At 36.8% G+C, this 139,114-nt stretch overlaps 7 protein-coding genes, 1 non-coding gene and 7 pseudogenes across 11 annotated transcripts; 6 read left to right on the plus strand and 9 right to left on the minus strand.

The window, feature by feature from the left end:
* Nucleotides 1–11,768: 11,768 nt before the first annotated feature.
* LOC143529941 (uncharacterized) lies at nt 11,769–12,499 on the plus strand. The gene is made up of 2 exons (XM_077025616.1): nt 11,769–12,136; nt 12,199–12,499. Exons 1-2 carry the CDS (start codon nt 11,769–11,771, stop codon nt 12,497–12,499), a joined length of 669 nt encoding a protein of 222 aa, XP_076881731.1.
* Nucleotides 12,500–14,834: 2,335 nt separating this feature from the next.
* Nucleotides 14,835–25,499, minus strand: LOC143529943 (putative serine/threonine-protein kinase PBL21). Its single transcript, XM_077025617.1, has 6 exons — nt 25,415–25,499; nt 25,159–25,191; nt 24,926–25,077; nt 24,654–24,843; nt 23,999–24,390; nt 14,835–15,116 (listed from the first exon to the last, which is right to left on the minus strand). The coding sequence occupies exons 1-6, from the start codon at nt 25,497–25,499 to the stop codon at nt 14,835–14,837; spliced, it is 1,134 nt and encodes a 377-aa protein (XP_076881732.1).
* Nucleotides 25,500–30,308: 4,809 nt separating this feature from the next.
* LOC143529944 (zinc finger BED domain-containing protein RICESLEEPER 2-like) lies at nt 30,309–32,739 on the minus strand (annotated as a pseudogene). The gene is made up of 4 exons (XR_013134758.1): nt 32,683–32,739; nt 30,930–32,583; nt 30,534–30,843; nt 30,309–30,445 (listed from the first exon to the last, which is right to left on the minus strand). The product of XR_013134758.1 is annotated as a zinc finger BED domain-containing protein RICESLEEPER 2-like (transcript).
* Nucleotides 32,740–38,024: 5,285 nt separating this feature from the next.
* On the plus strand, nt 38,025–39,520 carry LOC143529945 (HMG1/2-like protein; the record flags this gene model as incomplete). The annotated part of the gene is made up of 6 exons (XM_077025618.1): nt 38,025–38,119; nt 38,209–38,266; nt 38,346–38,390; nt 39,071–39,151; nt 39,237–39,338; nt 39,503–39,520. Coding segments are annotated over 6 exons (399 nt in total), but the record flags the coding sequence as incomplete, so codon positions are not given.
* A 922-nt stretch (nt 39,521–40,442) lies between these two features.
* On the minus strand, nt 40,443–47,495 carry LOC143529946 (putative disease resistance protein At1g50180; annotated as a pseudogene).
* Nucleotides 47,496–50,848: 3,353 nt separating this feature from the next.
* On the plus strand, nt 50,849–54,783 carry LOC143530003 (U-box domain-containing protein 44-like). The gene is made up of 3 exons (XM_077025654.1): nt 50,849–51,457; nt 51,533–51,842; nt 53,165–54,783. Exons 1-3 carry the CDS (start codon nt 50,903–50,905, stop codon nt 54,730–54,732), a joined length of 2,433 nt encoding a protein of 810 aa, XP_076881769.1. The 5' UTR covers nt 50,849–50,902; the 3' UTR covers nt 54,733–54,783.
* Nucleotides 54,784–56,023: 1,240 nt separating this feature from the next.
* LOC143530004 (putative protein phosphatase 2C 27) lies at nt 56,024–58,158 on the minus strand. Of its 2 annotated transcripts, none has more exons than XM_077025656.1 (4): nt 57,925–58,158; nt 57,469–57,660; nt 57,199–57,404; nt 56,024–56,692 (listed from the first exon to the last, which is right to left on the minus strand). In XM_077025656.1, exons 1-4 carry the CDS (start codon nt 58,135–58,137, stop codon nt 56,131–56,133), a joined length of 1,173 nt encoding a protein of 390 aa, XP_076881771.1. In that variant the 5' UTR covers nt 58,138–58,158; the 3' UTR covers nt 56,024–56,130. The 2 variants fall into 2 exon arrangements, with proteins under 2 accessions (XP_076881771.1, XP_076881770.1); XM_077025655.1 differs by having other exon boundaries at nt 57,469–57,663.
* Nucleotides 58,159–64,174: 6,016 nt separating this feature from the next.
* LOC143529978 (alkane hydroxylase MAH1-like) lies at nt 64,175–67,838 on the minus strand (annotated as a pseudogene).
* An 8,932-nt stretch (nt 67,839–76,770) lies between these two features.
* Nucleotides 76,771–76,836, plus strand: LOC143530006 (small nucleolar RNA snoR101). Its single transcript, XR_013134774.1, has one exon. It is a non-coding gene; the product is annotated as a small nucleolar RNA snoR101 (small nucleolar RNA).
* Nucleotides 76,837–77,075: 239 nt separating this feature from the next.
* LOC143529979 (alkane hydroxylase MAH1 pseudogene) lies at nt 77,076–78,708 on the minus strand (annotated as a pseudogene).
* A 2,628-nt stretch (nt 78,709–81,336) lies between these two features.
* LOC143529947 (putative pentatricopeptide repeat-containing protein At3g11460, mitochondrial pseudogene) lies at nt 81,337–84,418 on the minus strand (annotated as a pseudogene). Its single transcript, XR_013134759.1, has 2 exons — nt 82,293–84,418; nt 81,337–81,927 (listed from the first exon to the last, which is right to left on the minus strand). The product of XR_013134759.1 is annotated as a putative pentatricopeptide repeat-containing protein At3g11460, mitochondrial pseudogene (transcript).
* A 2,630-nt stretch (nt 84,419–87,048) lies between these two features.
* On the minus strand, nt 87,049–89,719 carry LOC143529980 (AT-hook motif nuclear-localized protein 10-like). The gene is made up of 5 exons (XM_077025641.1): nt 89,275–89,719; nt 88,527–88,576; nt 88,309–88,440; nt 88,036–88,197; nt 87,049–87,324 (listed from the first exon to the last, which is right to left on the minus strand). Exons 1-5 carry the CDS (start codon nt 89,717–89,719, stop codon nt 87,097–87,099), a joined length of 1,017 nt encoding a protein of 338 aa, XP_076881756.1. The 3' UTR covers nt 87,049–87,096.
* A 3,531-nt stretch (nt 89,720–93,250) lies between these two features.
* On the plus strand, nt 93,251–95,173 carry LOC143529982 (alkane hydroxylase MAH1 pseudogene; annotated as a pseudogene).
* Nucleotides 95,174–116,960: 21,787 nt separating this feature from the next.
* On the plus strand, nt 116,961–121,881 carry LOC143529983 (uncharacterized). The gene is made up of 2 exons (XM_077025642.1): nt 116,961–117,293; nt 121,266–121,881. The coding sequence occupies exons 1-2, from the start codon at nt 116,961–116,963 to the stop codon at nt 121,737–121,739; spliced, it is 807 nt and encodes a 268-aa protein (XP_076881757.1). The 3' UTR covers nt 121,740–121,881.
* Nucleotides 121,882–125,824: 3,943 nt separating this feature from the next.
* LOC143529984 (alkane hydroxylase MAH1-like) lies at nt 125,825–128,302 on the minus strand (annotated as a pseudogene).
* Between the last annotated feature and the right edge of the window lie 10,812 nt (nt 128,303–139,114).

A 139,114-nucleotide genomic window follows, 5' to 3' on the forward strand; every position in this document is an offset into this window, starting at 1 on the left:
TTTTTTATTTTTATTTTTAAATTTTAATATAATTAACTTTTTTTTTATTTTTAAAATTTAACTACATATATTGCAAATTACGATCTCCACATCTTATCCTTCATGCTTGCTTGACGCACAAAAAAATCAGTGAGACTTGATTTGACGATTTATTAACCTGATTTGAAGAAAAATTGTACGAGTGACCTAATTGAAACTCTTTTAAAACTTAGTTACTATTATATGATATATTAAAATAATAATAATAAAAAGTTGATAAAATGAAGGGGAAAAAAATAAAAACGAGAAATCTCGCTTTAGAGAATGTTAGCGCATCTTCCGTAGGTAAATACGTTTTAGTTAAAATTCACCTATATCAAATTAGTGTATTTACACCTCATTGGTATTGATATTGTTTATTATTTTGTTAGAATATAGGCGGTGTAACATACGGATGGTTAAAAATTACAATAAAAAGGCTAAATTAAATAATATACGTAATAACATACCTTATGGATTGATTCATAACATATAAATAATGATAAATAAAATATTATAATTATAATATATAATATATATAAACGAAACCCCTAAAATTCCACGTGTCGCGATGTGGTCGCTCCCCCTTTTATGGAAACCACCAGATTGCTTAATTTTTAAATGAAGGCCTCTCATTGATTTAACCCAAATTCACGGGTATGGGTCTTACCAAAACCAGATAGCTATAAACGGGTTATAACATCTCATTAAATTAAAAATTAATCTTACCAATTATTTGATATGAAAATCCGATAAAATAGTGATATACTAAAATTTAATATTCAATTTAAAAAGAAAAAGATATTATTTATAATTAATAAATAATTTTATAGTAAAAAAACATGAGCGGGTCATGATTCACCAAATCCAGATAGCTTTTAAATGGGTTATAGCATATCATTTATTTACGAAACCCTTTCATCATCAACCTTAAGTATATTACTAACTTTCTTACAATAAAAAAATTAAAATTCAAAAAATAAATATTAAAAAACGAAAAATGTAAAACAACCATTCTCTCAAGCCATCAGATTGCTTTATTTGTAAATGAAGGTTTGTCACGCATTTGACCCGAATTCACGGGTAAAGGTCTCATCAAACCCCAATAGCTCTTAAACAGGTTATAACATCTCATTATATTAAAAATTAATCTCATAAAATATTTGATATGAAAATCCTATAAAATAAGGATATACTAAAAATTAATATCCTATTTTATTTACAACAATATTATTTATAATTAAGAAACAATTTTATAAAAAAGAAAATAAACAGGTAACAGGTATCACCAAACCCAGATAACTTTTAAACCGGATTATAACATATCATTTATTTGTGAAACCATTTTATCATCAAACCTCAAGTATATTAATTATTAACTTTCTTACAATATATAAAATTAAAATCCAAATATACATATATAAATATTAAAAACGAATAATGTAAAACAACCCCCGTAATACGGGGGATAAAATCTAGTTCATAAATATTTAAAAACCCCATTTAATATAACATTAAAAGTTACATTTGTAAATTTGTTAGTAATTTTATAAATGGTAATAGTATTAGTTGGTATTATAGTTGACTACTCTAATTGATGGCATGCGAAAAAATGATTTTGCTTTAATAATATATAGGGGTGACAATCTTGACCTAAACCATTTTAAATGGATTAATTTGAGTTGCTTTAAAAATTAAATGGGTTGGTTTAGGTCAGAGATTTTAACTAAATGGGTAAAAATGAGTCATTTGAAATTTCATCTTGTTATTTTTGGGTCAAAATGGGTCGACAAATTTAAAGAAATGGGTCAATATGGGCTAGTGTCATAAGGAAATATGGCAGGTTTCGGATCAAAACGGGTTTATGCATGAGACGGGTTTCGACACAAAACGGGTTTCAAATTGCAACTGGTTCGGTTCGGGTTTCAAGCCAACACGAGTTTTCACATGGGCCGGGTTGGGTTTTGGTTTCTTTTTGGTCAATTCTGGACTCGTTTTTGGTTTTTTGTTCCGTTTATGTCATTTTTTCTTTGGTTTCAAATTTTTTAGTTTCATTTTGATCAATTTTTTTTTGATTTTGATTAATTTGGTTCGGTTTTAGCTTTTTATTTCATTTCGTTGATTTTTTCGGTTTCGGTTCGATTTCTCGGTGAGTTTTTTTTCTAAAAACGAGTAGAACAAATGAAACGTTTTAGTTTTTTTTACTTTTTTGTTTTCATTTACATTTTGAGTTACGATTTTTTTTATTTTTTTAAATATTTTTTGAGAGTTTTTTTATCTTAATAGAAAACCTTTGAGGAGAAATCAAAAATAAAAATAATCATAACTTAAAATATAAATACAAAAAAAATCTAAAATAATTAAAATGATTACACCGTTATCCTTGTTCAAATTCAAAAAAAAAAAAATAATAATAATAAAAAAAGGTCTAACCCTAATCTGTTCTTACCCAAACAAAAAAAACATTTTTTTAATTGACCCGTTCTAACCCTAACCCATTTTGACCCAAACTCATTTCGACCCATGACCTGTTCGACCCGACCCAACCCATTTGCCACCCAGTATAGGTCGATCCCCCCCCCCCAATTGTGGGCTTTTATTTTCTTTTTCCTCTTCCTCTTCTTCTTGTTTTTTTTTGAACGGCGACTTTCTTGTGTTTTGACTATCACACTTCTCAAATTGAAGAGCCCAATTATCCCACTCTGCCCAGATTATGTTGTCTTAACTAGACTCACACTGGCTTCAGAGTTTGGATTCAGCATTTCCCAGGAAACTATGCTGTCGGGTGCTACTTAAAAGTTGTGCCGCCAAAAGAGCATAACTCTCTTCCGTAACACATAGTGGGATGAAAACCCGAGTTGGCTCGGGATTTAAACTGACAATCTTTACACGACTTAACTGGAAATCAAGCTCAGGTTTTCAAAAAAAATAATAATAAAAATAAAATAGAAAAAAATACGAAGCATTTCTATCACCAAGCCACAAATGAGGATTATTGTGGGCTTTTCTGGTGGACCTCATTAGGCCTGAAATTGCTTTTATAACACTTCGGAGTTCGGAGTCACAAAATTATAAATGCTACTTTATTTTTTTTATCCACAACATAGAATCTCGACTCTACATCCATTCTTCTTCTAAATTCATCACACTTCAAGATATGATTTTAACCCTCAACCATTTGAATTAAATAGAAAAAATTAATTATAAATTCAAGATATTTCAGACTATTTTGGATGTTTTTAGATACTTTGTATAATTTTGAATAATTTTTGGATATTTCAAATATCGAATATATTTTTTTTTCAAAGTCTTAAATATTTTTTGGTTATTCGAATTTCGGTTTTTCAAACTTTCGGATATTGAAATTCACTAATGGAAAATTTTGGATATTCGAAACTCCTGATCTCCGAATTTGAACACCCCTAGGTTTTGTTGTGTGGCTTAGGGCGTTCATGGTGGAGCATTGGATGGCTCAAATACATCACTTTTCTCCCTTTCTACTCGCAAGCAACTCAGATTGAAAACGACTCGTTTACTTCATTTGTTTATGAAGCAATTTCAAAATACATTTGACCTCAAAAGTCAAGAAACATTTTACTAGAAAACTCAAACGAGGATATACAACGCTTTTCAAAAAGCCCTTTTGTAACAAAAAAATAAAACTTCTGAGTAGGACTTGATAAATCACCTTGTTCATCATTCATTGCATTTTTTTTGTATTTAGTAGTTGGTGTACCTGTACTAACTCGGTCCTTCCAGTTTGTAAATATTATTATATCGTCAACATAATGCCCCGGGGAAGTTGTTTTCTTTGAGAATTTGTGTGCTTTTTTGTTTACGTGTTGTGTGATACAAATTACGTGTTCTTTGTTATAAGAAAGTGCACTTTTTTTATAATGTTTTCATGACCACTGTTGATTTTATAGAGAAATGAGAACCATATTAGTATCTCTGATTTTTATAGGACAAATTAAAGACAGGAATCATCACTATTCGTTCACTAAAACAATGGATATCAAAAGGCAACTGTCCAGAGTAGAGCTACTTATTTGTTGGCCACCATATAAGTAGCAATTAACATTCACAACCCTATTTGTTCATTTAGTAATTTCGTTACAAATAATTTAAGCAATATCATACATAGCTAGAAATAATGTCATATGCTATATATGTTGGTGCAGGGTGACTTTGTCGCAGACATAAATCACTAGTTGCGAATTGAATCATTGATCAGAGTTCAATTATGCTACAATACCACTGAGTACGTCGCAATCCTGTCAAGAAGGTGAATATCAGTCACCTCAGACAACGCTTTACAGTTTAGTTGGTAGCCCAACCGCGCAGGCAATGCGACGGGTGAGCCAACTAGTTACTTGTAGTTGTTATACATCAACGTTCACTTTAATCTTAATACTATTCCTACTTATGGTTTATTGCTTTATTGTCAATTATTGTGCTTCTTCATTGGTACCAATTACCATCCGAAAACGTTTGAGAAAAATATCCAAGCTAGTATACAGAATCTACAAACCCCATTATATAATTCAAATTATTGTATTTGTTATAGAGAGAATTTGTTGTTATAGTTTTTATGCTATTTTGTTGTATCCAGTTCCTAGTCTTTAGAATCCATTTGTATTTATATCTCTTAATTTCAAGTTTAATGAGAAATTAATTCCGGTTGAATACTCTTTTATATGCAACCTTAGACCATGCATAGTCAAAACTTTTTGTAACATTTCGGGTTTTTATCATATTCGTTTGTTTTCATTTTGTCATTGTACGAACATCTTTCGGATCCTAACCTTTAATAAAATTTTGCAATTATAAGTTATCAAGTTTTCTTATGTTCACTTTCAGCCCTCCATGATTTATTTAATGTTTATTCTTTATTTATACTACAAAAGTGCATGTATAACCTAGTAAAATTCATATATTTTTAAAAGCTAACAAAATTAAATCATATTTGTATGACATAATTATAGATATATTAAAACACAATACACATGCTTCCTTTTTCCTTAATCTGTCGAGATATGCACACACATATAAGTCATATATTTTTTTTACAAAAAGATTTAAAATTCAATTCTTGAGATAACTTCCAACTCTCCTAAAAATATAACCCCTTGGATTCTCTACTAAATAACATATACAATTCCAAGTATCTAGTCATAACATTTTAAAGTTACAAAACTATTTCTTTCCTACATTTCTTTTTCTTTATCTATTTACCTTCTACATGATAGTTGACTTAGCAAAGATATCCAGGAGTCAACTTCTTGGACTCTTCAATATCTTGAACAACCTTCTACGCTGGAGGAAGCCATAACCCTCGCTGCTTCCTTGATTGATGATCACGTTCGAGATGGTACGCTGTCCCGAAAGGACTCCAAGCCTGCTGCTGAAAAGAGTAAAACCGAATCCTCTACTGATGCTAAAGCCAACCCTAAGCCTGTCCATAACAACAACTCTAACCGTTACCACAAGAACAACAACAATGGCCAAAAACACAAGACTCATCACCAAAACTATGCCGTAACCAACCCAACAACCAAGCCCCAAACCAAAATGCACCCAACAAGAAGCCGTATAATGGACCGCACCCTCTGTGCTCAATCTATAACCGTCATCATCCCGCATCTAGGGGTGCAAACGAGCCGAGCCGAGCCCGAGCTCGACTAGGCTCGAGCTCGGCTCGTTTAACTTACACAGAGCTCGAGCTCGAGCTCGGCTCGTTTCGAGCTCTATTCTCAAGCTCGAGCTCGGCTCGTTTATTATTTATCAATTATTTTTTATACAATTTTATAATTATTTTTATATATTTTTTCTATTATAATTTTATGTATAAAAATATATATATTATTTAGTTATTTTTATTTATTTTTTATAACATTATATATATTAATTAATTATTATTGAATATATTTTTTTAAAAATTATATAAATGACAGGCTCGTTTAGGCTCGCGAGCCGGCTCGAGCTCGATAAGTGAAGCTCGGGCTCGGGCTCGATTATTAAACGAGCTTACTTTTAGGCTCGAGCTTGGGCTCAGGCTCGATTAAGCTCGGCTCGATCGAGCTTTTTAACGAGCCGATCTCGAGTAGCTCGCGAGCAGCTCAGCTCGTTTGCACCCCTACCCGCATCCACCACTTTCCGTCTTTGCACCACGTGCAACCGTTATGGGTATCTTGCCAATACTTTCCATGCACCTCCAAATGCACGAGCCGATCCACAACAACCCACACCGTCTTCTCCTCGAGCTACTAATAACCCCCAAGCTCAAGCCGGTGTTCCAAATACCCGTGCTTGCTATCATTGTGGAGATCCTAGTCATCTCCGCAATATGTGCCCTTTGCTAGCCCGTGCCAATCAAGCCCATGTGATGCCTCCTCCATATTATGTTCACCAAGCCCAAGATGTTCCCGCACCATACTACACTAGCCAAGCCTACCAAGTCCAAACTTACCAACCCCCGATCCCTCAAAGCTTTGCACCTCACACCTATGCTCCTCAAGTTCCGCAACTGATGGCTCCGCCGACTGCTACTGCTCAAGTCCCCGCTATCCAAGCCCCTCTGACCAATCAAGCTGCATCAACTCCTTAAGGTTCGAATGGTCGTGCCTTCATGATGAACGTGAATCAAGCCCAAAGCTCAAGTGATGTGGTGAATGGTGCGTTCTCTATTAATAACCATTCTGCTTCCGTATTATTCGTTACTGGTGCCGATAAGAGCTTTATTTCGTTAGACTTTGCATACATTATTGATAAGCCTTGGGATAGGTTGTCTAAGCCTTTTACCGTAGAAGTAGCTAATGGGAATTCGATTACTATCGATTCGGTTATTCGGGATTGTGTCATGATTCTTAATAAGATCAAGTTCTGTATAGATCTTATTCCGATGCAAATGGGTAGTTTTGATGTCATAGTTGGGATGGGTTGGTTAACCTTGAATCACGTTGTGGTCGTTTGTTTTGATAAGTTCCTTCGTATACCCCTTCAAGATAGTCGCATTCTTAAAGTTTTCGGTAGTACGTCTGCTTCTAAGCTTAATCCATGTCGTGTTTTCAAGCTCAACGTTATTTGCATAAGAAGTACGTTGCCTTTTTGGCGCTTGTGGTGGAGAAAGATAAGGAGAAGAAGAAAATTCAAGATATTCCTATTGTTCGCGATTTTCCCGACGTCTTTCCTGATGATGTTGTTGGACTTCCTCCTATTCGTCAAGTTGAGTTTCGTATTGATCTCGTACCTGGAGATAATCTCGATGCTAAAGCACCTTATCGTCTTGCACCGTCTGAAATGCAAGAGCTTTCGAGCCAACTACAAGAACTCTCCAAGAAGGGCTTCATTCGTCCGAGTTCTTCTCCTTGGGGCGCACCCGTTTTGTTTGTAAAGAAGAAGGATGGATCATTTCACATGTGCATCGACTATCGTGAACTCAACAAGCTTATCGTCAAGAACCGTTACCCTCTCCCTCGTATCGATGATCTTTTCGATCAACTTCAAGGAGCCGCTTGCTTCTCGAAGATCGATCTCCATTTGGGTTATCATCAACTTCGCGTTAATGAAGATGACATACCCAAGACTGCTTTCCGTACTCGGTATGGGCATTATGAATTTTGTGTTATGCCTTTTGGGCTAACCAACGCACCCGCGGTTTTCATGGACCTCATGAACCGTGTGTGTAAACCATACTTGGACAAATTCATAATTGTTTTCATCGATGACATTTTGATCTACTCGAAATCCGAAAACGATTACAAAGAGCATTTACATGCTATCCTTGACCTCCTACGGAAGGAACAATTGTATGCCAAGTTTTCGAAGTGTGAGTTTTGGCTTAAGGAAGTTCAATTTTTGGGTCATATTGTTAACGACAAGGGTATTCAAGTCGATCCCGCAAAGATTGAAGCCGTCAAGAATTGGAAGACACCGACGTCTCCCACCGAAGTTCAGTCTTTTCTTAGTTTGGCGGGATATTACCGTCGTTTCATTCATAACTTCTCGAAGATTGCATTGCCCCTCACCGCTCTTACACACAAGGGTAAACCTTACGAGTGGGGGTCAAAGCAAGAGGAAGCGTTTCAAACTCTTAAGGACATATTTTGCAATGCTCCTATTATTTCCCTTCCCGAAGGTACTGAAGATTTCATCGTATTCTGTGATGCTTCTAACCAAGGCCTAGGTTATGTTCTTATGCAACGAGACAAGGTTATCGCGTATGCTTCGAGACAACTCAAGGTTCACGAAAAGAATTATACGACGCATGATCTCGAGCTTGGTGCCGTCGTATTCGCCTTGAAGATTTGGAGACATTATCTCTATGGTAGCAAATGCGTAGTATTTACCGATCATAGGAGTCTCCAACACATTTTCGATCAAAAGGAACTCAACATGAGACAACGTCGTTGGGCCGAGTTGCTTAGCAACTATGATTGCGAGATTCGCTACCATCCCGGTAAAGTGAATGTCGTGGCCGACGCTCTTAGCCGTAAGAAACAATTCAAATCCGTGTTGCTTACTTGTGTTCTCATTCAAAATGATCTCGAAGAGCGTGTTCTTAACGCGCAACACGAATCCGTCACCGAGGGCAATATGTATGACGAGATATCATGTGGTGCGGAATCTCAATTGGAAACCAAATCCAATGGTTTGCTTTATTTCCTTAATCGCTTATGGATTCCCGATCGTGATGACCTTCGCACATTCATAATGGACAAGGCTCATAAGTCACGATATTCTGTACATCCCGGGTGCTGATAAAATGTACGCTGATTTTCGTTCCATCTTTTGGTGGCCCAGAATGAAGAAAGACATTACTCTCTATGTTGCAAAATGTCTCACTTGTTCTAAAGTCAAAGCCGAGCATCATCGACCTTATGGTTTTCTCGAGCAACCTCCCGTTCCATAATGGAAATGGGAAAATATTGCTATGGACTTCATTACTAAGCTTCCTTCTGCCTGAAAGCAACATGATAGTATTTAGGTAATCATCGATCGTTTGACGAAGTCTGCTCATTTCATTCCCATCAAGGAAATTTATTCGGTTGATCGTTTGGCGCATATTTACGTTGAAAGGATTGTTTGTCATCATGGAACTCCATTAACCATTATCTCCGATAGAGATGGTCTTTTCACTTCTCGTTTTTGGAAGTCTTGTAACATCCCGAAATTTCAAAGGTAATATTAATTATATTACTTATTAATAGATGGGAAGTTTACTCGGGTTATCAGGAAATAAATAAAAGAATAGGAGTTGGTATGGGTCGGGCTAGTGTCGGGTAATGGAAGTGGGTTATGGACTTGGGTTAATTGAGATAGGTTAAATGAGAATGGGATTTCAGGGATATAAATACCCCCAAAATCCCAAAATATCTCATTTCTCACCAAACTCCCTAACACACACTCCTTACACCCTCAAAACACACACATTCTAACCGATCTAGATTCGAATCCGAGACCCGAGATTTGTTGATAGATCTGAGTTGGTAAGGTAAGAACTAATCTAACAAAGCTATTATTACTGAAAATGGTTAGGATTGGATGGGTTAACCGGACCCGAAACCCAACTGCCCAAATCGGACCCCTAAAACGTCGATTTTAGGCCGATTTGATGGTTGGGGTTTGTAGGCGCCGATCATACGGTTCCGTGGGTACCAAAATCGAGTTATTTGGCTAAGAAACGAAGGAGTTATGGGCAAACAGATCTGCAGCGCGACAACTTCGCCTGCAAGATTAAGTTCGCCTGATGAACTTCGCCTTCAAGCGTAACTTCGCCTTCAAGCGTAACTTCGCCTAAGGATAACTTCGCCTACGGCCAAGTTCACCTAAGGATAACTTCGCCTGAAGCCAAGTTCGCCTAAGGATAACTTCGCCTGAAGCCAAGTTCGCCTAAGGTTTAACTTCGCCTGAAGCCAAGTTCGCCTAAGGTTTAACTTCGCCTGAAGCCAAGTTCGCCTAAGGTTTAACTTCGCCTGAAGCCAAGTTCGCCCGAGGTTTAACTTCGCCTGAAGTGAGGTTCGTTTAGAAAATAAATTAAAAACCTAATGGAAAATGTGTTAAGGCAGTTATCGAAAATAAAATTTTTCCAAGCTGACCCCAGCCAGGGGCTCTGCCCCTTGGACCCCGCTAGGGGCTGCCGCCCCTAGAACCCCGCTACCAGGGGCGCTGCCCCCGGACCCCCGTTCGTTGTGGGTCATATAAAGATAGAAACGCAACATAAGTAGTAGTAGCTAATTGATACGTGTAAATATTATACAGTTAGCCGTGCACAGCTCAAGAGGGGAATAACTATTAACGGAGAGCGTAACAGTATTCAGGTGAGTTTCTAGCCCCATTCCTTGTTATGTTTTCGGGGCTGTGTGCATACTCGATGTGTTGTTAATACATTTATCCTAAGTGATAAGTGTATGCCATATGTGATATATGTGATGGATATGAATGATTGCTTGTCGATACGCGAACGATCTTCGGATATTGCGCGTACTGTCAGGTTAAAAATAAAGGTACGAATATTATATATCGAAGATGTATGAATATTACAAATGAATACTTGTCGGGGCGTGAACGATCTTCGGATATTGCACGTAACGACAAGGGGTATGGTTGTTAAATGAAGGATGTAAAGAACGCCTAGAGTGTTCTTATGCTATAATGTAATTATTGTATATGTGAAGTATGTGTATACAGGTACACGAATGGTATGTGAGTTCTACGTTCGACATAGTAAGTTAGGATGGCAAATCCCTCTAACTTCTGTTGGACATAGACTTGGCAGGTGATGGCGTAGTTAAGGACTGCGAGCCTTATACGTGATGTAGATGATAGATGTAAACGTAGATAGGGACGGTGGGCCTTATACGTGTTATAGGAGATAGACGCCAACGTAGATAAGGACGGCGGACCTTATACGTAACGTAGATAAGGACTGCGGACCTTATACGTAATATAGATAGGCGTCAGCACAGGAAAGGGCTGTGGACCTTACACGTGCTTTAGCATGGGGGAGGACTGCGGACCTCGTACGTGCTATGAATTAGGTTGCAACATAGGAAAGGATCGTGGACCTTGTACGTGTTGTGGATGTATGATGGTATAGGGAAGGATCGCGGACCTTGTACGTACCATGAATGGTGAACATAGGTAAGGACTGCGGACCTTTTACGTGTTCACGATCGTGAGTACAGGTATAGACGGCGGACTATGAACGTACTCTCGGTAGACTGAGGTTAGTGATTGTAGATATGTATGTATGAATGGTAGCAAGTATGTAAGTAGAACAGAAGGGTAACTAGTGAAGTATGGATATGTATCTACGGATATGTATGTATGTGTATGTATTGTATGGCGTTCGATTAACTAGAACTCACTCAGCGTAGCTGACTTTTAGTATGCACGCAGGTGAGCTGATTACAGAGTTAGCATGAGGATGACACACGGCATGGATTGAACGGCTGGCATCTGAAGAAAGAAGTAAAGATGTTTTAAATATAAAGTTTTGTGTTATGGTATCAAAGAAAAGGTTTAACGTTTTGTAACAAATGATTGATGTTTTATATTCCGCGAAAAGTTTTAATAAACTCTGATTTGAAGAACTGTGTTTATGAGTAAATCCGACGCTAAAGTAGGGCTACCGGGTTCGGGGCCTTACAAGTCTCTCCAATCCGCTTTGGGAACTCGTTTGGATCTTAGTACTGCTTACCATCCGCAATCTGATGGTCAATCCGAACGTACAATCAACTCTATAAGACATGCTTCGCTCGTGTGTCCTCGATTTTGGGGGCAATTGGGATACTCATCTACCGCTCGTTGAGTTTTCGTATACCAATAGCTTTCACTCTAGCATTGGTATGGCACCTTTCGAAGCTCTTTATGGCCGCAAATGTCATTCTCTTATTTGTTGGAATGAAGTTGGTGAATCTCAAGTTACTGGTCCGGAGTTAGTTCAAGAAACAATTGATCGTATTGCTCAAATCCGCCAAAATCTACTCGCTGCTCGTAGTCGACAAAAGAGTTATGCGGATAAGCGTAGAAAGCCTCTCGAGTCTACTGTTGGTGATCGTGTTCTACTCAAAGTATCTCCATGGAAAAGTGTTGTGAGATTTGGAAAGAAAGGGAAGTTATCTCCTCGTTTCGTTGGTCCTTTTGAAATCATTGAGCGTATTAACCTGTTGCATATAGACTTGATCTTCCATCTGAACTCTCAAATATTCATCCGGTATTTCATGTTTCGAATTTGAAAAAGCGTCTTGCCGAGGGTAATTTCCAAATACCTCTTGATGAAGTTCGTATTGAGGAAACCATGCATTTTGTTGAAAGACCCGTTGAGATCATAGATCATAAAGATAAAGTTACTAAGCGTAGTCGTATACTGTTAGTCAAGGTGCGTTGGGAATCGAAGCAAGGAGCTGAGTTTACTTGGGAACGTGAAGATCAAATGAAGGAGAAGTATCCTCATCTGTTCGCTACTTCTATTCTCTAATTTCGGGACGAAATTCCTAAAAGTAAAGGATACTGTAACATTTCGGGTTTTTACCATATTCGTTTGTTTTCATTTTGTCATTGTACGAACATCTTTCGGATCCTAACCTTTAATAAAATTTTGCAATTATAAGTTATCAAGTTTCCTTATGTTCACTTTCAGCCCTCCATGATTTATTTAATGTTTATTCTTTATTTATACTACAAAAGTGCATGTATAACCTAGTAAAATTCATATATTTTTAAAAGCTAACAAAATTAAATCATATTTGTGTGACATGATTATAGATTTATTAAAACACAATACACATGCTTCCTTTTTCCTTAATCTGTCGAGATATGCACACACATATAAGTCGTACAATTTTTTTTACAAAAAGATTTAAAATTCAATTCTTGAGATGACTTCCAACTCTCCTAAAAATATAACCCTTTGGATTCTCAACTAAATAACATATGCAATTCCAAGTATCTAGTCATAACATTTTAAACTTACAAAACCATTTCCTTCCTACATTTCTTTTTCTTTATCTATTTACCTTCTAAATGATAGTTGACTTAGCAAAGATATTTCAAATCTTGCAAAGATATACAGGAGTCAACTTCTTGGACTCTTCAACATCTTGAACAACGTTACACTCCACTCCAAGACCTACATAATCTACCAAATCTTTCACTATCTCTCTCCTAGATTCTGCCAGCAGCTGAAGTCAACTTTGAAGACCCATATCTCACTCCAAATTCAACTAAATGACTCCATTCTTCTTCTATATTAACCTTCAATCTCCTCCTGAAAGATTAACATCGGCCTCACTTCATTTTATCAAGTTTTCGACCTTCAAATCCACTTAACGTCAATACTGCGCAAGAACCGATACTGCAGTGATACTTTTACTTTGTCATCCTGTTTAAGGTACCAAACGAACCCTGATTTCGTTGATTTATTTTCCCACTTCCAAGGATTTCATTAATGTTTAGTTTGGTTGAATTTCCAGGTGCATTTGATGCCCAGAAACGACCTGACATTCGCCCAAAAGATTCACGAGTTCTAGAGGCATCATATGTAAGTTTGTCATTCCCCCATTTTCACACATTTTCAAACGTTTTGGGGGCATATACGTACTTATAGTATTTGATATTATACATATCTTAATCATTAGCAAACGTTATATTGTGTGTGAATCGCTAGATATAAATGCTATTTGATTACTTGTTTAATTTGCGCATTCGGAGAGGTCCACCATATTCTCATTACAGTATGATCATACGACCGTCTAGTTTTAACCGGCGCCCGATTCGCTTGGCAGCGGTTCGCTTGACACTTTATTTGCTCATTGGTTTGGTTTATTTACCACTTTATTTACGTTTTGCTACTTTTCATATATTTACATATCATTGAAAAACCAATGACTTGCTCACTCAACATATTTGTTGACAAACCTATTGTATTTTCTACGTATATGTAGGTTATCGTTTAAACTGAAGACTTGGAGTATTGGATTGCTAGATTGAGACCTTAGGAATATTTATCAAGAACAATTACATTAAGTTATTTGGATTTTTATTTTTATTGTTATGGATTTGGTTGCTATATTTGAATTGCTTTGCTATTTATGGATATTATGTTTTTAAATGAAATAAAATTTATTATTAAGTATTTTCATATTATTGCATGATAGTTACCTCGAGCTATGAGCAATCATGCTCACGCCCCGCATTTCTGCCTTAGGTTGGGGTGTGACATTTTTCACACAATGCGTTATGCGATACGTGACGTCCTAGTCAGCAATAGAGAGTTTTGCAAAAAGCGTAGTGGTAAAAGGCCTCAAACTCTTCTGCAATCATTACATTTTTCCCCTTTTCTCTCACAAAAGAGCGTTGTACAAAACTATCCAACCGAAAACTTGGTCCAAAACTCCGCCGGGGGGGGAGTGTATGGGGAGTTTTGGAGCCCAAAACGCTCCACTACGGATGGTCTAAGAGGGGTGTTTGATATAGCGTTTTAAAACTGATTTGTGTGGGTAAAAGAAAAGATAGCGTTTTAATGTGTTTATGTTGCAGAAAGACTCATAAATAATCAAATAACCTGAACCAGTTTTCAATCTAAATCTTAATTTGAATTCAAAATTGGACAGAGTTATGCAAATGATATCATTGTGTGCATCCAAGAGTAATATTTCTTGATATTTCTTTTTTTTTTCCCAGATATGCAAGTGAATAGAGCATCACTTTTTTTTTAGATATCCAAGAGTAATATTACTTTAAGTTTGTAGCAAATCTTTTTGGCAAAATTAATTTATGTATGGTAATACAAGCTCATTAGCAACAAAAAAAAGTCATGTAGACAGGTCACGAGCACGGTATTCATCTTGACTTGAGGGTGATGGTTGCGAGCCAACAGTCAAACTTCTATGGTTTTCAAAAGTTTCTGCTTTAGAAGCTAACAACTCGAATGCAACAACGATATCACTAATCAAGGGGCGGAATTTTGCTTCATCTTGAAGACACATTGCAGTTATTGAGACCACAAGGTGCACTGAACGTGCTGAGATTTGACCATGCAGTAGCGGGTCCACCAATTTACCAAACTTCTTACGGTCTCTCAAAAAGGGACGAGACTGCATAAATTCAAAACTTCAAGGGATGAGACTACATAAATTCAAAACTTCAATGAAACGAACAACTTTGGCCCATTTACTTTTGAGTGGGTCAAACGTCACCAAAAGTCTAAGTTTAGTTATCAATAATTAATAATAAGTGTGTATTGGTCGATTAGGGTTGAGTTTGTGCTAAATACGGACCAAAAACTGTATTTTCGGTTTTCTTAAGATTTTGAAAATTATACGGCTTATGTTTTTTGGGTTTTGCCATTTGAATTTTAAAAAAATGGGTAAAAAAATTGGCCCAAAATAATGAATTTGGGCCTAAATCTTTTCATTAATTCATAGCCAATTGATTATTATACGTTATGGCTAAAATAATTAGGTTTTGTTTTTTCCTTGTAAAGAGACCAAAAAAACTCAAACCGGATTTATCGATTTTCATTTTTATTTTTAAGTTATAAGTAAATCATATCTTTTGATTTTGTTTTAGGTTCAGTTCAGTTTTGGTTTTGCTATTTGAGCTTGAAACTTCCTGGACGAAAAACGACCCAAAATAGTGAAGTTGGACATAAATTTTTTTGTTAATGAATAATCAACTAATATTACACATTTGGGCTAAAAAAAATTGTCACACTGTTTATTGAGGTCTTATAAGTTATTTACAATAAAAAAATGTATAACTTTGATTTACATGCAAAACCAAACCAAATTCGAACTGAAAAAATTGGTTTTTACAAACACATAAACTAAACCGTATTTCATTTCGATTTTGTTTTTTAAGTTCGGATCAGTTTATTCGGTTTTGCCATTTAAACTTGAATACATTAGCAAAAAAATGGTCTAAAATAATGAATTTGAACCTAAATCTTTTAGTTAATAATAACCGAAGAAACACAAGTTCAACTCTTGGTCTAATCGCTTATCCCCAAGGTTGATGCCTAGTCTTTCCCACGATGGGTTATACGTAATCTGACTAATTTGAGTGTGAGCACTTGCAAAACAGGACACCATTCGTTACGAGAAGGGAAGAGGGGTGTCTTCTCATAACCACCCTCCAGCGTGAGAATCAGTATTGATGGGTGATAAATTATAATCGCGACGCACTAGTGAGTGTTCTCGCTCTAAGATTTCCCCATCTATTTACCGTTGAGGTGTGAGTGCTATTTATAGCCGGATAGGAGGAGAGAAGGGACGGGTCACCTGCGGTGTTAGGAATTCCATCAATCGCGGAACACCCATGTGCGCTTGGCAGGCTGGTGGGTAAAACAGTTGACTGATTGTGACATTTGTACTATGTTGTACTATTATCCATGTGTTGTCATTCCCTTATTGGCTAGGCGTCCTTTTCATTAAAATACTTCATTTTTGTACCATGCATGTGAAGATCTTTGGCGATACATTTCCCGAGGTGTCATGGAATGTTTGGCGCTTGATCGGTTTCACTTTGGCACATGTGGTAGTGCTTTAGCGCTTGGGTGGGTTTAGTACCCTACCTCTTTAGTACCCTTCCTTTGACAGGGACAAGCTTGACGGAAGGTTATGGAGAACCTTCCTTTGGCGGGACCATCCTGGCGGGAGTTTATGGGAAACTTTCCATTGGCGGGACCCATCTTGATGGGAGGTTATGAGAAATATTCCTTTGGCGGGACCCATCCTGGCGGGAGGCTATGGAGAACCTTCCTTTGGGAGGGGCCATCATGGCGGGAGGTTATGGAGAACCTTCCTTTAGCGGGGGCCATCATAGCGGGAGGTTATGGAAAACTTCCTTTGGCGGGTTACAGTTGTGTTTGTGCATAAATCTTTTACTTGCTTGGATGTATCACCACGTGGATTTTGGCGGGAAGATTCAAAATTATTGGTGGAAGTGATAAGGGCGAGTGGATGATGGGACATGTGACGACAGTTACGTTCTACAGGCAACTTTTCGCCTGTGTCAGGTGCGTGGGCGAGAATCCCGGTGGCACGCCCAGCTATAACACATTTGTTAATGTGTCCCCTATAAGTGGCGTCTTCTGATTGGACCACCAGTCTGCCACTTCTCGAAATCGCTTCCACCCTATTAATTGCGAGTGTATATAAAGATGAGCCCTCTCCATTTTTTCTTCACACTTTCCTTCTTCCCTAAGATTTCCGGCAAATATTCATCTTCTCCGGCGAATGTTTTCCAGAAATCTTCTTCACCCTACATTTGATGGCTGGTCCTTCTTAATCAGAGAAGGAGAAGTGGCAGCGTAAGCCTCTTACGATTGATATCGTTGGATGTCGGATGTCACGTGCCGAATTCAACGGGGTTGTCACCTATTATATTTGAGTCGGAGCTGCCAGCTCCTAGCAGGACTGCGAGGAATCCTCCGGCTGGCAATATTGCCATGTACAAGGAGTTTTTCTCGATTGGAAACCTTCGGGTTGCCAATCACTAGCTTTCTGCTGGAGTTTTTGGATGTGTTTGGGTTGCATCTAACCCAAGTTCATCCACTCGGGATGGTGCACCTCCGCATTTCAAGTTCACTTGTCACTGTCTAGGGATAACCCCTACAGCTGACAAGTTGGTAGCTTTCTACCAATGGAGGAACTCCAAGGGTTGGTACAATTTGTACACCCGGTCTGGAGCCGAGGCGATTGCTGGGGACGCGCCAAAGAGTCTCCACGAGTGGAAGAGTATCTTCCTCTACATATCTGAGCGTGTGATTCCCCATGCAATGTAGTTTGTAAAAGGGAAGGAGTTGCCGGAGCCCAAACTAGTTCGTATTCCAGCGCGGACTAGTTTAACACTTTGAAGGGCAACCTTTCCCCACTCCATATGTATCCTGAGCGAGCGCTGGTGCTCTTTGGGATGAGTCGCATATGGGAGGATGCGATGCAGGTTCCGATCATCAAGAATGGCGGGCAGGGTAATCTATTACCCCTTCCCAATGTTTACGTTATTTTTACCTCACTTCGACATGCTAACATATTTGCTTTGTAGAGATGGAGGACAAACTGTTCTTGCTGCAGCCGGCGCCTGATGGTGTGAAGACGTTGTATCGCCGAGCATTGGGTTCGCGAGAGGAGCCGATCCTTACCAGGACGGCAAAGAATTTTGTGTTTCCTGCTCCCGCGGGGCGAGGCACTACCTCCGCTGTCGCGACCTATGAGTTTTCCCGACCCACGAGGGGGGTTTAATATTCTTCCCTTTTCTTTTTTTTTAGTTCCTGCAATGGTATATTAATGATTGTCCGTTCTACAGGTAAACGGTCTCATGTCATCCGCCTTAGCTCTCGCGGGGCTAAGGAGCTAGGGGTGACCATAAACCGGATACGCCCCGCAAAACCTGAACCGATCAGACCTAGTTATATTACAATAGGGTCGGTTACCGGGTCCTGAGCATAAACCGGGTAACACCCGTGAGTCCCGGTTATTTACAAAGGGTCAGTTCCCGGGTCTTGAGAATGCCATTAATCGGGTTCGGGTCGGGTATTGGGGGTAAGACCGTTTACTCACCCCTATAAGGAGCCCCAAGGCAGCGACGTAAAGATGGATGTATCCTCGAAGGGTGCCAAGGTCGGTCCCTTCAAAGACAATGATGATGACGAAGTCGTCATCTCTGACGTCCCCTTTTATTTCTCGTGTGCGTCCTCCACCACTATGTCCAGTGTCACCGGGACAACACCAGGTCACTCCCAAAAGCCAGCGACGACCTTGCCACTATTGTCGTTTTACTCCCAACCGCCAGCACAGGTACTGTTGGATACCGCCTTCAGTCTTTCAGCCTGGAACTGTTGGGGTTACCACGGTGTCTTTGGCTTTGTCAGGCGGATCTGCCGTGGGCGCCAAGGCGCTCACTTTTCCACACAATATGGCGCCCACGCCAGGTGATACTGAAGAAGAAGAGGATCCCTTGTTTAAGAAACCTCGACTTGTCAGGTTCGTCAAGTTTCCTAGCCCCTTTACTTCGCCAAGTATGATATTTTTGTTTCTTTCCTTTATCTCTTTTTGCCTCTAATGCTTTTTTCCTAGCCACTTTTTTTCTTTCACAGAAGCTAGTGGAAGAGGAGGTGTAGAAAAACACTGAGACATCTACTGATGCATTGTTCTCTTCGCCAATGCCGATGAAGGCAAGTGTAGGCAAATCATCTAAGGGCCAGCCTAGGGTGGATCCATTTAGTTCGTCTGTGACGACAGAAGTGGTGCATCCTTCTGAGGCCAAGACCATGGCGGCTACGCAGCGCATGATGACAGGAGTGGTTAATCCGCCTGAGGTCGAAACCACGGCGGCAACAACACAACCTTTGACGACGACTCTGGCTAAGTCATCTGAGGTTCAAGTAGAACAACCGACTGAGGGGGTGAGGGGTCAAACTTCTCTTTCTCACTGTTTGTTTGATACGTCGGGTAAAGCTAAGGCCCTCGTCCTTGACGGGGACGAAATTGTCTAGATGCCCTTTATTGATATTGGGACAGTTGTGACCGGTAGGTTTTTGAGAACCTTGGTGGTGAAGTGGCGCAGATGGCGGAGGGAGTGGGTCAAAAGTTATGAGCCCAGGTGATTCCATCGAGGCTAACCAGCTGTATTCGCCCCGATGAAATATGTAACACCATGAAAATACCCCATCTAAGTTTGGGCTAAAAACGTCTATTCTGAAAGTTAAAGGGCCAAAAATGAAAATTTTGATTTTTAAGTTATTCGCGCTACGCGAAGCAGAAAGTTAATCTATTTCGCGCTACATGAAATGGCGGAAGTTGCGGAACAGAAACCGAGATGATGATGTTTCACGTGACGCGAAGCAGCCCTTCGCGCTACGCGAAACCACGTTAAGTAATCTGATACACATCTCCAACCACGTGCCAACATGTGGCAAGATTGTACAGGCCACGTGTCATGATATTGCTTCACGCGATGTGAACGGCGGAGAATCTTGTCCTTTGCGCGGCGTGAAGGAAGTTAAAATCGACTATAAATAGGGCAGCTACGGGTTGAGCTCAAATCATCCCAAAACACTTTCCATTACACATACTTAACCTAGAATTCCATGCCCTAAGCTTCCCGGCTTTCCGACTGCTTGTTTTCTCGAAGTTTGCGCAAGAAACGAAGTTCCGAAGCTCTGCTAACGTCTAACGGCCTTATTTAGCAAAGTTTTACCGACGAGTTGCTGATCTTTTCTTGTTCTCATTCTCGAGTGATCGTTTAAGGTAGGGATTATGCTTAAGTTACTTCATTATATAGTTATTTAAGACCTAATCAAGAGTATAGTCGTTAACTTTAAATGATTTCTAAATAATTTTTTTGCAAAGTAAATGGCATTAGTTTTATATGAAGTAATGTTATCAAAACTATATGTATTGACGGGCATGTAGGAATTGTAAGGGGGATATAATTAGTAGTAAGTTTCTTGTCTAAGGAAAAGCAATTCGTACAAATCACAATCAACCGCGGGACCCGTTTACTTACCTGGAGAAACTTACCAACGTGATAGAACCTATTAAGCCAAAGCATGTTATTCCAAATGTCATGTGTAAATACAACTATATTTTCATAAAACGACTATAACTCTACCAAGGTTAAATCAGACCTAAGGTCTGCAGATTAATCAAGAAACACAGTCACGGTATTTATGCAAACTTATTTCAAATATAGGTTAACAACATACAGATAGAAAAGGTTTCCAAACGATACCGAACTGACAATCATAGATGAATACGTTAAACCTTTTACAGGCAGTACAGTTTTTACTCTTGTAGTAAACAGGTTGTTTATTGCAAAGAGTCCGATAAATTTTTGCACGAGATTACATATCTCTAAAATCGTTACAATATAAAATAGAAAATAAAAAGCAACTCAAACCGGTTACACATGTGTCTGGATCCATACATAACGGACCAATTGGCATGCAAAACCAAGTTAGTCATAACCGGTTCTCCAATTAGGGTCACATTGTTCGGGGAATGCTGTCTCCAAACAGGGGCTATGTAACTCGGGGAACTCTTGAATTGTGTGTGTAGGACAGTGGTACAAATCCCGAGAATGACAAGCATTCTTGCTGAGATTTGTGAAACGGAAACTATATTTGTATTTAGCGACTGTTATAAATTATTTTAGAGTCAATCAACGTTTCACCAATTCATCGCTGACATATTTTTCCCAACCGTTGCAGGTAATTAAGTGCAGGTAGCAATTAGACAAGGATTAGAGTTATGGAGATATATGGTCGCATTACAAGATGGCCCAATTTTGAATATTAATATAAAACAATATTTTGTATCCAATACTCGGGTATTTAATTCCCGAGTAAGTTTTCAATGTAAATTAATATTTTATAAAGTCTTCCGCTAAAATAAACCCGCAACTCTGATATATTTACAAAATAAGTACCAATTGATAGTCACGCTCCTAGGCCCTGAGTCGGGGTGTGACAAAATATCCCTCGCGGCGCTGAGTTTAAAGACCCGGTCATCTGCACCAATTTTTTGGAGCATTGATTCCCTCCCGGAGAACACATAGCTCGTTTGTTCCAACCCCGTGATGACCTATCCACTGACGTCACATCCAATGTCGTCCGGGAGCTCTTTGGTTTGGCCGAGCTTATTCGTGAGAACCGCACTCTTCACGCTGAGCGTATGGATTATGATGCCGCTAGAAGAGATTTGGAACTTCAGTTGAAGAAATTTGAGGGTACCGCCTGGAAGGCTGGTTGAGAGGCAGCAGATTACCGCCATGCTCTTGCTGCTGCTAAGGAGTTGCAGAAGAAAATAGAGACAGATTTTGGCGGAATCTGTCCATGAGCGCGTTGAGCGCTATAAATATTTTTAGGCCACGTGCAAGAAGTCAAATGAGGATCTTGCTGAGGCACGCGGTCGCGCTCAGGTTACGTAAGAGGCCGCCACCAAGCATGAGCAGGAGAACACCGATCTGCGTAAGCGGGTTGAGGAATTGGAGACCGAGGCGGCGGCCCGGAAGTCGGATGCAGGCAAGCTCACTAACGCCTTGGCGACTCATGAGCAAACCATTGAGAACTTGACGGTTCAGAGCTCCGGGCTTGCCAACGATCCTGACAGGCTATTGAAGCATTCCATTCGCAAGGTCAGTTAATATTTTGCGTTTTAACCCGTGCCTTGTATTTCTTCCTTATGCTGACCTTTTATTTTAACTTGTCTAGGTTGCCCAACGTATCATAGTCGACGAGGCCATAACGAAGAGCGTTGGGCGCCTTGTGACGACAGCGTAGCAAGTGGGGCATAAGGCGGGGTTCCAAGAGGAACTTAAGTATGTGCAAGATCAGATTCTTCTAGACCTCTATACACTTCGTGATGTTGACGTCAAAGCAGAGTACTGGGCTGCGTAGGAGGAATATGATGCCTTGTCATTCCCCATTTTATCGACCATCACTCAGCATGCCAAGGAAGAAGATGGTGTGCAGAAGCTAAGGAAATTACTAGAGCCATCTCAAGCAAGCATTTCCTCTAGGGTTGGAGATGATATTGCTCTAAGGCAATCACCGGGTGCCGGAAGCGCGGCGCCGTCGCGGGGCAGATTCATTTTCTTCTTCTTCGTGCTCGTCCTCGTTGTTACTGCTTGATGCTCTCACGAACAGAGTTCTCGGTTGGACTCCTGACGAGAATCTCTGTTGCGTCTTTGCCATCAACTTTTCCTGCTCAGGTTCCCAACATTCAATCATGTTTGGTGGTAGTGAGCTTTGTGGTTGATTTCTGGGACGGAACCTGGTGCTAGCCATTACGGTGAAGTTTGGTGGCTGGTTCGTCGTGTTAACAATGTCATCCTGGTTCGTCATAATGGTGTCTAGAGCTGTGTTTCCCCTTTGTTGGACGGTCGACGCTTGGCTAGCCGCCGGGGTGGATGCTTTCCCACTCATCTTAATTGCGAAGCATAGAGAGTTTAGATGAAGCTAGTTCTAGCAAAAGCACGGATGACGCCAATGAAGAAACACTAGTTCAACCCTCGGTCTAATCTCTTGTCCCCAAGGTTGATGTCTAGTCTTTCCCACGATGGGTTATATGTAATCCGGTTAATCTGCGTATGAGCACCTGCAAAACAAAATATCGTGAGCTCGTTACGAGAAGGGAAGAGGGGGGGTCTTCTCGTAACCACCATCTGGCATGATAATCAGTATTGATGGGTGATAAATTATAATCGCGAAGCACTAGTGAGTTTTCGCGCTCTAAGATTTCCCCCTCTACTTACCGTTGAGGTGCGAGTTCTATTTATAGCCGGATATGAGGAGAGAAGGTATGGGCCGCCTGCGGTGTTAGGAATTCCATCAATCGCGGAACACCCACGTGCGCTTGGCAGGCTGGTGGGTAAAGCAGTTGACTGATGGTGACATTTGTACTATGTTGTACTATTATCCATGTGTTGTCATTCCCTTATTAGCTAGGCGTCCTTTTCATTTAGATACTTCATTTTTGTACCATGCATGTGAAGATCTTTGGCGCTACATTTCCCGAGGTGTCAGGGAATGTTTGGCGCTTGACTGGTTTCACCTTGGCGCCTGTGATAGCGCTTTGACGCTTGGGTGGATTTAGTACCCTACCTCTTCAATAACCCATTGATTATCATTATACATTTGAGCTAAAAATTTTGGTTATGCTATTTATTAATTTTTTACAATTTACTTAAATGTAAAAATAAAAAAAATGTAAATCTACAAATTATGTTCGGTTTTTTACTACATGCAAAACCAAAATCGAGTTGAAAGTTTCGGTTTTTACAAAAACATAAACCAAACTGTAGGTTTAGTTTTCATTCTGTTTTTTTTCGATTTCGAATCGTTTCTTTCTATGCCCACTCCTAGTTATTAACTTATTATTACAATAATGCAGTTTCTACTTGAGCCGTGAGAAAAATGGTATGTTTTAAGCTGAAGTTTGACCAGACCCGCGATAAGAAAGAAAGGGCAACTCACCCAAGAAACTAAATCTTGCTCTTCAGGCTTCTTAGTCAAATCTATAGCCCTACGACCAGTAACCAACTCCAACAAAATGACACCAAAACTATATATATCAGACTTTGTAGTTAACTTTCCACTCAATGCATACTCCGGAGCACAATAACCATATGTACCTATAACACGTGTTGACACATGAGTGTTATCGCCAACCGGGCCTAGTTTAGCAATTCCAAAATCTGAAAGCTTTGGATTGAAGTCATTGTCCAATAATATGTTTGAAGACTTTAAATCGCGATGAATTACAGGTGGATTTGCCTTGCAATGGAGGTACTCGAGGCCACGAGCTGCACCAACAACAATTTTTAGTCTCGTGTGCCAATCGATTGGCTCTTGATCAGGCTCAAGATCTGGAAATTAAACATATTATGTTAATATAAGGAAAAAAATGTGAATTTAGGGACATAGGATTTACTGGATGTGACAAATACATCAAAGTGTTAACAAATTAATACCCAAAATCACCTAAAAATCACAACTAGACCCAATGCATGGATTGATATAATGCAAAAGTTCTATGCTAACTGACTAGATCCAAATGTGATTAGTTCGTATAACAATCATATTTAGCAATTAGCACTTAAAAGAAAACAATTATATCAATAAAACTTACCAAAAAGATGATTTTCTAGACTACCAAGGGGCATGTACTCATATACCAACAGTCTTTGATCTCCATGTGCACAATAACCTGCCAAAGTAACAAGGTTTGAATGGCGCAACAAACTCAACATAAAGACCTCCACAACAAACTCCTGGTTCCCTTGAAAACCGTTGAGGTTAAGCTTCTTTACGGCAACCGTCTGTTCATAATATTCAACAATTAATCCCATGTCATATAAACAAAATGCTTATAATCATCTTAAGAATAAGTATATAACTTACTTCCCCTGATTCTAATTGGCCTTTATAAACCCTTCCAAATCCACCAACTCCAATCATATTATGATCCTTGAAACTGTCTGTAGCGATAATGAGCTCGTTAAGCGTAAAACAATGTGCTTCATTAGCCCTCTGACTACTGAACCCTTTCTTATCTATACAACAACACAACATGAAATCACTTCAAAGATTTCAATAATATTAATAATAATCTGAAGGCTGAATTGTGTGCTTACCTGCAATATCCTTACTTATACTTCCCCTTTCATCTGTAAGTACCAAAACCCATGAAGAAATCAAATTAAACTGCAAACTATAACGCATCAAATGTAATGTATTATGTATGATTTACAATTGGTTCATGTTATAACTACACCACGCCCATCTGATTTCACCGGTGGCAGTGGTCAATTGGTGGTGTGACATTAGATATCAGACGGTGTGTGTATATACGATTGACCCCTTCACAGTTTCAATTGTCAAATTTCAAACCTGCAACTTCAATGGATGTCATATCATCATCATCGTAGTTTTTGACATCTTTGGAGCAAAGTTTTATGCAAGAAAAGCAACGCATCTTTAATAACGGATTGCTAAAAACCGACATAATTTATATGAATCGGATGAGGATTTCGTCTAAGAATCAAAAAGTCTTTATGCAATATCCAGCTAGCAAATCAACGCGACATTGCCAAAAATTTCTACACCGTCAAGAAAAAAACAAGATTACAGAGTTTGTGGGGTGAAGCAGTTGCAATCATTGCTTGGAATTTAGCAATCAAATATAAAATGAATGTTTGAATTGATGCCAGCACGAATATCCATGATGTACTTAACGTGGAAAAGAAGTTAGAATTAATATTAATATCACACAATAAAAAAATTATATCTAATTCATAAATAGGTTAGCCAAGCATATGTCCCTAAATAATTAATACTAGGTTAGAGCTCGTTTTCTATACTGGTGAAAAATATAATAAAAATAAAAATTATTAGATGTAATACGAAAATTCAATTGTTTCATATAATAATTATTATTTATGACTTTTTTTAATTAAGTTTTTGATATATTATGCACTATAATTTTAAGTTAAAAACCAAATCATATTTATACCAAAATGTTGTCATATATTTAAAAACTAAATTTACAAATACTAAGGTTTTGTTGTAAAATAAAATAGATAAAAATATATTATATTTTAAAATAAAAAGATAGACGATGAACAATCTTAAATGGTTGGGTTAAAGAGATATGAGAAAACGATGTCATATTGTGAATTATGAAAATGTTAACAATTAAAAATAATTTTGGTTTTGTACTTGAAGAGAAATCACATTTATATATGTTAAGTCAAGAAATCAAACACAATTACCGTTTTAGTGGAATTGGTAAGCACATTTGGTCTGAAACATTGAAACATGAGGTCTTGGGTTCGAAACCCGTATCACACAACAATATATTTTTTCAAAATTTTACAAAGCCTTACGGGTCATGGGTTATAATAGGAAAACGAGTCACGGGTCATAATATAATAGGAAATAGTGACATGACATCTACTTGACATCCTATGTGGGGTGCCTAGTTAAATATCATGTGGACAACTTGTGTTGCTTTAATAGTATAGTTAGATTAGATTGATTATTAAATTATTGTGTGGGTGTATGTAGATAATTTTAAAGCCTGTTAGAATTTTAACCCCACATTGCATTTAACGCCCTTTAACCCATGAGGGAAGTGGTATGTCACTCGTTAACCCTTCTCAACTCAGCTTTAACACCATGAGCGTTAGAGCATACCCTTAGGCTTAGAGCAACCCGTATTCCTATGATGATTGACATTCATGTTTAGATCTGTCAATTTGAAACTTGACTATTTTAAATTATTGTTTCCTGGTTAAAATTGAATTGTTTGAATGTGTTCATTGCTACAATATTAATATACTAGAATAGAGCCCGTGTGATACACGGGTTGTTAAAAAGTAAAATGAAAAGGTTAAATTTAATAATATACATATTAACATATCTTATGGATTCATAAGATATAAATAATTTACTAAAATACATAGATTAGTAAAAATAATTTGTATTTGCATTTTAAAAATAATAAAATGAAAGATTGTGAATTTATACCAATTAAAAAAAAGAGAAGACTAACGTCAATTAATCCTAGTTGAGTTGGTAAGCCATAAACATTTTAAAAGTAAGGTATTGAGTTCAATTTCCACCAACAACATATTTTTCATTTTATCATTCATGAAGGAAAAATTATAAACATGGAAACTTGTACACTTGAAGCCTATGTGGAAGGTCTAATTGAATGACAAGTGAAAAAATTGTGTTGCTTTAATATATAGGTAGATTTTGAGTGTCTAAGAGCACCACACACTCGAAAATTTCTTCTTGCTGTTCCTATATATGAGTTAAGCCAACATATGTCCCATGTGAAGTATCGTACTGTCACACCCGGCCATAGGGGCCTAAACGTATGACCAATAGCTGGTATCGGCTTTGAAAATATATCAGAGTTTATTTTGTTGCGGCAGAAATATCTTTTGATAAAATATTTCTTTATATAAACAGGGAATTAAATACCCTTGATAATATAAAATACTTGTTTTTACATAATCATGTTTTACAAGGAGGTTAACAAAATGAGCCCACAGATCCTTCTATATCTCTAATGAGCTGCCTCCATGCTACTCTACTATCCTTATCATTTACTACTAATTACCTGAAATGTTTAAAATAATACGTTAGCTAAAAGCTGGTGAATAACATTAACAGACACAAAGTATTTTATGTTGGTAAGAATTTAAAACACGTTCAATCGTAATTTGTCTTAGTATATCTACATACTCAGCGAGACTGTTTCACCCAAGTGGACAACCACGGAGCACACTAGTCTTCTTACTCAGATTGATCGTAGTTTTATGTATACCTACAACGGTGTCTCATTACTAGCCATGTTACGGCCTTTCACCCGTAACACGTGTATAAACTTGGATGCAACTATACGTGCACTTATGGCCTGAGTAGATTACATTTACGCATCCAATGTTTTGAAAACCATTCAAGCCATGTGTTTGGTTAGTAAATTGTCACACCCCAACCTAAGGCGGAAATGTCGGGGCGTGATCCGATTGCTTACAACTCGAAGATACTATCATAAATATAAATGACAATATCTAATTAATTATTTACAAATATTACACACAATATCCAAATATACAAAACAATTCAAATACACAATATATGAGTTCATATAACGATTATCTTGATTATATCCTAAGGTCTTGTCTACGTTTCCAACTTCAATCTTCAGGCAACCTGCATATGCGTAGAAAATGGAGTTTTTTTGTCAACAAATATGTTGAGTGAGATGATCACCAATTTGACACAACCTTAAATAATAGCATATATATATATATATAGTTGATAAATGATAAATGCGCAAACCAACCATGTGATAATAATCAATCAAATCATAACAATCATGCATATAACCAAATTGTGTGTGCCAATGAAATTGTTGCCAAGCGAATTGGGCATTGATTACAATGACTAAGGTTGTCGTTTTACCTTTGCCAAGCGAATCAGGCTCCGGTTACTAAGACGAGTGTATGATCATACTAATGATAACCCTTTACAAGGGGATATGTTGGACCTCTCCGAACGATAACAAGTAAACAATTAAACATGTAGCAAATAGCAAATAGCATTCAACTGATATTCACACAATGATTATATTGGCGATTTTGTGTATATATATAGATAGAAAATATGAATAAGTACACATATGTCCCCAAAACATTTGAAAACAGTAGATAAAAAGGGGAATGATCAAACTCACCTTAGATGGAAGGCAAGTGAATATAATTAAGAATAAACGAGTAAACAGATAAGCAAGTCGTTCAATACGCGTCAAACGAGCTAACTAATCAGAACCTGAAACTTTGTGATATGAAACTATAAATAAAAACAAACTTAATGCCGCTGGAATCAATCCAAACGGATGAGTAGAACTCTAGTTATGTTGAATTAAACGTTTAAGCGAGGTGGTACTGACCAGAATCCGAACAGCGATTCGGAAGTCGGGTTTCGGTCAGTAGCCTTAAAATCAAGTTACGAGAAAAAAAGTCTTCTGGACCGAACGTTGAATCCAACCAGAAGTATGAGAAAACGGATAGTCAAACTTGTTGACTATTTTGCCCTTTAACGAGTTTTAAACGAATTGACCAGTCAATACCCTTCAACCACCAAAATTGATTGAAGGTTATTGACTAGGGAATATATATGAATGTTTCCTATGTTTACAACTTACCTGGAAAGTGAAAGGATCGATGAGAAACGGAAGTCAAAGGTCAATGCATAAGCAAAGTCAACCGTTTATTAGTGTATCTTCAACAATAATGCAAAAACCGAAGAAGATGATGAAGGTTGGAGGTAGGTGACGGCTAGGAATTGTGAATTAGGGTTTAGGGATGATTTGTGGTAGAGAAATAATGATATGTTTATATAGGATACATTAAATCGAACTAAATATGGTAACTTACTCGTTTTAGAACTAGATGGGCCTTTAATGATCAAATCAACATTATAACCAGTAAATTTCGTTCTTGATCAAGGGTTAATGAGTATGGACATGTATCTAAGATATATTAGTCTTCTTGGGTCTTAAAACACTCGATTATGTCCTAAAATAAGCGATCTCGGGCCAAAAACGAACTAGGAAACAATAATAAACGAAATGAGCTGTACAGGTAGCCCATAGGCCACCCCACCACGTGGCGTTCCGGCCAAAAGGAGGAAAATATCATCATTTGTCAACTTTTAGGGCTGGCATATCGTGTATACCCGTACATGATAAGACACGAACACGAAATGGGTATACCTGTACACAACACGAAAACTTTTCGTGTACCTGTATCCTAAACACGAACACGAACCTGTTAATACCTGTAATACACGATAAGAGCTGTTTAGTAACATATATTTGACAACTTGTTTAGGGAAATAAAAGTCGTCAAAAGTTCATAAAAGTCTTAAAATAAAACATAAATCCATGATCCTTAACAATTTTAAGACAAAAAACCATAGAAGCAAACAATAAAAGCCAAACAAAAGTCGTTGAAAGTTCATAAAATTCTTAAAATAAAGCATCCAAATTCTAATCAAACAACATCAAGTTCCAAACTTCCAAGATCCAATTGGTCTTTCTTCTTAAATCTTCAATTCCAAACAAGCAAACAATCAAACCTACACACAAAATAAGTATAGTCAATTAGTCATATTAATCATATGGACAATTGGGCATATTCATATAGTTTTATCAAGGAACATTACTAGAAAGTTTTTGAGTGGGGTACCTTAGGATTGTTCATTCTTTTTAATGGGCAACACTACTTGAAGCATTTGGAGTTGGTACCTTAGGATTGTTCACCGAGTTTGAAGCATTTGATTCACAACTAATGTCAAGCGCCATTATATCTTCAGTGAGCTCTTCTACACTAACTTTGTTAGAACCTACAAAGTACAAACAAACACATACATTATAAAATCAATATAATACCATGTATAAAACTTACAAAAATCAAGCAAAGATGGACATTACAAAAATCTCCATGTAACCAATCTTTTGTGCATACTAGAGCCTCAACAGTAGCTTTATTAAGTGAACTTCGATGTTCGGTAATCACTCTTCCACTTGCACTAAATGTCGACTCCGATGCCACAGTAGATACCGGAATAGTCAAAAAGTCTCTTGCCATCCTCGCTAGTATGGGATATCTTAACTCATTGGGTTTCCAAAAAGCCAACACATCAAGTTCTGAGTTCCTATCAACTCTTGACTCTTTTAAGTACAATTGCAGTTCTGACTTTTGGTTAGTTGTAAAATCTTTACTTTGAAATTTATCAAAATCCTAAAACATATTAATAAAAAATTAGTTAGTTAATAAACAAAAGACAATATACATAAAACAAATAAATGAACAAACAAAAAAACTGCCTTAAGTCTTGCACTCACTCCATATGTTGAAACACCACTTGTGTCCTTAGCACCTTGGCTAGCATCTGAAGCAGGTGTTGACTCATCCCTTGTATTCTCACCCACATTGGCAATGGCATATTCATGAAAAGTAGAATGCAATAACTGATCAACATGCGTATATTCACTACTTTGATCTCCATAAACTTTTGAATAACTCCAATCAATAAAATGCAACTTGTATCTAGGATCCAAAACCACAGCTATGGCTAATGTAAGACTAAAATCAGACCAATATTTCTGAAACTTCCCCATCATCAAGTTTGCCATATTTTTTATATACCCATCTTCTGAATTCATCCCATCATACAGAGTCAAATAAGCCAAAAAACATGTGGATAGTACAAGTTTAGAGTAGGATATTTGGTACCCGAAAAAACATTTGTCACCTCATAAAATACTTCAAGAAAAGAACATATGTTTTCAATCCTATCCCAACTCTAATGCAACTGGACATTCCTTATAATTAGAATCACTCAATTCTAAATGGCTAAATGCACGTCGATAATAAAGGGCACCATCAAGCATTAAAAATGTGGAATTCCACCTAGTAACAACATCTTGCCTTAACCCCTTTTGTTTTTTAATTGAACACAACTCAACACATTCCAAAAACTTTTCCCACCTTTGTTGTGAACCTTTCACATACTTGATACTCTCTCTTACTTTGTAAACACAATCATCAATTCCCTTTAGCCCATCTTGCACAATCAAGTTCAAAATATCAACATCTCAAGTGAAAAAAAGCACCCTTATAAACAAGTGGTGATTTTGTATTCAACTGTTCTCTTAGAAGCCTAATGAAAGCATCATTAGAAGATGCATTATCCAATGTCACACTAAATATTTTTTTTTCTATACCCCACTCTCCTAGAATAGAAAACACCTTTTCACATAAGGCAACACCAGTATGAGGTGGTGGCATGAAAGAAAATGATAAAACTCTCTTTTGCAAAACCCAATGTTTATCAATATAATGAACTGTAATTGCTAAATACCCATCAGTAGTAATAGAAGTCCATAAATCTCCAGTTAAGCATAACCTCCCAGGTGATTCCATAAGAATGGCTTTCATCTTTTCCTTTTCTCTCTTAAACTTTTGCACTAAATCAGATTTTACGGTATTTCTAGAGGGAATATTCACATCGGGCTGCAAGTACTTAAACAAATCTTTAAAGGCCTTATACTCAACAAATGACAAAGGTAATTCATGCATCACAATAGCATCTATAAGCTTCTCACGAAACGTCTTGTTAGAAAAAGAAGACGACTTTAACTTCATGTCACTATTTAAAAGCATTTGACCAATATCTTTATAAGCAGCACCATAGCAGCTTCTTAAGTGTTTCGTATGATTACCCGTACCTTGCCCACTATGATATATCATAACATGATGGCATTTCTTGCACTCGGTTGGAACCTTTTTTCCTACGTTTTTCTTTGTATGCTTGATGAAGTAATTCCACACAGGAGATCTCTCTTTTCTGTCATGTTGTTTTCTCTTTGACCCTGATTTAGTATCGTCTATATCTTCTTCCTCCACCAAGTGAACCTCATCATCCACATCCATATCCATTGAGGATTCATCTTCTAAATCAATTTTTATACAATCACTCTCCATCTAGAATCAATAAAGAAAAAAAATACATAAAGTTACACAAAAAAAAAAAGCAAACTTAAACCAAAATAAGTATAGTTGAATAAACAAACATACCGTTGTTTTGGCTTTCTTATCCTTCGTCTTCTCCGCCTTCTTTTGTGGGTCACTCATAATTACCTAAATAGTAAAAACCAAAAATGTGAGCAATCAAAAGTTCAAAACCAAATAACCAATTGAAACAACCCTATAATTCACATCAATACTTAATAGTTAGAAAGTTAGATTAGATTATGTGTATCATGAAAACTAATCTCATTCCTAAATTGCAACAAAATAATAATATGAATCCTAATATGAATCTAAAAACTAGATGAATAATAGGTAGGTAAAGATTAATAACTTACCAAGTAAGAGGAAGCACCGGCGTGACAGCGGAGAAGAGAAAGTCCGGTGAGGAAGTGGTGGTAGCGGAGGAATCACCAGCGGGCAGAGAGGGGAGGCGGCGGCGAGGGAATCACCGGAGAGGGGCGGCGGCGGCGAGGGAATCACCGGAGAGGTTTGTTCGTGAATCTGAATGTGGTGGCGGCAACGGAATGTGGAAAATTGGCAACGTGAGTTGTTACTTGTTAGGGTTTGGCCGTTTGGGGATAAGAAATTAAGAATAGTTTATAATTATAATATTATATATATATATTTAATTATAAAAATTTAACCAGGTACTTACAGGTAAACAGGTATTTTACCTGTTTAGACACGAAAATTAACAGGTAAATTCGTGTCTACCTGTTTAGTACACGAAACCTGTTAAGGCCTTACTGTTACCTGTTAAGGACGTGCAAGTACGTGTCGTGTATTCGTGTCTCGTGTATAAATTGCCAGCCCTATCAACTTTAGTCCCTATAGTTTGGATTTAGGTCATTTAACGAACTTTTTATGCATTGTTTAAGATTTGAACAACATATAAAGTATAATGGGCCTAAAGTGAACATTATAAACTTAATTATTTATAAACACTTGATTTTCAATAATAATAAAGGTCTAAAAATGTTTCGTTCGTAAACGAATACGGGTTTGGAAAATCCGAAATGTTACATAAATCATATGTAAAATTGTAGCATTCATTACTTTTCAAACTCGAAAGTCCGACCCATTTTGAATTTTAGGTTTTGTATATATATATATATTAAAATGTTCTCAAGCTTCGTTTCACGTGGCATTCATTATTGTTTATTTGAACTTGCATTTGTTAAAACGAATCGTTTTAACATTTCAATATATTTATTATTCATTGTAAATCGTGAAACATGGAGAGCTAGAGTGTAAATTAACACAATTTCAAGACTTATAACTTACATTTCTATATTAACACAATTTCAAAGTTGAGGACTGATTTGTAACTAAACTTTTATTCCTATCTTAAAACATCTGAAACATGGAGAGTTAGAGTTTAAATTAATTTAAAATAATAATAGTATAACAAACCTTCCCAGCCCCCCACCTTCCTCACGTATTTTCGGCAGGTACTCCGGTAGCCGGAAACCTCCAATACACCTGTTAATCTCGTATAATAACCAATTTTAATACTCATATTGATCTTAGACCGTAACCACATAAGTTATTCATCAATAATTTGTAAAGCCCCCTACCCGGGTGCCCTACTTTCTTGCTGGTTGGATTTACTCATTCACATAATTCATAAATAAGAGTTAATTAAAACTTTTCGCGGAATTAAAAGTCATTCATTCATAACATAACCATCTTGTCTTAAACATCATAACATAAATCCATAAAACATAAAACATTAAATGACACGGTGTCTTCTTCATAGCGATGCCAGTCTTCCTTTTATTGCCACGTGTCCTCATCAAGCAACTTGTCTCATTCTACTTGCCTGCGTGCATACTAAAAGTCAGCTACGCTGAGTGAGTTCTAGTTAATTAACGTACATTACATTTACTTACTTACCAATACCGTCCGAAAATACGTATTGATACTTACTCATTCGTCTATCATTCAATCATACATACGTACATACATACATTCATACTTTCATACTAGCAACATACCTCGGATACTATAAAGATCCGGTCCTCACTTACCTTGGATATTATAAGGGTCCAGTGCCCTACATACCTTGGAATTATAAGGATCCGGTGTCCTTCATACCTTGGATCTCCTTAGAGTCCAGTCCCTACTTACCTTGGATATTATAAGGGTCCAGTGCCCTACATACCTCGGTTATTATTAGGGCCCGGTGCCCTCTAACATACCATACCATTCTAACTTCATTTCATTTCCTTCTAATTCCTTCAATCATAACTAATATAGCATTACGTGCATACTAATTAATCAATCCATAACGTTCACATTCATACACAAACATGTATCTAATATACACTAACCATTTAAGTTAAGTGTATAAATCTAAACACCTCGTAGTATGCACACAACCCCGAAAACATAACACATAAAAGGGGCTAGAACTCACCTGGATCCTGTTACGTTCACCGTTTATAGTAATGCCCTTCCTGAGTTGTGCGCAGCTAACTGTTTAACACATATATTCATTAATTAACCACGTACTAACATAATTAATTAGATTCGTATTTATTAGTCTAGCGTACTTGATAGGCTAGGCTCGTTTGTTTGGGCTAACAAATCTAGCGAAATAACTTTATTTAACGACGGTCTTTATTTTGCGTTCATATCCTCCCATTATTATATATATATATACATACATACATATATATATATATATATATATATATATATATATATATATATATATATATATATATTTCTCTTCTCCATTAATACATGTTCCTTTCCTTTAATATATTATTGTGTATGTGTGTGTATATATATATATGTACCTTTCTTTTAATTATATATAAATATACAAATATATTCCTTTTCTTTAATTGATTATTTATCTTAAAATATATCGGGTTATACGGAGATAACGAAGTTGGTTGGTTTGGTTTATTTTGTTGGATTATCTTGGATTAACTAGGAATGGCCCAGTTCACATCGCATGAACCCCTCAGTTCGCTTCGCTTGGACTCAGTTCGCTTCGCTTGGATTCAGTTCGCTTCGCTTGGACTTGCTTCGCTTGGATTCAGTTCGCTTCGCTTGGACTTGGTCTGTTTCGCATAGCCTTCTTCGCGCGAAAGCTAGGATTCGATCCCGTGACCTCCGGTTCCCATGCTCGTGTCTTATCCACCCAGCCAACATGTGTGTGTGTTTAATGTTTACCTTCCCAACCTTTTATACACACACTGGCTGCTCATTATGAGCTTATTTTCCTTTTCTTTTCCCTTTTTCTTTTCTTTCTCTTTTCCTTTCTTTTTCCTTCTACTTTCTTCTTTCTTCTTTGTTTACGAGAATTATTATTATTATTATATTTTTATTATATTATTATTAGTATTATTATTAATACTTTAATTAATTTATTTCTATTAATATTAACAACTAAAATATAAACTTGGTTAGATTCAAGCTTCAAATATTATATTCTAGGCTTGCAAAGAGCCAAACTCGCGTTAGATCTACAAGTCATGAACGAGCCAAACTTAACTAACAAGTTAAACGAATCCGACCCTCAAAGTTCACATTTTTACGTCAAGTTTATATTTTTACTAACCTTTAGGCCCCGATCTATTGTTCTACCAATTTTCATGGAGAACCGACACAAATGAACCACCTTTACACTACAAACGTACCTCTAGCGAAATTCGTTTTAGAGCTTAATCTTGACACGAGCTAGATCTTGATTCTTCTTGTTGTTTGGATGCGAAAATCACTAAAACGACTTGGATCTCGTTCTCGGGTTTCAAAGTATGGAGAGTGTGTGTTGGTAAAAATGGAAATGTAGGGAATTATTAGATCTAGGGTTTTAGGGAAGGTTTAAGGGGTACTTATACCCTTATCTCATGGACCTTAGGCCCATTAATTCACTAAGTCCATATCCATTTAAGCCTACCATCTCTCATTTTAATTTATGACTTATTATTATACGACGATTAAAAAACAAACTTTATTTAAATATTACTTTATTTATTATTTCTAAAAGTCGGACGTTACATAATTTCATTGTTTAACGGCCTAATTCTATGTGATTATAACCGTGAAACCCGCCGGATAAATTGTAAAACGTAATAACAAGATTTAAATGAATAACTTTTAAATTGTTAGTATAAATGGGTCTTTAACCTCAATATAAACTCATCCATAACTTTTCTTTCATCTAAAATACCCTCTGTAGTCTACAATTGATCTTCAAGGTTCGTTTTCCAGCGACCATGGTTCACTGTCAATCCGTAACATTAACAAGTAATTTACACATGGTTTTTAATAGTTTCTAGCCGACAAACAAAACCCTAACTTAGATTTATCAAACATGGAACCATTTGAAGGAATTAGAATGCTAGGGTTTTACCAAAGAAGATGAACTTGAGGTTAAAGACCCATTTATACTATCAACTGAAACATTATTCGTTTAAATACTGTTATCACGTTTTAGAATTTTTCCAGCGGGTTTCGCGGTTATAATCACATAGAATTAGGCCGTTAAACAACGAGATTATTGGTTTATTCGAGAATATCACACCATTTCTTGCCCTCTAAAAGTGCGGTGGTGTGGTCTCGTATATAATGCACAACTCATTCTCCACCCCAGTTGATCAGCCTAAGCAACCTAATCCTCCACTCACACCATATCGGGTGAAGCGGCTTCGCCAACCCCCCTTCCAACATCTTCACTCTCTACCTCATCCTCCCTGCCCCTTTCCCTAATCCACACCTTCCATCCTAGACACTAACATGCCGTGATAATGATCTCTTACATGCAAGGACTTTTCTTCCCTATCATTACCAACATAAGTAAAACTATTAAAATATGAATTTAAATTTTAACAAACAATTGAAATATACATTTACATTTACTAAAGGGCTTGTATTGTTGAGATTGGAGTCTAAGTCAAATATTTGTAATATACATTTGGCCATGAAAGTCAAAGTATATTTGACCCGGAAAGTCAAAGAACATTTGACCAAAATAGTCAAAACGAAAATATGCATCCAACAAAATGGGCCCAAGTTGATGAACCATATATTCATTCAAAAAGCCCTTTTGTAATGTAAACTTTCCCGCCCAAATCCTTTAACCCTGAATATAAATCGATTAACTCTCATCCGCTCCGTCATAATCGAATCAAACCTAAACCCTAACCCTAACTCTCTCGCGTAAGCTTCACATCCAATTCCGTCATATTCAACCAATTTCCTCCCTAATTTTAACCTAATCCATTGTATTCCATTCGATTTGCAGGTTCTTGCCATGAAAGGAGGCAAATCAACCGCCGCTCCGAAGATATCGAACGCTAAGTACGTTTTTATAATCCAATTGTTACGGTTTCATGTTGATTTTGGTACTTGCTTGTAATCGGATGATGTGATTTAGGTTGGCGGTGAAGAAGGCTGCACCGAAGGCGAAAGCCGCTAAGGATCCGAACAAGCCGAAGAGGCCTGCTAGTGCATTCTTCGTGTTTATGTAATTAATTGTTGTTTTGGATCTCCGTTTAGGTTTTTTTTATTCATTTATTGTTGTTTGTGATTTGTGGTTGTTGTTAATTGAATTAGGGAGGAGTTTAGGAAGCAGTATAAAGCGGAGCATCCTGAAAACAAATCGGTTGCTGCTGTGAGTGGTTTTTGGTAATTAAGTTATTGTTTTGGGGATTTAGGTTAAGATATTGAGTTTGTAAATGATTGGTTTACAGGTTGGTAAAGCAGGTGGGGCAAAATGGAAAGCTATGTCTGCTTCTGTAAGTATGATTTTATCAAATTATTTCATAATCAGTAGGGTTGTGCGAATTGCGGTTTGGTTAATCGGTTGTTTTGGTTTTGAGATTTTTTTTAGTTATAGTTTTTATTGAACTTTTGTTATGGTTAATTGGTTATGAAGCTTGGTTATTGTTTGCTTTTTGGTTAATTTCAGTTAATTAACCAACCAAAGTTTGAACTTAATGAACATGGGACATCAATTGGAAATTGAAGCTATTTGATCCAAATTTGTTCTGAATTCTTAATGTTTTTTTGTTACAACATTAACACATACACCTAATTCGCATATTGGCATATATATATATATTCATCTCAACATAAGCGTGTTTTAGTTTTTTTTGGTTTGGTTCGGTTAACGATCGGTTTGAGGACCCCTTAACCTCAGATTACTATCGATTCAATTCGGTGGCGGTTTGGTTATTGGCTGAGGTTTGCTCACCCCTAGTAACAGTATGTTTTACTTAAGTGTTTGGATTTGATATTGCAGAAGAACATATATTATACTTATGTGCTTATTAAATTAAAGTTTTTTACTTAAAAATTTAAACTGATATTGCAACTTTTAGAGATTATGTTGTATGTGTGCTTGTTTGTTGATCAACATTGCAATTTTGAAAAGCTAAGTTATATGTTATTGGTATTTTGGATTATGTGATTGCAGGACAAGGCACCTTATGTAGCCAAAGCTGACAAAAAGAAGAAAGAGTATGAGAAGACCTTGGCAGCCTACAACAAAAAACTGGTAAACTTGGTTAATTATAGTGCTTTATATAAATGTATATTAAGATTTTTTTTCACTGATTTTGAGTTTGTTTCAATGGAAATAGGCATCAGGTGGTGATGACGCAGATGATGCAGATGAAGATTCTGACAAATCTAAGTCTGAGGTTAATAATGAAGAGGAGGAAGAAGACAGCGGTGATGATGAAGTACGTTGTTAATACTTCAATTTTTTATTTGTTTCTTTAAACTATATTTATAATAACTATCAAATTAATTGTGATAAGGAAAACATCACGTGATTTGATACACCATTGATGCTGTACATGATTTTATGATTCTTTTGTTTAATGGTTTTTGTGGTGTTTTGTAGGAGGAAGATGATGACTAAATAGCAGCTTATAAAAGAGGGTTAGCTTGTTGATGGTTGAACTGTTGCTATGCTCTGTAGTTTTTCTTTATATTATCGCTAGCCTGAATTTTAGTTCTTTTGAGTAATGGTTATGTTTGCAATCGTATTCTGGTAACAAATTTTTATGATAATAGTCGAAAGAGGTGTGCTAGCTTTTGCATCTTTTAAAGCTTGCCTGTTTGGGTCGTTTCTATTTGTAATATTCTTTGTTTGGTGATGTTTCTTTCTGTTGTTTTGTTGACTTGTATATTGTTGGTTATGAATGACTATACATGCTGGTGGCTTTCAAGTGGTAATGCTAGTACAACAAAAGTTGGCATAGCTTTGTAGATGTACATAAAAGCCAAACTAAAAAACTTTTTTTTCCTGAAATGGTGAGTTTTACTTTTGACATTTGATGATGGTGAGATTACGGTATAAATACATACTAATTGACGTACTAAACACACTATAAACTAATTATATAAACGAGTATATGGACTTATATGGATTAACCAAATTAGAGGTTCAAGAAATTATTCTCTGGGAAAGATTGACAATCTACACAAAGTACAAACGCAACACTTATTTTCTTATGAACTGAAGAACATAGAATACTTGAAATTGCATGTGATAGAAATCATATCATACATTGTTAATACAATTCAAACATTTGTGAACTAATACCTTGGTTAAGAAGGGTTTATTTGCCCTTAATGTTTGTTTTTTTGGTTTCAATTGTATGACAGCTTCTGTTTCAATTATTTTACGGTCTCTAGCTCGTAGCTTGTTCACAGTGTTTGTCAATGAAGCTCATTCTGCTGTATTGAACAAGATATATGACTACTAGATTGTAGGATCTTTATTAACACGGGTCAGGGGAGAAAGTGCTTGGGATAATGACAGGCTCTGTTCAGCAGTCCTATTCATTTTCCACAATCTTAGTGTGCTTCTTCTTTTTCCTTCTAATAGCAGAAACAAATGACTTGGGCATGTTTGTCAAGACCAAGTTATCAAAACTTTGTATCCGTAGTAAGGATAAAGGAAACTCCTTTAGCTTTCTACAGCTTCTGATTTCCATGGTATGAAGTTTCTGCATTGTTCCTTCATGCACGGTCAATATTTGAAGCTCTTCTAGTTTCCATAGTTTAAGAACTCGAAGGGCAGGGAACCCGTTTTTAGGACAATGCATTTCTTGCCCCACATAAGAAGCAGCTAGAAGCCTGAGGACCATCAAGTTCGGCAGCTGAGATAGTGTTGGCATGGGATCTTCACCTAACTTTGAGACTGATAAAGTTAGTACTTTGAGTCCAGGTGGGATCTGATACCAAGAAACAGACTCACGCAAATGTCCTAGTAAGTACAGTTGAGAAAGATTCCCGAGACGTGACAAAGGTTTAATAATGAGCTCTGAAGGCCGACCCATTTTGTCCTTGGACCTTAATCTTAAAGATTGAAGGCTAGAGTAACGATATCCATGACCCGATTTCTTCGTATGAGGTTGAACGGCTTGTTGTCGTGGTGGTGCTAGTTGTTGCTGTTGTGGTGGTCATGGTTGTTATTGTGGAGGATGACTGTCTTGTTATGTCAAGTTTCCTAAGGTTAGTCATTCTGCTCAAAGTCGAACCAATTTTTCTTGCAATCTTCTCATCTACAAACAAACCCCATAGTGTTTGGAGTTGGCTTGGACCTCTATGTTTGGTTGATTGCGCAGATATGCCTAGACGAGCTCCGTTCAAACAAAGATGATGGAGATGCTTCATGTCCCATATTGAACTTGGGAGAGTGGTGATATGTGTGTGCTTGATATTTAGTGTTTCAAGGTAAAGCAGGCCACCTAGTGAAGAGGGAAGAGTATCCAAGAAAGTCCATCTCAAACCAAAATACCTCAAGTGAAATAGGTTCCCTAGATTCTCCGGTAGCCTTGGTCGATAAACATCCTCCAAATCGAGCACCTTGAGCAATCCAAAACCCCTAACTCCAATGATCTTTTTAAAAATCTTCCCACTTCTTCTGCAGGCATATCTTTCTTTCGGCCATTGAAGGATATGTAGGACTGAATATTCGGGTTGAAAGCTTTTGAAGTAGAATAGTCCTTGATATTGGTGTACTCAACCACCCGACGAACTCCAAATCTATGTTCTGCTAAAGCGTTTGAATGTTCATCCGACTTTTGGTGGAGGTGGAAGAGGCCTATCTTTAAGGCCCTCGGCAAGAAGATGTCATGCGGGGCCCCAATCATCCGGCATTTTTTGGGACTCTCATCAGATCTCCTCTTTGTGATTTCCACCATGTTTCTCTTCACAAGTTCTTCCATATATCCCTCAACTACGTCTTCCGGAACAATCCCTCTCGACGGCTTCACAAAGCCCTCAGCGAGCCACAGCCGAAACAACCTTCTAACAGGTATTTCAAATCCTTTTCTAAATAGTGCCAAATAAAGAAGGCAGGGCTTCAAGTGCATAGGAACATCATTGTAACAGAATACCAAAATATCAAATGATGGGAATTTGGTAGCAAAATCACGTTGCTCAAAAATCCTCGACCATTCTTCATAACGCTCCTCCTTTGTTGATAGCAAACCAGCAAGCAATGCAATCCTCAGGAGCGTTCCTTGGCAGCTTTCTGCTATTTTGTTCTTCAAATCCTCCATGTAATTATGTGGTGAGAATGGGCTTCCATTTTTTCCCCATTTCTTACTAATGAAAAACTTGAGGCCGTCCTCTATGCCTATAGGCTTGAAGTGATAACGGCTTGATGCGTCTGCAAATGAAGCAGCTTCATCATTAGAGGTAGTGATCACCACCCTACTCCCATTGTATGCATCTGGTAAGGCGCCTCTTAGGTCTTCCAAGAGTTCCCGACTTTTAATATCGATGATGACTATCAGATACTTTTGAGCCTTCAAGAACCCATGAAGCCTCCCCCGCAGTACCTCATCTTTGAGCTTCTCCTTAACTTTCAAGCCGGTTACCTGCTGTAGTATGGCCATCATAAGATGTCTTACCGACCACTTTGTGTTCATGACTACAAGAGCACGACACGGGAACTTCTTATTCACCTCTAATTTTTTGTAGATTGTCTTGACATGACCTGCTTTCCCAATGCCAACTTCTCCAAAGACGGAGATGATATGAAGTAGTTTGCTACTGCTGGTCAACTGCTTCAGCAACTTCTCCACATCTTTCTTAAAGATGGTTTTTTCTTTACTTGGTGCATAATAAGCATCACTATATTGAAATGGCTGTTCGTGTCGACGCAATGGCTGAGAACCCTGGTCTTGCGCCAGCGCCAACGACGGGATTCCATCTTCATGTTCTGGAACTTGTTTGCTGATTCTTTTCATTTCCGATTTGAGCCTGGATATGTTATCAGTATAGTCCATATCATCTGGAACTTCCCTGCAAAGCTTGAATTCATTTGCAATGACTAAACTATACTTCTTGACAAAACCCTTCCTTTTCAAATATGTTTCTGCGAGTGCGAAAGATTCTATTGCGTCCGCTACAAGGTAGATTTTTTCTAGAAACTGCAGTTCCTTGTTACTTTGCTCTTTGTGTTCTGCATATTTAAATTGCTTTGCATCTTGCTAAGCTCAGCCAAAACCTTTTGTACTTCATCTCTAACCTTATCAAAAGTTTTTGATTCCTCTGTTAGTAGGCTAGTGAGTTTGTGTATCACCACAGATACAACTTATGCAACAACTATCTCTATTTCTTTTTCCAAAAGAAATTAAAGAAGTTAGATGAATGAAGATGGGAAAACAAATCTTTGTCAATAACGGTCAATGTATGTTCAGGAACCAGAGAGTGAATAACTCGCAGATCATGCCAACCAGGACAAGATTTACGCGCTAAGATCAATTTAGACGATAAAAAGACGAAACATTCAAGATTAGAAGGTTAGGAGAATAAAGAAAATCAGCATATAGTTACCAGAACCTTGCCGACTATAGATACAAATCAGAATCTGTTGTCATTGACTTGGTTTTAATTAATTATCAATGCCCCTTCAGAGCTCAGATGGACTATCATCTACACATGGATAGCAGATCCTTTTGATTATTTATTTGGATATAGATTGTAGTTACCGTGTTTAATGGTAATGAATGCATTCACTTATAGTATTATAATAGAAATAGAAATTGAGAGAATATAGAGTTTATGTTTGTGTCATTGCTATACATTAGCTAGACGAAGATTTTATGTAATTTGGTTTACTTTGTATTTATCATCATTGTACTTGTATAAATAGCTGATATTCTTATTGTATATGGTATAAGAGCATCTTAGGGTTCTTGCCTTATTCTTCCTCTCTCTCTCTTATCCCTTTTCGCGCCACAAAATTTTGGTTGGTTGTTAGCTTTGTCCACCAACGTTTCCGTTATGCGACGATATTCTTTCTCTTCTTCTCCCTCTCGTCCTGCTCTAGACCTATAAGTTATATATAAAAAAAACATATATAAGATATGAACACCTTGACAAGATATTTATCTTGTGAAATTTAAAATATATAAACTACTTTTAAGAGTGTTTACTTGCAAATCACAAGCTGACTTTCACCAAATACAGAATCATTATGTAGAGTTTCAAAATATTGCAATTAAATGTAGTGAAATACAGTGGCGGATCTAGAACAAAAACTCAGGGGTATCCTAAAATTTTTTTTGGACCTAGGGACTTTGACAAAGCCAAAACATTTTAATTAGAGTGTTCGAGTTAACTTTTGTTGTATTGATGATATGACATTGACGCCTACTATCTTTTAATAATCAATGTAATCTTTTTAAACAACAATAATTAGTGCATGAGTAACACCAAAAAGTCACTTTTTTTAGCATTACCTCATCAAATTGATATTTAAATGACTCAAATAAAAAACTCTTTTAAAAAGAATAAATTTAGACTCCGAACAATAATAAAATTTTATTCAAATAATTCAACATTACTTAAGACTACAAACAATTAAAAAACTATTATTCAAATATTAATGTCAAGTTGAATAAAAAAACTATTATTCAAATATTAATACCAAGTTGAATAAAATGGTTCACGACTTCACGTTCATTGTCCAAAAAGGCTTGTTCATTTTCTAAAGATTTCCTTTTTTTTATGGATCATTATTTTATAGTAACGTGGGTTTAGACTTGGTGTTTATGAAGGCCCAATTCTTTTCTAGGTCTTCTTCATCCTCACATTACTTACACTGTTCCAGACTTCCAGTTGCAAGTGCAGCACTGCAATTAGAATAATTTTCTCTTAGGGGTATTCTAATATTTGCTCAGGGGTATCCTAATACATAAAACGAAAAAAATGGAAAAAATTTGCCATAAATTTGCACTTAGTCGTGAAAGTTGAGGGATAACCCGAGCAACCCCTGGATACACTATAGATCCACCCCTGGTGAAATGCATGTGAACTGGCTCATTTATTAACTATTAAATTCCTCACCAAATACAGAATCATTATGTAGAGTTTGTTGTGGATATCTCTTCAGCGGCAAATCGAGCTCCACACCTGAGCTCGATTTTTCGCTGAAGAGATGAGGTGGCTGGCGGTGCCGGCGGCGAACACCGCCCCAGCCATATTGGTGCCACCCAGCGGTGAGTTTGTTGTGGATATTTCACCGCTAATAACACCGCTGAATGCTTTAAAGCCTTGTTTTTTTTTTCTTTTTCTTTTAACAAAATTGATTAAATAGAGAAGATTGAGGGTGTTTGGTTTGGTGAGTTGCAGAGAGAAAAGGGGATGAGAAGGATGGTGTTTGGTGAAGTGGTAAGTGGCTAATGCTTATATTAATTTTTAATTGTAGTTTTATTTATTTTTTAGTTATAGTTATATTAAATTAAACGAAGGTAATATTATTTTTGTTTAATTTAAATTTTACTTATATTAATTTAAATTGTATAATTTTATTTTTTACTTATTTTCTAATTTTTGTTACATTAAATTAAATGAATGTAATCCAATTTATCTTTAATTCTTAATTTTAATTATATTAAATTAATTTTTGTTATATAAATATTATTATTTTATTTGAAAAGTGAAAAAAGTGGTAAATTGGTGACCATTTCCATGATATTGTGAAAGATAATGGAGTGGAGTATGGTATTATATGACGCTGACGTGACAGTGTAAGGTGAGAAGCAAAATAGCATCCACACCTTATAGACTTAAAATGATAATCACATGGACCAAATATACAAGTCTAAATTATGGAATGAGCGTCGTCATCACTTTGGTGGGTCGATCAAGAAGTTTTTTTTGAAGGTTTGCTTATGGGGTTCCAGGTTCAAGTCCTGGCCTTATGTGCACGTTTTAAAATATGGGCGACGTCATTGTAAGAGGGTTTTTAAACTTGGGTAATGTGTATGACTAGTGTTAATATCGAGTTCTTGTTTTTATAATTTGACCTAGATCATGATTGAATTTACTAAATGAAATGAGACCTAAGTCAGAACAAATGATGCTTTCACCAACCCAACGCTACACGTTCGACTTTAACTTTTAACATAATGCAGAACATTTTGATCCATATTAAAAGCTAATGGTGGAGGGTGTGTTCCTTTCAGTAGTACCCTCTACTAGTCTACTACCATGAGGTTTTAACCAATTAGAATAGGTCACTTACATTTTCTCTAGGCTACCCCAAACTACCTTAATTGGTGGCGTTACTGCACTAATTAAGTACATACCTTACTTGAAAAAGTTACTTCATCGTGTTTTGATGAATTGACGAAATAATCTTCCATTAGAATTTCCTGGGTTCTTTCACGATCACGTAGAACATATGTTTATGGTTTGCAATAATGGGTAAAAACATGAAGGCGTTGGACGTGGCAATTGGGGTACTGACATTGATGCGATTGAAGTGTAATAATTTACAAATATGAAACATATAGACTTGACACATCTTGTAAGCTAACCTCTTGCATTCACGTATTATTTTAATGTTGAACTTTATGTTTGTGTCATCTTACATCTTATTTTATTAACAATACACAACAAAATAATGCATGCTTAACAATAATCCCAATGCCAGAAAAAATGCATTGTGTAGTCGAGATCATTACTCCTTTTGTTGGCTTATTTTATTTAACAGAACATTTACTTTTAATAGACTAACTGTATCTACAAAAAATACATTTTGCTTTCATCTTATGATAATTTTCTTCAAGAAATCGCCAAGTAATTCTATTATACTTTTCTCAAATTTATATATTCTAAACAGGTAATCCTTTTTACTTTTCTCAAATTTGTAAATTTTAAACTTCTTAGTACTTGTAGTATATATATTCAAATAAATTTGTAATATATTTTTTTTACATATTATGTTCTTATGTTTAACATTTAGTTCTGTTTATTTATTTCAAGTAATTGATTGCATTAATTTATACATTGATAAATCTCGTGTAATACACAGGTTTTAAAGCTAGTTAATAATATTATGCTAAAAATCATCCTACCATAAGAAAATACATAGATACATAGATATGTGACAAAAGCTTAGCTACATATGGAACTAGCTAGCCTTAATTAGATATTAATAATATTATGCTAAAAAGCATACTACCTCAAGAAGATCCATGATATGTACGTTTAAAGCTTGGCTACATATGGAACTAGCCTTAATTTCAAACAAGGAGTCTTCAATAAAATAAACATGCAGTCTGGTTGTCATTAATAAATGTAACTTATGAGTAAATTAGAGATTGTGATTTGTCGTTCAAAGTATTTTAATAACAAGCATCATTTAGAAATTCTTTTGTTTTTCAATTCTAGATGCATGCCTTATTGTTGATTATAGATCTCTACTTAATCGAGCAACAAATGTAGTTTACAAGTGGTAAAAGAAGCATTGTCGTCGTCATAGTCACCACCAACGTTGACGTCACCATACCATCGCCATACAACCTGACGGCCAATGCTACCACTGCCTGACTATCGCCACCTCCCACCACCACCTCCACCACCATAGCCACCGCAACCAACTTCTCTGTTGCCTGACCATCACTACCGCCACCACCGTCGCCACCGCCACCACCATTGTCGTCGTCGGAGCTACCACCACCATCGTCGCCATTGTAATTTTTTTGGTAAAAAATATATTTTGAAATTAGAGTATTTTTTTTTTTCATTTCTACTTAATTCCTACATTTTTTTACGGATTATGTATTCAACTTTCTTTTAGAAAGGCAAACTTTATTTTAAAAAACGAATCACTAGTAAACCACTAGTAGGAAAGTGCAACATAGGAACCAACAATTACATAATCACAATCAATTAAAATTACACCAATTTTTCTATTGAAAAGTGTTAAAATTTGATCAATAATTTATTCAAAAGAACATAGGAACCAACAATTACATAATTACAATCAATTGAAATTACATCTATTCTTTCAATGAAAAGTGTTGAAATTTGATCAATTATTTATTAAAAAAAAACAAACAACCTGATATCTACCCTTACTCTTTTCATTTGAGAAAAGAGCCTTATTTCTAGTCCACCAAATACACCACAAGAAATGTATATAATCCCTTGGTTACTTTCTTTTGGCTATCGACCTTACTTAATGACGGGACACTTTTATTTTCATCTTTTTCTTGTTTATATTAATTAACATACCTCTTTGTTTTACTTAGTAACTTTTAAAATATGATAATTTACATAAATCTGAATAAATTATTGCAATCCGCTTCTGTTTAGCTATTTAATAAAAGTTTGATTATAAATTGGGATTGGGTTAAATTCGATATAATGTATTTTTTATATAGCAAATAATTTTTATTTATATTATTCATTATTCAAAAGTAGGGTTTTGGAAATTTGTAATAGGAAAGAAAAAGTTATAAAAAAATGAAATAGTATTAAACTACATTGAAAAAGAAATAACATTGACAAATGACATTTTAGATACAAAAAGAGAAAATAAATAAAAAAAAAAAAACAATGTAAATGACAGCAAATCGGAGGAAGCCGAATATTCAAGATCGTCCATCATATTGACAACTAATATTACACTATGGAATCATATAAATAATATAGTATTTCCTAATTTTAATTTAAATCATATAAATAATAGGGTATTTACTAATTTTAATTTAAATAAACAGCAAGTTAACTAATTTACTTCAAAGTTTGGATATGAATTATATAAATTTTCACACAGCCTTATTTGCTGAAGAGTTCATGTTTAACTCGAGTTTAAACTGCTTGTTAGTTTAAAACAACTATAGCAAGCTAGTCATTTATGTGTTGTTCTCTCAGCACCCGACCGGACTAGAAACCGCCTACAAAACCGATCCGATTAAGCACTTCTGAGATTTCGTCACTTGGGTTGGCCCGCTATTGACAGACAAAATAGTTCGTTGGTTGGAGGACCAAATTTAACAAAGACCATTTTAAAATCAGATTTACTTATTCACTTACTAGTTACTACTCCATAATCCATTTAGTTTTGTTTTTTTTTTTTAAATTCATATTTGTTAATTTACAAATACATATTAAAAGATAAAATAACTTCATATTTTTTTACAGTTTAACTGAATTTCAAAAATCAAAATTATAACCCATTGATTGATAATAATCTATACCAGCAATGTAACCAATGACACTTCTAACTTTCACTTTCATTATTCTTGACAATCTCAATTTAACAAAAAAGTAAAACCTACCCCATATGCCTACTGTGGAACACTTAGCTAGTTTATTATTTCAAACATAACATTGTAAATTGTTTAGAAACGAAATAAATAGCAGTGAAAAGAAAAAGCCATATTTTTCCATTAGATTGAAATTGTTATCAACAATAAAAGTTAGTAGCATGATTGGTCGCATCATCATAGCAAATTACCAACGTCCGAATACTAATGTGAAGTTTTACTGGAGCCGAACAATAATTGAATTCTTAAAATCTGATTCGCCTGACTGATAACTAACGAAATACGTAGGAAACTACATTTGATTTGATGTATGTATTTATACATTGACTATGAAGGATCGAGTCAAAACATTACAAAAATACACAATCGTACACCCACCTCTGTTTCTTCCACGGTCTAATACGACGACTACCGTGATTGACTTCAAAACCCATCTTTCTTTCTCTCTCTAGCACTCTCAATTTATTCACAAATTTTCAATTTTGACTTTTGGGTTTTCGATTTCATCACTTGCGGCACCTTCCTTCTCATTTCTACGCTCAAATCCTCTGCAACAAAACCCCAATTCCCAATTAAACAATACCCAATTTAATTTTCTTTGTCTTGTTACCCATCAATTATTGAAACCCACCACTGTTGCTTGCAGCATGTAGCTGTACCTAATTCCAATTTCAATTGCAGTTTAGTAGCTGGATTCAAGGTAAGTTTGATGGGTTTTGGTTCTTGATTCTGCGAATTGTGTTTGATTGTTATTCGATTTGAGTTTGAGATGGGTTTTACGCGGTTTTGTTTTGGGGTTTTGAATTGATGACTGTAATTGAATGCCGAAATGATTGTTTTGTTATGTGTTAGTGTTATTAAATGAATGCGATCTTTGAAGTTATTATGAATTTGCAAGATTTTGATTTAATTGTTACTTTGCTAAGGTTTGATTAATTAATCTATTCCTAAAATACCCTTTTTTTAAAACCCTTTGTGGTTCCTCGTTTCCGAAGTAGTTGGAACGTGTTATTTGACAACGGTTCTGTCGTTAAATGACTTCATGGCTTCTTGTTCAAGAACAAGATTACGCGAACAAGAAGCTGTGAAGTCGTATTAACGTTTTTCGGGTCTTTAAGTGACTTCACAAGTGTTCATGAATGCAAATGTGAAGTCGTATTGATGGTTGCTGTCTTTAGATGACCTGACAGCTTCCTATTTGAGGAACGGAAGTTCCATAATCAGGAAGCTGTGAGGTCATACTGACAGTTGTCGTCTTTAGATGACTTCACAAGTGTTCCATGAATAGGAAGTTGTGAAGTCACATTGACACTTGACAGTTGTCTTTGAATGACTTCACATCTTCTTATACAAGGGAAAAAGAAGTGTTTCTTGATTAGGAAGATGTGAAGTCTTATTGGCAGTTGTCGTCTTTAATTGACTTCACAGCTTTCTATTCATGGAAAAAAATTGTTTTCTGATTAGGAAGTTTTGAAGTCGTGTTGACGGTTGTCGTCTTTACTTGACTTCACAACTTTTTGTTCAAGAAACAAGGCGCGCTCTCCTTCTCTAAGCGGAATGCTGTGAAGTCAAGTAACATGACTATCAACTATTAATCTATTATAGCCTTTTAGGTAGTAACGAAGATCTAAACTTACGATGCTTTAAACTTTAATTCATTTTTATTTTTTTATAGGTATAGAAGATATAGTTAATCTTTCACTGGCACACACGGTCTAATGGCGGGGAGCTGGGACGGAAGTCACGAACTCGGTAGTCAATCCGACGATAGTTTCCAATTCGAGAGACAACACATAGAACCCATATACGACGCATTCATATGCCCACTTTCGAAACAAATAATGAGAGACCCCGTATCAATCGAAAACGGGCAAACATTTGAACGGGAAGCCATTCAAAAATGGTTCAACGAATGCAAAGAAAACAACCGAAAGCTTGTTTGCCCTATAACAATGAAAGAGCTAAAAACAACCGATATGAACCCAAGCATCGCTTTAAGAAACACAATTGAAGAATGGAATGCTAGAAACGAAGTCGTTCAGCTCGACATGGCCCGCAAATCATTGAACCTCGGTTGCCCTGAAACTGATACGTTGCGGGCTTTGAGATTTATTCAATATATTTGCCAAAAGACTCCTACAAGTAAACACATTATTAGGAACAACGAGTTGATTCCAATGATTGTTGATATGTTAAAAAGCAGCAGTCGAAGAATCAGGTGTAAAACGTTGGAGACGCTTCGAGTCGTCGTTGAAGACGATGATGATAACAAGGTGTGTAAATGTTTAATTACAATGTTTTGTTATTGTTTGATTTACAAGGCTGTTAAATGCTTTGTTGGTTTGTAGGAAATAATGGCGGAGGGGGATAACGTGCGGACGATAGTCAAGTTTCTGTCGCATGAACAGTCAAAGGAGAGAGAAGAAGCGGTCTACTTGCTATATGAGCTCTCAAAGTTGGAATCTTTAAGTGAAAAGATTGGGTCGGTCAATGGTGCGATTTTGATTTTAGTTGGAATGACAAGTAGTAAATCTGAAAATCTTTTGACGGTTGAGAAGGCGGATCAAACTTTGGAGAATTTGGAGAAGAATGAGAATAATGTGAGGCAAATGGCGGAAAATGGTAGATTGCAACCTCTTTTGACACTTATTCTTGAAGGTACTTATATAAACTCTTAAATCATAAATAGACGTTGGCGTAGGCCTATAAACGAACTGATGGACACAAACTAGGCTTGCTCGTGTTTGTTTGTTGAACTTTATCGGAAAACAAGCGAACACGGCCATTAAAGAGCAGACTTTTTTTGTTATTCTTTGTTTGTTAATATTCTAAACGGACATAAATGAACTTAAAAAACAAGCAACACAAAGAAAATGAATGTGTTCTTGTTTGTTTGTTATGAACCTGAAGTTTGAGCTCGGCTTGTGAGTAGTTTTTCAAGCTCGAGGCCGACTCATTTATAATTTACAGTGTATTAATATAGTAATATACATTTATAATTGTTTTTTATACACATTTTAATTATTATATATAGATTTAAAAAAGCATATATAAAGTAATATCACATACATTTTATGCTCGCGAGCAAGTTGAGCTCGGGTTTCGGGCTCATTATTATATAGAACTTGTATTTACGCTTGAAGCCCTGCTTGCAGTGCGCACATATAATGTATATATGTGTGAACCCTCAGGTGGGTTAAAGTGAAATTGCACTAATGTTGGCGTTATTTTCTAATCTCGTGAAAATAACGTTAAAAGTGACGGAAGGTAAATCAAGCATCGTGTGGTGGTGTTGATAGCCGAAAGACAAGGGTACATGCACCAATCGGCTGGCGTCCCGGTGGTTGAGTGTTACGTGCCTTATGTCCAAGGCTTGATGCAAAACTACTATCGAGCCGGGGGTCTCACCAGAAGCAACCTCTCTATTCCTACGGGATAGAGGTAAGCCTGTCTACATCTTACCCTCCTCAGACCCTACCATAGCTTTGCTATTGGTGGGATTTACTGAGTACAATGATGATGATGATGATGATGATGATGATGATGATGATGATACATTTAGGCTCGCGAGCAAGTTTGAGCTCGTGTTTCGGGCTCATTATTAGACACAACTTATATTTACGCTTGAGCTCGGGCTTTAGCTTGTTTAAGCTCGGCTTGATTCAAGCTTTTAGCGAGCCAACCTTATGTAGCTAGGCTTGTTTACACCCCCTTTGCATAATGAACCAATTTGTGTTACTGATAACTAATAAATATATTTAAACAGATATGTAAATGAACATAAGCACAAACAAACATAAATGAACGTCCAGAAATGCAAATAAATGAGCAGGACATGCTCATTTTCTTTCATAGAATTAAATAAACAAAAAGATTTGTGCATGCTCACGTTCACGTTTATGTTCAACAACTGAACAACCGGTTCGTGTGCAGGCCTATGTTAGATGGTTAAAAATGTTAAAACCATTTGTTTATTTCAGGTTCTCCAGAAGTCAAATTATCCATGGCTTCATACCTCGGCGAGCTAGCTCTAAGCAACGACGTTAAAGTCTTCGTGGCTCGAACCGTTGGTTCATCACTAATCAACCTCATGAAAAGTGGTAACGTGCAGTCTCGAGAAGCCGCTTTAAAAGCTCTAAACCAAGTCTCATCATGCGACCCGAGTGCCAAAATCTTAGTCGAAGAAGGCATCCTTACACCTCTAGTCAAAGACCTCTTTGCAGGCCCCAACCAACTCCCGATGCGCCTCAAAGAAATCTCCGCCACAATACTCGCAAACATTGTTGCCTCTGATTGCGACTTCGACTCGATCCCTGTGGGCCCCAACCACCAAACCCTCGTGTCAGAAGATATTATTCATAACCTTCTTTATTTGATCAGCAACACGGGACCCGCAATCGAGTGCAAACTTTTGCAAGTTCTTGTCGGGCTCACAAGCTCTCCGGTCACGTTAATAAGTGTCGTGTCAGCTATTAAAAGCTCGGGTGCAATTAACAGTTTGGTTCAGTTTATTGAAGCACCGCAGCAAGATCTCCGGCTGGCCTCGATTACACTTTTACAACACCTTTCGCCGAGCATGGGTCAAGAGTTGGCGAGTTCGTTACACGGGTCAGCGGGTCAACTCGATGGGTTAATAAAAGTAATAGCTGAAAATATTGTGAGTACCGAAGAACAAGCGGCAGCGGTCGGGCTTCTTGCGGATCTGCCTGAACGAGATACGGGCCTGACCCGTCAAATGCTCGACGAAGGCGCGTTCGAAATCGTGATTTCGCGAATCCGAATGATCCGACAAGGTGAACCTAGACGTAGCCGGTTTGTAACTCCGTATCTCGAAGGGCTCGTTCGGGTGCTTTCGCGGATCACGTTCGTGTTACAAAACGAGCCGAAAGCGGTTTCCTTGTGTCGGGATCATGACCTCGCGGGATTATTTACCGAGCTTCTCGCGCACTCGCTCGATAACGTGCAAATGGTGTCGGCATTTGCTTTGGAGAATCTATCTTCAGAATCTAAAAACCTGACCCGACTGCCCGAGATCCCACCACCGAGCGTTTGCATGTCGATTTTCCCATGTTTTAGCAAACAACCTGTGATGACGGGGTTGTGTCGGGTCCACCGTGGCGCATGTTCACGCCGCGATGCGTTTTGTTTACTAGACGGGCCCGCTTTACGGCGGCTCGTGGGTTTGTTAGATCACACGAATGCGGCGGTGGTTGAAGCCTCGTTAGCGGCATTATCGACGTTGTTAGATGATGGTGTTAATGTTGAAGAAGGGGTGGCGGTTTTAATCGAGGCGGAAGGTATTAAACCGATTCTCGATGTTTTGCTTGAAAAACGAACCGAGAATCTTGGGCGGCGGGCGGTTTGGGTGGTGGAACGCCTTTTAAGGACGGAAGATATCGCGTACGAGGTGTCGGGCGATCCGAACGTTAGTACTGCGCTCGTGGACGCGTTCCAGCATGGAGATTATCATACGCGTCAAACAGCAGAGCGCGCATTGAAACACGTGGACAAAATTCCAAACTTCTCGGGGATCTTTCCAAACGCATGATTTATGGTCATGTTGTTTTCGTTATACACTCGTCTATCGGTGTGAAGAAAGAGCCGGTTTCGGTGAATTCTTTACACTGGTAGATATAGTGTATATAGAAAACATATATGTTCTTCATTAGATGTGTATAATGATTTTGTTTTGGTTGGTTGATTGTATTGAGGACATGGTTGAGTGAAAATTGTGCAGCTATATTTGTTATTATAAGGATGTTTCTTGTTTGAATTATTAAATTATATATTTACAGGTAAAAAAACAAATTATTGTTTTTTTATACCTTATGCTATGTATATGGTTAATTATGCTTGTTATTATGATTTGTTTCTGGATTTTGATAATCACAGGACATATAATTAGGGATTAATGATGTGTGTAAATTAGTGTTTGTTAGCTGTTTTTCGTCACTCGGTTTACATTTCGGGCAACTATTGCATTTGTCATGGCGAAACACACTAACACCACTTATCGTTTGGAGCCAATTCCAACGGATGATCTCAAGCTCCATGTAGTTCAATACTTAACCAACGGTAACCACATGACATTTGTATTTATTGTTTTAACTGTGTTACATAGACTATTATAACCACATAACTACCACTCTTTCTCTCTCATTCTATCATGTCAGCACCAAGTACAAGTGTGTGGTGTTTAAGTAGAGAAGTACGAGAGACATAAACACTTGTATTTATTGTTTTAAATGTGATACATAAGATGGTAATGTAACTGCATAACCATCTTTCCTCTCTCTCTCTCTCTCTCTCTACTCAATACTATGTGTGTACCATTGCTTATGACGTTAAATGGTTCTACGCTTTAAATTGGTTATGTATTGAATGCGTCCCATAACACACGCACATATTTTTGTTTGTTTTACAAAAAGGTCTCTTCATGTATATGTTTTTGTCATGTTGCAAATACGAATCTGTTTTTATCATGAGTAGATAAGCAAGAACCTCGCGCTCACTCAAGGCTTGGTGGCCCCGGGTGTCCCCGGCCCTCCCTGTTTTTTTTTCCTCAGCTGTGTAAACTTTGAATCAGATGCGACAATTTTCTAATGCATCAAGCAGGAAAATAACTAGAGGTAACAATTTTGACTCATTTAATGATCGATGCTTAGTTTCGGCTCTCTAATGGGTCAAAACGACATTGAATTTTGTCCAAACTTTAAAGTTCATCGTTAACGCATAAAACCTCTTACCAGCTTGCAGAGTTGATAACGAAAAGCTCGATTAAACGTATAACTAGTTCCACCCACAAAAGAAGATCACTACCTTATATAATCAGAAATATTGTACAATGGAGAAAATAAATAAAACATCAAGAGTACTATCTATCAATAACACAACTTGCCAAAATGTACATAAACGAGTACCAGAACCATTATAAACACGACCCGTTTCACGAATTACCATCCAAAACACCCTTAAGAAAGTTCAACCCTTCAAAAGAAACACTCCTCCTGTGACCCACTTGAGATTGCACCTCAATCCACGGTGGCGGATCCGGTGAAAAGCATATCACAATAACAGTTAAATTATCGCGTGTATCACGCTTAAGTGCTTCACGAACAAGCTCCCGTGAGCACCTCTCGGGGTCGTTATGAATCATCAACTCTTTTCGGGCTATTGTAACCGCACATTGACTGCTCATTACATCCCACAATCCATCACATCCCATAATAACAAACTCATCATCTTCCATTAATAATATTTCTTGCAACTCAGGTTCGGCACTTAACGGGCAAACGGACCCTTTTGGGCCTTTCATGTGCCAGTCTCCAAGAGCTCGGGCCACTGATAGTTGACCGTTTAAGTAACCGTCATATATCACACCACCGAGCTGTTCGATTCTACGTCTCTCGGTTATACTGTTTGGTTTGTGGTCGTTTGATAGTTCTATTGCTCTGCCTCGTTTTCCTAACACAGCCCGACAATCACCCGCGTTTGCAACCACCATCATCCTGAGCAATCCAAATTTAAAATGAGTTAATTACATAAATGGTCCCTGTGGTTTGCCCATACTGCAAATTTAAAGTAGTACTGTTCACTCAGCCGTATCACAGATGGTCTTTGGAGCGGATGAATTTTGGCAACTTATATATAATTTAACAGAAAAGTTAACCTCCATCCACTCCAAGACCATTTGTGTTACGGTTCAGTGAACAGCATGGACTATACATGTAAGTTTCGAAAAGCAGGGGCTAATTTGCAATGTGGGCATACGTGTGATTAACTCGTTAAAAATTATAATTCTAGCAATTTTTATTAGCGTTATGTCTCACTTATTCGTGTTATGTCTCACCACTAACGAGTCAACCCTAAACATCCCGGTATCCATTTAACCCGTATCAAAAGTTGCCCAATTTGAAAGATGGGAATTATCTCACATTTAATGGAATTAAAGCTTTGTAAAATATCATAATATTCAAACGATTCTTGAAATTAAAACTAGAAGAGGCCCGCTTACCTTCCAAATACAAGAGTGGTCAGTGCAGTCGTTCCCGACGAGATATCAACCGTGTTGTTTTCTGCAAACGCGTGATCAGCTTTTATGTATGCATTTCTTATTGCCTTCTTCAAACACCCCGGGAACTGTGGGTCCTCGACTATAAACTTCAAAATGTTTTTTCTAACATACAATGCAGCATCGGTCCCACCATGCCCATCAAAAACCTGTTGATGTCAAATTGTCAACTTAGTGGGCCGTACATAAATGTTTTTCAAAAATGATACATACCCCATAGAAAGCTGCAAGAGAAGGTAAACCTTCTGTTCTGTCGAAATGTTCTAGAAGGTTGTCTATACATAAATGTTCGTCTTCCATGTATTCCTTCGGCCCCTTCTCTGCACAGCTTCCTGACCGTATCATGGGCGTATATTCGGATTTCCCATCTGAAGCCGACTTGATACCAACAATCCCGAGGTCAATCTTCTAGTAAAATCACAAAAAAAAAAAAAATCAAACGTGGGATCTTAACTTAAATAATACATAATACACGAATGTGTCATAATCCACATTAATAAATTTTCTTTAAACATCAAGTTTGCAATCACATATTCACAACTTTAACTAAAGATAAATTTTTTTTTGTTTATAGAGGCTCTTAATAACCTAAATATAATCCTACCATAAAGTCAAGATCCTAGCTTTCATCACAATAACAAAACATAGACAAGCGAAATATCAATATACCGGATCGGTAGCCGTTGTGAGCAGTGTTGCAGTGCTAATGCTATGGCGAACAACCGAAACATGCCGTGGCGGTTTTCCATCATCCGGCTGACTCAACTGGTCTGATTTCTGTGACTTCTCTTCAACCCCAGAAGAGAGATTAATATTAATATTATTATTATTATTATCAAAACCATCTTCCACCATTACACATGAACCACTGCCAGCAGCCATACTTTAATTTAACACATAAACAACAAATCCCCCAAATGAATTGTCTCTAATAAGCCATTAACAAGCTCACATATACACATATACAAATGAAAGCAAAAAAATTGAAACTTTAATCATCACACGTTCAGTAATCAACGCAAAAACCCTAGATCATGTGACTTCACCATTGATCAATGAATCTTGGCAAAATTGAACTTGAAAAGTGAAATTGAAGATGAAATTGGTGATGGGTGTGAAGCATATTGTGATGATTTTGTTCGGCGGGTTGATATTTAACTCCTCGATTGTGATTTCTGACGCAATTTTGGAAACCCTAGAAATGATTAATTGGAAGTAAAAGGGGGAAGTGGCGAAATGGGTGTTTGTTTAAGAGCATGTATTATCTACATATATTTAGGTCCCTTACATATTAATGTGTCGTTTTATAAATTATAACACCCCACAAAATAATAGGTAACTTTTATGTTATTCCATTTTTATATGCATTTTGTTTAATGTTGATGGTGTATTGTTTTTCATCTCTTGTATGTATGTTGTGAAAAGGGTTAAAACTAAAAATTTATTTTGTATGCAAGAAATTAACGACTATATGATACAATTGAAAGAAGTAGATACGCTGTATTTGATAATATGATTTAGTTGTTACGGGATCACGTCTAACTTTTCTATTAGAAGGTTTTAGTCCTTATGTAACAGAGGATAATCCGAGTGTTATATTCATCTCTCTTTGTTTCTTCTGTGTTGACCAAACCTCCTTTTTTTCCCCTCTAAATTCTTACTTACAAATTGCCTGCATCCTTCACAGGCCGACTCAAGGATAACCTTGGTGTTTGTCTCGTGGCATGTTTTTAGCTGTGTCAAGCCCCATGTATCAAAATTAAACCAATTATAAGCTTAGTAGCTTGACCTCATTCTTGGATTTGGTCCTAAAGCTTGATCCTCACCCCATCTACCGGCTCCTAGGTCAACCTCCACCATGTCCTAGAGTGATATCTTGCATCGACCTAGTTATCAGTGCAACATCACGTTCAAAACGTGTTTTTACTTCCTTGTTATTTGATGAATTACCTTTATCTAATAGCACTCCACGAAGTATTATACTCTACTATAACTCTGGACATTTTTTTGTGAAGAAATGTTCACACATTTTCATGTTTAAGGTTTATGTATATTTTCAGTAACTTATTTAAATTTATGCTGATTCTTCAAAACAAAATATAAGCCAATATAGTTTGGATAAGTGTATTTGTTGTTTATGGGTTTGATGAATCCGTTTGTTGTTAGATATGATGATGGAAGATGATGGATTTGTTTGGCTTTGGATTTGATTATGAATTTTGTTTGGTATTCAAAATTTCAACATCAATAATGTCATAGTGTGTATGGTGTTTGTGGTTGACCGTTTTCATATTGTACAAGTTTGACCGTATGTTTGACTTTTTCAGTGTGTGAAATAAGTGTGAATGTCTAAATGATTTTTCTTTTGAATTACAAGTCATAATTGTTTCCAAAAGGTCAATTTTATATTTATTAAAAAAAACATTTATCTCGTTAAAATATTAAAATTAGAATTTGATACAGTAAACTTTTCATGGTCAATATTTATGCATGCTATATATGACACAAGGCCTCATAAATGTTTATTGGTATTGCAAATTCGTATATTTGTTCCTAAATTTTGATTTTTATTTCTGCTACTCCTAGGGTTATTATTGAATTTAACAAACATGAGCAAAGGTTTATTTATGTTTGTTTGTTTAACTATAACAACAAATGAATGATGGGAACACTTTAACAAATGAATTTTCTTCTTAAAGTTTGTTTGTTTAGGATATACGTTTGTTTCTGAACGCTTATCCACAAAGTGGTAGTTTTCCAAGAGTTATGTGTTTGCCATGCCTCCTTTGGTGTCGTCTGCTCTAACAACGACCTTAACGTCCTCAGTTAATCGACCTCCACCATTGAACGAAATTATACACGAATCTGCACCCTTTAAGTGTTATTTTGTGGTAAAATAACACACACGTGCATTATCTTCCTGATGGGATATACCCAAGCTGGGTAATTTTTATAAAAACTGTATGCTTGCCCACATGACTATAACCGGAAAAGGTTCAAGGCAACACAAGAAATGTCAATAAAGGACATATAAAGAACTTTTGGTGTCCTTAAAGCTAAGTGAACTATAATTCATCTCATCTACCTGATACGGACAATGCATCCGAACAAAATTAGGAAAATAATGTACACATGAACACTCTTTCTTAAACTCGTAATACATTACAAATTTACAACAACAAAAAACCCCTCTTGGTTGTTCAACCCGTTGCCTAAACCCACAAGGGTTATGGGCGGTGTACCTACCCTTTGATTATTCTAACTACATGACATTACAATTAAAGGTCAAAGTTACCTAAAAGTGTAGTATTTGACTATTTTCTTGGTCTCAAAGGAAATGTAACACTTTTTTTTATTTTTGATTGACGTAAACAACATAAATGCAGCGTCTTGTTTTAGTTTTCAATGATTAAAAAAAAAAAACTTTGGTGCCATTGTTTTCTATTAATAAATTAATTTTATCATTGTAAGTAGAGTCGTCTCAAAGAATCGTTAAAAGTTTTTTTGGCCAAAGACGAAAAAAGTTTTGGGTCTTAAATAAAAGCTTTTTTTGTTGGTTTTGTTAGGTATTAAACAGAGTCGGTACGCAGCAAAAACACAAACACACACGCACAAACGAAAGCAATAAATAAGAGACACGAGATTTTTACGTGGTTCGGTCAAGGCGACCACGTCCAGGGCTGCAATTAGGGTATTTTTATTAAGCACGGTACAAAAGACTACAATACATGACTAGTATTTGTAGATAATAATTAGGTTTAATAGAGTAGGGACCAAGAAAACTCTAACGGGCCATCCTCCATAATTATACGGGCCGCCCCTTTTAGTCTTCTAATTGTCAACCAACAAGCCCGACCCAAAGGCCTTCACAAATCCTAACAATCTCCCATTTGAAGGCCTTGCGATAAACTCCAGCCCACCATTCAAGTACAAAGCAACCCAGTCATTAGTAATATCAGTAATCTTTATTAACAAGTCTTCCAAGCTTCCAGTTCCCATAAACAAACTAAGACTTACCTCTAGTTGCAGCAACCCCATCAGTATCAAGTACCAGAAGGGCCAGTTGAAGCTTCACCGAGCTCTAACTCATCAGCCAAAACTAATTCATCTTCTATCTCAACTGATACACACGATCCACCAGTTTCAGAGATAACCCGAGAACCATTACCACTCTCTTCTTTCAGCAAGAGTTCCCTAGGAGAGATTTTATCAATCGGAATAACGGTCTTCAAAACCAAACGTTGTTTTGTAACTGTTCCCGGAACACAACCCGCGCTCCCATTGTCACCAAACCCCTTACCTGTTTTAGACCTCCGACCGCGCTCAACTTGAATCACCTTGGCACAAAGCTCCACTCTTGCAAATTGAACCTAATTTTGCCCCTTCGACTCAGGGAACCCGACTTTGTTTTGAGGGACGGTCATACTTCCCTCAGTAGGCACTTCCATCATGTATAATGAACCACACATGTTTCCACGAGCAATAACCATACTACCTTTAGTTACCTTCCATTTACCTCCACCGAACTTTACTTCCATGCCTAGTTCATCCAGTTGACTAACAGAGATAAGTCTTCTCTTCAACGATAGAATAACCCTAACATTCTTCAAGTTGCAAACGGTTCCCAATGGAGTTACCAAATTAACGTCCCCCATGCCCGTAACATCAAGAACATCACCATTAGCAATACGTACCTTCACCGAACTTTAGATTCACCATCATCTCCCCGCTGTGCGTAGCGTGAAATGAAGATCCAGAATCCATGACCCAAGAGTCCACCATGCTATCAACACTGCAAAATAATGCCTCGTCATCACTAACGCCTTCATTAACCTGTTCAGCAGTGTTCACCTCAGCAACCTTTCCCTGTAATCTGTTTGGACAATCACTCTTAACATGTCCAACTTCATTACACCTCCAGCACTTCACATTTTTCGGAGTTCTAGACGAACTCCTCCCCCGACTCCCATTACTCCTGTTATTTTCCCTTCCCCTGCCTTAATAAAACATATCAGAAGATGATCCGCCACTCGTGCTTTTCCGGCGAACGTCTTCACCCAACACAATGTCTCGAACCCCCTCAAATGTCAAACCATCGGCCCTCGCAGAACTAGTAATGGTCGTTACAGTTCCAGACCAACTTTCAGGCAAAGAAGATAACAATATAATAGCTTGAGTCTCATTATCCAACTTCATGCCCACAGAAGCTAACCTGGACATAATTGAGTTGAAAACATTAATGTGATCCGTGACTGAACTTCCCTCATGCATCCTTGTTATAAACAATTCCCTCATCAAGAACACCTTATTGGCCGCAGACGGTTTTTCATACATATTTGACAGAGCCGTCATCATACCACGAGCCGTGGTTTCTTTCATGATATTAAAAGCAACGTTCCTCATCAAAGCCAATGTAATTTTACCTCTAGCCTTCTTGTCCTTTGAGTTCCAAATTGCTTCTTCGGCTTTATCCATATTATCCGGCTTTTCCTCCAATACCGTATCCAAATCATGTTCCCCAACTAACGCCTCTATTTGCATTTTCCAACATGTAAAATCAGTCCCGTTAAACTTGTCGATTCGAACATTCCCGTCTTCAGACATCGCAAACGAAAAAACAGAGAAAAAAACCAATAAACAAAAGTCTAACCCAGAACCCGATGTCCTCTCTTACACCGGAAACTTCTGTCAACAAATACCCGAACCACACAATCAAAGCAAACCCGAATACCAAACCGAATCTTGAACACCCAACCTGAGTCAAAACAACCCAAAACAAACCCTAACCAGAAACAAGGAATGAGTAAACCTGATTTCTCCTGGTCGAAGGTTGAAACAGAGGTTGTAGACGGCAGTATCCGTCGAGCGGCTATCAGTTTTAATCCGGCAACAAGAAGCATCCAACACTACTTCTTTGATTAACAATCGCACACGACTGTAGCAGATAGTGTTTTCCGGTGCGGCGGTAGCATACTTCCGGTGGCAGAAAATGAACGACTCCAAGGGTTTATCAAAACCCTAAATGCTAGAGGACAAAAAAGATTTTTTTTCTTTCTCACTGTTGTGTCGAACAGCAACACACCACAAATGAAACAAATAAAATCTAATTTACTTTATAATATGTTGCCTTTCTTTTTCCTTTCTCTTGTAGAACACGACAGAAGCAAAAATAAATAATCCCTTTGGACTTGCAAATTAAATATGCACACCAAAATTCTTGCAAGGGTTTTCACGAACAAACAAATAAGGAACCGGAGGTAAACCTTCTTTCGTCTCAGTGCACCCGTGTATTTAACGAACCCTCGGCTCTGATGCCACTTGTTAGGTATTAAACAGAGTCGGTACGCAGCGGAAACACAAACACACACGCACAAACAAAAGCAATAAATAAGAGACACAAGATTTTTATGTGGTTCGGTCAAGGCGACCTACATCCACGGGCTGCAACTAGGGTATTTTTATTAAACACAGTACAAAAGACTAATACATGACTAGGTATTTATAGATAATAATTAGGTTTAATAGAGTAGGGAACAATAAAACTCCAACAGACCATCCTCCATAATTAAACGGGCCGCCCCTTTTAGTTTTCTAATTGTCAACCAACAAGCCCGACTCAAAGGCCTTCACAAATCCTAACAGGTTTAAGCAATTAAATTTGTGAATATGCTTACTTGGTTATGATTTAGGTTTAAACAGGCTTAAATGAGTTGATTGGGTTTAAACATTACAAAAACATATTTTTTTGTTTAACAACATATGCATTTTTTTAAAAAAAATTACCAGGTGATTGGGCTAAGGACCGTCGAGCACCCTACCCTTTATTGTGAGGTGTATTACACTTTATTTGCTATTACAAGCAACACTAATACACATGCTCTAAAGAGCTTTATTGAGAATATATATTAAGTTCACAAGTTCAAACTTCACTTGTTTTAGTCACTTTCACTTTCAAACCATTCTTCATTTGGAGCACAACTGTGGCACCTGGTAACACTTGGTTACCTTCAACAAGCTCCACACGGTAATGGTATATGATTGTAGCAGCCACTATCTTCATCTGAGTGAAACTCATGTGCTTTCCCAAACAAGTTCTCGGACCAGCATTAAACGCAGGGAACTTATAAGATGGTTGGTGTTTGATCCCACCACCTGGTTCAAGCCACCTTTCGGGTTTGAATTTCAAACAATCTTTTCCCCATATTGATCCCATCCTTCCCATGGTATAGAAACATAGAATGATTGTGGTGTTAGGATCGACTTTATGGCCACTTGGAAGTATATCAGGTTGTACTGGGCTTTTGTGTTGACACGGAACTGGAGGGAAAAGCCTTAAGGCTTCACATAATCCACCATGAAGATAAACCAGTTTGTCCAAATCTATTGCTTGAATATCCTTGCCACCGGCTTCCTTATGTAATTGCGTCTCAAGCTCTTCTCGGATCTTATCTTCTGCCATCGGGTTTTTGGCAAGATAAAATAGCCAAGAGAGAGTGCTGCTAGTGGTATCTCTACCTGCCAATATTATATTCAACAAGGTGTCTCTCAAAAACTTATTCGGATCCTTAGACGTGCCACTTTGGTCTCTTGTCTCTCTCATTAGAGCTGCTGAAAAGTTAAAACCTTCGTCTTAGGGTTCATAATTTATGTTACTAAATATCTTCTGGTTTTTGGCTATGTGGTTGTATATGAACTGATCGATGACTTTCCATGCATCATTTAACTTTTTCTCGTTTCCCATTTTAAGTAATCGTTGCAATTTCCATAATATTTCTGGCATGCACATTCTATAAAAGATGGCTTCTTGTGCACGCGATAAAGCCACTTCACATGGAATGTAAGGAAAATCAAGAGACATGCTTTGCGGATCGTAATCAATAAGCAATTCACATATAATATCAAACCCTATTAGATAATTAAACAATACTTAGGTTTATATTTATTTGTATTATTATTTGTCACATATTAATATTAGGATTAAAACTTAGGGTTATGGGATTATGAAAACAGTTAACAAAAACCGTCATTAACGGTTTCTTGTTAACCATCGCATCCCTCTCAAACCCTAGGCTATATAAAGACTTATCTATCATTGTAAATTTCACCAAGATTATTCATTAATCCAATATATAATCGTTTATATCTGCTGTGCATATATTCGAGTTTGTGTTTCTGATTCTGATATAACAACAAACTGGTATCAGAGCGCACCAGGTTGAAGATCAAAATCGCTGCATAACAAGTCTCTATCCACGATCTATCATGATGTCCTGTCAACAGTGTATTATTAATCAAAAGAAGATGAATCAGAAAAGAGGCAGAAGGAATCAAAGGCAGTGTTTTTACTGCAAAGAAATCGGTCACTTCATTGCTTGCTGTCCGATTAAAGAAGAACATGAGGCTTCACAACTGATCCAACAATCTTTAAAGGTGGAAATAAGAAATCAATTCAATCCAGAAGATTATCAAGAAGATCTACTCGTTGCTGGTTCTGATAAAGGTTTATGGATAAACATATGGTACATAAGTCTATGCAAATCATCATGTATCGGGTAATTTAGAATTGTTTGATCATACTAGAAATTCATATGGGATAGAAACGAATGTTAAGGGATTGGGAACTATGTTCATAAAAGGAATAGGGACAACATCTGTAAAAACAAAATCAGAAAATTTACACATTCCTAATGTATATTATATCCCTGAAATTGATAAAAACATTCTAAGTTATGATCAATTGATTCTTCAAGGATATACTATAAAGACAGAGGGTCCTACGGGTCAGATATTTAGAATGTTTAAAGGAAGTTCGTTTGATATAAAGAGTAAACATGGAAAGGAAATTAACAGATTAAGAAAGGATAAGAGGAATAAGGAATTGGGTAGATTAAGAAAGGATGAGAGGAATAAGGAATTTGTGAAAGAATGTAACGAAGATTATGAGAATTTTCTAAGATATGAGAAAGGAAAATCTGTTAAACAAGAGAAGGGTAATACTTTGGAAAGTTATATGGAAAATATAAGTCTTGAATATGAGACGTTTAATTGGAACAAGGCAATCATTCTTGCTTTAGAGTTTAAGTCATTTAAAGATTGTATTACATTGATAAGTTTACTTGATGATTCGGAGTTTGTTTCTATATACAAGGAGCTCTTAAGAGATAAATTGGAATCAATGATTTATTGGTTCTTGAACATACACCTTGCTCTAAATCGCTTAGTACCTCCTTATCAAAACAAGAAGGTAGAATTGTTGGATCTTTATATGCTAGTTAAGAGAGAAGGTGGACATGAAAGAATAGAAGAGAAAGGGTTATGGGTATTGATTGCAAAAGAATTGGGATTTGATTGGAGTGATGGATATGTTATGAAATTAATCTATGCAAGATACTTGGATGTATTTGAATTCAAATACAGGTTATACATGAGAGATTTAGGAAACACAGCAGGTTGCAGTCGAGAAGACAAAACTGAAACACATCAAGAAGGTGAAAATCAAGATGATCAAAAGGGTTCCGGTGAATTAAAAGAAGATAATACAACAGCCGAGATCAACAAAAGACTTCAAGAAGCACACGAGTATGCAATGTTTATGGGAAACGATTGGAGTGGAGCAAAACAAATGTTTAAGAAGAGAAATGGCAAACACAAAGTGCGAAAGACTGATTTCAAGGCAGCAAAGATGGCTCTAGATGATGCACATCAAAGTTTATCTCCAATCAAGAACTCTCTTAAACCTAACTATGTTTAGGGGAGTGTATTAGATAATTAAACAATACTTAGGTTTATATTTATTTGTATTATTATTTGTGACATATTAATATTAGGATTAAAACCTAGGGTTATGGGATTATGAAAATAGTTAACAAAAGCCGTCATTAACGGTTTCTTGTTAACCATCGCATCCCTCTCAAACCCTAGGCTATATAAAGACTTATCTATCATTGTAAACTTCACCAAGATTATTCATTAATCCAATATATAATCGTTTATATCTGCTGTGCATATATTCAAGTTTGTGTTTTTGATTATGATATACCAACAAACCCAAACCTTTGAAATATATCCTGTAAATCCGTCTCCACCCCGTGTTTGGATATGTTGTCAAGTACTGGTATTAAACCTTTTTCAACCTTGTTCCAAACAATCTTTTTCGGAAGGTTCTTAAAGTTAGGATGGTTTAGGAGGAGCGTGAACGTTCTACGGTGGAACTCCCATATGCCATCATTGGAATTCGACACTCCATCTCCAATGATATCCAAGATCTGGTGCAGTTTGTGACCTTTCGGGGAATTGGGGAAGTTTTTGCTCAAAATGTAATGGATGTCTTCAGGAATTGAGGTGAAAAGCATATCCATGTTGGCTAACACGGGCCCTTTAAAAAAGAACGTACCACCAGTACTTGCCATAACATCGGTGATGTGTTCATAGAGTCTGTCAAAATTTACAATGGCTGCTGGTAGTGCACCAAGAACCGGCCATTTTTTCTGGAAGATAGAATTATGGTGTGGACGCGTGTATAAAACAATCAGAAAGCAAATTACAAATGAAAAGAGGATGGCAAGGCTTACAAGGAGAGCCATGGGAAGAGGTATTTTCTTTAAAGAAGCAGGGATGCAGTCAAGTGGTGACAACTAAAGAAGCTTTAAAATTAACTGCCATTATGATACATCACATATTAATCTTTTTTTTCTTTTTTCTTCTTATTTAGCATATCGTTTATTTAAAGTTCGCGTGAACATTTTAAAAATATGAATACATGTTTACAGCATACAGTTCAAAATTTCCACTCCTAATGATTCACTCACAAAACTGCCGGTGAAGTAAGCTTGTTTTTTCGTTTCAAAGCGGTCGTGGTTATCGTTTCATAGTGGTCATTGAAGTAAAACTTGTTATTTCGTTTCATAGTGGTCAACATACGTTGTTTACAACCATGATTTACCTGAAGACCAAATGAGAAATAACTGCTTGGGTATGGAGTACACGATCATTCGTGGCCGGTCTTATTTCATTCACCAAACAAACTCGAAGCTCAAGGGGCATCACCTCCTTGTCAGGGGTCGTGGAAAATTATGCCTAAAAATTAATGATTGTTAGATTGAACTAAATTGTGAACTTGGGTCATTGGTGTATGAAATAATACATCAGAATAAGATAACAAATATTGATGAACAGAACAGACTTAGATTATGCAAAATGAGCATTTTAAGTGTGTCTGACAATTATTATAAAGGTTTTCTGATTTAAGGCTTTACATTTTCTGATTTTGTAAAGGTTTTAACTTTTAACTAGTCGACAGGCTCTACTTTCTGAATTGCTGTGAGGTTGCTATACATATATTGTTTAAATCATGTTTCTTGTGTTGTGACCGGAGCTTTTCTCGGGTTGTTTGAACTAAAAAGATATGTGGATCGAGTTGCTGATCGATCTTGTCTACTCAGTTGCAATACCATGATGCTTATGATGATCCAAGAGTTGACAGGCACTTATTCGGATCAGTTGGACAAGGAGGAACAAAGCAGAAGACGCTCAAACTTTAACCAACATAACTCGAGCTACAATTGGAATTACGGGTCCAGCTCCAGCGGGAAGAAAGGTCTTGACGAACTAAGATCACGTGGAGTTGCCAATAGTTAGGCATGAGCAAATTCGGTATTGGTACCGAACTACCGATTCGTACTAGTACCGGTACCGAATCAGTACCAAAGCTTTGAGTTTTCGGTACCAGTACAGTACTGATCTCCTCCCTAGTTGTCATAGACGGTTCGGCCAAGCTGTCAAATCCAAATTATTGAATTAAAGCCCTGGTTTCACCAATCAAATTTTTTTTCCAAAAATTTGCAATCTTTAATTCTCTTTCTATTTAGAATAATCATGCTAATTCACTTTAGAATTTCAAATAAGCATTCAATCTTTATATAAATATTTTGAGAGTTATTGATGGCTACTTTAGGTTAGGTATGCTTTTTAGAGAGAGGGAGGGAGTGTGTTGTGTTTTATGTTAGCCCATTTAATGTTAACTAGTTTTTCTATCTGGTGCGTTGCGTCGGAGCAGCTGACAAAACTCCAGCGTTGAAACCCAATCGTTGGTAAATCTTGAACGTTACGATGATGAGTCGATGCGAATTCGGTCAGTATCGGTTACGCTCGTTAGGGTATAGAAATCATTGGTAAAGTTTGAGCGTTAAAGCCCAAAAAATTAATTTGTCAAATTAACATATAAAAAAAATAAAATATTTAAAACGAAGTTTATTTGCTCGACAAACCTGGGCGGTGTAAAACACAAGTGTTGTCGGTCTCGGACATTGTGATAGTAATTCGACACGAATTCGGTCGGTTTTGATTATGCTCATTACGGTACTGGAGCTAAAAAAATATAATATGAAGGTGGACCAATGGTCAATGGGGTGTTGGGGGGGGGGGGTTTAGACGATAAACTTGTGCGCTGGTAAAACCCGAGCGTTGTCAGTCACAGACGTTGAGACGGCGAGTATACTCAAATTTGGTCGCTTTTCGTCAACTTCGTTATGGTACCGGAACTAAAACAAAAAAAAATTGGCATTTGATCGATTTTCTTTACGCTCATTATGGTAAATTAACTACAAAAAAACAGCCCACCAAATTCGCTGACTAATATGGTGTCGTCAAGTGATCCAATAAAGCATTTGGCGGCACCAAAGTTATAGTTTATATATATTAGTAATTTACGAAAATGTGTAACATCTAGTGACTTGGTGTAAGTCAAGTTTAAATGAGCATTTTGGCAATTGGAGTCTTTTCAGACAATTTTTGTTTTCATGTCTCTTGTTCTCAAATCAACAAAGTTGCTTATATATATTTAGTTTGAGATTAAAATAGCCAAATGGTAACGAGGGATCGAGGGGAGAAGTTCAGTATTCGAATCAGACTCGAATAACTCGAAATTCGATTCGACTCGCATTCGAATTTGAAGATTCGAATTTGATTATCAATCATTTGAATTCAATTCGATTCGAGCTCAATTTTAGCAATCAAATACGAATTTATGATTTTAAATTCTATTCGATTTGAAATTTGAATTCAAATTATACATTTTATTTTGATTATATATATACATACTTATGAAAAGATAAACTACAATAAATCCATCTTTTGAGTTATAGAGGTTAAAAATTGAAAGTTCATCATTTTGGTTAATAATTAATGTAACTGGATATTATCATTTTGAATATTTAGGATTTGATAACTTTAAATGATTTATTTATTTTATAATCTTGTACGTTTTTTGTTATAAAAACTCAAATTTATATGGTTTTGAAATTGAAATATATTTTTTTAACTGAATTCGAATTGATTCGAATTCGAACTTCATTTTCAAATCGAATCTAATTTCGAATTAGCTATTCTAAATTCGAATTGGGTTGAATCGAATTTGTCGAATCCATTTTGAATTTGAATCCAGCTTCAAAATTTCAAAATTCAAATAATTTCATTTGAATAAATTCAAATATTTGAAATTCGTTGAACACCCCTAGTAGTTATAGGCCTATAGCTATAAAAATATTTAAACTTAGAGCATCTCCACCCATTGGTTTTAGGGCTGTCAATTTATGACACGGACCTGTTAACACGACACGGGTTTTAACAAGTTTGGGTTTGAGCTTAACAGGTTTCGTGTCTTAAACAGGTCGACCTGTTTAAGACATGTTTAAATTTGTGTCTTAACAGGTTAAACACGTGTTAACCTGTTAGTAACATGTGTAGATTTTTATTTTAGAAAATAAATATATATACACTCCTAAAGTCTTAAACATAAAGTCATACTTACAAACGACATTTCATTAATGCCTGTCAGAACCCGATATTATGTTTTTTATGGATGTTATGCTCTGCTTATATGGTTTTTTGTTTCAGGTATGCCATGGATTTGCCGTATTTTGTTTCAAGTATGTTATGGATTTGTGGTTTTTTGTTTAAAATAAGTTATGGATTATTTAATAATTAAGACTTTTATGCTCATTTTGAATATTTTGGTTTCGTTACACATGTATTATTCATTGTGTCTTTAAACAGGTCCCTTAACAGGTCTTAACAGGTTACCTATTACTAAACAGGTTCGTGTTCATGTTTGAAAAAAATGACACGATTAGTTATCATGTTGTGTTCGTGTTTAGCACAACATGTCATCGTCTCTTATCGTGTCGTGTCCGACATGTTATGACAGCCCTAATTGGTTTTTGTTGACATGGCATGGCGTTTGAATTGGTTTATGGGTGGAGACAAACGTTTGTGTTACATTTGGTTTGCATTCTCAAACGTTTGGGAGGTGGGTTTGTAGTGGCCCCACCACAACCACTACACACAAATCATATATATATATATATATATATATACATATTTATTATATTTTAATAAGGTTTAGATTGGTTTATGGGTGGAGCAAAAATGGGTTTTTTTTATGAAAAGTTTATAATATGATGTGACAATAAGATGGACGTTTGAATTGGTTTATGGATGGGGATGCTTTTATCTATTGAGAAGAACTTGTGACGCATACTTTTTTATTATGATGGGATAAGTCAGTATAAGATGCCTACTTAAAAATATATAGAGGCTACGTTATTGCTATGAAGAAAGTACATAATATGATAGTCAAATTAACGGGTCTTAACAATCATTATCATTTAAACTAGTTATTCAAGGATTATCATTACTATTTTTTTAATGGCTGAATATTACATTTTAGGGAGATTGACATTGATTTATGACTTCTAATTTTACACTCTAACTATTTTATCATCCAATAAAGAAGTATTGACTTCTAATTTTACATTTTAACGACCATACAATCCAACAAAGAGATTGACATATGACGCGTATAGACCTATACAGGCTTATTACAACCTAGGACTGCTTTTCTAGGTTGTCACGACGTACTATATACACCCCGTATGGATCTATATGTGGTGTATTATGCTCATCTGAGTTATTGGAGCCGACTCTTTCTTCCTCTCCCTCCTTTCTAATTATTATTATATATACATGCACAACCGAGGATAATTCACGTTATACACATACACACAACACTAATTTTATAATATACACACACAATGTCGTGGTTCAACCATTTATTTCCAGACTAGAAAGAGGAGGAGCAGGGTTACGCCCTTAACGATCAGCCTAGGACGTCGTGGTTACCGGACTTGAACCAGGTTTCGTTTTATATTTATTTAGTATGAAGTTGTTAGTTGGTTTTTTAACTAAGACATGTTACATTACGTTTTGTTAGGAGTATGTCGGCTATGATATTCAGCCTGAACAATCTTACGGACAGCCTAGCTCGCCGGGCTTACCAAATTTGAACCAGGTTTTGTTATATATATTTATTTAGTATGAAGTCGTTAGTTGCTTTTTTAACTATGACATGTTACATTACGTTTTGTTAATAGCATGTCGGCTATTATATTCAGCCTGAACAATCATACGGTTACCCTAGCTCGCCGGGCTTACTAAATTTGAACCAGGTTTCATTATATATATTTATTTGATATAAAGTCGTTAGTTTGATTTTTAACTAATATATGCTACTATTACCGTTATTGTTAATATTTTTATTATTATTATATTATTATTAAAATATTATTATTATATTATTCTTATTATTATTAAATATCATTATATTATTATTATATTAATACTATTATTATTAAAATCTAATTATTATAATTATATTATTATTATTATTATTATTATTACTACTACTATTACTACTATTACTGTTGTTTAATTTTTAACTAATATATGTTAGGAGTATTTCGTGTCGGATTATGGAGGTCAATTACCTGTTGTTTACGATAGTCAGCCGTCGTATCAGTTACCTGTTGTCGGGTCGGATTATGGAGGTCTGTCTTCTTCTTCGTACCAGATACCAATAGTAAATGACCCGCTTTACGGAACCTAGCCTTCGTACCACGGGAGAAACGAGCTTGATGAGGATAATCATGATGCTGGGGTAAACTTAAATGACAATGATGAGGATGCTGGGGGAAACCTAAATGACGAAGATAATTACGATGATGACTACATACGCGAGCCGACAGTTTCGTATAAAACAGATAATGAAAGACACCGCATGTTTTGTTTAAGTTAGTATTATTTTTTTGTACATTATTTAAAAAATAGCTTAAACCGTTTCATATTTTTGAGTCCCGCAACGAGTTGGAGGAATGGGCCAAAAAGAGAGGGCGGGATCATGGGTGTGTTATTGTGGTCCAACGGTCAAGAAAAACAGTGTGGACCTTACATGCAATCGTGGAGGGGAATCGAAACTGAAGGCCACGATCAGGCATACCGACAGTATTAAAAAATGTTGTTCGTTTAAACTCTTAGGTAGGTATGACTTGGCAGGTTCATGTTGGAGGCTTGAAGTGGTAAACGAGACCCACAACCACTGTCCCGTTGTCTATGAGGAGGAGTACGCGGAGCTGAGGAAAATGACCAACGAAGGACTTGACTGGTTGCGAACTTATACTAGAATGGCGTGAAGCCCCTTCAAATTCAAACAGCCGTGGCTGAGTAGTTTCCCGGTTGCCAACTCAAACTCAATGACATATACAACTACTTGAGTAAGCTTAAAAATCAGGAGAAAATTGGCGATACCCCCATAAAGACAGTTGAAAACCTTTATAGTTACTATATAGAGCCTGTGTTTATAATATTTATTAAAGTTTTATTCATCCAATGCAGGTGCTGGAAAACTTTCTCCGTGACCTATACCCCCGAGAATGCTTCCAACGACAGGACGGAGGATATTTTATTCTGTCATAATAAGTCGCATAAAATGCGGCGTGCGTTCCCCGAGGTATTGTTGTTTGACACAACGTACAACACCAACATGTACAACTGATCATTGGTTGAATTTGTCGGTGTGACGTTGACATCAAAGTCGTTTTGTATCACCCATGCGTTTTTTATCAAGGAACGAGAGAGGAACTTTACATTGGCTCTCGAGAAACTAAAAGAAATGCCCGATGATTGTATGGAGCCACGCGTGATACTGACTGGCGCGGACCAAGCCCTCATGAACTCCTGCGATGCAATCTTCCCTAGTGCAACCAAAAATTTATATAGATGGCACATATCTGAGAATATAAAGAAAAAATTTAAGAGTCTTTATAGAACAGATATGGGGACGGACTTCGCGTACTGATGGAAGGTCCTGTATCAGTCTTCGACGATATAAAGTTCAACTATTTTTGCACTCGGATGGAACGTCATTAGTGAGAACACAACAGAGAAGGTGAGTCTTTCATGCGTCTATAGTTTTTAATAGCCTATATAGACATCTTATTAACATTTCCCTTTATTTTATTAGAGGTCTGACATTCGTTACAACCGGTTGGATCCATACAAACACAAATTAGGAAAATCATGTACATATGAACTAATATTACACAAACATAAAACACTCTTTCTTAAACCCGCAATACATTACAAATCTATATCTATATCTATATTAAAGAAATAAGTTTGGTCAATTTCTATTGGTTGATTTACTAATTTTCAAAAATAACAATCACTCTTATAATTTCTTTACAATTTAATAATTCAAAAATAAATTAATAATTTACCTTTCACTATCCATTGCCAATGATAATTTGTTTATGCGCATAAAACCTATTTGTAACCCTAATAAAAACAGCGCTGACATCTCCTCCAACCACTAATCGCCGCTCCCTATTTCTTCTTTTCTGATAGTGGAGATCTAAACTCTCCGATCCAATCTCTTGAAAGCACAAGTTGGCTTCTGACTTTTGAGATTAGACCCGTGGCTTCAAAAATCATATTTGGTATGTATTATGTTACAAACTTAAAACCCAATCATGTATACTTAGTTTCCTTTATATGATTAATATGGTTCTTAATTTAGTTCTCATAAAAAAATATATTTTTTCGTTATACATTATTGAGTTGGTAGCACTAAGTGCGCAAGGGTTTATACCACCTGCTTTGTTCTATCTTGATGTCGTGCTTACGTATAAATATTGTTGCATTAATTTTGGTTAATGGAATTGTTGTGTTAACTTTGATGTCTATGAGATATGTTATCTTTTCATAAACTGCAACATTGATGGTATGGTTAGTAAATATTTGTGGCAGATTAAAGACTAAAGAGCTTACCGGGGATCTTGATGTGAATGCTTATTTTAGATGGAGGTGAAGTTAGAAACAAAACAATAATTATGGTTTATAAAGAAATATTTAGTAGTTTATGAACATAATGTAAAGCTAAAATTTTGTTTATAAACATTCTATTATGTAATGTGATTTTTTAAAGTATGCCTCTCAATATCATTTTTTCATTCGAATAAAACTTGCAATATGCTGTCATTTGAATTTATTTACGTGTTTAATTGACGAATTTTATATTCCACCCGTGTAGCTTACAACAAAAAGAATCCCTCTCAGTTATTTAACCCGCTACCAAAACCCACAAGAGTTACAGCGGTGTACAGTGTACACTATCAACCCCCTTAGCCCACTTGCTAGCGGGCCTATTCATCCTCCTTTATGTCATGTCATGTCATGTCATATATAAACTTGGATTAATGGCTCGGACCTGGCGTCATTAATATATAAATCCACGCACCCTTAACCATCCGCCGTGATTAGGGTTTCAATCTACATACAGAGATTGAATCCCGTGGTTTACGATACGCCGCCCGGTAAATCAAACACTCGCTTTCTTTCAATTTGTTGTTGTTTCAATCTACAACCAATTCCGTCTGATTGCTGCCTATTACGGTTCCTATGATTTGTAGTTTCTCAATCTGATTGCCAGTGATTTTGACTCACAAATGTTGTCTGGAAAGAGATTTTTTTATCTTTATTTATAAAAACATTGTGTTTTTACTTTTTACCCAATTTTTCTATATCAGAGCATATTGGTGGTTAGGGCTGCAAACGAACTGAACCAAACGAACAGGCTTGTTCATGTCGTTAAGAAAATAATGTGTTCACATACTGTTCACAAACACATAAATAAATGTACAAAAAACACAATTGAGCAAACGGTGGCCTTGTTATTGTTCGTTTGTTTAACTAATTGAACGGAATTTCTTGTACGTGTTCGTTTAATTATTAATTAAACGACCGAACATAGATGGACTTCCCGCTCTGGTCCCCCCTGAGCCGGGGGGTGCTTGTGGGAGGGGTGTGCCACGACGAAACAAGGGAATGAAAGGCCGCTTTGCGTTGGATGCTCTTTACCCTCCCCAATGATGGCTCTGTTGTCTTGGGGAGGGTTGAAGCTTGCTTCTTCTCCAGAGTCTTCTTGGTCATCAATACGACCGGTCCTTAATATAACCGATCTTATTCTCTGAACAATCGGAATTTCATACTTCTGTTGGATCCTCCGGTTCGTTTACAATCCTATAATGGTGGTTTTCATATTGTGATTTCTGTCCATTTTCGTTCTTAAAAAAAAAGCAGTGTCAAGTATGAAAAGAAGATATGGTGCAACATATTGCATATGATGGCTTACACTTGATCTCTGAATATTAACAGGTAAGTACTGTTGACATATTTCAATTTGCTGATGCTACTTATGCTGCACCTACCCTTTTGACCAAGCTCTTTTCTAACCTCATGGAAATGACAATTTATTCTAAACTTGTTTTACAATGTATATTTATATTACTTTCTTTGCCTCAAAGAAATGTAACACATTTTATTTTGGATTGATATGAACAATATAAATGCAGCCGTCTTGTTTTCATTGTTAATGATTTTTTTAAAATAACTTTGGTGTCATTGTTTTCTGTTTAAGTTGTATATTGCATATTAACCATTAGTTATTCATTCTAACTACATTTTATTTGCGATTACAAGCGGCATTAATACACATGTCCTAAAGGTCTTTATCAAGGTCACAAGTCAAACTTCACTTCTTTTAGTTATTCTCACTTTCAAACCATTCTTCATTTGTAGCACAACACTAGCACATGGTAATACTGGGTGCCCTTTGACGAGCTCCACATGGTAATGGTATATGATTGTAGCAGCCACTATCTTCATCTGAGTGAAACTCATTTGCTTACCCAAACAAGATCTCGGACCAGCATTAAACGCTGGGAACTTATAAGATGGCTGGTGTTTGATCCCACCGCCTGGTTCAAGCCACCTTTCAAGCTTGAATTCCAAACAATCTTTTCCCCATATTGATTCCATCCTTCCCATGGTATAAAAACATAGAATGATTGTGGTGTTAGGATTGACTTTATGGCTACTTGGAAGTATATCAGGCCGTACTGGACTTTTGTGTTGAAATGGTGCTGGAGGGAAAAGCCTTAAGGCTTCACATAATCCACCATGAAGATAAACCAGTTTGTCCAAATCTAATGCTTGAATACCATCGCACTTCCCACCTGTTTCCTTATCTAGTTGTCTGTAGACCTCTTCTCGCATCTTATCTTCTGCCATTGGGTTTTTGGCAAGAAGATAAAATAACCAAGAGAGAGTGCTACTAGTGGTATCTCTACCTGCAAATATAGTATTCAACAAGTTGTCTCTCAAAAACTTATTCGGATCCTTAGACGCGACACTTTGGTCTTTTGCCTCTCTCAATAGAGCTGCTGAAAAGTTAAAACCTTCGTCTTCGGGTATATAATTCATGTTACTAAAATTCTTATGTATTTTGGCTACGTGTTTATATATGAACTGATCAATGACTTTCCATGCATCACTTAACTTTTTCTCATTTCCCATTCTAAGTAATCGCTGCAATTTCCATAATTTTGTTGGCATGATATGCCTCCATAAGATGGCTTCTTCCACACCAGGTAAAACCATTTCGCATGGAATGCTAGGGAAACCCAGAGACATGCTTTGGGGGTCGTATTCAATAATTAATTCACATATAACATCAAACCCAAACCTTTGAAATATATCCTGCAAATCCGTCTCCACCCCTTGTTGGGACATGTTGTCAAGTACCGGTAGTAACCCTTTAACAACCTTGCCCCAAACAACCTTTTTCAAAAGGTTCTGAAAGTTAGGGTGGTTTAGGAGGAGCGTGAACGTTCTACGATGGAACTCCCATAACTCACCATCGGAATTCGACATTCCATCTCCAAGGATATCCAGGATCTGGTGGAGTTTGTGACCTTTCGGGTAATTAGGGAAATTTTTGCTCAAAACGTGATGGATGTTTGCAGGATTTGAGGTGAAAAGCATATCCATGTTGGCTAACACGGGTCCTTTAAAAACGAACGTACCACCAGTGCGTGCCAGAACATCAGTGAGGTATTCATGGAGTCTATGGGAATTTACAATGGCCGCCGGTAGTCCACCAAGAACCGGCCATTTTTTCTGGAAGACAGAATTATGGCTTTGGCACGTGTATAAAACAAACAGAACGGAAATTACAAATGAAAAGAGAATGGCAAGGCATACAAGGAGAGCCATGGAAAGAGGTATTTTCCTTATAGAAGCAGGGATGCAGTCAAGTGGTAACAACTAAAGAAGCTGCAGGCCCTTTAAATAGCCATTATAACAATCACCCTCCATCCAAAAATAAATTGTAACTTTCATTATGATTTATGATGGATCACATATTGATCTTTATTTCCTTTTTTTCTTTTTATTTAGCATCTTGTTTATTGTAAGTTCTTGTTAAGCAATTTAAAAGTATGAATACATGTTTACAAATATGGTAATTCTGTCTCAAAACCTAATGTCAGGATTTAGTTCAAGCATATAATTATATGCTTGAACTAAATCCTGACATTAGGTTTATTGGTATATATGAAATAAGATTTTTCTATGAAGGAGGGTATACTATCTACGCCTCATAACTTGCATCAATCTATATTCTTATTTTCCTTTGGTTTCAAGTGAGTTCCAGATAACCAAAACTGCTTGAAGACACTAAAATCGCAACATACTATGACCACTTACTGTTGAAACTCCATTAACGCCGGTGCTCTCCTGCGAACCCCATCGACCGCCACAGTGATGAGCTGTATTATTATTATTATTATTATTATTATTATTATTATTATTATTATTATTATTATTATTGTGTCGAGAGCCATCAGTCCATCAACACGACCTAAATTCTTCAACCAATTTCCAATGATATTGAAGCGAACAACGACGAGGATGATATAATTAGAGTATCAACACTAGAACATAGAAATCCAACTTTCAAGGATCTCTTTTGGCAGAGACAAAACTCAGAATGTTAGTAATATTAAGTAACTGATTTTTCATTATTAATTAATTTTCTTGATTTTGTTTCATGATGAGCAAATCTATGAAATAATGCAATTGTTGGCTTGCTTGTTTCAGATAAAAAACTGCTATACAGATTTGGATTAAGAATAACACATTAGAATAAATGATGGGAAAATCGAATGTATATATTGAGATTAAGTAGCTGAAAATGATGGGAAATCAATAGTTACGACCAATAAAATAAATTTCTTTAGAATTCAGAATCGATGAAAATTCCAGTGGGAAAATTAATTTCACATTTTCAAATTAATAGCTTTAGAGAAACTAAATAACCAATTATTTCACCTAAAATATTAACATTTTTCATATTTAAAATATGAATACAAACTAGGTGTCCTCTCGAGCACAGGATAGGTAATTAAGAGATAGAGCTAGCCTATTCGTTATGAAGAATCAATGCTCCCGGTAGAATAGAGCTTACATACGGCACCTAGCTTTCTCTCACGCACTCTTTCCGGTTCTTTTATTCATCGCTTTGTCATGCACTAGAGGGAATCTCTCGTTTTCTAATGTACTTTCAAAAGTAGCGGGGGCGAAGGTACTCTCTTTGCTTTTTAGCAAGATGGCTAATCCTCCATTCTGCCATCGAAAATTATTTAATTCTTGCCTTTCTTCAAAGAATTTCCATGATACACAAAAAAAATTATTTTTGAGCAGCTTCACCAATTTCTTTTATCTTTTAAAAGGATCTGTTGGTTTTTAGGTACAATAATTAGATTTGGTAATAGTAATAAAAGACCTGGTTTAAAAACAGCTACCCAATATTCGGGAGAGCTATACTATTTTTCTACGAGATGTCGGTAATTCCTTGTACCATATTCATAGCCATAGTACGTAGATTGTGAAGAAGACTGTTTAACTTGACCCCTTTCTTTATTGTTTTTTTTTTCAAAAAACCGGGATGATGTTCCTTAAATTAATTTATTAACAAGTTAAACTCATTAGATAAATAGGCTATGTTTGAATAAACTTATTTATAAAAAGAAACTGGTCTGTGTTAACCTGTTAAAAAATAATCATGTTAACAATCCAGAATCTATTTATTCTCAAATTATGTTTGGGTCGCGTAAGAAACTCTAAACCCTAAAATTAATTTCACTTTTTCCAATTGAAGCTAAGCTATGGTCTATTATATTATTGGGAGGAAGTAAGGGCGTATGATTGAAAGTCAAATTAATGGTTCTAACATTTTATAGTTTTTATAGTTTTAACCTATTAACCTAATCATTTAAACTAGTTATTCAAGGATTATCAGCACTATAACATTTTCTAGTTTTTATAGTTTTATGATTTGTAAAGATTTTATTATAAACAGATAATTAAAAATTTGTAGATCATTAAGTAAAAACCTCTTCAGTCAATTTTTGTTAACTGTTCAATTATTGTTAATTTGAATAAGACCCTTTTAAGGCTACTTGATTTTTAAATGCTAACTTTAGATTCTCTTTGTAGTAAAAAAAATAAAAAATAAAAAATAAAAAAAACAAGTCCACAAGAATGAGCTAAACAAATAAATAAAACCCACGTTGTAAGACCGTGCGTAGTGGTAAGCTGTGGCTGGCATTTTGGCCCAAAATGCCAGAGAGCACCGCCCTCCTCAACATCTTGGGGGCTTTGGCATTCAAAAACTCTCCCAACGTTGTGGAGAAAAAGCCGGTTGAAGAAACTAATGGGGCCAAGGGGAGAAACCGTCCAATGTGATGGGAGGTGGTGGCGTTTCCCACATTGTGACTACGGTTGGTCTAACTAATAAATGAAAAGGCCTTCAAAATGGTTGATTCACAGGACCTGCCGCGGCCCTTGAGTTTACAGTAACAAGTTCTCACGATGACCAAAACGAATTACCAGTAATCCCGACACGAGCAACGCCCGTCCTTAAAATGATGAAACCGATTCGCATCGCGAACCACAAGTTCTCTCGAGGTAACACGAGACACCAACTTCATAACCAAATGACAATCATCACATATTCTCAGATTCTTCATTATATAAACAGGCATCCAAGCCTGCAAACTCATCAACCCGAACGCCAACGCGAGTTTCTCACTATGATACGCGGTATCCTTATTAACAAAACCGTCTTCCTTAACATACATTCCTGTCTCTTCTATCTTCCTAATAATATCCTTTAACGCGTTGTAAACGTCATTAATCCTAGGATGGTTAGTATCATTAACAGTAAAAACATGAACCCGGTTATCCACTTCAATCCAACTACAGCCTGGATTCTTTCTTATTCCTTTATCTTTCATAACCCGCCTTACGTTACTAACACTCTCCAGATTCCCGGAATCTGTATAAAGATTCGCTAACAGAACATAGCTCCCAGAATCTTCTGCATCCAACTCAACAAGATTCTTCAAAGCGGTTTCCGCCATTGTTGAATCGCCATGAATCCTACAAATAGAGTTGTTCATTATTCAGTTAGAAACTGATTAAACCGGACCGAACCCAAACCAAAAACCGAATTCTTATTCGGTTATTCGGCTTGGTTATTGGTTATGCAGTTGATTTAATTCGGTTTATTCTGTTTAACCGAATACCCGTTTTTTTTTCGGTTTGCTATTTTTATATACTTATGACTATTTTTGGGCTTTGTATGTTTTATTTTGAATGCGTTGTTGCTCGGAACATAAACAGAATCCAATACGGGCCATTGTAGCTTAATCGAATCTCTTACTCGGTTATTTCGTTCGGTTTGGTTTTCAGTTATGACCGAATAAAAATCATTAACAAATAAAACCAACCGATGAACACCCTACCTGCAAGCGCCGAGCAAAGCTCCCCAAACCGCAGCGTTCGGTTCCATTGGCATGCTATCGATTAAATCTTTCGCGTCTATAATGAGTCCTGCGCGCCCAAGTAAATCCACCATGCACGCGTAATGCTCACATGTCGGGATAATATTATGAACATTAACCAACATATCAAAGTAACGGTGACCTTCCGATACCAAACCCGAGTGGCTGCAACCCGACAGAACAGACACATAACTTATATGGTCCGGAGCCATACCCGACCCGAGCATTTTCTCAAACGTGTCTATCACTCGATTCCCATCACCTCTTTGTGCGTAACCCGCCATCATCGCGTTCCACGAAATCAAGTTTTTCGTATTTATCGAATTGAACGCTCGTTCCGCTTCATTAATACGTCCGCATTTCGAATACATTGTTATAATACTGTTTTTAACCGAAACATCAGAACCGAACCCGAATTTTTCCGCTTGGCAAATGATTTGGGAACCGAGTTTTAACACGGCTGCGTTTGCACACACGCCGATCGAACTTACAAACGTAATATAATCGGGTTTGATTCCGTGTTGTCTCATTAACACATAGAGTTTTAAACCATCTTCCCAAAACCCATGATTAACATAGCCTGCTAACAATGAGTTCCACGATACCACGTTCCGTTCGGGCATTTCATCGAAATATTCTCGAGCTTTTTTAACGTCTCTGTTTTGAGAGAACGACGTGATCATCGTTGTCCATGATATAATATCTTTATGTGACATCGATTCAAACGCGTTAACTGCACTCTGAATGTTGTCACATTTAGCATACATTGCGATTAGCGCATTAGCTACGGGGATTAACGGGTCCAAACCAATTCGGATTGAATATGCGTGGATTTGGGTTCCAAGGTTTATATCTTTTAACACGCAACAAGCTCCTAGAACAGTTGCTATAGTGAACTGATCAGAGGCCATGGGTACGCTTTTCATCTGTTTAAACAACGAAAACGCCTCAACTTCGTTGCCACTATGCACCGCACCGCCTATTAACGAAGTCCATGATACTATGTTGTGTTCTTTTATTTGTTTAAATATTTCACGCGCGTTTCCGAAGCGTGCACACTTAGCATACAAGTCGATTAAGCCACTGCCAACATACGCGTCGATGGGTTGTTGCAGTCGGATGATCCGTGCGTGTAAGTGGGCCCCCCACGTAAGGTCACACACGCTAGTCGAAGCACTCAGGACACTCGCGTATGTCATCGAATTCGGTCGGAAACCTTGACGACACATCTCGATGAACATCTCAAGTGTTTTCGTGACATTTCCGTGCTTAGATAATATTGAAATGATCATGTTCCAAGACACGACGTCTCTTTTAGGCATTTCATCAAACAGTCTCAAGGCATGTTGAGCACCGTATAGTTTTGAGTAACCGTAAATCATGGAGTTCCACGAAAACATATTCGGGTTTCGTATCTTCAAGAAAACAGATTCAGCGATATCTGGTTTATCACACTTTATATACATATCAACAATCGAAGACTCAACCGAATCATCACCTAAAAACTCAAACTTTTGAGCCAAACCATGAACCTGCAAACCCAACTTAACATCACCAACACTACCACAAGCCTTCATCACACAACTAAACGAATACGCATCCGGCAGACATTCAAACCGCCTAACCATCAAAACGAAAACCTCAACGGTCTTCTCTACCAACCCATTTCGATAATAACCCGACATCATCGAGTTCCACGACACAACATCTCTTTGAGGCATTTCGTCGAACACCTTCTGTGCATCCACAACCTGGCCAGAACTCATCAACCCATCAACCATTGTGTTCCAAGTAAACACATTTTTCAACTCAGTCATGTTAAACACCAATGCAGCTTCATCAATCAACCCGCAGCCGGAGTACATGTTGATTAAATTGTTTTGGATAAAAGTTGAAACGTGTAACCCTGTTTTGATTAGTTGGCAATGGAGTCCTTGAGCTAAGGGTTTGGAGTGAAGATTGACGCATTGTTTCATGGTCTCGTAGAAGTGTTGAGATAGTTCCATGTATGATTGTTGATGGGTTGATAATAGGCGATGGGTTAAGTGGATTGAGAGACGACATGGGGTTGAGAAGATGGAGATCATGAGAGAGTCTGGTGAAGGTTAAATTTGAATGCGTGTGGGTTTTCGGCTTCATTTGATCAATGCTGTAAACATCTGGTCGCTAGTGGGGCGTGGTGCTGTCCATGCCGTTCGTCGCTCGAACTGGCTCGCTGTTTGTTCGGAAAATGCTCGCTTGTTTTTTTGCTCGATTGTAAATGAGTAGCTCTGCTCGGTTCCATCTGTAAACGAGCCAAGCAACGAACAAATGTCTGCTCGATTCGGTCCTGTTCGACTCGAATATTTTTAATTTATTTTATATATAAAGAAATATATAAATATGTAGACAACATGCATAAACTATAAGTATATAATTTTTTAAATCATTTTAATTTTTTCTTATTCCTTCAATTTTTTAGTATCATTGACTCGTGAACAGCCCTGGTCTGACGGTGAGGTGAGGACTAGCAATTAATTAAGATTAATTAGACCAAACTTTAATGCATAATTTCAGTTTTACATGCACACATAATATATGAAACAAGATTTTTCTATGGAGTATATGCTCTACATCTCATAACTTATATCAATCTATATTCTTATTTTCCTTTGGCTTCAAGTGAATTCTTGAAGACACTAAAATCTGAGTATGATCACTTATTGTTGAAACTCCATTAATTGAAACTCCATTAAACTCCATTATTTTCCTTTGGCTTCAAGTGAATTCTTGAAGACACTAAATTCAAGGACCCCTCAACTATGTATAAACAGGAAAGAATGGACTAGTGTTATTTTTCATACGAATAAAAAGACGGTGTATTTCTTTCAGTCAAAATCAATGAATAGGCTGAGATCAAAGATAATAACTTTCAGTCTTATATTGAAGTATTTAAGAGACCTTACCGATTAAGAGGTAATACATGAATCGTTCTTACCCATTTAGTGGCTCCCTTAACCATTAAGATACTAAGCACATTTTATCTTTGACTGGTTTAGATGTAGCTTCTTAATGGAATCATTAAGAGAACCAAACAACCCTTTAATGTGTTTACTTTGGTTAGTTAATCCTCGTATACAAAGAATGAATATAAAGTTCAAGAAAACCAAAAGATCAGAACGCCGAAGCAAACCTTTTTTGAATTTAACTAGGGGTGGCAAATGGGTTGGGTTGGGTCGAAACGGGTTAGGGTCGGAATGGGTCAACTAAAAAAAGGGTTGTTTTGGTTCGGGTCGGAACGGGTTAGGGTCAAAAGGTTTGGGTCAGAACGGGTCCGGGTCGGAATGGGTCAAGGTCGGAACGGGTCAAAACGGGTCGGATCGGTTTTTTTTTAAACGAGGGTAAAGAAGCAAACGTTTTAGTTTTTTTACATTTTTTGTTTTTGATTTATATTTTGAGTTATGATTTTTTTATTAATTTTTTTGAATTTTTTTGGGAGGAGTTTTTATTGTTAATAAAAAACCCCTCCCAAAATAATTCTAAAAAATTAATAAAAAAAATCATAACTCAAAATATAAATAAAAAACGAAAAATGTAAAAAAATTAAAACGTTTGCGCCGTTGTCCTCGTTCTTAAAAAAATGAACTGAAACCGAAAGCCGACGGAAACGAAACATAAACAAAAAACAAACCGAATTAATCAAAACCGAAAAAATCGACCTAAACGAAACTAAAAACCGAAACAGAACAGAAATGAAACTGAAATAACAGACAAGAATGAAACAAAAAGCCGAAAACGAATCCGAAACTGACAAAAAACAAACAAAGGAAACCGAAACCCAACCCGTCCAGTGCTCCGAAACCGACCAAAAAGAAACAAAGGATACCAAAACCCAACCCGTCCAGTGCGAAAGCTCATGTCGGCTCGAAACCTAAACCGAACTCATTCCAATCCAAAACCCGTTTCAACCCAAGCTTGCCACATTTCCTTAAAACACTAACCCAAATGGACCCATTTATCTAAATTTTTTGACCCATTTTGACCCGAAAATAAGAAGGTGGAATTTTAAGTGACCATTTTGACCCATCTTATTAAAATCTATGACCCAAACCAACCCATATGATTTTTAAAACAACCCAAATTGACCCATTTAAAATGGTTTGGATCAAGATTGCCACCCCTAAATTTAACTCATTCCGACCCAAACCAAAATTCCCATTTTCTAAATCGACCTGTTTTAACCCCAACTTCTATGACTTGACCCGCTTGCCAGGCCTACTCACTTGTATGGTAATTTAACTTTAATACAATTTCAACTCATTTGCAAATGTAATCACATCATACCCTTGATAGTAGGGATGAGCAATTTCAGTATCGGTACCGATTTGGTACCGAAATCGGTACCGATTTGGTACCGAATCAGTACCAAAGTTTTGAGTTTCGTTTCAGGATCGGTACGGTATCGGTATTTCCCGAATTTTTACCTTCAATACCGGTACCGTCCCAGTACCAAGAATTTGCGATTTTCAGTACCAAGCTAATCCCTACTTGATAGTAGTAAAATCACCAGCATATACCTAACTACACAAACAAAACATATTCAGCTGACCTTATTGTCTGGTATTTGCTTTGGTTAATCACTACAACATTAGTGAGGCCCAAGAAAAAAAAACAATGTTATTTGTTTGGTCAAAGATTACACACAATGACACAAGGCTAAACAAAAGTTACAACTAATAATACCCTCAGCCACTAGTCCATAAACTCTTAAAACCTACAAAAAGGATCATTTCCATGGCATCCATGCCATACTCTGAGGCCTACTTTCATTACCCCTGTTCAATGGACTCTCAGACCCACCTGATGACTTACTCAGGGTTCCATGAGACACTGGGCTGCTCGGTCCCATGCTGTGGGTAGCCGGTGTGACCTTTGGTGCGACACTCGATGGGTCAACATGGTTAGCCGATAGAGGTTCTTTACGGTTTTCCGGAAGAAAAGTTCCAACTACAACCTGCAGCACAAGATTCAAACAAAATGTTAACTTTCATCACCATGAGATAACCGTCATCTTTTAGGAAGAAAAGGGTAAAATTGTCATTACACAAAACTTTATTAACAGCCTGCAGAACAAGATTTAAAAAGATTTTAATTTACTTGCAATCAACTTTTAAAAGTTTTGATTTTGGCTTAGGGTTATCTGGCCTTGTTACCTGCTCAAAATGATGACATGACCCTAGGGGTGTAAACGAGCTCAGCAAGCCCAAACTCAACTAGGCTTGAGTTCAGTTCGTTTAACTTACTTGAACTCGAGCTAGAGCTTGGCTCGTGAGCAGTTTTTCAAGCTCGAGCTCTGCTCATTATTGATTAATTAATATATACTGTTTAGTTATACTTGGAATAATTTTATACATAATAATAGTTATAAAAGTACATATTTAATACATGATATGAATCTTATATAGCAATAGGCTCACCAAGCTCGCTAGCCAACTCAAGCAGCAAGTGATGCTCGGGTTATTTATAGGCTCGAACGTGCGCTTGCTTATTAACCAAGCTTATTTTTAGCTCTATCAAGCTCAGCTTGATTCTAGCTTTCAGGGATATCGAGCAGCTCACGAGTGGCTTGGCTTGTTTACACCTCTAAAGTGGCAGCCAACACTTCCAAACTTTGACCATGTTGACTTTGTCAACACATAAAAACAGTTAAGAAATTAGGGAATACCTGAACAGGACTTGCAGCAATCAAGAGTCCAGCTACAACACCACCAAAAACCTGATCACCTGATCCGGACAACGTGATGCTTAGTCCACCGGTCCGGGTGCGCTGACCGTGCACCTCTGTTGGCACAAACGAGCCCGAAAGTGACAATATGTCAAATCTCCCCTGAATCATTTTAAAGATATTATCAGTCTATCAGATTTGCACATTATGAAACTTAGTCTAAATTATTTATAATATCATCAAACAAAAATTAGACAAAAAAATCAGACACACCTCATATGTTGCGGTTCCACCTGAAATTGCAGCCTGGCGAAGTGTTACATTACTAACAACGCCTGTCCCAGACATGATGCATACTGCCCTTGGTCCAGTCTGAGAAAATGACATGATCTTGTTTAAAACATCCTGAAAAAACATAGAATTTGAAACATGGTTATTCAAGAAATTTTAAACTGCACATAATTGATTAGTGGAAACTTTGAAAATCTAACCTCTCCCTGCTGCACCACAATGATATGTGGAGTGTAACCAAATCCAGCTGCTCCTACAATAATAAGCTTTTTCATTAACATAAGATAAAAGAAAAACAATTTTTGTCATCTACTTTTCAGTAACCGATGATTCGATATCAAGCTCCACATAAATTTCAATAGCAACATAAGTGACCAACGACAACTACATTATGCAAAACTATATAAAAAATCAAACTCTATAACTACTAAAGATCTTGTACAAAACTCACATGAATCTAAATTCTAAGCTGCAAGCCTGCAATCAACTACTAAAACAAGAGTCAACTAAATGTAAAACAAGAGTCAACTAAATGTGGCCCAACCACAAATTAGAATAGATGATATCATGATAAACATCGCATATAGTCGAGCCAAACAATAACACTAAAGCCGGATTTGGTTCATTGAATTTGATGTTTAGTTAGAAAACAGATTATGATTCCTTCAAAACATTCTATGAACCAAACGCTCCCTGACTAAAACCAAAGCCCACCAAACAAGTCCAACAAAAACACGAAAAAAACAAGCCATGTTCCACCATCACATGGTTAACACAAAATTATGCACACAACAATAAATTTGCATCACTTCAACTGTCAAATACCCGATCTTTATACACACACTTTTTTTTATCCGAAAGCATAAATTACCAACAAAAGATTCCAACTTTATGAGCAAATATATCCTTAAAAGTGTAACTAAAAGCAGGGATTTGCAAATCAATTACCTACATATGTTTCCTGTTTAGGTTTCTTGTTTAACGAACCCGGAGGTCTACCCCTCGCCCTCTTCACCGATCCGAACCCTTCCTCCATCGGAACCGAACTAACCGGCGCCACAACAATAGGCGGAACCGCATCCGAACGTGGCTGCTGCATTTCAAACCCACCATTCAACGCACTCGCACTAACACCTGGCGGCGACATAGACCCGTCCGGCCCGTACTTCCTCGGCCTCCCCCTCCTTTTCATCATCGTTACGCCCGCACCGCGCTCGTTGATATTAATATTCTGCCGGAACCCTACATCACCACCGCCACCGCCACTGCCAACACCACCGCCGGCGGCGCCGTAAACACCGGTGACGCCGGGAGGGTACCTATTGGGCGGCGGCGGCGAGGTTACCGGCGGCATTGGTTGCCGGAATATTCCTCCAGATTCAGATCCGTTCATTTGAATTAACTGATAAAAAATTACAAATTTCCCTCAAATTAAGTGGATTGGAAACCTGAATAAAACCCTAATAGCAACGAATTCAAAATTGAAACTTGTTTTTGAATAAATCAAGCGAAATTAAATTGAAATAAAAATGTAAAAAAAATTGGGGAAAATATAAAATTCTTACCGATTAAAAATTTCAGGAATTATTGTGAAGGAATTATGGAGCGATTGATTTACGAAGAAGAAGAAGAAGAAGAAGCAATTTCAAGGGTTTGCAGGCATTTTATTATTATTATTTATTATTATATTATTATTATTATTATCATTAATTATTAATTATTATTATTATTATTAATTAATTATTATTATTATTATTATTATTATTATTATGATGATGATGGTTTCTGGAATTCAAATATATCCACTTTTTCTTGACTTCAGTTTTACAAACCTTTTTTTTTTATACTTTTTTTAAAGGTGAAATTAAAACTAGCAAGAAGCTAGATAGAAGAAAAACGCATAAACATAAGGAAAGATCAAAACAAGGAACTCAACATAAGCAAATCTAATATGTTTCTGGCACTCCAAATTCGGTAGTTTGGCTCGGTTTTTGACCTAGAAGAACTGTCTTCACTTCCCTCATCATTTTAGCAACCGTAGTCGGTAATCCAACTATTATAAAACACCGCATCATTTTTGGATTTCTATAAAATCCAAAGTGTTGTGAAAATTAATTAAATTGCCACCTCGTTATTTTTATAGAGTCATATTTTGGTAAGGTGACCCATTATCTCACAAATATGACCGAAAGTACATGTATATGGTAAATTACCTAGCCAAAGATATGCACCCAAATCAAAGAAGCAAAATTATATGAGTTTAAAAGTGTGCTTAGTTTTCCTCCCTCTTGAGACATATCTCGTAACGCACCATAGCTAACCCGATACCGCTCATTTCAAGATTCAAGCGAGTAGGAATACGAAACAAAAACGCTTGCCAAAGAAAACAATTAATCTTTAACAAAACCCAATTAACCTCTCGTTTCAAAACTCGACTATAAATCTCTTCTATCCACCCCTCCAACCCCCCCCCCCCCCAACACACACACATAGGTAAACCAAGGTAGATAAATAAAAACTTATCAAGGTTGTACCGGAGGATACTCGCTGTGCCACTTATATCGATATTCTCTACATTTAGTATGTACAACTAATTTTTGTGAAAATTGACTTTAAGCCCGAGGTAGCATGAAAGCATCTTAGAATACAAGTTAGGTTCGTACAATTTGACTCCGTCCAACCGCCTAAAACTTCTTTAAAGTAACTACGGTGTTTTCTCCCATGATGTCTGTTTTGAACAACAAATTATTACACTATTCTTTTCCAAGTGACTTAAACACTCCGTTAGAGAACGACTCCATCTTAGCAAACACCTTGAGATCATTATGCTATACACCTTGAAACCAAAAACCATAAAAACGAATACCACTACTAATGTTGTTTGAAGATACTGGTACTCAGATAACCACTACTCTTTGCTCAACCGTTTTTTAAATTTATTACTTGTAAATACTAAGATATTAACAAGAAAACGATCATAGCTTACATTGGATAATCGAAGTGAATAAATATTTCATTGAAGTCACTAAACAAAAAGGGGTATGCTTAGCATGCATGGTAAAACAATAAATTTGAGAAGTTTAATGGATGAACCTCATAACTTCACATACCATCTTTTTGGCTGCATTTTTGTTAAACTCATTAGCAACATGCAGCAAACAAAGAACACTGCAAATTATATCAATACACCAAACCTGGGTTACTAATCCAAGTATTCCAATATAATGAGAACTTAAGCAATACTCTTACCCAAAATGGGAATTTCCTATGAAAACATTGTTAGGATTAGTGAAGGCTTTGGGCCAAGTTCGTTGGTTGAGAATTAGAAGACAAATGGGGGCGGCTCGTTGAATTCTGGAGGAAGGCCTATTTGACGTTTTCTTTTTCTTGGTCTTAAGTCATTTAACCTAATTGTTCTCTATATAGATCATAGTCATGCATTGCAATCTACTTGTACCGTGCTTAAACAAAGTACCTCTAGTTGCAGCCCATGGATGTAGGTCGTCTTCACCGAACCATGTAAAATCTCGTGTCTCTTATTTATTGCTTTCGTTTACTTGTGTGTGTGTGCGTGTTTGTGTTTCCGATGTACACCGACTCTGATTGATACCTAACAAGTGGCATCAGAGTCAAAGGTTCGTTAAATACACGAATGCATTGTGACGATCTCCTGGGAACTCTTGTTGAATGGGGAGATCGGTAGTGGTTCTCGGGTTATCTCTGGATCTGGTGGATCATGTGTATCGGTTGAGATAAAGGACGGATCAATTTTGGCTAATGAGTTGGAGCTCAATGGAGCTTCAACTGGCCCTTTTGGTACTTGATATTGCAGACGTTGCTGCAACTAGGGGGTAAGTCTTAACTTGTTTATGGGAGCTGAAAGCTTGGAATACTTGTTATTGAAGATTACTGGTATTACTGATGACTGGGTTGCTTTGTACGTACTTGAATGGCGGGCTGGAGTTTATCGCAAGGCTTTCAAGTGGGAGATTGTTAGGATTAGTGAAGGCCTTTGAGCCAGGTTTGTTAGTTGACAATTAGAAGACAAATGGGGGCGGCCCGTTGAATTGTGGAGGAAGACCCATTTGATGTTTTAATGGTCCCTAAGCCATTTAACCTAATTGTTCTCTATATAGATCATAGTCATGTATTGCAATCTACTTGTACCGTGCTTAGTAAAAGTATACCTCTAGTTGAAGCCCATGGATGTAGGTCTGCCTTGACCAAACCACGCAAAATCTCGTATCTCTTATTTATTGCTTTCGTTCGTGTGTGCATGTGTTTGTGTTTCTGCTACATACTGACTCTCTGGTAGTTACCTAACAAACATGTGCACATTGTCAAGTAATTATCTTTGAGATTGGTCCCGAGACGCGGTTGGGCACCACCCTAAGAAGCATGTTCATATAGGACTGGTTTAGGACCAACATCCTAGATTTAATCTTAGTTCATTACCTTACTTCAGTTTTAAAAAACAGTGGGACTGAGCTATGGTTGGACAAGACTTATCATGAACTTGGTTGGGAATGGACTTTTGCAACAGTTTAATGATCTACACTACTTAGGTAACTATCAACTGACTTACTAATCACAATAAATTTGGTATTAATGACAAGAGACCCCCACATAATAATGAAATGAAAACTTCATGAAAAGTTATGGTCAGTTAGGAATAGGTATTAGCAAAAATGGAAAAACATTTTTAATGATATGAAAAGGCTAAAAATTAATTTGACATTAACATATTGGAGTACTAGTCTACAAACATTGCAATTTGCATTGCAATAGTCTTCAGCTATACACATATTAGTTACGTATTTTCGTACATGATTTTCAATCTTAGTTACATATGTATTTACGATGTGAATGTTATTTGTTGTACTATATGGAGATTTAAACATTTTGCATTAAACTAATGAACATGAAAAATACGATATATGAAATCGTAATACAAGAAACAAGCGGTCACAACTCACAATCAGGTTTAGATACGATAGGTTTTAACACATGTAACTCGCAACGAAACATACCAAGCTAATTCACTACATATAAGAATGCTCAGAGTAACATGTTTCACATAGTAATTAAACGCTAAAACATGGATTTAGTTCTAGATTATTAGACGCTTTATTCGCACATCATCTCGCCAATATGCTTAATAAAATTCGTAATTATAAACACTTAATACAAATTACTCTATTATACTAACTGCCTTTTGATTTTCTTCCCTTAAAGGAGTGCCTACATAAAGGGGCTTCAAGCATGTTACAATGATACTATCAAACATACACTCTCCTTCTCTTAAACCTTTCTGTCCATGGCTTCCCTTGAATACACAACCATTCTCTATTTAGTTTTCATTCTCTTGTTATTTGTAATGTGTATATATAAATCTCAAAAACAAACTACTATAGCCCCTACAAATTGGCCTGTTCTTGGCATGATACCGGGGATCCTTCCCAATCTCCACCGACTTCATGACCACATGATCGAAGTTGCAATGCACACATGTGGCACGTTCATGTGGAGAGGCCCTTTCTTTGCTCATATGGACATGCTCTTTACCACAAATACTTTAGACATCAACCACATTCTTAGCAAAAACTTCAGAAACTACCCAAAAGGTGACGCTTTTCGTAAGATCTTTGATGTTCTAGGAGATGGAATCCTCAAGTCAGAAGGTGAGCTATGGGAGATCAACCGTAAGATCACCATGTCTGCAGTCAAACAAGTTGGATTTCAGAATATGTTGAAAACAATCCTCTGGAACAAAGTCGGAAAGGGGCTTCTACTCGTGCTAGAGTCCCTTTGTGGGCATGGTGCACAGATGGATTTACAGGATATATTCCAGAGATTCACATTTGACACCATATGCACAGTCCTATTCGACAATGACCCTGGAAGCTTGTCTGTAGATTTTCCTCATATCGTGTGTCAAAAGGCCTTGTTGGATGTTGAAGAAGCCCTCTTGTATCGGCACCTTACGCCCCCATGCCTTTGGAAACTGCAAGAATTTCTTGGAATAGGGAAAGAGAAGAAGTTTAGTGAAGCACGGAAAATCCTTGATCAATTCATATACAAATGCGTTGCACAAAAACAAAAGGAGCACAATAACATGAACCGCGACCACCAAGATGAAAAGTTCATATTAATCATAGCTCTCATGAGAGAAATGGAAGCTCAAAATGGCACTTCTGGCAATCCTACACAATTTCTAAGAGACATCTTATTAGATCTGATAGTTGCAGGGAAGGATACCATCAGCAGCACGCTTTCTTGGTTCTTTTATAATCTTACAAAAGCCCCAACAGTTGAGCATAAGATTCTTGAAGAGATTCACAAACATTTGGATGTCAAAGGGGGCAAGATATGGAATGTCAAAGAGCTAGGTAATATGGTTTACCTTCATGGTGCTTTATGTGAATCTTTAAGGCTCTTTCCTCCGGTTCCTTTTAATCTTAAAGTTCCACTAGAACCCGATAACCTTCCAAGTGGCCACAAAGTTAACCAAAACACCAAAATTGTTCTACTTTGATATACCATGGGACGGATGAAATCGATATGGGGTGACGACTGCATGGAGTTTAAGCCTGAAAGGTGGGTTATTAAACAAGGAGGAATCAAACATGAGCCATCTTACAAGTTTGCGGCATTTGGTGCTGGTCCGAGGACTTGTGTGGGTAAGGAGATGGCTTTGTCTCAAGTGAAGATGGTGGCAACTGCAATCATATATCATTATCACATAGATCTAGTGGAAGGTCATCAGGTTGTCCCGACGAATGCTATTATACTACATATGAAGCATGGTCTCAAGGTGAGATTAACTAAACGAATTGAAGTGAACTGAACAAGAATGCAAGTTAATTAAAGATCTATTTTGAGTTTATGTTGTTCTATTTTGTGTTGTGAGCACAATACTATTTGATAATAAGATGCTGAAGAACATCGAGATAGAAATATAAAAGTGTGGAAAGTAATATAAAAGTATTCTTGTAACGGAAAAAGTTATGGCCTGAACTCTAATGTTATGGGAATGAAGTAATGTAAAGACGTTTATATATATGAATGAATAATTAATTTGTGCTTATGTTACCGTCATAGAGAGCAGCCATATAGTCAGCCATCATTAAGCTTCAACTACAGTTCATAGAAAATTTGGACACTTAACGTAAAACTAGCTACCTAAGTAGCACGGGAACGAGTACTGGACCAGGATATGGGGACGTTATGGGTATGGAAAAAGCAAAAATTAAAAATTCAAGATACGGGTACGACAAAAAAAATAATAATAAAAAAAAATACAAATATAGTAAACAAAGTCCAAAATAAATTTATATTGAGAATTGATAATGAGAAGATTATGGACTGATTGTGATTTTGAGAATTGATAAACAAATAATACAACGATTCACTTTAGTTTTAATCATGCCGTCACCATATATTATAATTTATTTATAAAACTATTTTAGGAATTTAAAAAATTAATCAAAAACCCCTAAATTTTTAAGGAAACGTTTCAAAAACTTATACTACGCCGTACCCTAGCCCGGAAACTTATACCGTCTCCCCGATTTTCAGAAGCGGCCAATAAACGTTTCGGCGGTGTTTCTCCGGCGTATCTGTCCCCACGCCGTCCACGGGACAGGGACTCAACCTCTGATGCACCGAAACGCCAACTGATGTGGAGTCCCCGTCCCGGGGACGCGCCGGGGACGGAAACGCCGCCGAAACGTTTCCCGGCCGTTTCCGAAAATTGTGTACGGCGTGCTCAAAATTTCCGAAACGTTTCCTATAATATTTAGGGTTTTAGCTTCTCGTTACAACTTACACATTCAATATTCATCACTCATCATTCAGATAGCGAACTTGTAGCAAATTCCGGCGGAGATTCCGGTGCCGGAGTAGTAGGAAAAAGATACAGGCTGAATGTGACGGCTGTTAACTTATTTTAGGTTTTTAGGTTTAAACTAAGTTTAGGTTTTTTTAACATTTAACCTCTTTATCTTTTAGTTATATGCATCTAATCTCTAAAACTTTTAAAATTTACATAAAAGGTATTTTTTTTAATCTAGTCTCTCTAGGTTTGTATTTCATTTATAACCCTAGATTTTAACTAACGTATTCAATTCTTAAACAAATATATATATTTTTTGGACTTTGTTTAATATATTTGTATTTTTTTTATATTTTTTTTGCCGTACCGTTGCCGTACCCGTATCTTGGAATTTTGATTTTTGCCGTTTCCTGTACCCGTAACGTCTCCGTAACCTGGTCCCGCACCCATTCCCGTGCCACTTAGGACTCAACTGTGCTTGCCGTTTCCATGCATCATAGCTAGCTACTCACAACCGTGCGTTGTGACAAGCGTAAAGTTTTTTAGATTTTGAAGTATAAGAAATATAGTCAATCTAAAGACTCACATTCTTGAGTTTGACCAGATCAACTCGTTTATATATATATACCCAGAGCCATATATTTATTCAATCTTCAATATATATATATATATATATATAGGGTAATCAAATACAAATAAAATTAAAGTACTAATTGTGAGAATCAAGTAGAGTAATTATATATACAATTAGAGTAATTATGTAATTACATCATAATTACATGTAATTAATTACATAATTACTCTATGATATAATTACATTATTACATAATTACTCTACTTGATTCTCACAGTTAGCATGTTAATTTCATTTGTACGTTAACTTTTCCCTATATATATATATATATATATATATATATATATATATATAGGGTAAGGTTAAAATAAAAACCCACTTGAGTTGTGAAAACTCTGGAAACCTATTCTTCACCACATGTTTTTAATTAAAGTTTAAATCTTGTGGTCCATAATTAAAGTGAATAAAAAATGTAAACGTAAATATAACTTTTTATCTCTCCTGAAAACATATATAAAAATTAGTAAAAAAATGTTAAAAAATAGCAAAACACTTTTTTTTAGTTTTCGATGTTTTGTATTAAATGTTACATCATATATTACGTGTGTAACAAAAAAAACAAAAAACAAAAAAAACGATGTTACATAGGGTTTTCACGGGTTTTCACAACTCAAGTGGGTTTTCATTCTATACTTCCCATATATATATATATATATATATAATAAAAAATAATATATATATATATAATAAAAAATAATTATCCCTACGGAATGAGTGTTTCCACGTTCAAGTTTGTCATGCAAAAGACGTTCGAGACAAAAGGTGGCTATATAACTTATATGCCGATTGCTTCTGAGTTTTTTTATTGATTTCAAAATGGTACTTCCACATAATAAAAAATAATATATATATATATATATAATAAAAAATAATTATCCCTTCGGAATGGGTGTTTCCACGTTCAAGTTTGTCATGCAAAAGACGTTCGAGACAAAAGGTGACTATATAACTTATATGCCGATGGCTTCTGAGTTTTTTTATTGATTTCAAAATGGTACTTCCACATAATAAAAAGTAATATATATATATATATATATATATATATATAATAAAAAATAATTATCCCTTCGGAATGGGTGTTTCCACGTTCAAGTTTGTCATGCAAAAGACGTTCGAGACAAAAGGTGGCTATATAACTTATATGCCGATGGCTTCTGAGTTTTTTTATTGATTTCAAAATGGTACTTCCACATAATAAAAAATAATATATATATATATATAATAAAAAATAATTATCCCTTCGGAATGGGTGTTTCCACGTTCAAGTTTGTCATGCAAAAGACGTTCGAGACAAAAGGTGGCTATATAACTTATATGCCGATGGCTTCTGAGTTTTTTTATTGATTTCAAAATGGTACTTCCACATAATAAAAAATAATATATATATATATAATAAAAAATAATTATCCCTTCGGAATGGGTGTTTCCACGTTCAAGTTTGTCATGCAAAAGACGTTCGAGACAAAAGGTGGCTATATAACTTATATGCCGATGGCTTCTGAGTTTTTTTATTGATTTCAAAATGGTACTTCCACATAATAAAAAATAATATATATATATATATAATAAAAAATAATTATCCCTTCGGAATGGGTGTTTCCACGTTCAAGTTTGTCATGCAAAAGACGTTCGAGACAAAAGGTGGCTATATAACTTATATGCCGATGGCTTCTGAGTTTTTTTATTGATTTCAAAATGGTACTTCCACATAATAAAAAATAATATATATATATATATATATATAATAAAAAATAATTATCCCTTTGGAATGGGTGTTTCCACGTTCAAGTTTGTCATGCAAAAGACGTTCGAGACAAAAGGTGGCTATATAACTTATATGCCGATGGCTTCTGAGTTTTTTTATTGATTTCAAAATGGTACTTCCACATAATAAAAAATAATATATATATATATATATATATATATATAATAAAAAATAATTATCCCTTCGGAATGGGTGTTTCCACGTTCAAGTTTGTCATGCAAAAGACGTTCGAGACAAAAGGTGGCTATATAACTTATATGCCGACGGCTTCTGAGTTTTTTTATTGATTTCAAAATGGTACTTCCACATAATAAAAAATAATATATATATATATATATATATAATAAAAAATAATTATCCCTTCGGAATGGGTGTTTCCACGTTCAAGTTTGTCATGCAAAAGACGTTCGAGACAAAAGGTGGCTATATAACTTATATGCCGATGGCTTCTGAGTTTTTTTATTGATTTCAAAATGGTACTTCCACATAATAAAAAATAATAATATATATATATATATATATATATATAGTAAAAAATAATTATCCCTTCGGAATGGGTGTTTCCACGCTCAAGTTTGTCATGCAAAAGACGTTCGAGACAAAAGGTGGCTATATAACTTATATGCCGATGGCTTCTGAGTTTTTTTATTGATTTCAAAATGGTACTTCCACATAATAAAAAATAATATATATATATATATATAATAAAAAATAATTATCCCTTCGGAATGGGTGTTTCCACGTTCAAGTTTGTCATGCAAAAGACGTTCGAGACAAAAGGTGGCTATATAACTTATATGCCGATGGCTTCTGAGTTTTTTTCTTGATTTCAAAATGGTACTTCCACATAATAAAAAATAATATATATATATATATAATAAAAAATAATTATCCCTTCGGAATGGGTGTTTCCACGTTCAAGTTTGTCATGCAAAAGACGTTCGAGACAAAAGGTGGCTATATAACTTATATGCCGATGGCTTCTGAGTTTTTTTATTGATTTCAAAATGGTACTTCCACATAATAAAAAATAATATATATATATATAATAAAAAATAATTATCCCTTCGGAATGGGTGTTTCCACGTTCAAGTTTGTCATGCAAAAGACGTTCGAGACAAAAGGTGGCTATATAACTTATATGCCGATGGCTTCTGAGTTTTTTTATTGATTTCAAAATGGTACTTCCACATAATAAAAAATAATATATATATATATATATATATATAATAAAAAATAATTATCCCTTCGGAATGGGTGTTTCCACGTTCAAGTTTGTCATGCAAAAGACGTTCGAGACAAAAGGTGGCTATATAACTTATATGCCGATGGCTTCTGAGTTTTTTTATTGATTTCAAAATGGTACTTCCACATAATAAAAAATAATATATATATATATATATAATAAAAAATAATTATCCCTTCGGAATGGGTGTTTCCACGTTCAAGTTTGTCATGCAAAAGACGTTCGAGACAAAAGGTGGCTATATAACTTATATGCCGATGGCTTCTGAGTTTTTTTATTGATTTCAAAATGGTACTTCCACATAATAAAAAATAATATATATATATATATATATATATAATAAAAAATAATTATCCCTTCGGAATGGGTATTTCCACGTTCAAGTTTGTCATGCAAAAGACGTTCGAGACAAAAGGTGGCTATATAACTTATATGCCGATGGCTTCTGAGTTTTTTTATTGATTTCAAAATGGTACTTCCACCATCTTTCTATATTTCACCAAAAGTACAACATTTCTTGTATATTAAACGATTAAATCTCATTGATGGATATAACTTTCTTGTTCTTAAAACCGATTGTTCAATACTTGGTTTTATCCCTCATATTATGTTTGGAAAACAATTTAATTCAATGGTTACATCCAATTCTTTTATATACATTCCATATATAACTTTTGTTACTCGGGTTATTGTATCGGGTTTTGAACCAATAAATCATTCCCAAATCCATTTCTTTAAAAACTAATTATACTAGAAAATATGTCCCGTTTAATGTCTCGCATGATCTGATCAAATTTATAACCAAAGCTTACGGAGAAACGTTTTATACTCTTCAATGAAACGGTTTGTGTTCATGCAACCACTTGAAACCCGCATGAAATTAACGCAATCCACTCTGCCATTAGGATCAGTTTTGTGTTGGTAAACATTTTCCAAACTCGAAACATATGTTCAAGGATATCAGGGCAATATGCCAATATGCAAGACCCAACAATTATTATACACATGATTCAATATTCTGCCAAAATGCGACTAAGAAAACGATTAATCATGTGCGCGAGTATTCGTAGAAAATATAATAATAATTAAAACTCGGATAAAATTAAACATATATTTAATTAAATGATTTTTTTCACGAGGACAAAATTAAGAAAACCTTTCTCTTAACAAATGCTAGCAGTATTTCTTTCTAACACTATAGTATATGGGGTTAAAGTTATTTTATAAAGGCTTACAAAAATAAGAAATATAAGAAGTCATAATTAATTGGCACGCGTCAAATGAAAACCAAAGTATAAGAAGGGCATAAAATAAATAACACATATTTACATGCATGACACATGTTAATTCCCTAATCATTTTAAAACGTCTGTAACATTTTCATATAATTTTTTTAAAAACAAATTTCACCGTAATAACAGTTGTTTTTTTTATCTTTAATATGAATGTGACTTTGTTATATAAAAATTAAAACGAAAATTCCGTCATTATGTCTTTCTGCTAGTTATTGTATATTTTTTTCTTCATTGTGTCTTTTACTCATCATTGTGTATTTTTTTAATACTAATTAATTACACCGTTGTGTACTCCTAATATATAAATATAACGATAAAATAACAAAAAATTGTCAAATACATAAAACACAAAGATCAATGAACTAGATTGCTTCTCACACTTCTCATGGTTGTTACCCTCTGCATTTTAACATTATTCTTGAGTATATTTAAGCATGTTTATAAAATATATAAGTTACTTACTTTAGACGTATTCTTCCAATTAGTTGAATACTCTAGTAAACTTAATTTCAAAAGAAACAGAAATAAAATTTAGTACCCACAAAAATCACGTGTCATAATAGTGAAGACTGAAGAAAAATGGCTGTTCCAAAATAGCCAGCTAAGCATCATTATTAAGTCTGTTTTCGTCAAGAGATCAGTTAATTAACAACAGTACTCAAAAGATGGGTGTATGGGTGTATAAATATATCCATACCAACTCAAGCATATATGCATCATTCAAGTTATATCACTAGCAAATAAGTCAGAAAACACAAAGTTTATATCTCACATGAAAATGTTCACGAAGGTGTCAAAGGAAATGGAAGTGAAGACGACGATAAGTAAAGCTTGGGACGTTTATAGCACATTAAAGCTCGCAATGATCATTCGATCAGAACTTGGTCATCTTTTTGGCATCGACATCTTGGAAGGAGACGGCGGTGTAGACACTGTCATCCAAGTTACGCCTCTTTCTGGTAATTAATCACTTCTCTGTTTATAACTTCCGCGTGTCTCTAGATATTTATAACATGTTTTTTTTCCCTCTTTTTATTTGAAAACGTTAGATGTGTTGATGGTACCTGCATATAAGGAAAGATTTACTAAGGTTGATCATGAAAAGAGGGTTAAAGAAGTTGAGATAATAGAAGGAGGGTATCTTGAACTCGGATTTACTTATTCTCGTATTAGATCTGAGTTTTTGGAACATCAGAAAAATGACTCATTCATCCTTAGAGTTACATTTGAGTTTGAGGCAGATGAAGAAGTCATCATAAGTATTGATACCATCAAGCCGATCATGAACATGTTTGAATTTTGAAGAAACGTGGATCTACTCACTGGTGGCAGATCTACTTTCCTCAGGTTTTGATTGTACTATTTCACCGATGGTTCTTCTGGATCTGTGTTCTTCCACCTACAAAATGAACAACGCCGTTAACTTACCCCTCAGAAAGGGAAAGAGGGGTCCTCTTTGGGGTAACCCTCCGGCGTGAGAATAAGTATATGTAGGAGAAGATAATAATGTGAGAGTAAGGGAATCTGGAGAGTATTGCTTAATAGCTGAATACTGTATGTTACTCTGTATGATGGTGTGACTGTGTTTTTGTATATCTTTCCTTGTGGAGTTGATGCTGTATTTATAGTGCTAGGGTTTCCACTGATTGAGCTGGGACCAAATTAGGGTTTTGTTGGCCTCCTCCAATCGATTTGCGCCACGTGTCCTTGGAGACACCTGGTGCTTTTTCATTGGTTATAATCACGTGGTAACCCATGAGTCATGCTGAGCTGTCCACCTTTCATTTAGCAGCTGTCAACATCAGCATATCCTTATTCCTTAAAAAGATGCCTTCTGGAAGGTTGTCTGACGTGCACAATCAAGGTTGCCCTAATCCTGATTTGGATAAGGACGAGGTTGATTATGTGCATGTGTGATATGCGCCCATCCTGAGGATGCGCGAGGTCCAGATGTGATACGCACAAGCATGTAATACACGTCACGCGCGGATGCCCCACGCGCAGCTGCGCCATGCGCAACTGTGATATGGGTGGGCATGTATGATGCGCGAGTATGTGATATGCGCCGCGCGCGGATACGCCACGCACGATGTGATATGCATAAGCATATATGATGCGTGAGCATGTGATACGCGCGAGCATATGTGATGCATGAGCATATGTGATGCGTGAGCATATGTGATGCTTGAGCATATGTGATATGTGCAAGCATGTGATGCTTGAGCATATGCGATATGCGCTGTGCGCATAAGTTTTGGCTTTGTGCCTTGATAATATCTTTGATTTCTAATGTCTTGTATATATCTTGTGGGTTGACCCGCCCCGCTCGATGTTGAGGCGGGTACATACCTCTTCAAGCCCCCCCAGTCTAATGTGTGTCTTATCTCGCGCGAGCGCGGTAAGATAGATATTAGACTTACTGATTTGGTCTTTTAATGGTGTTTTGTCATTTTCTTGGTTGTTTCCATCGTTGCGCGAAGTTCTATCCATTTGGTTGAAACGAAGGGTCCAAACACGTGGTTGGTTGGTGGTGACGTGCGCCGGAAACGTGTCAGACGTATCGTGTGCTCGAGGTGCTACAGTTGCCTTTCATGTCCCCTCGCACAGCTGTCTGGAACACGTGTCACGCTCGCTTTGGTTTGCACCTGCGAGTGGGGGCGCGTCTCTGCTCCGTGGCTGTTCCGTTACGTTTTCATGTCCCCTCAAACAGTGTCAAGGACACGTGCCGCGGCCACGTTGGCTTACAGCTGCGAGTGGGGGCGCGTGAAATCCGATCAGTTGCCAAATTTCTCTCTCCTGGGCCTATAAAAGCAGGCCCTTAGGAAATTTTTTATCTTCATCTTCATTGTTGCTAATTTTCGAATTTCTGCCTTTCATATTCTGATTTGAGTGTATTCATCGTTTTCGAATCTTCGATTATCTGCTGCTGCAGTTGTATGTCTGATAGTTCAGACTCCTCTAACCCCTCCATCACCTCTATTGCCTCCCGAAGACGCCGTGTGAAATCTGTGGTGATGTCGACATTGAAGCAAAAGGGCAAGGGGAAGAGGGTTGTTGAGACTACATCGGAGGAAGTAGGGAGGACCAAGGCCACGAAAAGGTGGAATGAAATCCCCTGCAAACTGAGGCAGGCCGATCTCGACAGCCTCATCTCGTCACAGGGTTTTCTCCCTGTGTTTGGCTGCATGTTGCCTGTGGCCGGGCAAACGGCGGCGGACCCGCCTCCCGGCTATATTTCACTGTACACCCATTTTTTCACCCACTGCAACCTTCGTCTTCCGATGACAAGGTTTGTAGGCGCGGTGTTACGGTTTTTCGGGATTCATATATCCCAAGTCCATCCGTTTGGACTTGTGCGCATGACTCATTTCGAGTTCATGTGCAAATCACAGCGCGAGGAGCCCACCCCTCGGCGCTTTCAATTTTTTTACAAGCCCAAGATCCAAGATTCTTGGATCTCCTTTATTCCTCGCAGTCAGAAGGTTAAGTGCAGCACCGTGTCATTCAAGAGCCTTCATGACTGGTCTGAGAGGTTCTTCTACATCAGGGCTGGTGTAATCCCCATCCGCATGACGATGCGCGCGATCGATTCCGCGCCCGCGGATGCGGATGTTATTAAGAACCCAACCGGCGCCTGGGTTAAGAAACTGACCGCCGAACCATCCCCCGCCAAGAAAATTCGCGAGGAGGCGCTGGTGGGGGTCGGCATGAGTAAGCTGTGGGCCGACAGCGCGGCGGAGCCTGTCATCCAAGTGGACGGCTTGCGTAAGTTATCGCATTGCTTTATTTCCGCGCTATTAAAATTTGCCTTTGCTGATATTATTTGTCTTGTTTTTGCGCAGTAACAAGGAGTTTTTCCACGCCGCATACGACGATCAAGTGGAGGGTGGCTCCGTCCCGCTGGGCGCTGGGGAGGTGGGCTTCCCAGATTGCTTCGATGACATGTTCATCCCTGTGGATCTGGAATTTGACTTTGATAGCGACGCGCCTGGTAAGCCTTCGCACTTATGCTTATTCCTTTAGAATACCAAAGTTTATTAACAGTTCTGTTGCTTGTATTTGCAGATGCGCTCGAAAACTACGAGCTGGAGCTCGCGGAAGAGGAGGAGGAGGAAGAGGAGGCGCCCCTACTAAAGCGCAAAGCTAAGGGGAAATCTGGCGCAGGGGGCAGTAAGAAACAGAAGAAAGATGACACCCCTGTCGCTCATCCCCATGCTCAAACGAAGGGACCTGAGGAAACCCAGGTGTTTACCACCAAGGTTTCTTTAGCTTCCCTGCCTGTGAAAGTGGGCAGACCTCCTGTCCACTTGAGGTATGGTGGCGTGACCTCCTCCCTTCACGCGGCTGAAGAGAGAAGCAGTGCCGCGCCTGCGAAAGGTATACTTTGCTTACCCATAATGGTTCAATGGGGGCGATTCTGATTGAATTATTATTAAATCTTTTCGCATTTGAATGTTTGCAGGACCGGCGACGGTAGCCGATCAGCCGCAGGCGCAACAAGGTGCTGAGGCTGCGCCGGGGGCTGCTTCGAAGTCCCCTGTTCTACCCTCAGAAAAGGGTAGAATGAACTTTATGGCGATGTTCGCCGCGCGAACAGAATTGCGCCAAGGTATGTTTTGCGCCATTGTCTTCTGAATTTTTTGTTTTGATCAAATCATAAACCCTTTTTTGTTGTTGATTTGTTCATAGGAGTTGTAGCTGGCGTACAAGCTGCTGGTGACACTCCTGGCGCCGTTGCCGGCGCCGCTGGTTCTGCTCCTGCTCCTGCTAGTGCTGAGTCTCCCCTTATTGGGATTACAAAGGAGCAGGAAGCCGTATTGCGCGCCGAACTGGCGGCGTCGAGACCTCCCTCGCCTCCTCCTACGCGCAGCCCTCTCCGCGAGACTGGTTTGGAGCCCTCCAGGTCGCAGGAGAAGAGGCCGATTGAAGAAGATGAGGAGGATGAGGGAGCTCAAGCTGAAGACTCCTTCGGAGTCCGTGCCAGCCCTGCGATGCCACAAGGCTTCGCAGCGCAGACTTCTGGTGAGGCTTGCGCTGACTTTTCTGCTTCATCCCCGCAGGTATGTTTTAATTTGTTGCTCCGCTGCGCGTACTTCCATATAAGTATGTTTTTATGACTTTTAACATTTCTTGTGTTTTGCAGGAAGGTGACCACGTTTACCGCCCGAGATGGAATATTAACGAAGACAGTTCCTTCCAATCCATGGGTGTATGCGAGGACTTCTGGGCTCATGCCGTGCCTCCTACTGAAAGGAGGTATCAGGAGGGGCGCACCCGCGCTGACTTGCTCAACGATCACATTTTCGCTGGGTCGGCTTTCTTTGCTGCCTCCCAAGAGCTTCATCATGATTATATTAAAGTACGCGATGCTCTTGTGGAAGCCCAGCAAGAGGCTAAGGTGGCTGCCTGGAACCTTTCTGATGCTCGCGCACGAGCTGAGAAACTCCAGGCGGAGCTCAGCGAAAACCGAGCAAGTGCCAACACCGCCTTTATTAAGCGCGGGCATGAGCTCCAAGCTGCGCGGGAGAAGCAGCAGGTGGCGGAGGCCGAAGTTGCCAAGTACGCGCGGAGAGTGCGTGTCTTGGAACTGCAGGCGGAGGCGCGTGACCAAGCTATCGTCCAGAGTATCACTGAGAAATCATCACTGGAGAATGAGGTTGCGCGCCTGAAGAAGGAGTTGGCGGCCGCGCAGGCCGATAGAGATGAGGCCTTGGCGACGGCAGCGTATAGCCAGGAAGCACTTGATGCTGCGCAGGCGGAGAAAGAAAAAATTTTGGCGGCAGCAGCGTCTGATAAAGAGGAGCTAAAAAAGACCAAGGAAACTGTTGAGTTATTAAACTCCCAGGTTCCTGCCCTCGAGACGTCTGTTGCTGGCCTCGCGCAGGATCGCCAATGGCTGGTGTCACAGGGCATGACTCGTTGCGCTTTGGCGATGAAATATTCTGCCGAGTTTCAGGCCCTTGTGATGGACTGCAATGCTGCCGCGCGCTTGGTGGGTCGAGCTGAAGGGTTTACGGATGGCTATGAATATGGCATGTTGAAGAAGAACCCATCCGAGTACCCTTACAAGAGCGACGCGGCCTGCGCGGACATGGCCGCGGTGGGGGAGAAGTATATGAATACTCCCATCCCCATCCTTGTGCAGGTACCTTGACCTTAATGAGTTTTTCTTGATTAATTTTCCAAGTGTTTTGTACTCAATACTTTTCTAATGATTTGCAGATAGCAGCGCTTGCTGACCAGCCCGACCTCGGCGCGCTAAAGAAGTTACTCGATGAATGCGAGAGGGCTGGTGGCGATGATGGTGGCGCGGGGGATGTTGCCCCTGCCAGCGGCTCTGGCGCGGCGAAAGAATCTGCTCCTGACACCGTCGTGATAGAAGACTCCATTGAGGAGGAAGAACTTGACTATGGTCAGTTTGGAGATGAGGAGCGGGCCGCGCCAGATGCTGCGGGAGATGATGAGGGTGATGAAGTGGCTGACGTCGACGTGGAGACTTGAGAAGCCCTTCATCTTTCTAATTTTTTTTTTTGTTTTTTGTTATACTTGTAATTTGTAACTCATCACACTTGTAAATTTCAATGCTATGGAATGAAATTTGTTTTCCCTTTTTCACATCTTGCGCATTTCCATTCATCTCTTCATGTTTGCTTGTATAGATATAAGATATGCTTGCACGTTAAAATAAGAACAAGTTTGTAAGGAAATTATTTACTTAACCATAGTCCTATTTTGTAAGTGGTTTCGCAGTATCTTGTTTATGCTGACACGCGCGATGACTTTTCACTATTCCTTTTTTGCGCATCGTTGTTGCGCTTTTTTTATATGGAATTATGAGTTTTAGCCATTACATGTCAGCATGTGTTACTCAGATATCCACTATGATTCCGCGCGCGACCTCGACCTGAGACCTTAACAACTATGATTTGGCATGTACTTTGCCTTAGTTGTGTTTAGGGATTTTTATGATCAGGCTGCGCGGGATGTAAGATGGATGTTTGTGAGTGTTTTGAGCTAAGGCTCTTTGTTTTGGGCTAAGGCCCTGACGTTTTTAGAGTTAAGACTTGTTAACGTGTTTGAGCTAAGGCTCGTAGGTTTGGGCTAAGGCCCTGACGTTTTAGAGTTAAGACTCGTTAACGCGTTTGAGCTAAGGCTCGCGCATGTATGTTTTACTTCGTTTTATTTTGTTTTGAAGTCAATATAGTGTTGTCATATTGCTCCAAATTAATAAAGGAAGTGTGAAACATGTATGCAAAGGTAATAGAATAAATATTGAAAGATAGCGCGAATCATCATTCATGATGGCTTAAAAGCCTTGATTACATATTTGAATTTTTACATGAAGCATTTTCTAAGCTGTGCTGCGTTCCACGCGCGCGGTATCTTTTTTCCATTCAAATCTTTTAAAGTGTACGCGCCTTTCCCCAATTCTTCTGAGATTTGATAAGGTCCTTCCCAATTGGGGGACATTTTTCCTGGGGGTATTGCGCGGCTAGCTTCATTGTTTCGAAGGACAAAATCATTTTTCTTGAAGTGGCATTCTTTAACGCGCTGATTATAATATTTTTCCAGCTTTTTCTTGTATTTGGCTTCATTGATGATAGCCGCTTCTCTGCGCCCTTCAAGCAAGTTGAGGTCCAATCTTCTTTCGCGCTCGTTATCAGTCTTGCTCATCATGAGTACCCTATGGGATGGGCATCCAATTTCTGCTGGGATCATAGCCTCTGTCCCATAGGTTAGGCTGAACGGGGATTCGCCATTGCTAGTTTTGCTTAATGTCCTGTGCGCCCACAGGACATTAGGTAACTCTTCGACCCAAGAATGGGATTCTCCCTCCAACCTTTTCTTCAACCCATTTAACAAACTTTGATTCGCGCGCTCCACTTGGCCATTCCCCTGAGGGTGGTAGACCGAAGTGAAGATTTGGTTGATGTGCAATTCTTTGAGCCAGCTGGATATCTTCATGTCAGTGAATTGTTTGCCATTGTCGCTTACAATTTCCATTGGAAGGCCAAAACGGCAAATGATGTGGCTCCAGATAAATTGCTTCATCGCCTCAGCTGTGATTTTTGCGAGTGGCTAAGCCTCAACCCATTTTGTGAAATAGTCTACCGCCACTACCAAAAATTTCACTCGCCCTTGCGCTTGCGGCAGGGGCCCCACAATATCAATGGCCCATTTGTGGAAAGGCCATGCGGATGTCACTGGAATCAAGTTGTTCTTTGGCCGCATGGTGTTTGGCGCGTAGCTCTGACATGCCTTGCATTTTTGGATTTCTTTTAGCGCATCCAAGTACATGCCTGGCCATAGTAGCCTGAGCTCATTGCCTTGGCAACCACCATGCGCGGGCCAGCGTGTATTCCGCATATTCCTTCGTGAATCTCCCTAATCACATAGCTTGCTTCTTCAGCATCCAGGCATTTCATGAGCGGTCCAAGATAAGAGCGTCGATATAATGTACCATTAAGTAGTTCATAGTTCTGCGCCTTGTGTCTTATCTTTCTTGCCTGTGCGCGATCGTCCGGTAACTTCCCCTCCTTCAGGAATTCCATTATTGGAGTTATCCAGGATGAAGGGGTTGTATGAATTACAAGGACAGATTGCGTTTGCACTGACGGGTTGCTCATCACTTCCACCCTGACATCTTTGCCAAAGTGATCAAAATTAGTTGATGCCATCTTACTCAACGCGTCAGCGGACTTGTTTTCGCTGCGCGAGATGTGTATGATTTTGAAGAAGTCAAACTGCTCAACGAGCTTTTTTGCCTGCTCTAGATATAGAGGCATGGTGTTCTCCTTGGCATCATAAAGGCCATTGACCTGTGCAGCTACCAAGTAAGAATCAACATGTGCCTCTAGCCTTTTAACTCCAAACTTGCGCGCAATGCGCAGACCAGCCAGCAGGGCTTCATACTCAGCCTCATTGTTGGTACTCTTGAAGTCCAACCTAATAGCATAAGTATATTCATGATTATCAGGGTCCACCAGTTTGAGGCCTGCGCCGGACCCTTCGCTGTTGGAGGCTCCATCAGTGAATAGCCTCCAAACATCTTCTTCATCATTTGCTCGCGGAGGGTCTACCTCGCGCTGAGCTTCTTCAATCTTTCCCTCTGGGATTTCCGTGATGAAATCCGCTAAAACTTGACCCTTTATTGCTGGACGGGGCTTATAGGTGATCGTGTGTTCACCTAATTCCAGCGCCCACTTTGTCAGCCTTCCGGAGAGCGCGGGGCGTCGCAAGACTTGCTGGATGTTGTAACCTGTCAGAACTTCAATAGGATGACCATTGAAGTATCTATGAAGCTTGCGCGACGCGTGTGTTAGTGACAAAACTAACTTTTCCATGATGGAATAGCGCGTCTCAGGGTCTGTCAGCACCCGACTCACATAGTATATTGGCGTTTGGATCCCCTTGCGATCCACCAATAATACTGCGCCGATGGCGCGGTCTCCAGCTGACAAGTACAATGTAAGGGTTTCGCCAGGAAGTGGAGCTGTGAGCGCGGGCAGCTTTATGAGACATTCTTTTATCTCACTGAAAGCTTGCTCAGCCTCAGGCGTCCACTTGAATTGGCTCTTCTTCAAGCAGTTCCTCAAAGTGTTAACGAATGGAGTAGATTTGCTGGCGTGGTTCGCTAGGAACCTATTGATTGACACCAATCTACCATTCAGCTTCTGAACCTCTTTCATGGTGGATGGTGAAGGCATGTCAAGGATGGCTTCCACCTTTTCAGGGTTCACCTTGAAACCATCCTTAGTGACCATTACACCAAGAAATTTCCCCTCTTCCGCGCCGAAAGTACATTTGCTCGGGTTGAGCTTCATGTTGACTTCCGTTAAGCGCTGAAGAGTTTCCTCGATGTCTTTGAGCATTTGTCTCTCCTCCCTGCTCTTGATCACCAAATCATCAACGTAGACTTCTAGATTTCTTCCGATTTGTTCACTGAAAACCGAATCCATAAGTCTCTGATAAGTGGCGCCCGCATTCTTTAAACCAAAGGGCATTTTTGTGTAACAAAAAACACCCTTGTCGGTTCTGAAGGCAGTCTTGTCTTCGTCTTGTGGTGCCATTTGAATCTGGTGATAGCCTTTGTAGGCATCCAGGAAACATTTGAGCTTGAATGGCGCCACGGAGTCCACCTTTGCGTCGATGTTTGGGAGGGGGTAACAGTCTTTCGGACATGCTTTGTTGAGGTCCTTGAAGTCAATACACATCCTCCATGACCCGTTGCTTTTCTTTACCATCACAGGATTGGCTACCCATGTCTGGTATCGTATCGGGCGGATGATGTTTGCGCGCAACAGGTCCTCAACTTGGTCATTCATTGCCTTCGCCTTTTCATCCCCCATGATTCTCTTTTTCTGAGCAATTGGCTCCACCGACTTGAACGTGTTAAGAGAATGTTGCGCCAAGTCTCGCGGGACCCCAGTCATATCGGAGTGTTGCCACGCGAAGACCGACGTGTATTTTGTGAGTAACCTTTTCATTCTCAATCTCGTTTCGTCTGAAATGGTAGCGCCAATTGTGACCGTTTGCTCTGGGAATTTTGGGTTTAAAATCCACTTCTCTGGCGCATTGTCCGCCATTGGAAGTTTCATTCTCCCTTCCCGCGGCGTACTTGTCACTGCGCACAAATGATCGCGGTAAACAAATGTTACGCCTGTTGGTGTAGGGAACCCCAATGCGCCGTGCGCTGGCGACGGTATAGCATTAAATTGGGCAATCGTTCCCCTACCCAGGATCATATTGTGGCATGACGTGGTGGGCAAGACCAAGAAGTTGACAACTTCGGCTCGCTTGTGCTCATCATCCCCCATAGTTAGTTCAAACTGAATTTGACCTAGGGGATGGATGATTTCATTTGAAACACCACAGATTGGTGCGTTCACCATCCGAGCCGCGCTTGGTCTACCGGGTCTAACTTTCTGAAACATTGCTCATACATAATGTCAGATTCGCTTCCAGTGTCCACCAGGACCTTTGACACTTCGTAATGAGCAATGTGTGTGGTGATGACGAGAGGGCTGCTGATTGAAGGGCCTCCCCTGATTCTTGGGAAGATAACTTGCTGCTCGCGCCAATCTCCGTGGATTTGCGCGCTTCTCTTTTTTGACGTCTGCCCTTGTCGTCCCCCCTCAGCCACACAGATTCTTTTGTATTTCTTGCTGGCAGAGGCTCCTTCCGGTTGCTCATCTTCTATTCTTGGGTTTTTCACCAAGTGAGCCAGCCTGCCTGATTTTACATCCTTCTCGATCGCATCCTTTAAATGATGGCATGCGTCGGTGTTGTGGCCCGGGGACCTGTGAAATTCACAATATTTGCCACTGTTTTGCGGTCCCTTGTAGTGTAGTTGCTTGGGGGGCTTGAATTGGACATTCTCAGTACTTAACACCTGTGAAGGTGTTTTAGTGAGGGGAGTCCATATTCTTGGCAGAGGTCTGCTAGGATCTCTGCCGCCCTCCCTCTTGTCACCCTCCCCGCGATTACGAACATCTTTTTGGGGCTGGGGTGAGCTTGGTTGCGTTTGCTTTTCTGCGGAAGAAAAACTTGTTGGTTGCAACCTGGACCATACAGAGTTCTGTTTGGCCCTTTTCTCTTTGCTGCGCGGTGATTCAGCCTGATGCGCTCTTTCTCTTGCCCTATCTTGGGCAATCTGTTTTTCATTTCTCGCGAAGACTCGCGATGCTTCCATTAGTTTTGCCCAAGTGGTGGGCATACCATCTCTGCTTACGAGAGCTCGGCGGAGTTGATCACTGCGCGCGCCTTGTATAAAAGCCACGCGCAGGAGTTGCTCAGTTATACCCCCGATTGCCAGAGACTCCTGATTGAAACGAGTGATGTAGTCCTCAATCGTTTCATCATTCCTGCGCACGCAGTGCATGATGTCATCAGGATCGCGCGTGTGTCTGCGCTGCTGTACGAAGTGGGCTTGGAACTTTTCCAATAGTTCCTCGAACCCATCAATTTGCCCAGTCGGCAAGCTCTCGAACCAGACACGCGCCGCGCCCGTAAGGCAGCGGGCAAACATGTGACACCATGTTGGCATCGTCCAGCTCTCTAGGTTTCCCGTGTTATAGAAACCTTGCAAAAAGTCATCTGGATCTGTTGTACCATCATATTTGCCCAGACCACTTGGCATCTTGGTCTTGTGCTGGATGGGGGCCTTAGCGATGCGCTCAGTAAATTTTGAGTGCTTCACTAAGATGGCCGGCCTGTACGGCGTGGTTACGTCCACTTGCCCCCTCACTGGCGGGCTGTACGGCATGTGCAGATCCAGATCTGCTCTGGCTCCAGGCGCCATGTTCACAGGCGCGCGGAGTTGCGAGCCTCCTGCATGAGTATCTCGCGTCTTCCTCATGCTATGCACTTCTTCATCACTGAACTCAGTGTGTGCAGTGTGAACAGAATGTCCGTCTTCCGGCGCGCGCGGCCTTTTTGTAGTCTGCTTATCAAACGCTTGCCTTTGTGTTTGGTCGGCTAGCTTTTTCTGTTTGACCATTTCATTGTACTTTTCCATTTGACGCCGCTGCTCGTTTATGAGCCATTCATTCGGATCATTTGTTTCTTCTTCTGGACCCATTGGTCCTTTCAGTTTCGCGCCGGTAAGATTTTGTAACGTGAGATCGTCTGGAGGAGTTTCAGTCTGGCCGTGAGGGGTTGTGATGAAGGGACGGTTACTGGTGGTGCGCGTAGAATCACGCGGCACCCTCAGAAACTGCTGTCCCTCATTGACACCCTCACGTTCAATATCCTCCAGAGCTTGATCAGCGTTACGAACGCCAGAAACCATGGTGATTGATTTTTTTTATGTAGATCTGATGAGATCTGATTGCCGTTTGTAACAGTGGATGGCGCCAATGAAGAAACGTGGATCTACTCACTGGTGGCAGATCTACTTTCCTCGGGTTTTGATTGTACTATTTCACCGATGGTTCTTCTGGATCTGTGTTCTTCCACCTACAAAATGAACAACGCCGTTAACTTACCCCTCAGAAAGGGACAGAGGGGTCCTCTTTGGGGTAACCCTCCGGCGTGAGAATAAGTATATGTAGGAGAAGATAATAATGTGAGAGTAAGGGAATCTGGAGAGTATTGCTTAATAGCAGAATACTGTATGTTACTCTGTATGATTGTGTGACTGTGTTTTTGTATATCTTTCCTTGTGGAGTTGATGCTGTATTTATAGTGCTAGGGTTTCCACTGATTGAGCTGGGACCAAATTAGGGTTTTGTTGGCCTCCTCCAATCGATTTGCGCCACGTGTCCTTGGAGACACCTGGTGCTTTTTCATTGGTTATAATCACGTGGTAACCCATGAGTCATGCTGAGCTGTCCACCTTTCATTTAGCAGCTGTCAACATCAGCATATCCTTATTCCTTAAAAAGATGCCTTCTGGAAGGTTGTCTGACGTGCACAATCAAGGTTGCCCTAATCCTGATTTGGATAAGGACGAGGTTGATTATGTGCATGTGTGATATGCGCCCATCCTGAGGATGCGCGAGGTCCAGATGTGATACGCACAAGCATGTAATACACGTCACGCGCGGATGCCCCACGCGCAGCTGCGCCATGCGCAACTGTGATATGGGTGGGCATGTATGATGCGCGAGTATGTGATATGCGCCGCGCGCGGATGCGCCACGCACGATGTGATATGCATAAGCATATATGATGCGTGAGCATGTGATACGCGCGAGCATATGTGATGCATGAGCATATGTGATGCGTGAGCATATGTGATGCTTGAGCATATGTGATATGTGCAAGCATGTGATGCTTGAGCATATGCGATATGCGCTGTGCGCATAAGTTTTGGCTTTGTGCCTTGATAATATCTTTGATTTCTAATGTCTTGTACATATCTTGTGGGTTGACCCGCCCCGCTCGATGTTGAGGCGGGTACATACCTCTTCAAATTTGCTAATGGCTACATTGAAAACAACTAGTATAGGATTTATGTATCTTTTGGTCTCAACTACTGGTCATCTGTATTTCCAATAAGGAGTCACCATTTGTAATTTTAATTTGAAGGAGTTTTTGCATAAATCTTGCAAACAATGGCATAAATGATAAGAATGAAAGATATATGATACTTTCTTATATATATATGATGTCATATTTAGTTTTTGAACTTTTAAATATATATTGATACTTCATCAATGTCTCTGTGTTGGTGTGTTTTTTTTCCTTGTATCACATGTGCACCCCTCAAGTGTGCGCGCGTGTGTAACACGAAACATTGAAGGGTACATACTTTGAGAACTAGAATGAGTTTCGAGAACCGCAAACCATTGTTCTTCTCCTCCTCCTCCTCTTACCGCCACCATGTGTCATATGCCACTTATAGACACGAAAATTAAAAAAAAAAAGAGAAAGTTTACGAAAATAGAAAAAAAAATTTGCAAAAAATGTGGGTCCGATGATTACGTATGTAACTGTAAGGCCAAAAATGTGACTTGCGATATCAAAGTACGAACCCCGTTATATATTTACGGTCAAGTTAATAATTAAAGTGGGCAAGAAATACGGATCCGAGACGAGAGCTTCGACATGCGTTTAACTTCAACGGGAAAGCTTCTAGAATGTTTTTTTGTTAGCTATAAATAGGGACTTTATTGTTAGTTTATGTGTGTATTTTGTAAGGTGAAATCACCCACCCAAGGGGAGCTCACCTTGGGTGGGGTCGGTTCGTTTGTTTATTATAAATCTTTTAACCGATAACGAGATCGTTCATATACTGTATATTATCTTTATATTATGTTTGGTCGTTTGATTTACCGCACCCGTCTCGAACACTTATCAAGAACAAAGTCGTTCGTTGTAGGATCCGGTTTCGGGACCTACATTCACTTTTGTCGATCACACAATTTTGGCAATCGTGGTTACATGTATTTAATTACACATTTTTTATTTTTTTATTTTTGCGTGTATAATTAGTATATAATTTATATGCAAAAAGGTTAAAAAAAAGTTTGATAGTTAATTTGGACAAGTTACTTGAGAGTGAGACTTTCAAAACTCATATTACATTTTTAACTTTGAGTTTGTTGTTGGAGAAATCTGCCAAACAACGGAATAAACGAAGGCAATAATAAAATTGAATCTGTGTCGTGTGTAATTACGCTGTCTTAAAAGCGATTTGAGTACTACCGGTGTATAAATAGATGTTGCCAATCGCTCTCCAAAGTTATCATAGAGATGAATTAAAGTATTCTTGTGTACTCAGTAAGAAATCAATGATAAATATTTAATGAACGTATTAATTAGAGTGTTGGGAATGATGGTTAATCTAATTAGCGTTAATTTGAAAAAGAAAAAACTGTTTTTTTCTTTTGTTAACAACCGTGAGATATGATGGTTGTTTAATATTAATATATAATAATTTTATATTTAATAATAATGTTAAACATTTTATTCCAACATTTGTGACTTGGACGACATATGAAGTTTTAAATAAATAAAACAGTTAATGTGAAATAGTAAATAAATTAGTAATTTAGATATTTAAAGATTAAAAAAAAGAAATTTGAAATATAATCTAGTTAAGTGGTTTGACTAATCGGTCTGATCTAGCTCGGAGAAATTGTGCAATATATAAATATATATATACTAGCTTTATAACGGTACTAAAATTGTTTTTTTAACTTACTAGAAGGTTTTTTTTTTTTTTTTTTTTTTTTGAGTTTTTTACGTCCCGGTGAGTGGTGAGGCTCCACAACCTGACAACCACTTGTTGGTTGGATGTGGCCAATGAGTCAACTTGTACCACCCAATGCAAATGTCTTAGTCCATTTGATCACAGGATTTATAGAAAAAACACACACACACACAGAAACAATCAAAAAAAGTATTGAATCAAAATGGTGATGCCTTCTATTTTGCTAAACTTCTTGTTCCCACCACCACCATCATTGTTTGTGGCAACTATGTCCGTTATAGCTGTCTTAACACTCACAAATGTTGGGTACAATGAATTCAAAGGCAAACATATGCAGTACTCAAAATTCACCAACCAAGGTGGTGCAAAGAAAGAGAACGAGACCAAGTTGTCGAGTAGAACTGGGATGCTTCTGTTCTACACACCGGCGTTTCTTGTAGGCTTGTTTTCGTTCCTTGTCTTCCCCGACCAAGATCTTAGGTTTGTGTTGCTTGCTTTAGCTCTCACCGTTCACTTCTTCAAACGGGTACTTGAGGTACAATTTTTCTAACATACCATCAAACTGTTAAAACACTTTACAATTTTATTGAAAAATGCATGTTAATAATCTTTTAATAATCTAATACTTGTATTTTCTTTTACAAAATGAAGCTTTACTTTTCCTTTTTTTTTTTTTCATTTTTTTATCTATTTTTCATAAATATTTTGTTTATATATTTTAGTTCAACTGGATTGACTTGCCGACCAATGTAATTAAAATATACGTTAAACAAGACAAGTAGTTCAGGGTGCATGCTTGTTTTAGTCTATATGATGCTAGGAACGAAATCCCTGCTGGGTCCAAGGGCGGCGTCCCTGCTGGCTTTTGTTGAGATAAAAGTTATGCTTTTATCAATTATTTGAAGCTTGCTTTTATATGCTTTCTAACTACCTTAAATATATAATCAAAATCATATGTACATATATAAAACGTAAAGTATTACCCCAACAACTGTGGTTTTGGATTGACTGGTTACTTTAATGCGTGTTTTTTAGCCATATATAATAGAATTATTATATTTTGTATTTGGAGAAAGTGAATACGGTGCTATCAGTCGTCTAAGCCTACACGCCAAACCCATCAAAACTACGTAGTTTTGACCATAATTTTCCGAAATCCATTTAGTTAAGTTACATCTATTTGGGAACAGGAGTATTTGGACATGCTTGAGTCATCTTTCATCCTAATTCCGACAGTCACTTGCATAATATTAGGGCTAAATAAGAAAAAAGGTTAAATAAAAACAAAAGTTGTGTGAAATAAAGATTCAAAGATGAACTAGTGACTGGTTTAATCAAAGACGAACTTAAAAAATATTGAATTTGTAGCCATCAATAGAAGCTTCAAACGGTGGTTCAAATGGATTTGTTTTGATGCGTTGGTGCTCTTATTAGATATCAAATTCAGAAAAAAAAAATTTGTTTGTTAGTCTGTGCACAATCCATTCGAATGATTTTCACAATTATTTTAAAAGCTATCAAATTTGGGAAAGGCTTTTGGGTCTTTGCTAGTCTGTGTATACAATTCGTGTAAATGATGAATTACAATTGTACTTTGGATGAAATAAGCATAAAAGACGATACCACATCAAGAAAAGTGGATTACATAAAGAAGGATACAGCAGGGACAAAGAAGGATACAGGGATGTGGGTTTTTTTTTTGGCAGGTAACAAATTAACAAAATCTTGCCTTATTATATGAGATCTTGGTTAAATTAGAAAATATTATATCAAAACTACGTAGTTTTGATAGGTTTGGCGTGCAAGTTTATACAGCTAACAGCACCGTATTCACATTCCCCTTTGTATTTTATTGAAATTATTATTTTAATTTCTTTACGTTTAATGTTTTACCTTTTTTTAATAACTTTTTTTTATAAGGAAACAACTATAAGAACTTATTTAATTAACCATCATATACGGACATATATAGCAAAAATATATATTACACATATATTTTTATGTCAAATACGTAATTAGTTTAAGCATGAAAACGTTATAAAATAAAAGTAAATTATTTAACGTGTTAAAAGATAGTTGAAATATCTTGAATAGATTGCACTATTGCTTTAGAACACTTATTGTTAACGACTAAGCGGAAATTAATCGATATACCGATTAAATTTATATACAGATAAATGAGAATGAGAACTTTATTGTAATCGTTTCGATTTTAATGAGAATGAAAACTGATTGTGGTACTAAAAAAAAATACAGATATAAAACGTAAAGTTTTACCCCAACATCTGTGGCGTTGGATTAACCGGTTACTATAACACGTGTTTTAGCCATATATAGGAGAATAATGATATTTTATATTTTATTGAAATTATTATTTTAATTTCTTTACGTTTAATGTTTACCTTTTTTAATAACTTTCTTATCACGAAATAACCATAAAAAACTTATTTAATTGCCATCATATATGGACATATATAACAAAAATATATATTACACATATTTTTTTATGTCAAGTACATGATTAGTTTAAGCATAGAAACGATATAAAACAAAAGTAATAATTTAACATGTTAAAAGATACTTAAAATATCTTGAATAGATTACACTATTGCTTTAGAACACCTATTGTTAATGAATAAGCAGAAACTAATCGATATACCAAGAAATTCATATACATATATAAAACGTAAAGTATTAACCCAACAGCGGTGACGTTGGATTGACCTGTCACTTTAACACCTGTTTTAGCCATATATAGTAGAGTAATTATACATTGTATTTTATTGAAATTATTATTTTAATTTTCTTACGTTTAATGTTTTATCTTTTTAATAACTTTTCTTATGATGAAATAACTATAAAAACTTATTTAATTACCATCATATATGGACATATATAACAAAAATATATATCACACATATTTTTTTATGTCAAATATGTAATTAGTTTAAGCATGGAAACGGTATAAAACAAAAGTAAATTATTTAACGTGTCAAAAGATAGTTGAAGTTAGGGTTGCAAACGAACCGAACGAACACGAACAAGGCATTGTTCATGTTCGTTCGCTAAGAAAATAGTGTGGTCACGAACGGTTCACAAACACTTACCGAACGAGATTTTATGTTCATGTTCGTTCATTAAGGAAATTACTGTGTTCACGAATGGTTCACGTCTTCACGAACACAAAAAAACAAAAAAAAATCGACAGAGCCTAAAGATTGAGACCAATGTATTCATCAATGTGAATAATGAAAGCCTATATACAAATCGAATGAGCACGAACAAGGGCATGCCTGTGTTCGTTCATTTAACTTTAAAAGAACATAAACACTTAATCAAACAAATATTTATGTTCATGTTCGCTTATTTAAAAATGGACATTTGTGTTCGTTTGTTTAAAATCTAAACGAACATAACTGAACAAAGATAAACAAACAGACATGAACAAATGTAAATGAACACAAATTTAAACGAACTTAAATGAAAACACTTAAATAAACACAAATTAACAAATGTAAAACGTTTAAGCAGATGACATATACAGAGAATATTTAATTATTTTCTATTAATACATAGACGAACATAAATAAACAGACATAAACGAACGTTTATGAATATAAACGAACGAACGGAACATGTGCTCATGTTCGTTCGTTTAATTAAACGAACACAAATTTTTTGTTCATGTTCGTTCGTTTATTAAATAAACGAACATAAACGAACTTTCCGTCGAATGATTTACGAATAATTCACCGAACGTTCGGTTCGTTTACTGGCCTAGGTGATGTATCTTGACTAGTTTATACTATTGCTTTAGAACATTTATTGTTAACGAATAAACGGAAATTAATTGATATACCGATAAATTCATATAAAGATATAAAAAGTAAAGTATTACCCCAACAATCGTGGCCTTGGATTGACTTGTTACTTTAACATGTGCTTTAGCCATACAAAGTAGAATAATTATATTTTGTATTTATTGAAATTATTATTTTAATTTATTTATGTTTAATGTTTCACCTTTTTAATAACTTTTCTTATCACGAAATAACTATAAAAACTTATTTAATTACCATCATGCATATATGTGGGCATATATAACAAAAGTATATATTTTCATGTCAAATACATAAGTAACATAATTGCTTTAAGCATGGAAACGGTATAAAACAAAAGTAAAATTTTAACGAATTAAAAGGTAGTTGAAGTATCTTGAATAGATTACACTATTGTTTAGAACGCTTATTGTTAACGAATAAGCTGAAATTAATCGATAATACCGATAAATTCAATCAATAATCAATGATCCTAAACAATCAATCACAACGAAAACCAAAATTGGTTTAGGATTATTATTCGCTTATTAATTACAAATCAAAAGAAAGAAACGAGAACAAAAATGATAACCGAATGGCCCAATGATTTTTATTAACACACTTAAACAAGAAGGTTAAACAGAATTTGGACTAAGCATCATATCCAACACTTTTGCTTTTGTATGCAGGTTTTATATCTTCACAAATATAGCGGCTCCACGGGGTTAGAATCTGTAATAACCATCATGTTGAGTTACACCTTCTCCACTGCGACAACGATTTATGCTCAGTATCTATCTCGCAATTTCCCCAATCCTTCAATAGATCTCAAATATGTTGGAGTTGGACTGTTCTTGATTGGCATGATTGGTAACTTTTACCACCATTGCATTCTTGCCAATCTTAGGAAACAAGGGGAGAAAGAATACAAAATCCCTCAAGGAGGGTTATTTGATTTGGTTATATGTCCACATTATCTTTTTGAGATTTTCGGGTATGTAGGAATGTCATGCATTTCACAAACACTTTACGCATTTGTTTTCACTTCAGGTACGTTTTTTTATTTGATGGGAAGGAGTTATGCCACCCGAAAATGGTATGTATCAAAGTTCGGGGACCAGTTCCCTAAGAATGTTAAGGCTTTTATTCCATACGTTTTTTAGATGTATGATTACGAGATTAATATGAGAATAAAGTTGCGTTTTAAGGAGAAGTTTCAATAAATCTTGCGAATTACATATTTAATGTAATAGATGTTAAATTAGTTTAATTTGGGTAGAATGAAATCGATTATCTCTGTTTGGTTGTGTTAGTTTTATGATTTGTTGAAGTTTGGTTTTGAATGTTAGTTTTTTAGTTAGTACCTTACGTACCTTCACATTGTGTAACCATCATTTCTTTCGATACTAACATGTAAATACCAACAGAAATCAAAATAAAAAATTAAATAATTGATGAGCATATCTCATATTTCAAAATAAAACAAAAAATCGAAATCACAAAAAAAATAAAAACAAAAAAAAAAATCTGAACGACATATACTTGATCATATGTGAAAACCTTTTCATCGGTCACTCCCATATAACTTGCATATTCAGAATTTTCAAGTTATGATGCTATTAGACAATTAAGCAATTTGAGCTTAATTGCTATTTTCCGAAACAAAATAAAATTTAGGTTTGGAAAGTTGAGCTCAAAAAGTTGGGTTTTGGGTACTGAAAATAATAATGATGTGACACATAGATCGTTGTGCTTAATATATTAGAAGTTTATAACATAAATTAGAGATTTGAGTGGGTGCCTAGGCTCTCGCTGACTCAACACTAAATTCGCCCATGTTCACAAATGGACATTAAACGAGTTGACTCAAAACACAAGCCGAACACGACATGATCGATTATGAGTAAGACCGACACGAAACGTACAACGTAAATAAATACATAAGTCCACTACTAGAAAATTGAGCAATTGCCACCAAAATTTGCTACCGAAAAAACGGTAGCAATTTTAGCGACCGATTTAACAAATTTGCTACCGAAAAGTGTAGTCACTTAAGATGGTAACTAAACGGTCGGAGTTTTTGCAACCGGTGGCGAGGCGGGTCGGAGTTTTTGCGACTAATTTTTTTGGTGGCTAAGCGGTCGGAGGTTTTGGTTAGAGTCTAGTTTTAAGTTGCGACCGTCTTAGTAGTAGCAATAGCTTGTTAATTAGTATGTAGGGATAATTAAATTCGTGCACCTCTTTGTTCTCTGTTGTTTTAAACACAACTGGGGTATATAAGGAGCACGTTACCACGCTTCAAACAAACTTATTTCACAAACGCTGAATCTCTCGCCATCAATCTATCGCTCTCGATCCAGTTTCCGGCATCTACTAGCATTAACCAAAATCTGTGTGCATGATAATAAGTAACTAGGTAAACAAGACGACACGTTGCGGCGGCGTATCAAAATGCGAATTCAGTCGGTATTGGTTAAGTTCGTTACGACACCGACACTAATAAAAAATATAAAATGTAAACGTCGAAAATAGTATCGGCACGCGTACAACTTATGATCAAAATGACAAGAACTTGGCAATGAAACCAGCACTCGTATAACTTATGATACATATAACATATTTAAAATAATGTTTTATTTATCGTTAAAATCCGGACATTGAGGCGATGAGCCGATGTGAACTTGATCGGTATCAAAAATAAACCCAAATACTAAAATTTTCAAGTTAAAATATTTAAAACAAATAGAATAATAAAAAATGTATATACAAAAGGAAGACAGATAAAAAAAAGGATCCTTATTGCTCCACCAAAAAATACTATAGAAACATCAAATGAGTACAAAAAAAAAAAATTTCTCATTCCCTACATAACACGGGCCTCGAACCCACGTTTGAACTTAACCTAAGACTAAAGAGAACAACAACCATCAAGCTAAGCTATCTTTATTGTTTATACATCAGATCTGCAATATCTCCATCCCCACCAAAATCGGTTCATTAGTTGTATTCCACTAGAATTGGGCAAAATCTTCGCCACTTGTACTGTTCATCTTTCTTACTACAATTCTATAAAGTTTTTAATCTTATCCAATTTTACTTGTAATCATTTAATTTTCGCTAACCGCCTATGCTGAGGAGCTCTACGTGAAGGGCCTGACATGACTAGAACAAGATATTGATGCTGATCTCATGCAAACGCGAATAAGAAAGGTGATTTTATTCTGTTCTGTAGTTGTCTTATTGCTGTATATTTTAGACTTTGATACAGCAAGCTTTCTTAGCAGATTTTCTTGTGTTTAATTTGCAGCGACTGATCCTCAAATTCTCTATACAAGGGTGAGTGTGAATCACCTAATTCCATTAATTTTGTAGCGTTATTTTACACGATGGCCTTTATTTCTAAAGTTAGTGTTATATTATATTATATTATATTATATTATATTTTATTTTATTTTATTTTATGCATTCAAACATAGAACTAGGCAAATTTTATCACTAAAAAGCTCATTCGATAGGAAAAAAAAAATATTTCCTAGGAAATTGAGGCATCTCCAAACGATGGAATGGTCGAACTCGAACTGGACCCGTGTGAAAACAAAACTGGAGATATATACCACCTATGTGTTAGGGTAATTCCATGTTTAATTTCTATGATAAACTTGCCAGAATATTGTGTTTTAACTGTTATGTATGAATGAATATTCAGGTTGCATTTAGGATGAAAGTTTTCAATCCAAACATTAACAGCATCGACATAATATTTTAGATAATCTCAAGGAACAATGGAATGTAATAACATGTAGTATGTGTGTTGGCAGGTATTGCTTTCCATCTTAAACCTGGATGACCAGTTGGTGCCAAGAGTTGCTAATATGTACATGATTGACAAGTTCAGATACGAAGCTACTAATTGTTACTGAATACGTAAGAATGCAATTGGCTGATTCAAAAGTATGATAGTTTTTTATTTTTTGGAACAACATTTTGTTATTATTGAGCATCTTTTATATAAAATTTGTGTGTGCATCTGTATTTATATGATTATGTAACTATTTGTGTGTATAACACACACATTGTATATATAAATTCAGTAGAACTTTTTGCAAAACAAATTCCCGAATTGTGATCAAAAGCCATCGCAAAAGTCACAACAGTGATCGGAAGATTTGTGACCACAGCTGGGGTTGGAAGACTTGCGACCGCAACAGAGGTCAGAAGATTTGCAACCGCAGCAATGGTCGCAACATTTGCGACCGCTGCAGGGGTCGCAAAATTTGCGACCGAGACAATGGTCGCAACTTTTGCGACCGCAGCAGGAGTAGTAAGATTTGCAACGGACGGTTGGTCGCAAACGTAAGAGCGGTTGCCAAATGGTTGCAGCAGAGCAATTGCGACCGCATTTTTCCAACCGCATTTTCGGTTGCAAAGCGGTCGCAACAAGGAAATTGTGACCGCTTTGCGACCGAAATGGCAATCGCAAATGCCCAGTTTTCTAGTAGTGGTCGTGTTTGGGTTTAACAATTGATCAATCGACTGATATGAAAATTGTCGGCCTGACACGATTTACACCCTAATTACACAATTTTCATTATGTCATAAAAATTTATATGCTAACATACAATAATATAATATGATGTGACGTGATCATGTAAGGTGCATGTGATACGATATAATAAAAGAAAATTTTATACGCAACCACTATGTATTATGTATGTAGCATACACGCATGCAGCTGTGGGTACAAATTAAGGACTTATAACCAACCACGTACGCGAGGATACCACAAGAATAGGTATACGGCAGTCTACACATGACCACCAGGATATCAATCTACACAATAACAGGTATACTACTATCTTAATTTATTTTTTCTATGGATCAGGAACTTGTGAAATATATAAGCGTTTAAAGGATATAAAGCAAAGGTCTTTCAACGACGATATCTTGATTCTAAGTTATATGTTTAGCATCATTTTCTATTATGCACTTGACTAAGCTAAGTGATCAAGGGGTATAAAATATATCTTACACATTATTACAGAAAGGTTTAACCCTAAACTTACAGTTTTCTTGCAAACCTAGGTTAGTAGCCATGGGGGTCCATCATGTCTTCTAGAGAAGAGACAATATTTAGGCAGATAATCCCAAATGAATGATCAATATATCAAATCATACAAGGTGTTAATTTGTCCTGAAAATTGAAGTTCTAGATCCCAAAATAAAATCACAACAGACATATGACACAAATTTAGTTGACGGCATTTCTTTTAGTTACTCTCACCTTGAGACCATGCTTCATCTGAAGTACCATTGAATCTGCGGGACGCACTCGATGACCTTCCACCAGCTCAATATGATAACGGTAAATGACCATAGTTGCCACTATCTTTAACAGAGATAAAGACATGTCCTTACCTACACAAGCTCTTGGTCCGGCATTAAACGCCGGGAACTTATATGACGGTTCATGTTTGATTCCTCCTTGTTTAGTAATCCACCTTTCGGGCTTGAACTCCATGCAATCTTCACCCCATATTGACTTCATTCTTCCCATGGAATAAATAGATAGAATGATTTTCGTAGTACGATCAACCTGATGGCCACTAGGAAGAATGTCAGGTTGTAATGGAGATTTGTGGTTAAATGGAAGTGGAGGGAAAAGCCTCAAGCATTCATTTAAAGCCCCATGAAGATAAACCATTTTACCTAGTTCTTTTGCTTTCCATCTATCAAGTAATTTCACATCAAGATGTGTTCGAATCTCTTCCAAAATCTTATCTTCGACGTTAGAGTTTTGTGCAAGGATATAAAAGAACCAAGATAAAACACTGCTAGTGCTATCTTTTCCCGCAACCATCAAATTAACTAAGGTGTCTCTTAAAAAATTTGGTGGCATCTCCAAATGAAACACCATGATCTTTGAAATTTCTCATGAAAGCTGTGAATACCAAAAACTTGTCCTCTTGGTATTGGCATTTCTTGTTGTAGAACTCATTTGATTTTTGGTTTAAGCAGTTGTATACATATTGATCAATAGTTTTCCATGCATCACTGATCTTCTTCTCATTCCCCACTCCAAGAACTTGTTGCAATTTCAAAAGGCATGAGGGTGTAACATGCTGAAGAGGTAGGTCCCAGCAGAGCCCAGTTGGACCCGCAAGACTCACCTTGAACAGGGACGTCTGCGCGATGACCAACTGCTCCAGCAGGACCCACCATGCTCAAAGAACCTTACGCGCAGTACGCCAGCTGTACCCGCAGGGAAAGCCTCCCAATGGTGAAGTACCCCGCCTGTTCCCGCAGCTGCGGATACAAGCCATCAGGGAAGGCTACCCGCACTAACGGCAAGGCTACACGCACAAGGCATTCGTTACTTCAGTTGTCACATGAAGGAATGAGCAAGGCGGGAACACTCCCGCCTAAATGAGCCAGTCCGTATGCTTCTGGAAGGTCTTTCGTACTATACCTACTAAGGTATGGACGGAACAGACAGTTTGACCAGAGCAGCCCATGAACTAATCACAGGGTGACAGCTCACCGACAACAATACGAGGAGGAGCACCCTCTAGTACTGTTTGTCACTATTAGCCGCTGCCTACTCACCAACCCTCATGATGGGACGTGCGCAGCCTACAGTTGGTGGAACAGTATACAGCCGACCTTATTACTGTTGGCCGTAACCTATCCACCAACCAGCATGGCCTGTGCATAGTCCACTGTTGGTAGAACAGGAATACTATTCAGCCGGCTATACCTGCTTGGAAACCTACCTTCGGCTATAAATACTCCAACACCTTGGAATGGTAAGGACATCATCTGATATCTCAATCTTATCTAGCAATCTCTTAATATACTCTTATATTCAGAGCAATCTAGTCTGATTCTCACGCCGGAGGGTGGTCACAAGGAGGAACCCCCCCCCTTCTCAGTGACGAGCTTACGGTGTCTGTTTTGCAGGTCTCCTGAAGAACAACCTTCTCAGCTAGATCTCATCCGTGGGAAACATTACTTAACCCCCAGATTATCTTTAATCTGTCGTGGGTTCACTTAGTGTTTCTTCACATGCCTATAAAAAGATAGCTTCTTCTGCATCCGAGAAGGCTTTTAAATACGGGATGTAAGGAAAATCAAGAGACAAGCTTTCTGGGTCGTGATCTAAAAGTAATTTGCATATAGTATCAAAAGTGAACCTGTGAAATATTTCTTGCAAATCCATTTCCTTGCCTTGTCTAGAAATGGACTCAAGTACTGGTAGAAGCCCCTTTTCCAACTTGTTCCACATTATTGTGTCCACCAAACTTTGAAATCCAGCATGCTTGAACACACTCATGGTAACCTTGCGGTGGATCTCCCATAACTCACCATCAGTATTGAAGATTCCATCTCCTAGGATATCGAAGATCTTACGAAAATTATCACCTTTGGGATAATTGCAAAAGTTTTTGGTTAGGATGTGGTGGATGTCTAAAGGATTGGTGGTCACAAGCAAGTCCGTGTTGGTAAACCAAGGACCTTTCCACATGAATGTTCCACCACTGCCGATTAAATAGTCTGTGACGTAATCATGGACTCGATGAGTGTTTAGAGTGACACTTGGTATCATACCAAGAATTGGCCAATCTGTGGGTATAGCAGTTCCATGCCTTTGTGAGTTATAGATAAGTATTAAAAACAGAATGGGAATTAAAAACAAAGACAGAATGGGTAAAGATTCAAGAAAATCCATGGGAAAGACATGTGAGGGAAGAAGAGATGTGTTAATGCTTTATAGAAAGATAAAAGACAATAGTGTTGTATTTTGGAGAATGTTTCTTGGTCCTTTAATTAGGCATATGAATTCACTTCACACCCATAAGAGTCATATCAATTTAAGCAACAGGTTATAATCTTATAAGAAACCAAAATGACACAATTAATATTAAGTATGAAACAATCAAACCAAACACCGAGAAAAATAAACCCGCTTGCATTGAATTGAACACTGATTTAAAGAGTTTGTTAACCAAACGCAAAATTGATAGCAAGAAGTTTTTGTTCGTTGTTTCAAGTTTAATTTAATGTGCATTATCCGGAATAAGTTGGTTCTGATCACATGCATAGTGAAAATCTGTTGAAAAAGTCCTTAAATATCAAGGGAAACTATGATATAATATGAATATAAGTTTGAAACTAACTTCTTGTTCATTAACGTATTGCATATAGGCAGTGCCGGCACAACCTTTTTTGAGGCCTAAAGCGAAACGAAAAATTGGTGCCTCTTTTTTAGTTAGTTTCATTATTGCTCTAGCTTGCAAAAAGGATGCTATTTTTCCCCTCTATATACATGTGTGCTACATACGAAAATTTAATTGGATTGCTAAACCTTTAAAATCGCTAACAGATTATAATTGATACCAAATACAATTTGTCATAATAACAATTTCTATCTACAAGTGTAGCCTTTTTGTAGTCACTTTAAGAATTAGTGTAATGGTTTGAAAATCAAACTTATTATTTTCTGGAGATATGTTTACTATATATAAAAGATACAAAGGCTAAGGGCTATCTATGGTATGGTACAACTACAAATTAGCATTTACGATAAAGGTGAAAACAAAATCCTAATTGTCCTAAAATAGAAAATAGAAATGATGACTATGAATCTTTATAGTAGTAGATGGGTAAATTCAAATATTTGAAATATAATTTGAATTTATTCTTATTCTTTAAATTTAATAGACACATTCTAAAAATATAAGAACATATAATTTCTGACAAACATGCTTATTTTTTCATAGGCCAAACATGCTTATTATTTCATAGCCCAAAAATAAAATCCTAGTTATATAAATGACTTTTAAAAAAAAATATGGGGCCTTAAAAAACAGGTGGCCCAAAGCTTGTGCTTGGGTTGCCTCCACTGTTGGGCCGGCACCGCATATGGGGAACTATTATACAAAAGGTATAGTTTGCATAGCAAGGTTATTACTTCAATAATCATATCGCAAACATTCCATCTCAAAAACAGAAAACCAAATCTTGACTATAAGATCGCAAACTGGCCCTACGAATCCGGGCCACACCCCATTAAGTTGTACAAGAATATTTTGAACATCCATCTAGGGAAGTAAGACCACCCGCAAGGCAATCCAAGGATGCCAAGTGGCCCTTTTGTGCTAAGGTGTAGTTTGTCTTGAACGACAAATCAACCCTGCGAAGCTTCGATCACAATCGAGGCGTGTGGACACAGTTTGTTACAGATACTCAAAACTTGTTTGTTGTAAAATTCTTGAAATTATGATATGGACAAAATTTTTATGCAAAACATTCACTACCACAAGATAATGCACATGTGTTAATATAGTTAGGTTTTATGAAAAATAAAAAGGTTATCATGCCAAATTATAAAGTAAAAGGACTCCACTATCTCGTTTAATACAACTTGATTTCTTACATAAAATAGGTTCTACTACTTTATGTATAATAAAACTCATTGGTCATATACAAAACTGTGTTCCACTATGCTAAATATATTCTCGTTAACTTGGTACTACAAACCAAATAATGAGGATGCTCATAGCGTCCTACACACCCCAACATAATTTCATGATTGAAAGGTGTAATAAGAATAATTTTAAACACCCCAAGAAGCATGATGAAAGCTGCTATATGTTGAGAAGAAATTGATGTTTGTAACAATGTTATATAACATCTGGTTATAATTGGTCAACGGTTAGTCAACTATGGTTGATGATAAACTGAAGTTTACAAGTTTGGCTAAATGTGACAAGTAACTAATAGTTGGTTTAAAAGGTCTGATAAAAGTACAGGGGCTGATTGTGTCAACTTTGGAAGATTAGGTTGTTACGAGTTTGTTAATAGCTGTTAGGCTATATAATTGGGGGTTATCTCAATTAGGGTTTACTTTTGTTTTCAATTTCATTCACAAGTTCATCTCTGTATTTCGTTCTTGTATTCCGATAAATCGTTTGGTTAATAAACTTCTTCAATCCTTGATTGTATTGTTTGATTTTTAGTTCTATCGATTGTTCCATTTCTGCAAATTGATAACAATTGGTATCAGAGCTTAGGCTCTCGATTTCGATAGACGGATTCCACAAATTTCAATTGAAGATTCAAGAATGGTGATCGGTGCAAAGTTTGATATCGAAAAGTTTGATGGAAAGAATGATTTTAGTCCGTGGAAGGTTAAAATGAGGACACTGTTGGTACATCAGGGCATCTCCGATGCCTGTTGGGTGAACCGAATATGCAAGAAGCATTGACGGATAAATAACGGAAGGATATTCTGGAAAAGGCTCATAGTGCAATTATCTTGAGTCTTGGAGATCGAGTTCTTAGAGAAGTCTCCAAAGAATTGACTGCTGCTGGTGTTTGGCCAAATTAGAAAGTCTATATATGACTAAATCGTTAGCAAATCGATTGTATCTGAAGAAGAGGCTGTACATGTTTCAGATGAATTCTGGAAAATCAATTAACGACCACATTGATGAATTCAACAAGATCATCCTAGATCTTGAGAATATTGAGGTGGAAATTGATGATGAGGACCAAGCAATTATGTTCTTGGCCTCATTGCGTATCTCTTATGAACATTTTGTAGACACTTTAATGTTTGGAAGAAATTGTTTGTCCATGGATGAAGTGGTGTCTGCAATGAACTCTAAAGAACTTCACAAGAAGGGTGATACAAGGGATGATGGTGCAGATGGTTTATTCGTAAGAGGTAGATCTGAACAAAGTGGTCCAAAGAACAAGAACAACAGTGGTAGATCCAAGTCAAAGGGAAAAAAAAGAGGTGTTTTGTGTGTAATTCAGATAGTCATTTCAAAAGGGACTGTCTTGAATGGAGGAAAAAGAATTCTGAGTTCAAGACTAACAAGATGAACAATACTACATCAGATGATCCTCAAGATGGTTATGATAGTGCTGAAGTCTATGTGGTTTCAACCCATGGTTCAAGTCATGAATGGGTACTAGATAGTGGATGCTCATATCATATGACTCCTCATAAAGAATGCTTTAAAGATCTGGTTCTTGAAAGTCAAGGTGTTGTACAAGTGGGTGATAATAGATCTTGTCAGATTTAAGGTATGCTCAGTTTCTTTTAAGTTGAGTAATGAGTCTGTGATAGATTTGAAAGATCTTAGGTATATTCCTGATTTGAAGAGAAATTTGATTTCTCTTTGAACCTTTGAAAGGAAAGGTTATCATGTTAGTCTAAGAAATAGTAGATCTAAGGTTGTAAAGGGTTCTATGGTCATTTTGTCTGGAAGTAGAAAGGATAATAACATCTATATGTTAGATGGTCATGTAGTGATTGGCTCTGTGTCATTAGTTGAAGATAAGTCTGTTAAGAATGCTATGTTGTGGCATAGGATCAGGAACTTGTGACTCAACTGTGCTTGCCGTTTCCATGCATCATAGCTAGCTACTCACAACCGTGCGTTGTGACAAGCGTAAAGTTTTTTAGATTTTGAAGTATAAGAAATATAGTCAATCTAAAGACTCACATTCTTGAGTTTGACCAGATCAACTCGTTTATATATATATACCCAGAGCCATATATTTTATTCAATCTTCAATATATATATATATATATATATATATATATATATATATATATATATATATATATATATATATATATATATAGGGTAATCAAATACAAATAAAATTAACGTACTAATTGTGAGAATCAAGTAGAGTAATTATATATACAATTAGAGTAATTATGTAATTACATCATAATTACATGTAATTAATTACATAATTACTCTATGATATAATTACATTATTACATAATTACTCTACTTGATTCTCACAGTTAGCATGTTAATTTCATTTGTACGTTAACTTTTCCCTATATATATATATATATATATATATATATAGGGTAAGGTTAAAATAAAAACCCACTTGAGTTGTGAAAACTCTGAAAACCTATTCTTCACCACATGTTTTTAATTAAAGTTTAAATCTTGTGGTCCATAATTAAAGTGAATAAAAAATGTAAACATAAATATAACTTTTTATCTCTCCTGAAAACATATATAAAAATTAGTAAAAAAATGTTAAAAAATAGCAAAACATTTTTTTTTAGTTTTCGATGTTTTGTATTAAATGTTACATCATATATTACGTGTGTAACAAAAAAACCAAAAAACAAAAAAAACGATGTTACATAGGGTTTTCACGGGTTTTCACAACTCAAGTGGGTTTTCATTCTATACTTCCCATATATATATATATATAATAAAAAATAATTATCCCTTCGGAATGGGTGTTTCCACGTTCAAGTTTGTCATGCAAAAGACGTTCGAGACAAAAGGTGGCTATATAACTTATATGCCGATGGCTTCTGAGTTTTTTTATTGATTTCAAAATGGTACTTCCACATAATAAAAAATAATATATATATATATATATATATATATATATATATATATAATAAAAAATAATTATCCCTTCGGAATGGGTGTTTCCACGTTCAAGTTTGTCATGCAAAAGACGTTCGAGACAAAAGGTGGCTATATAACTTATATGCCGATGGCTTCTGAGTTTTTTTATTGATTTCAAAATGGTACTTCCACATAATAAAAAATAATATATATATATATATATAATAAAAAATAATTATCCCTTCGGAATGGGTGTTTCCACGTTCAAGTTTGTCATGCAAAATACGTTCGAGACAAAAGGTGGCTATATAACTTATATGGCGATGGCTTCTGAGTTTTTTTATTGATTTCAAAATGGTACTTCCACATAATAAAAAATAATATATATATATATATATAATAAAAAATAATTATCCCTTCGGAATGGGTGTTTCCACGTTCAAGTTTGTCATGCAAAAGACGTTCGAGACAAAAGGTGGCTATATAACTTATATGCCGATGGCTTCTGAGTTTTTTTATTGATTTCAAAATGGTACTTCCACATAATAAAAAATAATATATATATATATATATATATATATATATATAATAAAAAATAATTATCCCTTCGGAATGGGTGTTTCCACGTTCAAGTTTGTCATGCAAAAGACGTTCGAGACAAAAGGTGGCTATATAACTTATATGCCGATGGCTTCTGAGTTTTTTTATTGATTTCAAAATGGTACTTCCACATAATAAAAAATAATATATATATATATATATATATAATAAAAAATAATTATCCCTTCGGAATGAGTGTTTCCACGTTCAAGTTTGTCATGCAAAAGACGTTCAAGACAAAAGGTGGCTATATAACTTATATGCCGATGGGTTCTGAGTTTTTTTATTGATTTCAAAATGGTACTTCCACATAATAAAAAATAATATATATATATATATAATAAAAAATAATTATCCCTTCGGAATGGGTGTTTCCACGTTCAAGTTTGTCATGCAAAAGACGTTCGAGACAAAAGGTGGCTATATAACTTATATGCCGATGGCTTCTGAGTTTTTTTATTGATTTCAAAATGGTACTTCCACATAATAAAAAATAATATATATATATATATATATAATAAAAAATAATTATCCCTTCGGAATGGGTGTTTCCACGTTCAAGTTTGTCATGCAAAAGACGTTCGAGACAAAAGGTGGCTATATAACTTACATGCCGATGGCTTCTGAGTTTTTTTATTGAATTCAAAATGGTACTTCCACATAATAAAAAATAATATATATATATATATATATAATAAAAAATAATTATCCCTTCGGAATGGGTGTTTCCACGTTCAAGTTTGTCATGCAAAAGACGTTCGAGACAAAAGGTGGCTATATAACTTATATGCCGATGGCTTCTGAGTTTTTTTATTGATTTCAAAATGGTACTTCCACATAATAAAAAATAATATATATATATATATATATATAAAAAATAATTATCCCTTCGGAATGTGTGTTTCCACGTTCAAGTTTGTCATGCAAAAGACGTTCGAGACAAAAGGTGGCTATATAACTTATATGCCGATGGCTTCTGAGTTTTTTTATTGAATTCAAAATGGTACTTCCACATATTAAAAAATAATATATATATATATATATATATATATATATATATATATATATAATAAAAAATAATTATCCCTTTGGGATGGGTGTTTCCACGTTCAAGTTTGTCATGCAAAAGACGTTCGAGACAAAAGGTGGCTATATAACTTATTTGCCGATGGCTTCTGAGTTTTTTTATTGATTTCAAAATGGTAATTACACATAATAAAAAATAATATATTTATATATATAATAAAAAATAATTATCCCTTCGAAATGGGTGTTTCCACGTTCAAGTTTGTCATGCAAAAGACGTTCGAGACAAAAGGTGGCTATATAACTTATATGCCGATGGCTTCTGAGTTTTTTTATTGATTTCAAAATGGTACTTCCACATAATAAAAAATAATATATATATATATATATATATATATATATATATATATATATATAATAAAAAATAATTATCCCTTCGGAATGGGTGTTTCCACGTTCAAGTTTGTCATGCAAAAGACGTTCGAGACAAAAGGTGGCTATATAACTTATATGCCGATGGCTTCTGAGGTTTTTTATTGATTTCAAAATGGTACTTCCACATAATAAAAAATAATATATATATATATATAATAAAAAATAATTATCCCTTCGGAATGGGTGTTTCCACGTTCAAGTTTGTCATGCAAAAGACGTTCGAGACAAAAGGTGGCTATATAACTTATATGCCGATGGCTTCTGAGTTTTTTTATTGATTTCAAAATGGTACTTCCACATAATAAAAAATAATATATATATATATATATATATATATATATATATATAATAAAAAATAATTATCCCTTCGGAATGGGTGTTTCCACGTTCAAGTTTGTCATGCAAAAGACGTTCGAGACAAAAGGTGGCTATATAACTTATATGCCGATGGCTTCTGAGTTTTTTTATTGATTTCAAAATGGTACTTCCACATAATAAAAAATAATATATATATATATATAATAAAAAATAATTATCCCTTCGGAATGGGTGTTTCCACGTTCAAGTTTGTCATGCAAAAGACGTTCGAGACAAAAGGTGGCTATATAACTTATATGCCGATGGCTTCTGAGTTTTTTTATTGATTTCAAAATGGTACTTCCACATAATAAAAAATAATATATATATATATATAATAAAAAATAATTATCCCTTCGGAATGGGTGTTTCCACGTTCAAGTTTGTCATGCAAAAGACGTTCGAGACAAAAGGTGGCTATATAACTTATCTGCCGATGGCTTCTGAGTTTTTTTATTGATTTCAAAATGGTACTTCCACATAATAAAAAATAATATATATATATATATATATATATATAATAAAAAATAATTATCCCTTCGGAATGGGTGTTTCCACGTTCAAGTTTGTCATGCAAAAGACGTTCGAGACAAAAGGTGGCTATATAACTTATATGCCGATGGCTTCTGAGTTTTTTTATTGATTTCAAAATGGTACTTCCACATAATAAAAAATAATATATATATATATAATAAAAAATAATTATCCCTTCGGAATGTGTGTTTCCACGTTCAAGTTTGTCATGCAAAAGACGTTCGAGACAAAAGGTGGCTATATAACTTATATGCCGATGGCTTCTGAGTTTTTTTATTGAATTCAAAATGGTACTTCCACATATTAAAAAATAATATATATATATATATATATATATATATATAATAAAAAATAATTATCCCTTTGGAATGGGTGTTTCCACGTTCAAGTTTGTCATGCAAAAGACGTTCGAGATAAAAGGTGGCTATATAACTTATTTGCCGATGGCTTCTGAGTTTTTTTATTGATTTCAAAATGGTAATTCCACATAATAAAAAATAATATATTTATATATATAATAAAAAATAATTATCCCTTCGGAATGGGTGTTTCCACGTTCAAGTTTGTCATGCAAAAGACGTTCGAGACAAAAGGTGGCTATATAACTTATATGCCGATGGCTTCTGAGTTTTTTTATTGATTTCAAAATGGTACTTCCACATAATAAAAAATAATATATATATATATATAATAAAAAATAATTATCCCTTCGGAATGGGTGTTTCCACGTTCAAGTTTGTCATGCAAAAGACGTTCGAGACAAAAGGTGGCTATATAACTTATATGCCGATGGCTTCTGAGGTTTTTTATTGATTTCAAAATGGTACTTCCACATAATAAAAAATAATATATATATATATAATAAAAAATAATTATCCCTTCGGAATGGGTGTTTCCACGTTCAAGTTTGTCATGCAAAAGACGTTCGAGACAAAAGGTGGCTATATAACTTATATGCCGATGGCTTTTGAGTTTTTTTATTGATTTCAAAATGGTACTTCCACCATCTTTCTATATTTCACCAAAAGTACAACATTTCTTGTATATTAAACGATTAAATCTCATTGATGGATATAACTTTCTTGTTCTTAAAACCGATTGTTCAATACTTGGTTTTATCCCTCATATTATGTTTGCAAAACAATTTAATTCAATGGTTACATCCAATTCTTTTATATGCATTCCATATATAACTTTTGTTACTCGGGTTATTGTATCGGGTTTTGAACCAATAAATCATTCCCAAATCCATTTCTTTAAAAACTAATTATACTAGAAAATTTGTCCTGTTTAATGTCTCGCATGATCTGATCAAATTTATAACCAAAGCTTACGGAGAAACGTTTTATACTCTTCAATGAAACAGTTTGTGTTCATGCAACCACTTGAAACCCGCATGAAATTAACGCAATCCACTCTGCCATTAGGATCAGTTTTGTGTTGGTAAACATTTTCCAAACTCGAAACATATGTTCAAGGATATCAGGGCAATATGCCAATATGCAAGACCCAACAATTATTATACACATGATTCAATATTCTGCCAAAATGCGACTAAGAAAACGATTAATCATGTGCGCGAGTATTCGTAGAAAAAATAATAATAATTAAAACTCGGATAAAATTAAACATATATTTAATTAAATGATTTTTTTTCACGAGGACAAAATTAAGAAAACCTTTCTCTTAACAAATGCTAGCAGTATTTCTTTCTAACACTATAGTATATGGGGTTAAAGTTATTTTATAAAGGCTTACAAAAATAAGAAATATAAGAAGTCATAATTAATTGGCACGCGTCAAATGAAAACCAAAGTATAAGAAGGGCATAAAATCAATAACACATATTTACATGCATGACACATGTTAATTCCCTAATCATTTTAAAACGTCTGTAACATTTTCATATAATTTTTTTAAAAACCAATTTCACCGTAATAACAGTTGTTTTTTTTTATCTTTAATATGAATGTGACTTTGTTATATAAAAATTAAAACGAAAATTCCGTCATTATGTCTTTCTGCTAGTTATTGTATATTTTTTTCTTCATTGTGTCTTTTACTCATCATTGTGTATTTTTTTAATACTAATTAATTACACCGTTGTGTACTCCTAATATATAAATATAACGATAAAATAACAAAAAATTGTCAAATACATAAAACACAAATAAAACACATATATATATTATATATATATATATATAATAAAAAATAATTATCCCTTCGGAATGGGTGTTTCCACGTTCAAGTTTGTCATGCAAAAGACGTTCGAGACAAAAGGTGGCTATATAACTTATATGCCGATGGCTTCTGAGTTTTTTTATTGATTTCAAAATGGTACTTCCACATAATAAAAAATAATATATATATATATAATAAAAAATAATTATCCCTTCGGAATGGGTGTTTCCACGTTCAAGTTTGTCAAGCAAAAGACATTCGAGACAAAAGGTGGCTATATAACTTATATGCCGATGGCTTCTGAGTTTTTTTATTGATTTCAAAATGGTACTTCCAAATAATAAAAAATAATATATATATATATATATATAATAATAAATAATTATTCCTTCGGAATGGGTGTTTCCACGTTCAAGTTTGTCATGCAAAAGACGTTCGAGACAAAAGGTGGCTATATAACTTATATGCCGATGGCTTCTGAGTTTTTTTATTGATTTCAAAATGGTAATTCCACATAATAAAAAATAATATATATATATATATATATAATAAAAAATAATTATCCCTTCGGAATGGGTGTTTCCACGTTCAAGTTTGTCATGCAAAAGACGTTCGAGACAAAAGGTGGCTATATAACTTATATGCCGATGGCTTCTGAGTTTTTTTATTGATTTCAAAATGGAACTTCCACATAATAAAAAATAATATATATATATATAATAAAAAATAATTATCCCTTCGGAATGGGGGTTTCCACGTTCAAGTTTGTCATGCAAAAGACGTTCGAGACAAAAGGTGGCTATATAACTTATATGCCGATGGCTTCTTTGTTTTTTTATTGATTTCAAAATGGTACTTCCAAATAATAAAAAATAATATATATATATATAATAAAAAATAATTATCCCTTCGGAATGGGTGTTTCCACGTTCAAGTTTGTCATGCAAAAGACGTTCGAGACAAAATGTGGCTATATAACTTACATGCCGATGGCTTCTGAG

This window comes from Bidens hawaiensis, unplaced genomic scaffold, assembly GCF_021521415.1.
Source record: "Bidens hawaiensis isolate Kalapana, Puna unplaced genomic scaffold, B.hawaiensis_p1.1 tig00008796_1, whole genome shotgun sequence".
Classification (NCBI taxonomy): domain Eukaryota; kingdom Viridiplantae; phylum Streptophyta; class Magnoliopsida; order Asterales; family Asteraceae; genus Bidens; species Bidens hawaiensis.

Excerpts from the sequence above, each read along its gene's own strand:
- LOC143530003 (XM_077025654.1), top strand. The coding sequence starts at position 50,903 with ATGGCGGGGAGCTGGGACGGAAGTCACGAACTCGGTAGTCAATCCGAC. Across the intron at positions 51,458-51,532 it reads AAGACGATGATGATAACAAG|GAAATAATGGCGGAGGGGGA; the intron begins GTGTGTAAATGT and ends GTTGGTTTGTAG. Across the intron at positions 51,843-53,164 it reads TTTGACACTTATTCTTGAAG|GTTCTCCAGAAGTCAAATTA; the intron begins GTACTTATATAA and ends TGTTTATTTCAG.
- LOC143529980 (XM_077025641.1), bottom strand. The coding sequence starts at position 89,719 with ATGAACGGATCTGAATCTGGAGGAATATTCCGGCAACCAATGCCGCCG. Across the intron at positions 88,198-88,308 it reads GTGGAACCGCAACATATGAG|GGGAGATTTGACATATTGTC; the intron begins GTGTGTCTGATT and ends AAAATGATTCAG. Across the intron at positions 87,325-88,035 it reads TTGCTGCAAGTCCTGTTCAG|GTTGTAGTTGGAACTTTTCT; the intron begins GTATTCCCTAAT and ends CTTGTGCTGCAG.
- LOC143529943 (XM_077025617.1), bottom strand. The coding sequence starts at position 25,499 with ATGCGTTGCTTTTCTTGCATAAAACTTTGCTCCAAAGATGTCAAAAAC. Across the intron at positions 24,391-24,653 it reads TCTAGAAAATCATCTTTTTG|ATCTTGAGCCTGATCAAGAG; the intron begins GTAAGTTTTATT and ends TTTAATTTCCAG. Across the intron at positions 15,117-23,998 it reads AGCAAGATTTAGTTTCTTGG|TCTCGTCCCTTTTTGAGAGA; the intron begins GTGAGTTGCCCT and ends GAATTTATGCAG.
- LOC143530004 (XM_077025655.1), bottom strand. The coding sequence starts at position 58,137 with ATGGCTGCTGGCAGTGGTTCATGTGTAATGGTGGAAGATGGTTTTGAT. Across the intron at positions 57,664-57,924 it reads TCACAACGGCTACCGATCCG|AAGATTGACCTCGGGATTGT; the intron begins GTATATTGATAT and ends TGATTTTACTAG. Across the intron at positions 56,693-57,198 it reads ACCACTCTTGTATTTGGAAG|GATGATGGTGGTTGCAAACG; the intron begins GTAAGCGGGCCT and ends TGGATTGCTCAG.
- LOC143529941 (XM_077025616.1), top strand. The coding sequence starts at position 11,769 with ATGCTTCGCTCGTGTGTCCTCGATTTTGGGGGCAATTGGGATACTCAT. Across the intron at positions 12,137-12,198 it reads AGATTTGGAAAGAAAGGGAA|ACTTGATCTTCCATCTGAAC; the intron begins GTTATCTCCTCG and ends TGTTGCATATAG.
- LOC143529983 (XM_077025642.1), top strand. The coding sequence starts at position 116,961 with ATGGTGATGCCTTCTATTTTGCTAAACTTCTTGTTCCCACCACCACCA. Across the intron at positions 117,294-121,265 it reads TCTTCAAACGGGTACTTGAG|GTTTTATATCTTCACAAATA; the intron begins GTACAATTTTTC and ends TTTTGTATGCAG.